A 144179-nucleotide genomic window follows, 5' to 3' on the forward strand; every position below is an offset into this window, starting at 1 on the left:
GAATCCAATGGTGCGTAGCTTCAGATGAGTTCCATTTCAGAGTGCTAGTAAAGGAAAATCCTTTTACTAGAAGAGGAGTGTTGTCTACGGTTGCTTCTATTTTTGATCCTCTTGGATTCGTCGCTCCCTTCATTTTAGTTGGGAAAAGTACCCTACAAATGATGTGTCAAGATAAGATAGGCTGGGACGAACCACTTCCTGATGACCTCAAGCCGCATTGGGAAGCTTGGCTGCGAGATCTCCATAACCTGTCTTTGGTAAAGATACCACGTTGTTATGTGCCATCAACATTCAAAGACGTTCAGCAATATGAGCTACACCATTTCTCAGACGCCAGTGTGTCAGGCTATGGAGTATGTTCATACCTCAGAGCTGTAACCATGTCTGGAGAAGTCTACTGCACTCTCGTTATGGGTAAAGCTAGGGTTGCTCCATCAAAGGTGGTAACAATTCCCAGACTAGAGCTCTCAGCTGCAGTGGTTGCCACAAGAATTGGTGAGTTGCTAAAAAGAGAACTGGAATTGGATGGCATCCGTGAATACTACTGGACCGACTCCAAGGTTGTCCTTGGTTATATTAACAACGATGCACGACGTTTCCATGTATTTGTAGCCAATCGAGTTCAGCAAATCAGGACAAGCACTGAGACTAGTCAATGGCGATATGTGGCTTCAGAACAAAATCCAGCTGACCACGCCTCTCGTGGGCTCACCGTAAAGGAACTCATGGGATCGAACTGGTTTACTGGTCCAAGTTTCCTATGGCAAAGAGAACTCCCTAAGGAAGACATTAAGGTGGGAGAGATTAATGATGGAGATCTGGAGCTCAAAAGGACACAAGTTCTTATGACCAAGGCAAGAGAAGAGTGGTGTCTGTCAGATCGCCTGCAAAGGTTTTCAGATTGGAAGAGGGCAGTGAAAGCCATAGCGAGACTCAAACGTTGTGCAAGGAGTGCGAAAGGTTTGGTAGAAAGATCCAACAATTTCACAACACTTGAAGAAAGAAAGGATGCTGAACAATTCATTATTCGTATTGTTCAAGAAGAAGTGTTCAGTGACGAAATCAAGCATCTAAGACAAGGCAAGGAAGTTAATTCAAGTCAGTTCAACAAGCTGTACAAGTTAAGTCCGTTTATCGACGACCATGATGTCCTACGGGTGGGAGGACGATTGACACAGGCAGAACTTCACCCTCATGTAAAGCATCCAGCCATTCTTCCTAAAGGGCATCATATACAGTGAGGAAAATAAGTATTTGAACACCCTGCTATTTTGCAAGTTCTCCCACTTGGAAATCATGGAGGGGTCTGAAATTGTCATCGTAGGTGCATGTCCACTGTGAGAGACATAATCGGGGAAAAAAAATCCAGAAATCACAATGTATGATTTTTTAACAATTTATTTGTATGATACAGCTGCAAATAAGTATTTGAACACCTGTCTATCAGCTAGAATTCTGACCCTCAAAGACCTGTTAGTCTGCCTTTAAAATGTCCACCTCCACTCCATTTATTATCCTAAATTAGATGCACCTGTTTGAGGTCGTTAGCTGCATAAAGACACCTGTCCACCCCATACAATCAGTAAGAATCCAACTACTAACATGGCCAAGACCAAAGAGCTGTCCAAAGACACTAGAGACAAAATTGTACACCTCCACAAAAGGCTGGAAAGGGCTACAGGGAAATTGCCAAGCAGCTTGGTGAAAAAAGATCCACTGTTGGTGCAATCATTAGAAAATGGAAGAAGCTAAACATGACTGTCAATCTCCCTCGGACTGGGGCTCCATGCAAGATCTCACCTCGTGGGGTCTCAATGATCCTAAGAAAGGTGAGAAATCAGCCCAGAACTACACGGGAGGAGCTGGTCAATGACCTGAAAAGAGCTGGGACCACCGTTTCCAAGGTTACTGTTGGTAATACACTAAGACGTCATGGTTTGAAATCATGCATGGCACGGAAGGTTCCCCTGCTTAAACCAGCACATGTCAAGGCCCGTCTTAAGTTTGCCAATGACCATTTGGATGATCCAGAGGAGTCATGGGAGAAAGTCATGTGGTCAGATGAGACCAAAATAGAACTTTTTGGTCATAATTCCACTAAACATGTTTGGAGGAAGAAGAATGATGAGTACCATCCCAAGAACACCATCCCTACTGTGAAGCATGGGGGTGGTAGCATCATGCTTTGGGGGTGTTTTTCTGCACATGGGACAGGGCGACTGCACTGTATTAAGTAGAGGATGACCGGGGCCATGTATTGCGAGATTTTGGGGAACAACCTCCTTCCCTCAGTTAGAGCACTGAAGATGGGTCGAGGCTAGGTCTTCCAACATGACAATGACCCGAAGCACACAGCCAGGATAACCAAGGAGTGGCTCTGTAAGAAGCATATCAAGGTTCTGGCGTGGCCTAGCCAGTCTCCAGACCTAAACCCAATAGAGAATCTTTGGAGGGAGCTCAAACTCTGTTTCTCAGCGACAGCCCAGAAACCTGACTGATCTAGAGAAGATCTGTGTGGAGGAGTGGGCCAAAATCCCTCCTGCAGTGTGTGCAAACCTGGTGAAAAACTACAGGAAACGTTTGACCTCTGTAATTGCAAACAAAGGCTACTGTACCAAATATTAACATTGATTTTCTCAGGTGTTCAAATACTTATTTGCAGCTGTATCATACAAATAAATAGTTAAAAAATCATACATTGTGATTTCTGGATTTTTTTTTTTAGATTATGTCTCTCACAGTGGACATGCACCTACGATGACAATTTCAGACCCCTCCATGATTTCCAAGTGGGAGAACTTGCAAAATAGCAGGGTGTTCAAATACTTATTTTCCTCACTGTATCTCGTTTACTCATAAAACACTTCCATGAAAAGGTGCAACATCAAGGTCGTGGCATGACCATCAATGAAATCCGCTCCAATGGTATTTGGATTCTGGGATGCAGTAGTGAAGTTTCATCTCTCATCTACAAATGCATTAAATGTAGGAAACTGAGGAAATGCAATCAGGAGCAAAGGATGGCTGACCTGCCACTAGAAAGAATGGAAGCTACTCCTCCGTTCACCTATAGTGGCATGGACTGTTTTGGTCCGTTCTATGTTAAAGAGGGAAGGAAAGAGTTGAAGAGATACGGACTACTTTTCACCTGCATGTGTTCGCGAGCTGTTCATCTTGAGGTGCTGGATGATCTTAGCACTGATGCCTTTCTTAATGCACTAACTAGTAAGCCAACTGCATAGTGATCAAGGTACCAACTTCATGGGGGCAAAGGGAGAGTTCCTGAAGTTGATGAAGGGAATGGATCAAGAGCATGTGAAAGAGTTAGGCTGTACCTTTGTCATGAACCCACCTGCTTCCAGTCATATGGGTGGTGTCTGGGAGAGACAGATTCGGACTGTAAGGAGTGTACTAATGTCCATCCTAGACAAGTCTGCAGCAAGACTAGACAGTTCTTCTTTAAGAACATTCATGTATGAAGTAATGGCGATCGTGAATAGTCGACCATTGACCTCAGAACACATCAATGATCCTTTGGGACCAGAACCATTAACGCCGAATCATATACTAACAATGAAGTCCACCATCATTGCACCACCTCCTGGAGAGTTTATAAGGGAGGATCTTTATCTTCAGAAGAGATGGAAAAGAGTTCAGTTTCTGGCGAATGAGTTTTGGACTAGGTGGAGGAAGGAATATCTGTTGAGTTTGCAGCAGAGAAGTAAGTGGAATAAGAGCAGGAGAAACACCAAGATAAATGATATTGTTCTGCTTCAGGATGACTTAGCTCCACGAAATCAGTGGAAGCTAGCTAAAGTGGTAGAAGTCTTCCCTGGATCTGATGGAATGGTGAGAAGACTTAAACTTCTGGTTATGATGCAACACTAGATAGTAAGGGTGCACGCACAAACAAGTCAGTCTACTTAGAAAGACCCATACACAAAACAGTGTTACTACTTGAAGCTGATTAAAGGGTTAGCTTTGATTAGTGTTTAACTGTGTATGTTAAACGTGTACAAATACTTACCCTCTGAATGTTTATAAGTTCATGCTGAGTTATTGAACTTCTATTAAGAATCACACATGTGTGATGGTGGGAGTGTGTTTGCTGTGGGTGTCTATAATTTTTATTTCCACTAGATGGCGCTTGTGTACTTCTACACGCATTTATTTCAGCAACTACTCATTTATTTCAGATACTTTTAATCAGTTTAATCTGTATATTTTTATATTTCGATTATTTTATCATGCTTGTTGTGATTTATATACTCAACTGTTGTATATTTGAGCAATAATTATTCTTTCAAAGAGTTTTTTGGGTATTTTTTATTTTGTTCCCATCGTGCCTTTGTATGTCACTTCCTGTTTTTGCCACGAAACGAGTCAGAACTGCGGTCGGAGTTTTACAGAGCAATTCTGCTGATCATATAAAACGATGTAATCATCGCAAAGTTTAAAGTATTTCTCTTTATGATCATAAGTCATGCAATCAAGAAGCTTCAAGATGTAACCCCCTCTCTTAGCTCACAAGCAGGCAAAAGTGGTATGTATTTTCTGTTTATGTACGAGTTTAAAGTCATGTGTTTTCCATGTAACTGACTGTATGACATGTTTTTGTTGTATATTCATCCTTTTTTACTCAGTTCTACGGTGTTGATGTTGATGTCTGACTCCAGAAAGCATTAAACATCAGTTAAAAGAACCTCAGCCTTCGTGTTGTGACTAAGAGCGGCACAGTGAATAAGTCCCTCACGAATGAAGGGTGTGGTTAGACACGACTATAGCCTTTGACTATATTCACAATACAGCACGCCTCAAGTACCTTATTGCTTTTATAAAACGGTTACCAGAAAACGTCAGTAAACGGCCTCATCTGATGGAGCTCAAATGAAAACAGCAAGACTACAGCAAGTATAATTTTCAGAGTTTTCATTTGATAGCGTTTCCACAACTTTCCAAAAGGGGAAATATAGAGAGATTGATTACAGCAGTCAGAAGAGAGAAAGATGTCAAATTAACCATCACTCCCTCAGAAACACCCTCACAGCAGTGTTTACTAGTTATTCTTTTGTAATGTAATGCCAAGGTAATATAACATAACGTACACTACCGTTCAAAAGTTCGGGGTCAGTAAGATTTTTTTATGTTTTTAAAATAAGTATCTTCTGCTCACCAAGGCTGCATTTATTTGATAAAAAAAACAGTAATATTGTGAAATATTATGACAATTTAAAATGACTGCTTTCTATTTTAATATATTTTAAACTGTAATTTATTCCTGTGATCAAAGCTGAATTTTCAGCATCATTACTCCAGTCTTCAGTGTCACATGATCCTTCAGAAATCATTCTAATATGATGATTTGATGCTCAAGAAACATTCATTATTATTATCAATGTTGAAAACAGTTGTGTACAAATTTTTTTCAAAATTCTTTGATGAATAGAAAGTTCAAAAGAACAGCATTAATTTAAAATGGAATATTTTCTAATAGTAACTGTACGGTAAGAAAACTGTACTGATAGTGTAACTGTACGGTAAGAAATTGGATCCATGAGTTACAGTCTGGTGTTAGTTCATTAGATAATCAAATTTGAGATGAAGTCTGACATATGCAATCAAGAATTCTGTGGTACATTTTTTGAATGTAGTTTTACAAACTGCCATAGTTGACATGTATGAGTTAAAATCTGTGTAGCAAAATCCATGAAACACATTTAGTCAGAATCGTGATCTCTATTAAACTATTATAGATTAATGACAGAGACTGAACTCACTCAGAAAAAAAAATATTTAAAAAAAGGGTTTATTATTTAATATAGTACAGAATAAGGCAAGAAAGATAAAAAATGTACAAACAGAATGAAAAAAAAAAAGTGAATATCACAGGTCGTCATCAGTTGTTATGCTGTTCTGTTAAATCACAAGATCAACAAGTACTTTTCAATTAGAAATCATCAGACTGAGGAAACTTACTGATCATTCACTCCAGAACACAGAAATAAATATATACATTTATTTCCACAGGAAACAAGGCACATATATATAGTACTTACACATATAATTACACATATAAAATATGTGCATAAACATATACTGTAAACATCTGATTGAGAAATATACTCTGATAAAAATGGTACAAATGGTACTGGGTCATATCTTAATATTACTTATTATTTAGAGGCAAATTTCAGCAAATTCAAAAATTGTACTTTTTTTTTGTAGTTAAACAATATTAATTATTTTAATCTATTGACAGTCCAAAAAAAAATTTTTTTTAGTAAAGATTTGTAGGACTTTGTTTTCAACAGAATGGAAATTTTAGTTTAGATATAAAAATAAAAAAAGCACATCAAGTAATATCATTGAGACAATTGTCATTAAGAAAATATTTACATTTTTTATCATTTTGCAAAATTCAAAACAACAAATGAGGAAAACAACAAAAAACACTTTTCCATCGTTGGGCGAACGGTTCTAAGAACGGAAATAAATAGTTACGGTTGTATTTCCACTTGAGATTGGTTCAGTAGAATATGTGAAGTGACGTCGACACTCAGGATTGGTCACTTGTCTGTCGTCTGGCTGTAGTTTCTCTGTAACTGGCCATTTGAGCGAAGTAAACACAATCATCCTCTCACTATTTACATCTCATAACGTCTGTAAACTCTTGCATTACCAAGACAACGACTGACACATTGTATATTTGTAAAGAGCTTCGTTATCAGCAACACAGTGGACAATGAAACCATGGCACGGAATTGAACGGTTGAGCGAAGAGAACGGTGGAAAAGCAGCTAAAGTGATTCAGTCTAAAAGAAATGCTAAAATTTCAAGATCAGAGATGGAAGAAAAGGTAAAAGTATAAAGAAGATTCATTTAAGGATGTGTAGTTGAATGCTGATGGAAAAGAGTCTTTAAAGGTCTTTAGATGTTTCTTGAACTTTATAAAAGGACTCATTTGTCTGGCAGGGCTGGAGAGATCGGTCCACCGGTGAGGAACTGTGAAGGTGAAGGTTCTGGAAAAGGGATTTTGTTCCAAAAGGTACCATGAGGAGCCGCTCACTCACAGGTCACGCTGTTCTGGCGCGGATGCACTTTTCTTTAGATAAGAGAGTGGAGGTCAGAGAGTCCTGAGACGGTGCATGTTCTGGCGAGGGACTAGTTTTGCTACCATTGGTATTATTGTTGCTGGCTGTGGAGAGAGATAAACAGAGGTGTGTCATGCTGTAATGAAATTTAAAGAACATTATCAAAGGATTCACACATGATTTCACACACAGCACCAACAGAATTCTTAAAGTTTGATAATTTTAGAAAATTATTAACATTTGTACTTATGATGGGAATTATATCTCTCAACAGGTCATTAGTACTTACAAGCTTTGGATTTCTTCCAAACTACACACAGTGGGCCTACAATCAGCACAGTAACTGGGATGATGAGCAGAGCAGCCAGATACATGCTATATGAAGCATCTGATGCAGATTCTAAAACACAGAGAAGAACATAATGAATAATATGGCAGAAAGCATAAACCTAAACAACAAAATAAACAAACCTAAAAACAACTGAAAAAAGTAAAGCCATTCTCATTGTCAGTGATTGCCCCCTAAAAAAGTAGAATGTACATGTAGAACATGCAGAAAAAGGAACTTACTGTTCCTCTTGATCTGATCCTCAGTCAGAATCTTCTGGATTGGCTCAGTCAAACTCTTGTGCTCGACCACACAGGTGTACTGGTTCTCTCTCCATACGTCTGGAAGGACATACAGGGCAACAGTCCTCTGGAAGGTCCCGTCCTCATTTGGAAGTGTGTCTCTATACTCCAATTTTCTGGAATTGCTCAGAGCTTGTCCATTCTTCCTCCACAAGATGCTTGTGTTTCTGATGAGAAAGCCTGTGACTTGACACTTCACATTCTCTTCAAGGTACTTCTGCAGCAGAGACACTTTAGGAGGATCTAGAAGTAAATACAGAACAGGGAACACAACTTAGAATAGAGAAAGAAACCCCTGTACTTTCCACTAATCACAGTTTAACAGTCTCTAAAGTTGACCTGCATAGATTTATCAAGCTGTCTGTTAAAACATGGTTTATCTGGATCTGCACATGCAAGAAAGAAATGATCAGTTGGTAACTCTGATACTGTACCTGTTTTCTCAGAAGTAGCTTTAGACCAATGTAAGAACTTCCTCAGCCAGTAAACACACTCATAATCGTAGTATTGTTTCAGATATTCAAGCTGTTCTCTGTCTTTATTCCACTTCATCACTGTAGGAGATGCATGTGGTACAGATGTGATGTATCTGTTCTCCTTCAGGTCCAGTGAGATGAAGTCCTCTCCATCATAACCGTACTCATCAAACCCATATGAGTCTCCAGTCTCATCATCCCATTCACAGCCATACATCCTCTGATACGTATGAACTCCTGAAAGAGAGATAGAGGTAGTGGTATACTCTATTGTACTTACTTTTTATTTTTAATGTACAAGATAATCATTTGATGTTAATAAATGTAGTTTAAGTAAGAGATAATGTAAATAAACCCCTTCAGGTTAATACAAGACCCTTCCTCATCACCCTGTCGGGGTTAATTCTGCGATAACAACTGGCTGGATGTACATTATATTTACAAGGCTGCTTGCCACATAAGTACATATTTAGACATTAAATATTGATTTGAGTTTAAATATTTTATTAGCTCATCAGTTCTACTCTGTGATATGAGACTCCAGTCTCATCATCATATTCACAGCCATATATCCTCTGATACGTATGAACTCCTGAAAGAGAGAGAGTGGGATATTGTACTACTTTATTTTTTTAAAGGAATAGTTCACTTCAAGATCAGAATTCTGTCATTTACTCACCCTGAAGTTGTTTCAAACCTGTATGAATTTCTTGAAAATTGAGGTTAAACCATTGACAGCCATGCAACTACCACTTTCAATGCACAGAAAGGTAATAAAGACAACATAAAAGTAACCTGTGTGACTCCAGTTATTTAACCTCAATTTTATGAAGCGACGCAAGTGCGTTGTTTGTTCAAAAAACATAATTTACTAGCCTGATGTCATCATACTCAGATTCTAGTCAGAATGTGAGTCTGATCTGCTCCATCGGGCTGTGATTATGGGGTGTGTTTCAACCGAACCAGGAAGAAAAAGGCACTCATAATACGCCGCCCAGGTCCGGGCCGGTCATTCCGCCTCGCTGCACCACCGAGGGTACGTCTGTGGTTCGCATGGCCCCGCTGGCACAGTTTTTGGGAGCCTGGCTAGAGCTTCCCAAGCTGCCTCGCCTGGTCGCGAGAACCATCAGGCTCGGCTATGCGATTCAGTTCGCACGGTCTCCTCCCCGCTTCAGGGGAGTCCACTTCACTATGGACACAGACCACTCCTATGGTTTGCTTTCGAGGGGCAGGCATACCAGTACGCGGTTCTCCCATTCGGGCTAGCCCTGTCGTCTTCACGAAGGTCGTCGAGGCAGCCCCTGTTCCTCATGCAAAAATCATGTGGCTCGCAAGGTTTCTCACCCTCATCGTTTCAACAAACGATCGATAAAAAAATTAAGACAAATCAACAGAGATCGGCTCTCTGCAGAAAAAGCAGCCAACTACAATTCCCTTGTTGTACAGCCTACCGAAGTTAATGAAAAGTTTATGATGATAATAATAATATTCAAGTTGTACCGGCAAAAGTGCATGTTCAGTGCTGTTCGCGAGTGTCACGAGTCACCACAGCAATCAACTAACCACTTACGTTTCTGTGGTAAGTTGTACCTACAGCTCCAGCACTGGGATTCAAGCAGCACAGCTGGTTTAAGGTAATGGTGAGAACCATTCTTAGAACAGCAGCGAAAATGTAAAAGTAGGCTATATAAACTTTAATATATAATTTTATTGAAACGGGTGCTTTGCTGTGCAAAGGGACATTTCATCCGCTGGTACTTTCACTTTTGCGCAGAGATTTAATGTCCTATAAATGTGCCGTATTTTTGATAATCCGCGCTTATTATCATCTGCGCAATTTTTAACAAAACATGAATGAATGAGAAAAGAAATATTAAAAGCGCGATAAGTCGCAAAAGAGAACTGAATTGATGCTGTGTGCGCGCTCTGAGCGCAACACGGACAAGCATAGTAGCCTTTGTCTTCAGTTGCGCGCCTAAACAGCCAAATAAACACAGAAATGTATCAAAACAACACAGTGTGCTCTCTCTCTCTCTCTCACACACACACACACACACACACACGAAAGAGGATTTATGCTCATCACTTGGTAACTCAACCTCACAGTGAAAGCCCTGCACAATTAATTACATATTGCAACTTATTTATTGTTTGCTGAATATTTGTTTGTTTTTAGTTGTCTATGGACCTAATAATTACTACTGTTGAAATTTTATTGAAAAAAAAGCATGTCATTTATTTATGTATATATATATATATATATATATATATATATATACACATACACATACACACACACACACACACACACACATACACATACACACACATATATATATATATATATAATATAATATAATATAATATAATTTTTTTTTTTTTTTTTTTTTTTACTGTGGCTCTTTTTGAAAAATGCATTAACCAAAAATGAAAAAATGGCTCTTTGGTCAAAAAAGGTTCCCGACCCCTGCTCTACGGGAACACGGGGTTCGCATCCTGAACTATCTCGACGACTGGCTGATCCTAGCTCACTATCGAGACCAGGTTTGCGAACACAGGGACCTAGTGCTCCGGCACCTAGCTCGTCTGGGTCAGAGGATCTCTTTTCTCGGTATGGAAATCGACTCGGTTGCCATGTGCGCGCAGCTCTCAAGCGAGCGCACGCAGTTACTGCTGACTTGCCTGAGACAGTTTGAGGGCAAGAGTGCGGTTCCACTGAAACTATTTCAGAGGCTCCTGGGGCATATGGCATCCGCAGCAACGCACTTACTCCTCACGACAGCACCTCCCTGGCCAATACCTCTGAGGAAGGACCTTCTTTCTCAGGGACGGGGCACCCTCGCCCCGATCTTTGGAACCTCCACGTGTGGCTCCTCGACGGGACGAGGCAGGTTTGAGTATCCTACCACCAGCGGTGGTGGCTACCATCACTTCCGCTAGAGCAGTGGTTCCCAAACCTGTCCTGCCGGCACCCCAACACTGCACGTTTTCTTTGTCTCCCTAATCAAACACACCTGATTCAACTCATCAGCTCATTATCACATGGGTTAATGAGCTGATGAGTTGAATCAGGTGTGTTTGATTAGGGAGACAAAGAAAATGTGCAGTGTTGGGGTGCCGGCAGGACAGGTTTGGGAACCACTGCGCTAGAGCATCGTCCACGAGACATGCCTATGCGTTGAAGTGGAGCCTCTTCATCAACTGCTGCTCTTCCCGCCGTGAAGACCCCACAAAATGCCCGATCAGTGTCATGCTTTCCTTCCTGCAAGAAGGGTTGGAACGAAGGCTGTCTCCCTCCACCCTGAAAGTGTATGTTGCCGCTATTGCTGCACATCACGATGCAGTTGAAGGTAAGTCTCTAGGAAAGCACGACCTGATCATCAGGTTCCTGAGAGGAGCGAGGAGACTGAATCCTCCTCGCCCTCCTCGTGCCCTCTTGGGACCTCTCAGTGGTGTTAAGTGCCCTGCAGAGTGCTCCCTTTTAGCCTCTGCAATCAGTGGAGCTTAAGTTCCTGTCAATGAAGACAGCGCTCCTGGTTGCATTGGCCTCCATCAAGAGGGTAGGGGACCTGCAGGCATTTTCGGTTGATGAAGCGTGCCTGGAATTCGGGCCGGCTAACTCTCACGTGATCCTGAGACCCCGGCCTGGATATGTGCCCAAGGTTCCCACCACACCCTTTCGAGATCAGGTGGTGAACCTGCAAGCGCTGCCCTTGGCACTGCTCTGTCCAGTACACGCCCTCCGTAGATAGAACGCAGTGTTTCAGGACCTCAGACCAGCTCTTTGTCTATTATGGTGGGAAGCTGAAGGGAAAGGCTCTCTCCAAGCAAAGGTTGTCTCACTGGATAGTGGACGCCATTGCTTTGGCATACCAGCAGCAAGGTCGACCATGCCCTCTTGGTGTGAAGGCCCACTCCACCCGGAGTGTGGCCTCATCTTGGGCTCTAGCGCATGGTGCCTCGCTAACAGACATCTGCAGAGCTGCAGGCTGGGCGACACCCAACACATTCGCCAGGTTCTATAACCTCCGAGTGGAGCCAGTGTCCTCTCACGTACTCTCTTCAACCAGCCGGTACTAGGATCTGCTCAGGTGTCTTCGCTTGCTCGCCGTTCCACTCCACGGACTGGATACGTGCGATATTCTCCTCAGGTGAGGCTAATAAGTTCCTCCAGCACTGTCGACGTCAACGCCAGAGTAATGCCACCGGCAGCTTTCGCGCTTGGCTAGGTGCCTCCATGTGCATGGTTCCCCCTCTGGGCGACCCCCACATGTGTATTTCCACTGTAAGCCACTCTGAGCATGTGTCTTTCCCTCGGCAAGCCACCTTGCCACCCCTGGGGTTGAAATATTCCAAAATCCAAAAATGTATTCAATATTCAAAATGACAATGCAATATGTAAAATGGCAATGCATTTCTGTATTTAAATTTATGTTTTCTATTACATTTGTGCAACGTTTGGTGCAAAATGAAAATTCAGTCATATAATTTACATTTGCCATTTCATACACTAGTTTTAATATGTAAATTGAATACATATTTTAATGCTTTATAAGTTGCAAAATTAAAATGAAAATGCATTACAGAAATGATTTGGATATGTTTAACATGTTAAAGCAAAAAATTTAGCAGAATGATCATGTAAATGTTATTTTTCTTAATTGCATTTACACTCACAGTTAAGACACTTGCGATTGCATTTTCATTAAATGTCCCGCAATGAATGTAGCAAAATTGTCCCGGTAAACATTTATTTTGTGCTGCTTCGGGTTTCTTAGATATTCAAATTTATCAGTCATTCTGAGGTCACTCAGCCCCCCACATGCTCCAAATTCATGCAAAATAGCCTCATTTGTTTTTGCTTCGTTTGTGCTGGTTTGTGCCAGTTTTGTTTGTGCTGCTTCGGTGTTTAAAATATTAGACAATGAATTATAGACGATGACGTCACCAGCCCCCTGACATGCTCCACATTCACCTAAAATAGTCTTGTTTGTTTGTGCTGTTTTGTGCCGGTAAAAAAATAGTTTTTGCTGCTTCGATTTTTAAAATATTATGGTGCGCCACCACAAAGTTGTAAATACCAGTGGGAAGCTGGTATTTTCTTTAAGCCCCGATCTTAACGCGTTGTGGGCGTGTCAGTGAGAAACATGGCGGAATACCACAATACTTAAAGGTATTTAGCAGTGATATTGTCAGGCTTTTCTATTTACAGCGCAGTAAGCTAATTGCCTGCACAGAATATGATGGCATTGTAATATAACAATGTCATATGTAATGATGAAGTTTGCAGTGGCTTCATAAATTAATTAAAAACATTAAAAAAACACTTGTACACTTGATGCACATTTCTTTGTTCTTCATTTTCTAGAACGAGAGTTTAAGAACCTTGTAAATGCAATTAAGAAAAATAACTTTTAAATGATCATTTTGCTAAATTTTTTGCTTGAACATGTTAAACAAATCTAATAATTTCTGTAATACATATTCATTTGAATTTTGCAACTTACAAAGCGTTTATTTAAATACAGAAATGCATTGCCATTTTACATATTGCATTGTCATTTTGAATATTACATTTCAAATTGAATATTGCTACCCATATGCTTCCATAAGGTCTAGTCTCAGACTAAAATGCATGTTTGAGCTGTTTTAACGGAAAGCATATCTTAAAATATGTCAGCGCCATTGTTTTGTCTCAAGATGCACATCAGTAATGTTTTTTTTTTCTGAGGCACTTAAATAAAAACTACGTAAATGTCCTAATTTAACTAAGGCCTAATCCTGGCTTAGTCTAAGCCCTGTCTGTGAAACCAGGCCTTTATTTCTCTGAATCTCCTGCATCACACCTTTTTTTTTTTTTTTTTTTAACACTCTTTTTACAATTCCAGTGTATAATTCCATAAATTTGGGATTTTGAATTGGTCACATGCTGTTTCATTCAAATTGTGTAATTAAAAATATACTCATTTAATTCATCTTTATGACATTACTTTGCAGAAACGAAAAAAGTTGCGGAGATTTTAAGAAATTTCTTCAACCATCTGCGCAGAATCTTCAGGATGTTGGAGAACAGATGATTTCCATCATGCTTGTGTGTCAAAACACGTTTCAGTGTTGAATAATGTCCATGAGTATGAACGTCTTTTATGAACGAGATACGACGAGATAAGTGTGTGTGTGATCTTGTCTTTCACCTCTTGCATTTGTAAATATTTTAAAAGGTCCTGTAAATATAAATGAATAAAAAAAGTTATTCAAGTTATGCAAATGAATATATGCAAATAGTTTGAGATTTTTTTGAGTTTAAATGTAAAAAAATTGAACATTAAAGAGAAATTAAACACTTGCAGTTTTCTTTTTCCCCCAATAAAACTGCATAACAATATAAAGCTGGAAAAAAAACACACAATAAAGCATGTTTTAATAATAATTTATATAATAATTGAATAATCATAAGTGTAACATCAGATACATTTGTAAATGTTTTGTAGAGTATGTGTAAAAATATAGAAACACTAGAAAGTATCTTGCATTTCTGACAATTTAAACTCAAATTTCTATTTATTTTTAATATAATTAGTAGTTAATATCTGGCGTTTGCAATGTAAAAACATAGAATTATTTATTTTTTTCTTTATATCTCACAATTTAGACTTTTTTCCTTGTCAAAAAACAACTAAATATGAATTTAGTTAAATAAAATTTTAATATTTGTAATCACTAAAACACACAGGTGTCATACAGGCTCATATTTTCATTTCTCCGCTGCTAAGTCACTGATTTTATCATTATTGGAGTATTTGGCCTTTTAAAAACCTTATAAAGGTTTTTTTATAGAACCTTAGCTACTCACAAAAGTGAGTACACCCTTCACATTTCAGGAAACATTTTAGTATATCTTCTGGGACAATACTATATGAAACTTGGATATATTTTAGAGTAGTTGATGTGCTGCTTGTATAGCAGTAACTTATATATTTACTGTCCTCTGAAAATAACTCAACATACAGCCATTATTGTCAAAATAGCTGGCAACAAAAGTGGGCACGGTTTATGAATTTGTAGGTAGCCTACAGACTGCAAAAGCTGAAGGCACGGTTTACAAATCTGAGAGCGCGGATGAGTTAATCCGTGGGCATGATTTGTTAAACCCAGGGAACAGTTTAAGAATATGTGAGTACAGTTTATAAACTGAGGGGACGGATTGCAAAACCGTCGCCACGGATAGTTTTTTTTCCCCACAGGTGACTTCCCGGGCTCCGTATTATCTAAATGTTCCGGGTCAACGCAAATAAACTGCAGAAATCTAATTTTTGCATTTTTGTAAAACGGAAAAAAAAGTTGTATGTCAATTATTTGATTTTCAATTAAATAAGCATTGTATATAAGGGGAATAAGTTTGTATGTGAATATTTTTTTCACCAGTCTAAAAACGAATAAAGACGTTTTTAATTTTACGTTTTTCAATTAGGGCCTACAAGTTAAAAAAGGAAAAAGTGTTTGAATGGAGATCACAGTCTTTTAAAGATGAATCGTGCAGCTCTATTGTCTTATCTCTCTCTCAGTGTATGAGTAGCGCGAGGGCTTTTCAGTGCGTTCAGTCTCACGTCTCTTCCACGCGTCCACTTGGGATATTACGTCACTCAACACTCATAGATAACGACACATTTCATCCTCTGCTGGAACAAAAGAGGATAACTTCTGTCAAACTCATCTACAAGCAAGGACAAAAATAAAGCAATGAATTTGAAATAACATCGATTCTGGAATAATAAAAAAAAAGATTTAGAATCGTAAAAAAAAGAAAAGAAATTGCGATAGCTAGGTGAATAAAAAAATTTCTCCCAGCCCTAAATTGCTTTGTTTGTTTTCTGATTTTAATTTAAATTAATATTCATCTCAGTGCACTATGCACACAGGTTTATTCTCATGTATGTAAATAAGGCACCAGATTGGATTGAGTTTTGGGCTGTTCCTCAAACAAAACATTTCATTTCAGAAGATTCTTACAGGTTTATTGCATTGTTAGTGCAGTGTTTGTTAATGATAATAACAAAGGTTTTTTTTTTCAGCCTTATATTGCTGCTTATATTGTATTTCTTTTACATGTTTTTTAAATTATTATTTTTTATTTACAGAACTTTACTTAATTCTTATAGGTATACTGTGTGTGATGGGTGTATTCATAGTCCTTGTTATTGGAATCTTAATTATTTACAAAGTAAATATATATTTTACAAGTATTTTTTCTGCTCTTGAAATTCTCATTTAAGTGGTTTCATCAGTTTTAGGATGATAGGAATGTCCTCAGCTATCATACAAGCATTCAAAAGTTTGCATTTACACAGACATTTTAATGTGTTTGATAGAAATTCCACCAAGGTGGAAATAAACAGAGCCAACGCTTCGCTAATATTGAAAATCACTATTTATTATAATGTTATTAAACTGCAAAGCCTTGTCATCATCAATAGCCAGCCCTGATTCAGTGTGTCAGTGAAGAGACTAATAACCTCCTGTGAACATCCCTCACAAACACACACCTGCTGAGAACACACACTGCCAGCGCTTCACACGTCATCATACTGTGCACTGAGGCCTCCGAAAACTACTGAGGTCGACATATAAGGATTAGAATTACATATATATTACATATACATATAATATAATTACAGCAGTCAGTTCTTGATCGGTAAGATTTTTTGGTAACACTTTAAAATACGGATCCTTCGTTAATGAATAACTACACAGGAACAAATGAGTAACACAATATTAACAATCTAGTAACTACAATTAACTAACAAGTAACTCTGATTAACGAATTAGTAAGTAATAGCACACAGATTTAAGTGGTAGTTCACTATTAACTAATCAATAACTACTATTTTTTAATACTTCACAGAGAACTACTGAATTTTTTTACAGATTTAAGTGGTAGTTCACTAATAACTAATCAATAACTACTATTTTTCAATACTTCCCAGAGAAATAATGAAAAAAATTCACAATTCATGCAAAACTAATTAATAACTAATGCAGGACAAATTACTAGCACTAGATTAACATTACTGCTAGATACTGTACACTAATTATCAATATGTAGTAGCGTAGCAGACTTATGATTTGGGAAAGCTGTCAATAATTAGCCTATGCACTGCTGTCTTTTAGAGAACTATTCATAAACTAAATAATTTTTAAGAATTGTTTTTATAAATGCACTTGTCTGGAACACTTACCCTGTGGCCGATTTTCCGGCATTCCTCTGGACTGGCTTTGAATAACTAGACTCATCATGGTGAGTACTGGAACATACTGAGTCATCAGCCATCCAAATACCAGTTATTTTATTATTTAACCTACCTCTCAAAATTGTTTTTATGTATGTCTCTTTGCTCATATGTAGATATGTATGTATGTATGTATACATATATATATATATATATATATATATATATATATATATATATATATATATATATATATATATGTGTGTGTGTGTGTGTGTGTGTGTGTGTGTGTGTGTATATATATATCCTGTGAATGATTAGATGATTCTACCCTTTCGGGTTGGCTTACCGTAACTACAGCATGGAATCACGATAAATAGTAATTACTCAAGTGTTACTACATACTTCTATCGGAACTATTAATTATTTGGATCCGTATTCTAAAGTGAAGATCATGTTAACTAACTAGTAATGACTCAAGTGTTACTACATACTTCTATAGGAATTACTAATTATTTGGATCCGTATTCTAAAGTGAAGATCATGTTAACTAACTAGTAATGACTCAAGTGTTACTACATACCTCTATAGGAACTACTAATTATTTGGATCCGTATTCTAAAGTGAAGATCATGTTAACTAACTAGTAATGGCTAGTTAAGTGTTAATGCATACTTCTAAAGAAATTTTCTAAAAGTATAGTATTTAAAAGTTCACAAACAATATCACATACGCTTGAAATGACTTGTGTTTGGTTGCACAAATCATGACTAGAAAAATTTGTTTAAACATGAGGCATGAAAAAAGTAGCTTTTATAAACATATATTTTATAATTATTTATTAAGCGTCTGGTACCATTTCCATTTAATGCAACAACTTCACATATGTGATGCCTGAACTGGAAAAAACTATTTATTGTCTTCTAGCATACAATATTTAATTGCTGTAATGCCTTCTAATGTCTTTCAGAAGACGACCTAGAGGACCATATCTGTGCTTGTGTCCCAGCCAGTAAGTCCACTCAATAAAAGACAGATGTTCTTTTAGAAGCTGCTCTGTCCTGTTTCCCCTCAGTCGCCAAATTTGGCTTTTGTAGGTTAACCAAGCTCTTTCAATATGTTGCGTGTGTCCAACACGTAATTAGTAATTCCTATAGAAGTATGTAGTAACACTTGAGTCATTACTAGTTAGTTAACATGATCTTCACTTTAGAATACGGATCCAAATAATTAGTAGTTCCTATAGGGGTATGTAGTAACACTTGAGTCATTACTAGTTAGTTAACATGATCTTCACTTTAGAATACGAATCCAAATAATTAGTAGATCCTATAGGGGTATGTAGTAACACTTGAGTCATTACTAGTTAGTTAACATGATCTTCACTTTAGAATACGGATCCAAATAATTAGTAGTTCCTATAGAGGTATGTAGTAACACTTGAGTCATTACTAGTTAGTTAACATGATCTTCACTTTAGAATACGGATCCAAATAATTTGTAAGTCCTATAAAAGTATGCATTAACACTTGAGTCATTACTAGTTATCATGATTCCATGCTGTAGTTACTAATGAAGAGCCAACCCGAAAGGGTAGAATCATCTAATCATTCACAGGATATATATACACACACATATTTATATATATATATATATACATATGAACATAAAAACAATTTAGAGAGGTAGGTTAAATAATAAAATAACTGGTATTTGGATGGCTGATGACTCAGTATGTTCCAGTACTCACCATGATGAGTCTAGTTATTCAAAGCCAGTCCAGAGGAATGCCGGAAAATCGGCCACAGGGTAAGTGTTCCAGACAAGTGCATTTATAAAAACAATTCTTAAAAATTATTTAGTTTATGAATAGTTCTCTAAAAGACAGCAGTGCATAGGCTAATTATTGACAGCTTTCCCAAATCATAAGTCTGCTACGCTACTACATATTGATAATTAGTTTACAGTATCTAGCAGTAATGTTAATCTAGTGCTAGTAATTTTTCCTGCATTAGTTATTAAGTTTTGCATGAATTGTGAATTTTTTTCATTATTTCTCTGGGAAGTATTAAAAAATTGTAGTTATTGATTAGTTATTAGTGAACTACCACTTAAATCTGTAAAAAATTCAGTAGTTCTCTGGGAAGTATTAAAAAAATAGTAGTTATTGATTAGTTAATAGTGAACTACCACTTAAATCTGTGTGCTATTACTTACTAATTCGTTAATCAGAGTTACTTGTTAGTTGACTGTAGTTACTAGATTGTTAATATTGTGTTACTCATTTGTTCCTGTGTAGTTATTCATTAACGAAGGATCCGTATTTTAAAGTGTTACCGATTTTTTTTTTTTTTTAAAGGAGTGTCTTCTGCTCACCAAAGCTGCATTTATTATTAGTTGTGTACATTTTTATTTCAGGATTCTTTGCTGAATATAAAGTTCAAAAGAACAGAATTTATCTGAAATAGAAAGCTTTTGTAACATTAAACACTACCGTTCAAAAGTTTGGGGTCAGTAATAATTTTTATTTAATTTGTTTGGGGAAATAAAATAAATCAATACTTTTATTCATCAAGGATGAATTAAATTGATCAAAAGTTACAGTAAAGACATTTATAATGTTACAAAAAATTATATTTCGAATGAATGCTGTTCTTTTGAACTTTCTTTTCATCAAAGAATCCTGAAAATAATTTGTACACAACTGTTTTCAACATTGATAATCATCATAAATGTTTCTTGAGCATCAGATCATCATATTAGAGTGATTTCTGAAGGATCATGTGACACTGAAGACTGGAGTAATGATGCTGAAAATGCAGCTTTGATCACAGGAATAAATTACATATTAAATATTAAAATAGAAAAGTTATTTTAAATTGTCATAATATTTAACTATTACCGTTTTTATTTTATTTATTTTTTTACTTTTAATCAAATAGCCTTGGTGAGCAGAAGAGACTTTTTTTTTTTTTTTAAACATTACAAATCTTACCGATCAAGAACTTTTGACTGATAGTGTAACTGTAGGGTAAGAAACTGGATCCATAAGTTACAGTCTGGTGTTAGTTCATTAGATAATTAAATTTGAGATTAAGTCTCGCATATGCAATCAAGAATTCTGCGGTACAGTTTTTGAATGTAGTTTTACATATTGCCATAGTTGACATGTATGAGTTAAAATCTGCGTTGCATAATCCATGAAACACATTTAGTCAGAATCGTGATCTCTATTAAAACTATTGATTAATGACAGAGACTGAACTCACTCAGAAAAAAAAAAGAAAAAAAAAGGGTTTATTATTTAATATAGTACAGAATAAGGCAAGAAAGATAAAAAATGTACAAACAGGATGAAAAAAAAAAGTGAATACATGTTGACTGATCACAGGCCATCATCAGTTGTTACGCTGTTCTGTTAAACTACAAGTAGTTTTCAATGAGAAATCATAAAACTGAGGAAACTTAAACTGATCATTCACTCCAGAACACAGAAAGAAATATATACATATATTTCCACAGGAAACAAGGCACATATATAGTACTTACACATATAATTACACATAAAATATGTGCATAAACATATAAACATCTGATTGAGAAATATACTCTGATAAAAATGGTACAAATGGTAATTGGTTCAAATGGTTCAATCCCCGGTTCCACCTGACCAAGTGTCGAGGTGTCCATGAGCAAGACACCTAACCCCAGTTGCTCCCGATGAGCTGGATGGCGCCTTGCATGGCTGACACCGCCGTCGGTGTGAATGAGTGAGTGAATGGGTGAATGTGAGGCTATGTAAAGCGCTTTGGTGGCCATAGGTCTGTGAAAGCGCTATATAAATGCAGTCCATTTACCATTTACCATATCTTAATAGAATATAACTTGTTATCTAGAGGCAAATTTCAGCAAATTCAAAAATGTTAATCAATATTATAATAATCTATTGACAGTCCTAAAATATTGGTTTTTAGTAAAGATTTGTAGGACTTTGTTTTCAACAGAATGGGAATTTTAGATTAGATATAAAAATAAAAAAAGCACATCAAGAAATATCATTGAGACAATTATCATTAAGAAAATATTTACATTTTTTATAATTTCGCAAAATTCAAAGCAACAAATGAGGAAAACATCCATCGTTTTCCACCATTGGGCGAACGGTTCTGAGAACGGAAATAAATGGTTACGGTTGTATTTCCACTTGAGATTGGTTCAGTAGAATATGTGAAGTGACGTCGACACTCAGGATTGGTCACTTCTCTGTCGTCTGGCTGTAGTTTCTCTCTAACTGGCCATTGAGCGAAGTAAACACAATCATCCTCCACGGTCGCTATTTACATCTCATAACGTCAGTTAACTCTTGCATTACCAACACAATGACTTGGAAGGATCATGAAGGCGCCGCTCACTTGTGAATCACAGGTTTCTGTAGAGGATGTACTTTCATTAGAGGGAGTGGCGAGAAGAGGTTTCTGAGCCGGTGCATGTTCTGGCGAGAGTGTACTTTTGTAACGGTAGGTCATCGTCTTGCTGTATGTGAAGAGAGATAAACAGACGTGTAATACGCTGTAATGAAATTCAAAGAACTCACGATTCACACACGATTTCTCTGTAGATGGCCATTTGAGCAACGTAAACACAATAAATATCCCATCATCCTCCACGGTCGCTATTTACATCTCATAACGTCTGTAAACTCTTGCATTACCAAGACAACGACTGACACATTGTATATTTGTAAAGAGCTTCGTTATCAGCAACACAGTGGACAATGAAACCATGGCACGGAATTGAACGGTTGAGCGAAGAGAACGGTGGAAAAGCAACTAAAGTGATTAATACTAAAAAAAATGCTAAAATTTCAAGATCAGAGATGGAAGAAAAGGTAAAAGTATAAAGAAGATTAATTTGAGGATGTGTAGTTGAATGCTGACGGAAAAGAGTCTTTAAAGGTCTTTAGATGTTTCTTGAACTTTATAAAAGGACTCAGTTGTCGGGCAGGGTTGGGGAGATCGGTCCACCGGTGAGGAACTGTGAAGGTTCTGGAAAGTGATTTTGTTCATCTCTGTGAAGGAACATGAAGGCGCCGCTCACTCACGATTCACAGGTTTCTGGAGAGGACGGACATTCATTAGAGGGAGTGGAGAGAAGAGAGTCCTGAGACGATGCAGGTTCTTGCGAGGGTTTAGTTTTGAAATAGATGGTCGTCGTCTTCTTGCTGGCTGTGAAGAGAGATAAACAGAGGTGTTTCATGCTGTGATGAAATTCAAAGAACAGTGTTAAAGGATTCACACATGATTTCACACACAGCACCAACATAATTCTTATAGGTTGATCATTTTAGAGAATAAAAACATGATGGAACTGATAAAACAGCAACAGGTTCACATTCACTGCACTCTTCTTCATTGTACCACCACACACAGAAACACATGTAAAAACATTTGCACTTATGATGGGAATTATATCTCTCAACAGGTCATTAGTACTTACAAGCTTTGAGTTTCTTCCAGTGTTTCCAAAGTAAAATCAGTCCAATCAGTCCACCAACAACTGCGATAATGACTGGAACCAGATACTTGATATATGAAGCATCTGATGCAGATTCTAGAACACACAGAGAAACATAAACACAATATACAATGAATAATATTGCATACAAACCTAAACAACAACAATAACAACTACAACAAAACAAAACAAACCTGAAAACAACAACAGAAAAAAGTAAATTGTTTTTGGCCCCTAAAAGAAATAAAATGTACAGGTACAAAAAAAAAAATTAACCATGTTTAAACTTACTGTTCCTCATGATCTGACCCTCAGTCAGAATCTTCTGGATTGGCTCAGTCAAACTCTTGTGCTCGACCACACAGGTGTACTGGTCCTCTCTCCATACGTCTGGAAGGACATAAAGGGCAACAGTCCTCTGGAAGGTCCCGTCCTCATTTGGTAGTGTGTCTCCAGACTCCACCAAGTTACTAGAATCACTCAGAGCTTGTCCATTCTTCCTCCATGAAATGCTTGTGTTTCTGAAGAGAAAGCCTGTGACGTGACACTCCACATAATAGTCTGGGATCTTCTGCAGCAGAGACACTTTAGGAGGATCTAGAAGTAAATACAGAACAGGGAACAAAACTGAGAACAGAGAAAGAAACTCCTGCACTTTCCACTTATCACAGTTTAACAGTCTCTAAAGTTGACCTGCATATATTCATCAAGCTGTCTGTTAAAACATGGTTTATCTGGATCTGCTCATGCAAGAAAGAAATAATCAGTTGGTAACTCTGATACTGTACCTGTAGCTTTAGACAAATGCAAGAACTCCTTCAGCCAGTAAACACACTCATAATCATAGTATTGTTTCAGATATCTAAGCTGTCCTCTGTCTTTATTCCACTTCATCACTGTGGGTATTCCCTGTGGTACAGGTGTGAAGTCCTCTCCATCATAAGCGTACTGATCAAACCCTTGTGAGTCTCCAGTCTCATCAACCCATTCACAGCCATACATCCACTGATACGTATGAACACCTGAAAGAGAGAGAGTTGGATACTGTTCTTCTTTATGTCTTTTATTGTATAAGCTAATCTTTTGATGTTTATAAATGTAGTAAAAGTGAGGGATGATGTACAAATAAACTCCTTGATACAAGACTCCTCCTCATCAACCTGTTGGGGTTTATTCTGTGATAACAACTATCCTGTATTATTACTAGGGGTTGAACGACTTCAGATTATTTTAAGTCGACATTTATGCGATGAAGGTTGAGTCAGTTCCTACAGTTCCTAGCAAGCAGCTTTGAGCCTAGACTAACGAACAAGATGGACATTTAAGGGATATTATAATCATATCACTTATTATACATCTTCTCACCACATAAATAAAAGATACATGAAAATCATTATTATGATCTCATAATCCATGACAGTGTACAAAACAATTGTTCTAGCAACAAGACGAACACTTGAACAATATTAGCATAATCCTCAGGTTTAATTTTACAGTAAGTAGTCGATAACTGTGGCTGTGTTTGAATGAAACGAGAGCGAGGATGTCTATCCTCATCACAAATACCTGGATGAGCAACATTATATAGTGTTGATATTGATGAAGGTTATTGTCTTGAATAACAGACCTCAGAATGTCACGACTGAACAATCAGAATCAAGCATTTCAGAGAGCCGTGTAATAAAGCATTTTAACTCACCCTGTGACTGATTGAATGTCTTCATTAGAACAGGAATGTTGTTTTTGTAGATCTGCAGTAGTTTTTCTCTGATCTTAATGTATTCCTTCCACATTTGTGTAGATGCAAACTCCTTCATCCAGTTCTGTTTGGGAATCATCTTCTTTATCTGACTGTCATTATAATAGATCTGTTTTTCATCCAGTGTCGTTACAGCAGAAAACTCTGGGATTCCTGCAGCCGTCTGTCCATTTATTGCAGTGTAAGCGGTCATAAACCTGTGTAACTCTGAACAAACATTGAACACACAATCAACATCACAGAAACACACCACCACAAAGCTCCCAAACACTGTTCAACACCACAAACAGTGTCATAAATCAAATGACTATTTGACACTAACTTTCAACATCAAAATTATTTTTTTTATTTAATGGAATATTGCAGTGTTACGAGACTGGAGACGAGGACTGAGGAAGAGGAAACGAGCGGCTGAAGGCCTGAATCTGACTGACGCCGTTCTCAAACTCACTCACATTCACAGCACTGGAGAAACTGCAGTTATGAAAAGTCACCATAAAAGCAAAAAAAACTACTTTATTTTTTATAATTTTTAAGATTTTTTTAAATATATTTTTCATAAATTATCATTATTATTTTGTTAACTTCATGTGGCTCATAACCTGGAATCAGAATACCAGCGACATCTCTGATGACGAGGGCGGGGCAACCTGTCACTCACATGAGATCCACCAATAGCAAACCACAACCATCCAATCAATTACTTTATAAAGATAAACATCCTTCACAGAACCATGAACACCTGCATGGCAAACCTGTTCTTTCATTTACAGTAAAATGTGCATAACTTTAGTCATTTATATAGGACTAGTGTCAGTCGTGTCTCAGTTTGTGCAGTTTAACTAGACCTGCAGGAGACAAATACACAACATCGGAAAATACTGAAATAATTTCAGTGCAGCTTCAACAAAAATCCTGCTTTTCAGCTCACAAAGGATTAACAAGTACTAAATCTGTTAACTAGTTCTATTAGCCTGCTTATTATAAAAGATGTGTGAGAAAATCTGAAGATTTGAAACGTCTTATTTTCTGTCAGTTCAACACACAGAAGCAGCTGAAGGCCTTGTATGACGGAGAATTCGTTTAAATGACTTTATGAAATGAATCTCACCTGAGTAAACCAAAGGTACGCAGAGGAAGAAAATCTTGAACTTCATTATGGATGAAATCCATGTATTTGACACACACTTCTTTAAGTGCAGTCGTCGAAGAGCGCTGTAAAACTCTTTAGCCTTTGCTACATCTGAATCGAAAGGAAAAACAGGTTACAGAACTGACGTCTGCAGCTCTAGATAAACAGCCTCTGTGGAAGTTTAGGGAGGAACCTTTTACCCACAAGTTGTCGCTTCGCTCAGTAACATGTTTTTCCTTTTGATTCAGATGTAGCAAAGGCTAAAGAGTTTTACAGCGCTCTTCGACGACTGCACATACATAATTGCGGGTCAAATACATGGATTTTCATCCATAATGAAGTTCATCATTTTCTTCCTCTACGTACCTTTGGTTTACTCAGGTGAGAATCGTTTCATAAAGTCGTTTAACTGTTGAGTTCTCCGTCATACAAGGCCTTCATCTGCTTCCGTGTGTTGAACTGACAGAAAATCGAGACATTTTTAATAGAAATTAAAATTGGTAAAGTTGCTAAGGTAAAGATCAGAATTGGATTCAAAATGTGTTTAATGAGTGAAAGAAGTAGAAACCTAAGGATTATTTTCAGTGGGATTAGTGTCTCAAATTCAACCGATATTCATTTGAATACTGATATTTTAGTTATTTTATTTATGACGCTGTGGTGTTTAACCGTTATGTCTTTGTGTTATGTGTTCAATGTTTTTTCAGGGATTCACAGTTTCAAAACCGCTTACACTGCAATAAATGGAAAGATGATTGAAGGAACTCCAGAGTTTTCTGCTGTAACGACACTGGATGATCAACAGATCGATTATTATGACAGTAACATAAAGAAGCTGATTCCCAAACAGGACTGGATGAAGGATTATGCATCTACAGAACTGTGGAAAGAAGACACTGAGATCAGAAAACATGTGCATCAGATCTACAGAAACAACATTCATGTTCTAATGCAGCGATTCAACCAGTCACAGGGTGAGTTAAAAAAAAAAACCTTATACTACATTAAAATGTCAAATATTACCTTGTAGCCTACATAAAAAAAGCACATGTTGTATTTCTTCTCTCTCCCCCACCCTGTTTTCTTCTTCAGGTCTTCATACGTATCAGAGGATGTATGGCTGTGAATGGGATGATCAGACTGGAGACTCACACGGGTTTGATCGGTACGGTTATGATGGAGAGGACTTCATCTTACTGGACCTGAAGGAGAACAGATACATCACACCTGTACCACAGGCAATACCCACAGTGCAGAAGTGGAATTATGACAGAGCACAGCTTAGACATCTGAAACAATACTATAATAATGAGTGTGTTGAGTGGCTGAAAAGGTTCTTGAGGTTAAGGAAAGAGGATTTAGAGAGAAGAGGTACTTTGTTGTTCAGAAATTTACTTTGTTCAACAAGTATATATATTTTTTTATTATGAGTCATTAATGTCTTTCTTTTCTCATGCATTGCTTCATTAAAACACAAAAACTTAGCCCAATTTAATAAGTTAATTATATGGATAAATGTAACTGATCTGATCTGAAGTATTAAACATTTGACTCACATTTTTCTCAATCTTTTTCAGCTCCTGAAGTGTCTCTGTTACAGAAGAATCCCTCTTCTCCAGTAGTGTGTCATGCCACAGGTTTCTACCCATCAGGAGTGAGCATTACCTGGTTCAGAAATGGACAGGAGCACTATGAGGATGTGGATCTTGGAGAGCTTCTGCCAAATGAGGATGAGACCTTCCAGAGGAGATCTAGCCTTCGTGTTTCTCCAGACGAATGGAAGAACAACCAGTTCAGTTGTGAGGTGGAGCACCAGGGAAAAACCTTCCGGAAGATTCTGATTAAAGATGAGATCAAGAGCAACTACGGTAAGTTGTTAATAGTGTGGTAATAGAGTGTTTATGGTACTTGCTGTAAAGTTTATCCTTTCCTTACCACATCTGGCTTATTGGTCATTTGATCTTAGCAGAGGGACAGAAATCTACCCAATTTGTTTAAAAAGATCTTCATGTGTTTCAAAGATAAACAAAAGTCTTGTAGGTTTGGATGGACATGAGGGCGAGTAATTAATGACAGATTTATAATTTTTGGCTGAACTAACCCTTTAAGATCACAATGGGCAAATCTATCAAATAGATTTTTAAAATAAATAAATAAATTAAAGGGTTATTTCACCTGAAAATTATCATTCTGTCATTTACTCCTCATGTCATTCAAACCTGTGCGACTTTCTTCTGCAGAACATAAAGACGACATACAGCAATATGTCTGATCTTTCTTATATGAAAGTGTCTAGGAAAAGAGTTTGTCAAGACAAGACAACAACTTATTATGAAATGAGTCCATATGACTTGTGGGCTGTATTTCAAGTCTTCCGAAATCATATGATAGCTTTGTTTGTTTATCCATTTAAATGTAAGTGTGTATTCATCGCAGTGCACTATGCACACAGGTTTACTCTCATGTATGTTAATAAGACACCAGATTTGATTGAGTTTTGGGCTGTTCCTCAAACAAAGCCTTTACGCTTCAGAAGATTCTTACAGGTTTATTTATTTTTTAGTTCAGTTTTAGTTTTTTTTGTTAATGATAATAACCCTGGACCTTACTAATTATTAACTTGTTATTAGTAGTATTGATTATTATTTCATCAGTTAGTTGTTTCAGCCTTATATTGCTGTTTCTGTATATTATTGTATTTCTTTTACATGTTTATTTTATTTTTAAGGACCTACACAACTATACGTAACAATTCTTCTGTGTGCGATGGGAGGAGTCCTGGTTATTGTTTTCATTAAGATGAAAGTAAGTATATGTTTATTTGTATTTTTTCTGCTCTTACTTCTCATTCAAGTGGTTTCATCAGCTTTAAGATGATGGGAATGTCCCCAGTAATGGATTCAAAAGTTTGGATTTACACAGACATTTTAATGTTTGATAGAAATTCCAATAATGTGGAATTAAACAGAGCTAATGCTTCACTAATGTTGAAAATCACTATTGTTTTTGAATTACTGTACACTATGCACAGCCTTAAATATACATGTGATAAACTTTAGAAAGCTAGTGTAAACTGACTCCAAAACAACTTCAAATATAGAAGTTTGAGTTTATGAAAATGTACAATGTAAAATTTTATTATTCATATTTTATATAAAATATATATTTTCAAAACATGTTGGACTCTAAAACTGCAAGTAAATGAAAGCCAATAATCTGAACAAGTTGTGTTTCAAAATTTTATGTTAATATCTCAAAAAATGAGTTTTCGGTAAGATTTTGTTTGGGCGCAGTACCAAACTTTTCACTAGGTGACAACAAGACTCCATTACTGCCCATATATGGGCGCCTGCGCCTCCTTTCCATATGTGGTTTCAGTGATCTGAACCATATATTTACACAATTTTCATACAATTTATGAAGTAGACATCCTATTCAGAAGTAGTATGGGAAGTCTGGCAGATTTTGATATGAATTCAACCTCTAATAAACGCATAAAAAGAACATGTATGTGCGTTATAGTTCGCTGCCACATCACAAATGGTGAATCTATTATTTTTTTCTTTATATTTAAAACATTTTCAGACCTTTTATAAAAATATTGAATGGATGTTTTGATCTCTTAGCATGAAAACAAACTGAGGTTTCTACCATTCTTTCATGATTTTTCATGTTCATTACTATTTCAAAATAAAGGTGTCAATTCTTGTTGTAAATGGCTAAATTATGACTCCTCTGTAATTTATTTTGAAGATCAGATATATATCAAATGATATAAAGTTTGTCAAGATTAGTTTAGGTTTAGTATAGGATATTACTGTTTTAAATATGTAAAGGCTTTGGGCCCACAGGTGGGCCAGTGACACTTAATTTGGATTCTAACTGTTTTTTGTAACTATAAAAAAGGATGCATTTTAAATATACTGATTTAATTTTTGGTTCTTGTTTTCTTATATACACACATGTACTGATTTAACTGATTGCAACTGACAACAATTAAGAAAAGTTTAATTTAAGTTTTAAAAGCTATATATACAAAAATAGTCAAATGTTTGTTTTCATCTAATATTTTAGAGAAACAGATTTGCAGAATTTGTGGTTTTTACAATTCCAGTGTAATTGCAAAAATCTGAGATCTGGAATTGGTCTCATGCTGTTAATTCATATTTATGACGTTACTTTGCAGAAACAAATGAGTGGGTTTAGGCCGGTACCCAGTGAAAGCGAAGAGTACATTTTCATTGACAAAGGTCTTTGAAGAGTTTCCTCCAGTCGTCTGCACTCTCTCCAGATTTCAGTCCGGTTGGGAATCCAGATGTGGGAGATCAGATATTTCCATCATGCTTGTGGGACACGTTTTAGTGTTGAATAATATTCATGAGTATGGACATCATGGAATTCTTTTCCCAAAGAAGATATGACAACCAAACAAACAAAGAAAAGTAACACTTTCTAACGTGTGGCGTTGAGTCTATAAAAACACACTGGAGACACATCGATGTATAAAGCACATCCAGAGACTGTCTGAATATGAAACTTCTGTTAATATCAGGTGTAATGGGCACCTTAGATGTACTACTGTGTGTGAATTTGTCTTTCACCACTCGCGTTTGTATATATTTTATATTTTAAATGAAAAGGACACTTTTATTTGTAAATATTCAATTTATTTATTTTCACCGATTACTAATAGTTTGATGGCTAACTTTTGTGAGTTTCAAATGGAAAAAAAAATAAACAATGAAACATTTCATAACCCATGTAGTTCTCTTTTTTTCAATAAAACTTGTAAATAAGAAAATATGATGAAAATAGTTAAAGTATGTGTAAAAAAAAATATTGTGAAATGAAATGTCATAAGGTGAATTGTTTAACCTTTAATTTCTATTTTTTTAAATATATAATTAATAGTTAATATCTTGCATTTGAAAGGAACATTGCAAATGTATTTTATTTAGTAAATATTTATTTATTGCTTTATATCTCACAATTTAGACTTTCTCAGTATCCAAAGATAGAAAAAAAAAAAAAAAAACTAAACATAAATTTATCTTTGTAATCACTAAAATACACAGGCATGTTTGCACACAGGCTCATATCTTCACTTCTTTTCTGCTAAATCATTGATTCTCTCATTATTTGAGTATGTTGGCATTTAACTCTTTCCTCCGCAGCCTCCGCCAGCATTTTTAAAAATAATTTTCACAAAAGTTTTATGGCCCCCAGAATATTTTGTTGTATGAATATCTGAACATGCAATAAATCAAAAGAAAGTTTTATTCTAGCTTCGTAAAGTTTCATTTTGAGCAAAAAGATGAAAAAAAAAATAAAAAAAATTTAGTGAAACACTACATCTGGATGGGATTCGGAACGATGATCGAAACATAGATGGAGTAGATGGAGTCCATCAACACCTCCAAAGCTTCAAAGTCCTAGTGTTTTGATCAGGAGATTCTGCACTCTTTCAGGAGATCCATAATAGCGCCCCCTACCGCATAACAGTGAAAACATGGAAAGCTGGACATTTCCGTCAATGGCAGATAATGAGTTAAGTATATCAGAGTATGTGTTCAGTTTGTACTAAGTTCTTTGTTGTTACTCTTATCTTTTGACAGCTGCCGACTGTAATGTCCACCAATAATGTGGTTTGTCTTTTCGGTATGTTTGTCCTGAGACTCGGGACAAGGGACTCTCCGTGAGGTTCAGCTCTTCGTAATGGTTGTTGAAATGGTGTTGGGGTCGTTGTTGGTTGTTGTAATGGCAGTTCACTGCCATTCAAAACAATTGTTTCAATTAATTGATTTGAAAAGTTTGAGCCAAATTTGGATTGGGATGTCAATTTTAATCAATCTTTTCATGCCATATAAAGCCCTTTGAGGTTTCTCTTTGAGTTCATTCACACCCACAGTAAAGTTACCAGTTGAAGATATTTTCAGGCCGAGGTAAGTGTATGTTTGTGCTCTCGATGGTTCTGTGTGATGGTGTGAATGTGTGTGTTGGTCCCTGAGATCTGGAGTGTTTCTGGAACATCATTACTGTAGTTTTCTGGAGGTTGACGGTCAGGGCCCAGGACTCACAGTAATCCTCCAGCAGATCCAGGCTGTCCTGTAGACCCTCTTTAGTGGACGACAGGAGAACCAGCTCATCTGTGTAGAGAAGACACTTTATCTGTGTGTGTGTAGAGGGAGACCTTCAATGGGAGCATCTTCTAATATATTGGCCAATCGGTTGATGTGAATGTTGAAGAGGGAGGAGTTTAAACCGCAGCCCGGTTTCTAATTTTAACAGCACATTGGCTGGCTGTGTACATTGATTTGATCAAATCATAGAATGTTCCCCCTATCCCACTGTCAATAAGCTCTAGGTATGATCCTTCATGCCAGATTGAACCAAATGCTTTCTTGAAATCAACGAAACAAGGGGAAAAAAAGCCTTTTGTTTTGATGTACATACTGTATCAATTAGTGTTTGTAATGTAAAAATGTGATCAGATGTGCAACATTTTTGGAGAAAGCCAATTTGACATTGTGCTTCATAAGGAAGTCTATATTCATTTCTACTTTTTAGTCCACAGACTGAGGAGTTTAGGCCTTGTAGCATACTAACACCACAACTTTATCATTCTTCATTCAACCCAGAAGAATTGTTCAACAGCTAAGACATTGCAAGTACATCACACAAGAATATCAGTATATATCATATAACTAAACAGAGGTTTAGTATAAGCTGTATTAAGTACTATTACGTGTGGTTACATTTCCATATAGCTTCATTCCCCCGTTTCACTTTCATTCATTAACTTTCACTTTCCATTTCACCCATGTATGCGTGATTGTGTGTATGTGTATGTTTAGACTAGTTATGTGTTTGTGATTTAGTTAAATAAAACTTTAGTACACATTCACGTCAGTATTGATTCTGCTTGCAAAGTCTCTAACAATGCGATCACAGCTACATAGCTTTTGAGTAGCACTGTATTCGGTAAAAAAAAGTTGTTATTTTTCTGTGGCCACGATAGACGATCAATACTGAGTGTTCACTGGATGAACAGGTTAATTAATTGTAATATTAACTCTACATCAAGTTAATTATTAATTCCTTCCCCGCCATTGACGGAATTTTCTGGCTTTCCGTGTTTTCACTGTTATACGGTGGTTATACGCTATTATGCTTCTTCTGAAAGAGTGCAGAATCTCCTGATCAAAACACAGGAGAAGAAGCAGAAACAAGCCAGATCATGGGCAAATTCCAAACTGAAGTGTGTATCCCTGTGCCCTACTCCCTTCAGAGCTCTTGAAGTGGGGACTTGGGAGTGAGCAGGGCACTTGTGTGGCATTATTATGTAGCCGTTTTGCACACACTTGGCGAAGGGAGCAACGAAAGACAACGGCTGCGTCCGAAAACTGATAAATGTTGCCTTCGGAGGATGTATTTCAAGGTCGGAAAGCATCAAGACACGTCCGAATGCAATGTTGGTTTCACTTCCTGTCTCCTGAGAAACTATTGAAAAGCAGCATAGATGAATCCTTCACTGCCTTTGATATCCCACAATCCTGTGCTTTCCATTCTGTGACAGTTGAACTAGAAAAATAAAGATGGCGTCTGAAAGTTGTGGTTGGTCATCAGTTTGTGTGTGAATGTACATTTTTGATCAATGTTTTCCCTTTATGATGTCATTTCTAGCGAGAAGTTACTAAATATTCTCTTAGTTTTCACCAAAGCTCGCTCTATTCTGCTGTAGATCATTAAACCGTAACACTGCCTCAGAAGTCAGTCTGAAATCGTGAGGTTCGTAAGGTTTCGTGAGGTTTCTTCATGGGCAAACGCTGCCTGCAACAAGTCACTGCCTACGTTTTCAAATGCAACCAACATAATTTTCTCATTATTTTAACCTGGGATATTCCCATAACAGCGCAGCATCAGTTGAATAGCTGTTCTTATTGCTGTTAACATAATTGTTGCAAATAAATATACATTTTATACCAAAAAAGTTTTTAAACTATGCGTTATATATGTGACCATCGTTCCCTTTGCTAGTGGCCTTGGAAGGGCCCTTCGTGAAGGGATCGAGTTGTTCACTTTGTTTTGGAAAACCCTTACAAAACCCCTCTTCCCGAAGGGCCCTTCAAGGGTGCAAAAATGCCATTTGGAATTTGCCCTATATGTAATCATATGCTTATGAAAATAACATGAATTAATATTAAACAGCATATACATCAAAACTGCCTAAACTTCTGAATCTTGACCAAGGACGACCTAAATGTATAGGGCTGTGAAGCTGTATGTGTTTTATGCGTTTATAAGAAACGCTGGCAGGGAAAGAGTTAACTTATCCAAATATGTATAATTAATAATAATAATATTGCACACCACTCTGCTTATTACACACACACACACTCTGCTTATTACACACACAGGGAGGCGCAGCAGCACACAAACATGCCGAATAAAAATAAAAGGATGTAAAAGATTATTATTGCGTACTAGGGGTGTAACGGTACGAAAAAATCACAGTTCGGTACGTACCTCGGTTTAAAAAGTCACGGTTCGGTTTATTTTCGGTACAGTAAGGGAAAGAAATGCAAACATTAAACTGCAGGTTGTTTATTACTATAAACTTTTTTAACAATTTGTTTACACTTTTTTAAACACTTTTTAATAAAATATATATCAAATAAAAAAAAAGAATAAGAAATAAAATACTGCTGCAAAGTTCTCCACTAAATAAAATACTCTGTCTCAAACCAATATCACATAATAAATATAATGAAAAATATAAATAAATAACTATGATTACAGTGCAGCATTACCAATCCCAGCTTGTAGGCCTGCTCATATTTAAAAATTAAGGCTGGGAATCGATTAAAAAAAAGTATTAATTGCACAATTTGCTGTAATTAATTGCAATTCCTCCAAGCTTGTAATCATCAATAATTAAACTTAGAATCACCTAATTAAATGAAACACCGGGGGAAAAAAGGAACAGAAAATAGCCCTATATTAAAATAATAATATTAAACATAAATATATCAATGTATTAATATTTTTCAATAATCAATCAACATAATAAATTTAAGATTTTTTTTTCTTAATTTTTTTTACTAATTATCAAAATAAAATATAGTCCTACAAAGCTATTATTACCAGAGCATGTGATCAGAGCAGGTCATTTTACCATTGTTGCCCAGCATGACTATACCAGCTCAGCAAACAGAAGTCTACTACTGAGAAATTTCACCTTATTTGAGCGGACTTTGCTTTTCCAGTGCGTGATCGGTACATGATTGGAGTGTTTGGGCCGTTAACGACAGAGCAGAACGCGCAGCGCAAACACGGAGTCGAACATTGAACATTGAACACTGAGCAGAGAGACACACACACACACACACACACACACACACACACACACACACACGGAACGGAGAGCTTTTTGTTCGCCCTGCAGTCGATTTCATTGGTTTAGGTTACAGTGACGACGGGTAAAACTTTAGAATCAGCTGCAGGGCGGGATCAGGGCGGAATTTGCGCTGAACGCGGAGACTTCCGCCACTTAATTTGTTCGTGTGGAAACACGAAAATGTACCTATGTTCCGCACACAAAATATTGCATTCGGTCATTCGGTACACACGTGCACCGAACCGAAAGCCCTGTACCGAAACGGTCCGGTACGAATACACGTACCGTTACACCCCTATTGCGTACACACAAAGATATGGTTGAATTCGGCTTGTCCCGTAGATGGTCTGTTCTTTAACTTCGCACACACGCACACGCACACACACACAGCTTTAGCACGAGCAGATCCGTTTGCGCTCTGGAGTTTAGTTTAGTTTTTCCGATGCAAATTCCTCCATGTAAAAAGCGAATCCGCCATGGCGCGAGTGCAACTGGCTTTTAAAAGGAATGGGAGATGAGACTCTGATTGGTTTATTGTACATTATGCCCAAAACACACCCATTACTCATTAAGAGAATAGGGACGACCCTTTTAGACCATGCGCCGTGACCACCGACCATTTTCCCCACCGCTAAACTAGCAAAAGTGGATTCAGAAACGCCCTAAGTGCACTTGTGCTTTAGACCATGAGCTTAGATCCTTAAAATAGGGCCCAAGGTCTGGATGATGGTGTCAAGTGGACGTGAGAGAGAGAAGCTGCAACAATGTCAAATATGGGGAAAATAATGTGTTTTGAACATTCAAGCATGGAAACCTATTCTAGTAGAGCCCAAAAACTAAATCAAGACTTTGTTAAAGTTTATAATATGGCCTCATTGTTATTCTTCTCGTCATTTCTCGAATCGAATGTCTCGCACATTCACAGATTGCTAATTTACGCATTGCAAAATAAAGTGGATAAAGTTGATCATGTCAAGATTAATTTCATGCTACCTTTGTGGTTTTTTTGGAGCATGAACATGAGCATTTGTATATATGTATAGAAAAGCTTCCTCTAAACGTCTGTACTGAGTTTATCTAGCATCAGTGACGTCAGTTCTGCTGAATCGGCATCTTCCGTTATTAAGCTCTTCTTCCTGTTGATTCAGATCTGGTGAAGACTAAAGTATTTTTACAGCGCTCTTCGACGACTACACTTAAAGAAGTGCGGGTCAAATACATGGATTTTCATCCATAATGAAGTTCATCATCCTCTTCATCTGCGTACCTTTGGTTTACTCAGGTGAGATTCATTTCATAAAGTCGTTTAACCGATGAATTCAACGAGGCCTTCAGCTACTTCTGTGTGTTGAACTCTGTGCTACTCTACTTTTGTTATTTTCAATTAGCTTTTATTTTTATATTTTTAGTGTATATTTTCATGTTAATTTTAGGTGTAATTTTTAGTAATTTCATTATATGCTTTTGTCTTTTTTTTAAAATATTGCTATTTAGGTTTAATTTATTTTTATTTCAGTTTTAGTTTAAGGTAGTTTTATTATAGTTTATTAACATTTTGATTTAGCTTTTATTTTTCATTTATATTTTAATGTGAATTAGTGTATATTTTTATTTATTTTCAGTTAATAATGTTAGTGCTTCAATTTGAACTTTTATTGTTTATTTATAATTTATTGTCAAGGCAACATTTCTAATTTAAGTTTAGTCTAACTTTTTACATTTTATTTATTATTAATTTGATTTGATTTCATCTTTACTTCAGTTAAAAGGTTTTTAATAGTTTCAGTTTCAGGTCTTTTTAATCTGATTCAGTGCTTGTCATTTCCGTTGTGGGTTGAAAGGCAGTTTTTATCTTTAATTTTTTTCTCACTGAAATGTTCAAATATGTTTCAGTATTTTCCAATGACGTCGATCTGTCTCATGCAGGCAGGTCTATTTAAAAGGCAAAAAAACTATAACAAGTCTGAGAATAGTCCTATAAGAATGAATAAAGTTATGCACATTTTAATGTTAATTAACCTGTTAACTGTCACTCCTGATCATGAATGTTTTGGAGTGAAGACCTTTAAAAAACACACACACACACACTCAGCAAATTATTGCAGAAATTAAAGCACTTTGAAACATTGAAGTATAAAAAAGTTTTAGATATTCAGGTTTACTTTAAAGCAAATGTACTGACCTAAACATTTTTATTTTTTATATGTTTTACAAAACAAATACTCTAAATACTCCATATGTTTAACCAAGTTGTGTTTCAAAATTGAAGTTGATGTCTCAAAAAATCTTAGAGTACAATTTGAAATTTTTTAATTTTTAAAGTAGCATTACTATAGTAAAACAATTTTCTATGTCAAAACGGCTTCAAATAGTTAACTTTGAGTGCTTTCTAATGATACCTTAAATACTAAAATATCTGTGCAAAAGTACTGATTTGAAATTAAAAGAAAAAAAGTGAATGACTCAAACAGTAATTTGATTTATGACACTGTAAGTTGCATTTGAAAGCTTTATGTCTTTGTGTTGTTTTGTTCAATGTTTGTTCAGAATATCACCAGTTTATCATCACATACACTGAATTAAATGGAAAGACTGCTGCAGGAACTCCAGAGTTTTCTGCTGTAACGACACTGGATGATCAACAGATCTATTATTATGACAGTAACATAACGAAGCTGATTCCCAAACAGAACTGGATGAATGAGTCTGCATCTGAAGAACTGTGGAAGAAATACACTGTGGTCAGAGAAAAACTACAGCAGATCTTCAAAAACAACAGTCATGATATAATGGAGACATTCAATCAGTCACACGGTGAGTTAAAATGCTTTATACTACATTTTTAAATGTGAAAGATTATCTTGTACATTAAAAAGAGCAGATCTTATGGTATCCCCTTCTCCAGGAGTTCATAGGTATCAGAGGATGTGTGGCTGTGAATGGAATGATGAGACTGGATACTTACAAGGGTTTGATCAGTACGGTTATGATGGAGAGGACTTCATCTTACTGGACCTGATGGAGAACAGATACTTCACACCTGTACCACAGGCAATACCCACAGTGGAGAAGTGGAATAAAGACACAACACAGCTTGAATTTCTGAAACAATACTATGATCATGAGTGTGTTTACTGGCTGAAGGAGTTCTTGAAGTTAAGGAAAGAGGCTCCCAGGATAACAGGTGCCCTTTGTTCACCAAGTAGATCATTTATATACATATATAGTAGGGATGCACTGATACGATTTATCTGCATCATCAAATCATTTTCATTGAACATGGAATGAATCCATTTTTTACAAAGAAACATGAGATGGGAGGAAACAAATACATGTCAATGATCTTGAGCTCTCACCAAACTTTTGCATCTTTTTATATCGGCCTTTTTCATGCTATAGCCGATTAGCCGATATTCTGATGGTTTTATATCTCTCAATATTGGCGGCTGATACATCAGTGCATCTCTAATAATGAGTCATTCTTTGTCTCTTGTTTTAATGAAGCCACCATGAGAAAACAATAGATTTAACTGATCTGATCTGAAGTATTAAATATTTTTCTCACATTTTTCTCAATCTTTTTCAGCTCCTGAAGTGTCTCTGTTACAGAAGGCTCCCTCTTCTCCAGTAGTGTGTCATGCCACAGGTTTCTACCCATCAGGAGTGACTATTTACTGGTTCAGAAATGGACAGGAGCACCATGAGGATGTGGATCTTGGAGATCTTCTGCCAAATGAGGATGAGACCTTCCAGAAGACATCTACCCTTTATGTTACTCCAGACGAATGGAAGAACAACCAGTTCAGTTGTGAGGTGGAGCACCAGGGAAAAACTATCCGGAAGATTCTGACTGAGGATGAGATCAAGAGTAGTAAGTTGTTAATGCAGCATAGTATTTTATGGTTATGCCTCTTTAATTCATAGTTCCCTTTTGATACTCTACTCGTACTGTGTCGCTAGACGCTGTTATGGGGAAAACTCATTTTTCTCCGAATTCTGCAGCCTTTTTAATCACCCAGTGAAACTGCACGGCCATTGGTTCGTGCAGAGTAGTATAACGAACCAATGGCGAGGCAGTGGAGCTGTATGATTAATCGCAATTTACATGTAATCGCACTTAAATCGAGATGGCTTATCGCGATTTTAAAATCGCAAAGGCTGCGATTATTTTTTTTATGCGCAGTTTGTCATTGATGTACGGCTCAGTAAACGCTGCTCTATCTGTTGCCAGCTAGCATGTCCTGAGTAAAAGTGATCAAAAAAACAAACAAAAAAAACACATAATTACTTCTTGTGGCCTGCGTATTCACAACGAGTACAAATAGCGATGCAGATTAACACTAGGCGATTTCTTAGGCAGATATTGACTTGGGACTATATTATGGGGAAGCACAGGCGAAGCACGGCTACTTAGGCGAAGCACAGCTACTTGGGCGCAGACATATCACGCAACACATGAAATCCCACGACTTCCGTCAACATACCGGTGTGAATAGTAGCTGCCTGGCTATTTTCCCTACAGTACATGAATGGCGATGAACATGGCTGATTTTGTGTGAGCCAGAACCATACCTATATACAAGAGTTTACAGAAAATGAGTGGAAATAGAACGACAGGCGGAGGTTGCGATCGCTCAACAGTTGAGGACGTGAGGATGAGAGCCAACACGAACTGGTGGTGTGAATGTGGGGGAATATGCCGACTGAAATAGAGTGTCTGTGCTGTGGCGAGTGGGACAAGTTACTGCTATCGATAACCAGGCTCAACGTGTCAGATCAAGATGAGCGTGCCCGCAGTTGTGTCACAGCTACCGAGGATTTCACGGTGCTGATCCATCCGGCAGTACTCGATTTTTTTTTCCGGTGTGATAAAGTGAACTGGAAAAAACGCCCCACGCCGAATGGACCAAATGGACAGCTGTCCACAGAGTAAGTGATTATTTTAAACATGACGCATGTATAGTAAACTGCTTGTAGCCTTCTCCTCATAGTAGTTATACTAAAACTCCTGAGCCTAACTCGGTGAGAGAAATATAGCTAACTTAGCCCTCAGTCATTTCATTTTACAGGTAACGATAACAGCGATTTTTATTTTAGTTTGGTTGTTCATGCTAAACAGGTTGAATTCAACATGAGGTTATACTAGAGCCCGTCTACGGAGAGCCTTGGCACTTCCTATTAGCCCCATTGTATCGATCTTGGTTGCAGTTCCATTAGAATTCCACTGGAGGTGATCGCGGGCGAGTGCAGACTGAATGGGAGTCAATGGGGCTATACGGCTAAATGTGTATCTTTCACCCGATTGCCTTTGAGAAATCTCATATTTTATTGTAGGTTTTGCAAGTTCAACATGGGTTATAGGTCGAAAGTTGAATGAACGAGTACTTATTTCTTTTCGATTTCTTACAGGTTGAGTTGTTGTTGTCCATAACACGCTAGCATTCTGCTAATGACGTCAGCATTCTGACGTCATTGACATTTTAAAAGACTTTTTAAACCAAATAAGTGACTCTAAAAAATCTAACACCCAGCAATGTGTAATTTCTTTGCATCACCTTTCGAATACAACATTTAAATTACTAGACAAAAAATTATATCCTGAGAAAAGTGGATTTTGAGGGTTTTTCGCCATAGACCTCCATTCATTCTGCACTCGCCTGCGAGCGCCCCCGCATGGACAGAGACGTGTTACTGCAGCCAGTCCAGAAACCGGAAGTAAGCCGAGAGTGCCAATTCTCTTCCTATTAGACATTCTCTGGTTATACTAGAGGAGGCTAACGTTATTTGAACCGTAGTCTATATACAGCTTCTCAGCATCTATCTTACAACCAAATAAAGACACAGATTAACATAAGGAAGAGTAATAAAAGACAACTTACATGTGCACTTTGTTCTGCCTGTGCTTTGAAAATAGATGGGATGGGGACAGCCGTATGTTTCAGACGTAGTACCGTCTTTCTGGGCCCATATTCCATTTTTTCAAAGTAGCTTAGTCCTCCGGTGCAAAATGCTCTTTGCAAACACGATACTGTTTAATTTTGTAGAGAGGCGTTGAAGTACAGATATCCAGAGCAGCTAGCCATTTATTTCTCAGTTCCACATTCGATGGAATTCTGTGAAACATTACATTCGTGTATGTCCTTTGCTTGTTCTCACAACCTTTTGCTACGCAGATAATTACCATGTTTGCTGTAACTGTAGCTGTAACTTCTAAAAAAAAAACAATCCAAAAGCGAAGACACTCGGTGCAGATCACGCGTGTTGTTCTTCTGTGTTTTGACTCCTTGCACACCGGTATGTTGACAGAAGTCGTGGGATTTCATGTGTTGCGTGATATGTCTGCGCCCAAGTAGCAGTGCTTCGCCTGTGCTTCCCCATAATATAGTCCCAAGTCAATATCTGCCTAAGAAATCGCCTAGTGTTAATCTGCATCGCTATTTGTACTCGTTGTGAATACGCAGGCCACAAGAAGTAATTACGTGGTTTTAAAAAAAAAATTTTATCACTTTTACTCAGGACATGCTAGCTGGCAACAAAGGATTCCATTCATTGTGCTAAGCTAAGCTAGCGCCGACCCTGTCAAACTAAAACAATGCATGCACTGAGACAAAAATGCATTTACCCACCTATCTAAATGTATGAAAGAATATGAATAAGCCCTATTTCAAAAAACGGTGGAGTGTTCCTTTAATCCAAGCGTTTCAATCTTCTGTTTATTCAGCTAAAGCGATAGGGATTTCCTGGAATGATGTGCATTATTGCACTTCTGCGGCGGAGAGCGCCCTCTGGCGTTCAAATGGGGCAGTATTTACTACTAATCAGCCGCACTCCACTGACAAGCTGCGCATAAAATACCCGGAGCCTTTGCCAAATCGCGTGCGGTTTTATTGCAATTAATCGTGCAGCCCTACAGAGAAGCCCGCCAGAGCGCGCCAATTCTCAATTCTCCTTCAGCGACGATGACTATCTCTTCGCTGGACTTCGAGACTAAGCTAAAACAGCCTTCTCGTCGTTGAATAAGCCCTCGCAGCAGATAAGATGACTCGGCAACTGCTATTTCCCTCTAAAAGAGCACTTTTCACTGGCGTTTGTTGTAAAATGTCGAACATCTGAACGCCACTTGCCGCGTTCTCGCCTCGCTGTGTTCACAAACTGCTTTCTCTAGAAATCTTCTCCTTCCTCATTCTCACTGCTCTCTTTCTCTCAAGCTGAGGTAAAGAAACAATGGGTTACAAAGCTGAGTGAACGGGTCTAAGCAGGGTTCCTACACAGTTTGGAAAAGTATGGAATTTGATTTGAGTAATTTCCAGGTCTGGAAAAGTATTCCAGACTATTGCCCCTATTTAGTTTTCTATAATAGAAAATTAAGAATTTAATGAACATATACATTTATCATAGAAGTGTGTTTTCGTGGCAGCTGTTTAGTGATTGTCAAACAGGACTGAATTCAAGGTGCACTTTTTCATTATGCAAAAAAGCAGGTTATAAGCGTTTTGGGTTTCTTCTCATGATATTCTTAGCACCGTATTACAGAGACACTAAAAGGATCTTTGCAAAAATATAAAATATACAGACTTTTGTGTGCGCATGAGAAACCATTAAACTTAGCATAGACAATGCACACTGAGCCACCTATTGCACCATCAGCCCATTTCACGGTGTGGTTTCTTGGCTGCCATAGAGTATGTGTTAAACCAGACCTAAGGCCTTGAAATATAATGTACTGCCCTAATGAAAGACAAATTTTGACCACTTTTTTATTTTATTTTTATTTTTTTAAGTACCAGTCTTTTGATAGACCCTTGAACTTGGCAATATTGTGCCATCAGCCCATTTCATGTCATGGTTTCTCCTCCGCCACAGAGGATACATTAAATTGGACATTAGGCCTTGATTTTGGAGGTATTACCCTAAGGAAAGCCAAATTTTGAACAAATGGGCCTATATTTCTATTAATTCATGTGCATATTTGCTCTCTTTTTCTTCATAGTAAGCTGGCAGGGACGCAAAAATAACATAGGTTATAGTATGTAAAACTAGAAATTGTAATGCGTAATTGTAGATTGTAAGCATGCAAAAAATTACTGTGCGCATGTGAATAGTTTCTCGAGGGCACGAAAAAGTTTCTTGTCTGCATGCAAGAGTCTGTATATATACACTACTGTGCAAAAGTCTTAGGCACTTTAGTATTTTCAACCCCCCAAAAAATAGTTTTAAGCCAGTTTTGCTGTAATTTTGCTGTAGTGTGTCAGCTTACATTTCCAAACATTCATTTTGCCATTAATTGTAATAATCCAGTGAGATTTTTGTATGCACAAGGAGTGACAAGAGCCGGTATGATCTGATGTGATTACATGAAGAAGCAGAAAAAAATTGAGACAGACTAAATCCAGAAGAACTGCGGGAACGTCTGCATCCTCACTTTACAGCATTTTTACACAAGTGCCTAAAACGTCTCACAGTACTGTAGCTCTGCAGGAAGGTTTCTTGGCATCTTGGCTTAAAGAAACCTTCCTGCAGAGCTACAGTACTGTGAGACGTTTTAGGCACTTGTGTAAAAATGCTGTAAAGTGAGGATGCTTTCCAAAATAATGTCATAAATAGATTTTATTTATCAAGTAGCTTCTATTAACTGAATCAAATCAATATTTGGTGTGACCACCCTTTGCGTTTCAAACAGCTGTTGTCCAGGTACACTTGCAGATAGCTTATAAAGTAGCTTTGTAGGAAGGTTTCTTCAAGCGTATTGGAGACATTGCCACAGTTCTTCAGTTTTAGTATTTTTTTCTGTTTCTTCATGCAATCCCAGATGGATTCGATGATGGTGAGATCAGATCTCTGTGTGGAGCACCGGCTGTTGTCAGACTCCTTATGCATATTAAAATCTCACTGGATTATTACAATGGCAAAATAAAAGTTTGGAAGTGTAAACTGATATTTCCTACTGACACTACAGCAAAGGATATAAAACAGGGGTGAAAATACAAATTTTGCATTGGAGGTCTCCAACAACAAACGCTTTCATTTTCTCATAATATACATTGTACATCACCATATTTTTCAATGATTTTCAAACAAATAGTCCGATAAATTCAGTTTCTTTAAATCCCTCCTTTCCGCTGCCTGCTCTGCTCTGATTGGCCAGACGGCCCAGTCTGTTGTGATTGGTTGACCGCTTACAGCGCCTGTCAGAAGCTAAACACCCATTACCATAACTGAACTTCAGCTCCGGAGGCTTCCTCAGGCCTCAGCGATTACACACTGTAAAGAAGCGTAAACCTCATTTAGACCTCATGGAGATTTTAGAAGCATTCGTCTAAAGGTTATACTACTGTTGTATCGCTATGGTAATTTTAACCAGACTCTTCACATCCTCATCCTTTGAAAGGGTTTACAAAGAGAATTTGCTTTTGCAGAGCAGAAAACAGCGTCTTCTCGACATGCACAACACGAGGTGATGAATTTACTGACGAAAGGAGCCGTAGAAACGGTCCCACCAGCACAGAGCAGGTCAAGCTTTTACAGCTGTTTCTTCCTCGTCCCCAAGAAAGATGGTGGTCTCAGACCCATCTTTGACCTCAGATGCCTGAATCGCGCCTTCATGAAATCCAGTCACAGTCGCAGCCGCAGTCACGTCACGCAGTCACATTCAGCAGCCCGCGGCCTCCTTCAAAATTGGAGCCTGTCCCACCGTCAGGTCTTTTCAGAGGATTCTGGGCCTCATGGCCTCTACATCTCCAGTACTTCAGCTAGGCCAGCTGCACATGTGGCCCCTACAGTACTGGTTGAAACCTTGATTACCAGCCTATGCCTGGCATCACGGACGCCTACGTATCAAGGTGAACCAGGCCTGTGTCTCAGCCCTGGCCCCTTGGAGGAATCCTCATTGGTTCCACTCTGGCATGGCACTGGGAGCGGTCACCAGAAGGAAGGTGGTCTTCCAACACAGGTTGCAGCCTTTGGCTCCTGGTCAAACGAGGAAAGTCGGCTACACATCAACTGCCTGGAAAAGCTAGCAGTTTGTCGAGCCTTTAAGGCTTTCCTACCACACCTGAAGGGACACCACGTCTTGGTCCGATCGGACAGCATGACAGTGGTGTCACATAAATCGCCAGGGCAGGCTCACCTCGAAACTTCTGTTCAAACTGGTGAAACACCTCCTGGTATGGGCACACCACAACCTGCGCTCTCTGAGAGCAGCGCATGTGCCGGGCAAGCTAAACCAAGGTACAGACATGCTATCTCAAAGCAACGTCCCCTCTTTGCCTCAGAAGACAACTCACTGCCCAACTTATTTTTCATAGAGCAGGGATGCGCTGGCCCACGACTGGCCCAGGCTTCTCCTATACGCTTTTCCCCCGACCGCTCTGATCCCCCAGATCAGAAATTTTTCTGATACTGTAACTGTAACTGTAAATTTGTTTATGTACATTTCTGAAATGCATAACTGATAACATCACTCTGAATTGTAAAGTAGATGCATGCATGTTTGTTAAAGCTGCTTTGAAATGATATGTAATGTGAAAAGCGCTATACAAATAATAAATAAATACATTTGAATTGAAAGAGTCTGGACTAGCCTACTATGCTTATAGCTCCCCCCACTTAGCTCTGCCTAATAATGAATCGCGTTGAAAGCAGACAGGCACACAGCTATGCTGCTCGCGTTTACACTTGCGTGCATGGCAAGGACGTAAGATGCACACAAACGCACCAGGGTCCGATAGAATTAAGTTGGGTGTGAAACCAGACCAATGCTGCGGGGGGAGCCGGCAACAATTGCGCTCGGGCTCGGACCGCAGCAAACGAGCCCAGTGTGAAAGCAGCGTCACCTGCCTCCGCCATTTTTCATATCAAAGCAGTGAAGGCGGGGCGAGGGGGAAGAAAGAGGATAGCAGATTAACCAGCAGGTCATCTCCCTTTCGGCACTTCCTCCGTCCGTGGATGAACGAGAGCTGCACTTACTCAGGGCTTTGAGAATATAGATAGAGCGTTTCACCTCTTTTAGACACATGGAACAGCTTTTTGTATGCTTCGGAGGCCGCACCAAGGGGCATCCGGTCACGAAGCAGAGAATATCTAGATGGATAGTGGATGGATAGCATTTATATGCCTTTTAATTTGGGCGCATCACCTCAGCATTTGCCTGTGCCCATTTTGGTGTTGTCTTCACATGTAGACTGTCATTTTCCTCACAGAATTGTTTAAATTGAGCAGACATGAATTGAGGGCCACAGTCTGATCTGATTGTAAAGGTCAGACTGTGACGACTGAAAACTTTTGATATTAAAGTTTATTGACTGAGCTGATCTCAGTTTGATGTTTTTATTCCTCAGACTCTGTCCACTGGTGTGGTCCTACTGAAGCTGTGATCCGATTGGTCCTCTCTGCTCTGGTGGGCGTGGCTACTGTCATTATTGTGGTTTATGAGATCAGATCCAGAAGAGCTGAAAAAAGATCAAGCACATATTCACACATCAGGTACATAATTGATGTAATTTCTCACAAACCGATTTTTCAGATATATTTGTGAGTTTTAATAATTTATGCCTTTATATGTTTATCTTTTTCAGAAAGTATTGAAATCTAAAGCAGAACGCTGAACTTAAAGTGTGTTCTTGTTCTTCTAGTGTTTGTTTGTGCTTGTGCTCTCTTTCAGTGTCAGATTTTTTAAAAATTCCAATTTGAAAGGCAAATGTTTATATTTCTCTACAAGACACAGATATCAATTAACCACTACTGCTGTATATTTACTCTGTGTTTGCTTGCCTTTAGCAATAAAGCTTTCTCACTCTAAGCTTCAAGAGTCTCTCCATCGTTTCTTACATTTATTATGTCAAGCGCCCCCTGGAGGAATAATAATTTTATGTAAGCAATTAGTGTGCTGTATTGTGAATAAGTCCCTCACGAATGAAGGGTGTGGTTAGACACAACTATAGCCTTTGACTATATTCACAATACAGCACGCCTCAAGTACCTTATTGCTTTTATAAAACGGTTACCAGAAAACGGCAGTAAACGGCCTCATCTCATGGAGCTCATGGAGCAACTACAGCAATTATAATTTTTTTGAGTTTTCATTTGATCCAATAGCGTTTCCACGACTTTCCAAAAGGGGAAATATAGAGAGATTGATTACAGCAGTCAGAAGAGAGAAAGATGTCAAATTAACCGTCTCTCCCTCAGAAACAACCTCGCAGCAGTGTTTACTAGTTTTTCTTTTGTAATGTAATGCCAAGGTAATATAACATAACATATATTGTTATAAATGTACATTTATACAAAATATTAAATATTTAATTTTAAAATTATATATTAAATATGAAAACTTTGTTAGATGTGCGATGTTAATAACTGTGGAAGCTGACTGTTTTGATTGTTTCTCCTCTCAAAGGTCTCTCACGTGACACCTCTTAACAATGATCTGAATCTTTCACATCACCTGTTGTTTACTGGAAAATCCCTGAATAAGCAAAAACTGCTCAGTGCACACTTCTCTTGTTGACCTTTGTAGTCACAGTCACATAGGCCTTAAAAACACATATGGCTTGTATAGTATTCAAACTACTTCTACAATTGTTTTCTATAGAATAAATATTTTAACACTACCCCTCTATATAATGCAAGCATTCTGCCATAGGAACTCAGGTCAATTCGACTGAAGTGTTTCGCATGATAGCAAGGCAAGTTATGCAGTACTTGTTCCTGTTATCTTACGTTAGTAACCGACTGAACGTACTATAGATACGGCTCACTCGTACTGCGTCGCTAGATGCATTGGGAACCCAGTCCAATCGCTATGCTTATAGTTGCGGAATGGCAATCGTTCAAAGGCCTTGGCCCAGGACGCTTGAATAAAGGCCCAGAGGGCAGCAAGGCTAGGTAAGGCGAGGTAATCACCAACATTAAGAGACTCAGACCGTATAGCAGAGCCACAAGGAAGGATTCTAACCTCCTGTGAACATCCCTCACAAACAGCCCTGAGCACTGAGACACACACACCTGCTGAGAACACACACTGCCAGCGCTTCACACGTCATCATACTGTGCACTGAGGCCTCCGAAAACTACTTAGGCTGACCTAGGTTATAAGGATTAAAATAAAATACATATAAATACACTACCAGTCAAAAGTTTGATCTGTAAGATTTTTAATGTTCATTAACATTAATTTGATTAAAAAAAGTAATATTGTGAAATATTATTACAATCCAAAACAGTTTTCTATGTGAATATATAGTAAAGTGTAATTTATTCCTGTGATCAAAGCTGCATTTTCAGCATCATTACTCCAGTCTTCAGTGTCACATGATCCTTCAGAAATCATTCTAATATGATGATTTGTGTCACATCCATAAGAAGGCAGACAAGGTAGAGTGTAACAAACAAACTTTATTAAGTGCAGAGTGAGCGATGCAGGATGAGATGAACGATGAAAGCAATGCTGATAAGGTGAACACTTAGCTGAACTTGAATAATGTCTTTGCAGGTGATGATGATGACGATGAAACACAGGGCGAGTAGACGATGGACAGAGACGATGGGAAACAACTGGACTTCTGGTAAGTAGATCCACAGGTAGGTAATGCAGGAAAGAATCGTGTATAGACGAGACCAGACACTGAGGTACAGGAAACAGTGACTGATAAAGGGAGTGCAATCATGACGTGCAGGTGCCGGTGATCAGAACTCAGGTGACTGTGTTCTGATCACTGCACTGGGCGGAGTGCAGTGATCAGGTGCAGTGGGCGGAAGTGATGACTCTGTTGACTCTGTGACAATACCCCCTCCTCCCCAGTCGGCTCCAGACAGCCGGAAACTGCAACGACGGGGACGACCTCGACCTCTGGGTGCAGGACGAGTAGGATGATCTTGGTGAAACTGGGTAAGAATATCCGAGGATACACTGAAACAGAGTAAGCCCGGTGGTAGACTGGCGAAGAGAATTCTGGGCATACTCCGCCCAGGGAAGGAACCGGCTCCAGCTGTTCTGGTTCTGGTGGCAGTATGACCTCAAGTACCTCCCGATCTCTTGGATCTTACGCTCATTCTGGCTGTTGGTTTGAGGATGAGAACCGGAAGATAAACTGATGAAGACTCCGAGGAGCTTGAAGAAGGCTTTCCAGACACAGGAGATAAACAGACGACCTCGGTCGGAATGACGGAAGACATTGTGGAAAAGTGCTTCGGCTGCTTCGAAGGCTGTAGGCAGACTCTTTAGAGAGATCAATTTGCAGGCTTTGGAAAATCGGTCGACAATGACGAAGATGCAGGTATTGGATTCAGAGGGTGGAAGATCGGTCATGAAGTTGATTCCCAGGTGGGACTATGGGCAATGAGGAATTGGCAGTGGAACCAGTTTGCCTGCTGGCAGTCGACGGGGAGTGTTGGTGATGGCACAGACTGAGCAGCCCTTGAGGTAACGGGAGATATCTTGAGTCACAGAGGGCCACCAGTAGCTTTGACTGAGGAGCGAGAGGGTTCGCTGGCTACCTGGGTGTCCAGAGCCCGTAGAGATGTGAACTGAGTCCAGAAGGGGTAGGCGACAGGATGTTGGTACGTAGATACACCCTTCTGGACCTCCCGGCGGAGCAGGTTCAGTTTGCGTGGCTAGGCAAATGTCTTCGTCTATAGACCAGAGGATGGGACTGACGATTATGGCTAGAGGGAGAATGGGTTCAGGAGTAGAGGGTTCCAGATCAGGTTGATGAAGTCGAGAGAGCATCAGCTTTGGAATTCTTGTGTCCAGGTCGGTAAGTGACTAGGAAGTCAAATCTTGTGAAGAAGAGGGACCATCTGGCTTGACGGGGATTGAGACGACGAGCTTCTCTGAGATATTCAAGGTTTCTATGGTCGGTGATTACTTCAAACTTATGTTTGGCTCCCTCCAGCCAATGTCTCCATTCCTCTAATGCAAGCTTGGTGGCGAGGAGTTCCCTGTTGCCGATGTCACAATTCTGCTCCGCCGGGGACAGCTTTTTGGAGTAGAAGGCACATGGATGGAGTAGTGGGGGGGGGGTTCCCCTTAGTGATGTTACATTTGACACTGAAGCTTCAAAGCACGTATCGAGTATGCAGGTCAATCTCTCATGAAGCTCCGTGCCAGAGCGCGTATTGTTTTCAGAGAAACACGTGATCAACGAGAAACGAAGCCTCATTTTCTTTCCAGTCACGTGAATGCTTCACTTTGCGTGTCGGAATGGTTGAACCCAGACCACTACTCTACAGGTTTTTGGAAGTTTAAGTCCATTTACTAACTTTTTTTAAAATTTATAAATAAGCCTATATGTTACATGATCATATTCTGACATAAACAGCATAGAAACCATTAATAATAACCATAATTTACTTGCATCAAGCAACTCGTATTTTTATAATTAGTATTAATATAATTGTTACAATTAATTTATAATTTTAATCACACTTTATGTGAATTATATTATCAGAAAACTGAACATTTAGTGCAGTCAGGCTTTTATTTGTGTTTAATGGATAAAACAATGGAGGTGAAATACGCACTCGGGTTTATGGCTGCTATAAATTTGACCTGCCACAAGATGGCGGCTGTTCTCTACACTCTTGATGCCTCGAATCTTTTCCAGGAACAATCAGGGGAAAGCCTCATTGCTTCATGAGGCTTCATTTGCCCATCCCTAGTTCCCCTGCCGCTGCAAAAGTACTGCTCCCACTCCTGTAGATGAAGCATCCACTTCTACGGTGAACGGTAACACAGGATTAGGATGGATGAGGATAGGAGCGGTGGCAAAAGCTTCTTTGAGGGTGGCAAAGGCAGTGGTGGCTTCTGGGTTCCAGGACAGAGACTTGGGCCGGGTTTTGAGGAGTGAAGTCAGGGGAGAGCTGAGAAGACTGTTGTTGTGAATGAATCTACAGTAAATGTTTGCAAATCTGATGAATCTCTGAAGTTTTTTGATGGTGACGGGTTGAGGCCAGGTCCGGATGGCTTCCACCTTCCTCTGGTCCATCTGGATACCTCGTTGGTCTATGATGTACCCGAGAAATTGGACAGTGGAGGTGTGGAACTCGCATTTCTTTAATTTCAGATAGAGGAGATGTTCTCTGAGGCGCTGGAGGGCCTGCTTCACATGTTGACTGTGTTCGTTAAGGTTCTTGGAGAATATCAGGATATCGTCGATATAGACAATGACAAATCGATGAAGGAAATCTCAGAATATCTTGTTCATGTAACCTTGGAAGACTGAAGGAGCATTGGACAGACCATAGGGCATGACCCGGTATTCATAGTGCCCAGAGGGCGTCACGAAGGCTGTCTTCCATTTGTCTCCCTTGTGGATACAAATTAAATTGTTGGCACTTCGCAGATCCAACTTGGAGAATACACATGCACCACATAACTGTTCCAGGGCAGAGGAAGGGGATAACTGTAATTGATGGTCTGTGAGTTGAGAGTCCGGTAATCAATGCATGGCCGCAAGCCTCCGTCCTTCTTAACCACAAAAAAGAAACTGGACGTGGCAGGGGACGTTGAAATATGAATGAAATCCTGTCGGAGTGCTTCCTTGATGTACTCCTCCATGGCCTTCTGTTCCGGGATGGACAGGGGATAGACTCGACCCTTGGGTAGAGTTGCCCCAGGTAGCAGGTTGATGGCACAGTCCCATGGCCGATGCGGTGGTAATTGCATTGCCAACCACTTGCTGAACACATCCTGGAATGCCCGGTATTTAGGAGGAATCTCCATCTTCTTATCGGAATCAGGACTCTCAATGGAGGTGGAATTCAAGGCGACGGATGAAATTCCTGAACAGAACTAAGAAGGATGATCAGGAACTTTGATCACAGGTGTTAGGCAGGCTAGGTGACAGGATCTGCCCCACTGAAGAATCTCACCAGTATTCCAGTTGATCAGCAGTTCATGTTGGAGCATCCACGGGCGTCCCAGGATGATATCCATGGTGGATCCTTCCAACACCAAGAACGACATGTCCTCGGAATGTAGGCAACCGATGCGGAGCATCATGGTGGGGGAGAAGTGACAGATACGACCACAAACCAGCAACTTACCCAGGAAGGTGTGAATCTCTAGGTTCTGCGGACAGCGTTTTCTCTTGACATTGAGCCTTTGTAGGAGGTTGTGGGAGATGAAGTTACTCGCTGAGCCGGAATCGATGAGAGCTTGTGCTGGAACAGTTGAACAGGACGTTACAAGGGTTAGTGTGGTACGGTTCAGAGATGCAATTTTCGGAGAAAGTTGGATGGTACTCACTGCTGGGCATGGAGGTCGAAAGGGACAACTGGAAATGATATTTCCTTCTCCCCCACAGTACAAACATAGATAATTTAACCACCTCCTTTGACGCTCCGCCGGTGTAAGATGGTAAGTATCTACCTGCATGGGTTCTGGTGTTGGAAGGGTGGCAGATGGTACCTGAGGCGGAGGATGCAAAGCGGGTTGGAATGATGAGCAAGCAGTAAGTCGTTGGGCAACTCGGATAGATTTCTGGATGAAGTTCTCTAATCCCATATTATCATCGTGAACAACCATTAGTTGACGAATCTCAGGATCTAAACCTTGACGATAGGCAGTGAGAAGAGCTGTTTCATTCCATCCACTTGCCACTGCAAGTGTACGGAAGTGCAAGGTGTAGGAACCCACCGATTGTTTACCTTGTCGAAGGTGAAAAAGTTGATCATGGACGTATAGAGTGGACGACCGAAGACTTTTTTTTAAATGTCTTAGAAATGCAGAAATTGACTTAGTAACGGGAATTTCAGCTTGCCATAGCACTTGAGCCCACAGAAGAGCATGACCGGAGAGGAGTGAGATCACAAACGCTATGTGCGCTCGATCGGTGGTGTAAAGATGAGGTTGCATCTCGAAGTGTAGGTTGCCCTGTAGAATAAACCCGCTGCAATCCTCCGCCTCGCCGCAGTATGTAGCTGGCCGGGCCATGGGACTGGCAGAGGCAGCAGGTGAAGAAGTGGTGGGTGGTGGAGGAAGTGACTGATGAACTGCGTTCACCAATTCAGCGATCCATGACAGCAGTGCTCGTGCTCTGCATGTTGTTGGTCTGGTCTTCTACTTCACTTTACGCCCAAACCACACCTATGAGTAATGAAGCTACTTCAGACCAACCCATTTATGATTTGCATCGGGCGCAAGAGTCATTTATCCCGCCGGTATAATAGCAACAACACCCGAGATCCGTCCACAAAGTTACTTGCGTTTCGCGTTTGATACTTGCGTTTCAGATCGCTAAAATAGGGCCCTATGAAGGATCGCCATCAAGTGGAAAGCAGATCAAGCTTCACCAGCCACAGAGTAGGCTCTGGCTGCTAAGGCAGATGTGGCCCTGCAAGGTTTAGCGTGGTGAACAAGGCAGAAAGACGCGGCAATGGCGTCCTCCAGGAATTCCTGTAGCCTTTTTTCTCTGCGGCGTCAACAGTGGTGAGGGCGGGCGAAGCAAAAGAGTTGACACAGGCCAAGTGGGAGCGCCATGACTTTTCGGGAAAGAATGGAGCAGTTCTGCAGGAACCGCTCATCAAGGCGGCTGTGGGCAGGCTCTTACAGGGCCACTACAAGCCAAGTTCTTCATCAGCCTTGGTCAGGAAACTGATAAGTTTGGCGTCCAGACCAGGCCTGACATCAACTGGCTTCTTAGGTGGCAGGGGGCAGAGTCCTCCATGGAGTTCAACCACTCCTTCGCATCATAAGTTGCCAATGACATGGTGAATGTCATTAGTGAATTCCTCCTCGGAAACCTGAGAAATAGACCAAAACGCTCACACCAGATGTGGGTGCTGGTCTTCGCAGGAGAAGGAATCCCCTTGTGAAGAGTGGGAAGAGTGATGTACCCGGGTGTGGTGAGCAGGACGAGACGCTCGCACAACAAGAGCAATTTGTCTCGATGAGCGCGGCTTCAGCGTGGGCACAGCCCAGTCAGGTAATGCACTCACAGTGCTCATCCGAGGAGTGCGTGAGAGCCCTGCATGTGCCACCTTCATGGCCTGGCGAGCAGAAGGCTGCATGAGACAAATACATATAATTGGAAAATACTGAAACAATTTCTAAAACAAAAATACTGAAAAGATTTCAGTGCAGCTTCAACAAATCAAAATCCTGCTTTTCAGTTCAAGAACAAGTTCTATTATCCTGGATATTATACAAGATGTTTGAGAAAATATTACATATCAGATTAAAAAAAAACTCTTAGTTTCTGTCTGTTCAACACATGGAAGTAGGCCTTGTTGAAAGAGAATTCGTAGTTAAAATTACATCACAAAATGAATCTTACCTGAGTAAACCAAAGGCTTGTAGATGAAGAAAAGGATTATTAACCTCATTGCAGATGAAAAAACATTGGGTCCCACTTTATATTAAGTGGCTTTAAGTACTATGTACTTACATTGAAATTAATCATTTGATACAATGTACTTATTGTGTAACTACATATTTTTACATTGTACTTACATTAAAAAAATTCCTGCATGTAATTACAGCTGTAATTAATTTATGTAATTACATTTGTAATTACACAGTTGACCCTTCCCTTACACCTTAAACCTACCCAATCCACCACACCTGTCCCTAACCTTACCTGTATCACTCCTCAATAGCAGCAAAAGTGTTTTACAATACAACATGAACACAATAAGTACATTGTACTTATTTTTTGATGTAAGTACATAGTACTTAAAGGACAAGTTTGGTATTTTACACTTAAAGCCCTGTTTACAGATCGTTTCTGATGAAATAGAATGGTTAAGATTAAAATTTGGACACATGCTGCTGTCCTGAGAATTTTAGGTTTATTTCGCTCCCCCCCCCCCCACCTACACAATGGCAGTCTATGTGCACTGGAACAATCCTTCCTAAAATGCATTAAACTTTCGTTTACAAAGACGTGAAACTCACCGAGTGGTCAGGGGTGTTCACTGATATGCTCACACAAAAATCGCTGCAAAAGATGCTCTCCAACAGGTTTTATCGTAGTTTTTGTCCAACTCCATTGACTTGTATTGGATGAGCTGTGTGAGGTACGGTATTACTCCGCCGCTTCTTCTTCTGCTTCTTCTGTGTATTCAATGAAATGCCAGCGGTTTGCTTGCAATTGGCAAAGGTGCATTATCGCCACCAACTGGGCTGGAGTGTCTATTATTCAAGCTCTCAACGGAAGAATGTACGGGTGTGAGACGTTTGGAAAAATAGATCCACAGTTTTACAACGAATGGTAAAACACCTGTTGGAAAGCATCTTTTGCAGCGATTTTTGTGTGAGCATATCAGTGAACACCCCTGACCACTCGGTGAGTTTCACGTCTTTGTAAACGAAAGTTTAATGCATTTTATGAAGGATTGTTCCAGTGCACCTATACACCCATTCTAGAGGTTTTGGGGAAAGCGAAAGAAACCTAAAATTCTCGGGACAGCAGCATGTGTCCAAATTTTAATCTTAACCGTTCTATTTCATCAGAAACGATCTGTAAACAGGGCTTTAAGTGTAAAATACCGAACTTACCCTTTAACGCCACTTAATATAAAGTGGGACCAAACATTGCAAATGAAAATTCTTTGTGTAGTCATCGAAGAGCGCTGTAAAAACTCTTTAGCCTTTGCTACATATGAATCAACAGGAAATGGTGGTTACAGAACTGACGTCACCAACTCTAGAGAAACGGTCTCAATGCGGAAGGGTGGAACCTTTCACTCACAGGTTGTCGTAACTCGCTCAGTAAAGTTTCTCTTCGACGACTACACTTACACTACACTACAATTATGTCTCAAATACATGGATTTTCGTCAGCAATGAAGTTCATCATTTTCTTCCTCTGTGTACCTTTGGTTTACTCAGGTGAGATTCATTTCATACAGTCGTTTAAACAATGAATGATCTGTCAGCAAGGCGTTCAACTACTTCCGTGTGTTGAACGGACACACAATCATGAGATGTTTGTAATAGAATAGATTAAAATATCAAAGAATAAAGAAAGTAAGTTAAGAATTTCAGTGGGATTGGTGTCTCAAATTAATGTAATATTCATTTTGATAATGGAATTTTATAGTTATTTGATTTGACATTATGAGATTCTTAACCATGTTTGAGAGCTTTATGTCTTTGTGTTGTTTTGTTCAATGTTTGTTCAGAGTTACACAGGTTCTTCACCTCATACACTGGACTAAATAAACAGACGGTTGCAGGAATCCAAGAGTTTTTATCTATGACTTTCCTGGATGATCAACAGATCGATTACTATGACAATAACATAAAGCAGCTGGTTCCCAAACAGGACTGGATGGAGGATTTTTCATCTACAGAACTGTGGAAGAAATACATTGAGATCAGAGAAAAACAACAGCAGATCTACAAAGACAACATTCCTGTTCTAATGGAGCGATTCAATCAGTCAGGTGGTGAGTCAAAATGCTTTTATACTACATTTTTAAATATAAAACGATTACCTTATAAATATATATATAAGCTCAATATATCCTGAAGCCGGATGTGCGGATTTGGGACATGTTTGATGTTAAAAAGTGTCATTAAGCACAATAAGTTTTGTTTCATTCATATTTTAGTTATATTTGGCCTAGTTTTTGTAATTTGCTTCTTTTTTCTTATTTTTATTAACAGAAATGTGATCAAATAACACAAAATAAATATATTGTGTTCTTTATTGTTATTGTAAAAATAACATTTCTCATATCGTGAAATAAGAATTTGGTCATATCGCCCATCCCTACTTGTGCATTAAACAAAAAGTTGTACCTTCTCCCTTTTTTTTCCTCTTCAGGAGTTCATATGTATCATAGGGTCTCTGGATGTGATTATGATGATAAGACTGAAGTATCAGAAGTACCGTTTGATCGGTACACTTATGATGGACATACTTTCATCACGCTGGATGTGAGGGAGTTCAGATACACTGCACATGTACCACAGGCAATACCCACAGTGGAGAAGTGGAATAATGCCAATGCAGAAAAAAATCCTACAGTGCTGAAACGATACTACAATTATGAGTGCGTTTACTGGCTGAAACATTTCTTGTCGTTAAGGAAAGCGGATTTCGAGAGAAGAGGTACCTTGTTATTGAGAACTTCACTTTGTTCAAAAAATAGATTTTTTATTATAATGAGTCATTGGTGTTTCTCTTTTCTCATGCATTGCTTCATTAAAACAAAAACAAAATTAATTTGAAAAAAACTAAGTTAATCATATAAATGTAACTAATCTGTAACCATCTATTTATGTTTTTATATTTATTTTTTTATATATACTTTAATGTTTATCCTATCTTTACCACATTTGGCTAATAGAATTGCAAGATTACACTGGGCAAATTTATCAAATGGATTTTTTTCATTAAAACATTTGTCAAATAGATATCTGAAGTCAATATCAAACATTAACAATTTGAAAGGGATAGTTCAGCCAAAAATGAAGACGATTCTTGCAGTCAGTCTTCAGACGCAAAATCAAACCGTTACTATTAGGACCAGCCATCCAGTGTTGTTTAGTATTATTTATATATTTATATAGTTTTGTATTAATATTTTGAAATCGATTTTTTTTTCTCCATAATCATTATTTATTTTATTTTTTTAGTAATATTGTTATTTAGTTTTGTCATTTTTGTTAGGGTTTTTTTTTTTTTTAAATAAGTACTATTTAGGTTTTATTAAATTTTAGTTCGTTTTTAGTTTATTTATTTATTTTATATTACAATACTTTGACTTAAACCCATTTCAGGTATTTTCCATGGAAATATTTGTTTAGTTTAATTTTCGTTTTTCATCTAATATTTATATTTAATTTGATTTTAGCTGTATTTCAATTAACATTTTGGTATATGGTAATAACCTAACTAACCTACAGTAACCTAACTGGACCAAACTAATAACTTGTTATTTTTTAGTATTGATTACTGATTGATTTCATCAGTTAGTAGTTTCAGACTTTTATTGCTGTTTCAATATATTATAGTATTTTCAAGTGTTGTTTGTTTGTTTGTTTATTTTTTAGAAACTTCAAAAGCAAACTTTTCAACTTTTTTGATGTGTGTGATGGGAGGAGCCATAGTCCTGGTTATTGGTACTGTTTTCATTAAGATGAAAGTAAGTATATGTTTACATGTCTTTTTTCTGCTCTTATTTCTCATTCCAGTGGTTTCATCAGCTTTAGGATGATGGGAATGTCCTCAGCAATCACACAAGCATTCAAAAGTTTGGATTTACACAGACATTTCAATGCGTTTGATAGAAATTCCATTAAGTTGGAATTAAACTAAGCTAATGTTTCACTAAAGTTGAGAATCACTTAATTATTGTTTTTAAACTGCACAGCCTCATCTTCAATAGCCATCACTTCAGTCAAATTTACATGTGATAAACTTTTGAATGTTAGTGTAAAGTGTTTGCACATAACGGAAACATAACGTCTCTTGTCAAAAACCCTGCATCTTTTTGCTTTTTAAAGGATTGTTTTCGTTTTAATGTATTGATTTAAATGATTAATCATTAAATAATTCCATTAATTTTTTGATTATTTAATTAATAATCACCCCTGGGGAGGCAAACCCCAACCGTTGAAAACCACTGGACTAGTCTAAATAAAAAAAGAGTCTCATCTAACCATGTCATTTTGTCAATTGTAATAAATGGGTCAAATCTGATGAAGATTTCATTTGGATTCAAAAAGTTTTCTGTAACTATAAAATATAATGCATTTAAAAAAATATTGATTTATTATTTGGTTCTTTTTTTCATTTGATGCTACTGACAACAATTAATAAAGTTGAATTTAAGTTTTAAAAGCTATATTTACAAAACCAGTCAAAGCCAAATGTTTATCTTTAAGCACATTTTAGAGAAATACCTTTGATGAATTTGCTGTTTTTACAATTGCAGTGTGTAATTGCAAAAATCTGGGATTTGGAATTGGTCACATGCTGTTTCAGTGGTCATACAAATTGTGTAATTAAAATAGCCTTATTTAACTAATATTTATGACATAACTTTGCAGAAACGAAACAATGGATATAAGCGGGTATCTAGTCAAGAAGACACCTCCGACAAAAAAAAATGAAGAGTTTCCTCCAGTCGTCTGCACTCTCTCCAGATTTCAGTCCGGTTGGGAATCTTCAGGATGTGGGAGATCAGATATTTCCAGCATGCTTGTGGGACACGCTTCAGTGTTGATTCATTTTAGCATTTGTTGAAATTTTAAGTGATAATGATTTAAATGATAAATGATTTACGGTTTATTTATTTTCAAGTTGTAAGTTCACTGATTAGTAACAGTTTGACAGCTTTTGTGAGTTTCAAATGGAACAAAATAAACACCGAAACATTTCAGAAAATGTGCAGTTCTTTTTTTTTTTAAATAAAAATTGTACGTAAGAAAATATAAAGATGAATATAGTAAAAGTTTGTAAAGTATGTGTAAAAATTGAGAAATACTCTTGAAATTGTAATATTTTAGCCTCTAATTTCTATTTTTAAATACTAGTTAATATCTTGCATTTGAATGCAAAATTGCAAAAGTACTTTATTTAGGAAATATTTATTTATTTTATTGCTTTATATCTCACAATTTAGACGTTTTGTCTCAGTATCCCGAGATAAAAAAAGAAACATGAATTTATATTTGTAATCACTAATATACACAAGTTTCGTACAGACTCATATCTTCATTTGTTTGCTGCTAAGTCACTGATTTTCTCATTATATGATTAGCGTATATTGGCATTTAAGTTAGTTTCTACAAGTGTGTGTTCTCGTATGTGACTTCTTTATTATCAGTCTTATCTTTTGACAGGAACGGTTGTCCACACCAATAAATGCGTTATGTCTTTTCAGAATACACCACGGCACGAATGTATTATGCAGATTACCGTTTATGAGTTTATATTGTTATTTATACTGGAATGACCAGTCCAGAGTCTTTTTCATGAACTTAAAGCTGTATCAATCACAAATATGTTAGTACAGTTTTCTTGTTGATAATCTCCTGCATTTGCCTTTTACCCAGAAGACTTTTAAACATCAAACTTATGTTTAATATGATGTATGATGACAGTTTTCATTTTTGGGTGCACTGTACCTTTAAATAATACACCACACCACGTGATGCATTTGCTATCACCTTATTTTTCACAAGCTACAACCAGCCCTTTCATAACTTTCTTGACCATAACCGAGTTAGACTAACACCACAAGTCTGCCATCTCTTCATTCAACCCGGAAGAATTGTTCAACAGCTAAGGCATTGCAAGTACATCCTACATTAAACAGAGGTATATTATAAGCTGTAGACCTCTTGTTCTGGTGTTCAGGTGGTTTACTGACTGTTATGTGAGGCTCCGGTCTGCCTCGCTGTCTTGCTGCCGTGTGGTTTGCGTCTGTAAGCTCCATATAGCTTTGCGTTTTGAATCTCTATTTACTATCACTCCTTGTTGTTTATATCACTAAATATATCGTACTCATCAACCAGAAATCTGATATTATCTAATTTTGTCTGTCACATTGATCTGACTTCGCTAGCTTTGATCTAAATCACTATTGCTAGCCTTCCGCTAGCCTGTTAATCTGCCCTGCCTGTTTGCCGTCTTTTTTATCTCTCGCCCCTTTTTTCGAGTTCATCAAACAACTGTGGTGAATAGGATCAGTCAGCAAACACGGTGAGTCATGTATTCTCCTGTTATTGTCACTTGCACTGCGTGTCACTTGTATAGTATAGCCTTCTCTGTCCGTGCCAAGTGCTTTACATATGATACATGTACTTATTATTATTATTATAAATGCAGGGAGATAGTCAGGCTGTCTGAGAAGATTTCAGAACTAGAGACACGCATCCAAACTTTAATCGAGGATAGTAAGAGTGCAATGGCTTTCGATACTGCTTTGGATGTGACTAGCTTAGTGAACTCTGTACATTGTTCGGTTCCGGCTGAAGTAGAGCCCGTGCAGCAGGGCAACTGAGTGACCATGAGACTGTAGTCGCGGGACAAAACACAGCTCTTCCGTTCTGATTACCATAACAAATAGATTCTCCCCGCTCAGTGAAACACCCACTGAGAATCCTGTTGATTGTGCCCTAGTAATTGGTGATTCGATCACACGGAACGTGAAAATAGAGACACCAGCCACCATAGTCACATGTTTGCCGGGAGCCAGAGCACCTGACATCAAAGCAAATTTAAAAGTGCTGGCTAATGCTAATCGTAAATTTTCTATGATTATTATTCACGTCGGCACTAATGATGCTAGACTTTGCCAGTCGGAGATCACAAAAATGAACATTAAAGAGGTGTGTGAACTCGCAAGTATGATGTCAGGCACTGTAATTTGCTCTGGCCCCCTTCCTGTTCGCAGGAGTGATGAGATAGTCAGTAGATTGTCCTCACTCAATGGCTGGTTGTCTAATTGGTGTCCGCAAAATAATATAAGGTTCATAGACAATTTGAAAAGTTTTTGGGGCAGACCTGACCTGTTAAAAAGAGATGGTATTCATCCCTCCTGGGATGGTGCTGCTCTTCTCTCTAGTAATATGGCACATAGGGCCCTATTTTAACGATCTGAAACGCAAGTATCAAGCGCAAGTAACTTTATGGGCGGACGCAAATCTAAAATGTGTTGGTCTGAAGTTGCTTCATTACTCATAGGTGTGGTTTGGGCGTAACGTGAAATAAACCAATCAGAGCGACATCTCGCATTCCCTTTAAGAGCAGGCGCGCTTGTTCCATGGTGGATAACGCCAGGCGGATTTGCCAGACGCGCGCCGGCAGCGGTTCACAGCCGAGGAGACCGACGTTCTCGTCAGGGCCGTAAAACACAGAGAAGTGACATTGAGGATGGAGAAACACACCCAAATTAGCTTCGGTTAAACAGGCGTATAAAAATTTGGGTAAATGTGTATGCTAGATTTATGGATATTTTTTCACATCTTCATGGACACAACAATGATTTCCCTCGTTTGTTAATATTTTTCCTTTTAATAATGTATGTTTTTTTAAATATGGGAACTGCTGCGTCTGTGTAGATGAGAGAAGCAAAGTGCATGTGTGTTGTGCACACGCTACATTGATTATGGCCAAGCATGCGCCCTTAAAATAGCATCTGACTAACATGCGCAACGCACCACTGACTTTAGACTAGGTCTTTCCTGGTCAGTGGCGGACAGCTAGTGAGTAAAAGCTAAACTTACGTATTGAGACTCTTTATCTAGAGCATCAGTGACATCAGTTCCTACTTTGGTAACCACTTCTTCCTGTTGACTCACATGTGGTGAAGACAAGAGTTTTTACAGCGCTCTTTGACGACTGCACATAAAGAAGTGTGTGTCAAACACAAGGATTTTCATCCATAATGAAGAAGTTCATCATTTTCTTCCTTTGCGTACCTTTGGTTTACTCAGGTGAGAATCATTTAATAAAGTCATTTAAACGATGAATTGTCAGTCATGCAAGGCCTTCAGCTACTTCTGTGTGTTGAACTCAGTGTTACTTTAGTTTTATTATAGGTTTATGATTATTTTGAATTGCCTTTTATTTTTATTAGCTTTTTTTAAATACTTTGAATACGTCTAAAATACGTCTCAAAAGCCACGCATCCTTCAAAACATGAAGATGTACAGCAATGAGCAGAGTCTGCAAACCGTCACAAGAGACGGCGTTAAATACCTCATGTCTCAAAGCACATAACTTTACAATAATGAACGTTACGGAGCTCTATTGTTGCCATTGAAGCACATATCATAAATAAAGTCTGAGGAGAGCTCAGGTGTGCCATCTTGTAATTACAGTTATGACATGGCATGAGCGCAGCATCAGCTTGTTGTGTAGCAGGTGCGCGGATGTATGGAAATGCATACGCTGACCGGCAGGAAGGACACTGTATCGTATTCGGACTGAATGCAATGATTGAACAAACATTTTTTGGTCCTGAGACTTCCACAAAAGATATATGTAAATGTTTCAAATTGAGACCACTTCTATTATTAGTTTCAACCAGAATAACAAAAAGTGTTAATGAAAAACAAATTAATAATTTTAATGCTTCAACTTAAACATATTTCCGTTTATTGCCAAGGCAAGTTTTTCCAACTAAAATTTACACTTCTATTTATTATTAATTGTATTTTATTTCAGCTTCATTGCAGTCAACAGAAATGCTTTTAATAGTTAGTTGTTGAACTGACAGAAAATCACGAGTTGTTTTTAATCTGATGTGTAAAATTTTCTCAAACATCTTTTATAATATCCAAGCTAATAGAAGTAGTTAACAGATTTAGGGCCCTATCATACACAGCGCAATGCAGCGCCAAGCAAGTGTGTTTTGCTGGTTTCAGCCTGACGCAGTTTTCATTTTCACGTCCTGCACCACGTTGTTTAAATAGCAAATGCATCTGTGCCCCATGGGCTGCTGGTCTGAGAACGAGTGTGTTCAGGGGCATTGTTGGCGCGTTGCTATTTTGAGGAACTGAAATAGACTGAGCCGTTGACCAACTGAAACCTGCTCAATGGCGCAATATTTATTTATTTTTTGTTATGAAACTTGTTGCGCGTTAGTAATGTGCGCCCGTAGGCGCGTCCACAACGCGTGAAGACTGCTTATTACACACACAGGGACGCACAGCAGCACACAAACATGCCAAATATTAAAAATAAAAAGGATTACAATATAAAAGATAAATATTGTGTACATAAATATATGGTGGAATCCGACTTGTCCTGTAGATGGACTGCTTGAGTGCTTTAACCTCTCGCACTAGCAATCTGGTACCCGCACTGCAAATCAAAGCAGCTATTAGGCTAACTGAAATAAAACCATGCCAATCTCTAGGTATGGTGAATGCTATGTGATGATGTGGGGCTATTTTAATTCCAAAGGCCAAGGGAACTTTATCAGGATGCATAGTATCCTGGATCCATGAAGTAACTGGCCTTTAAAAATAAAAATCTGCCTGCCTCTATGGGAATTTAACATAGGGGTGTCCATGCACCCTGTATTTTAAGGAAGAACATTTATTTATTTACGATACATTATTCATTCACAAAGAAAATTGGTGTCCTTAAAGGTTGGATTTTTCCTAATTTTTTTAATTAAGGCATTAAGTTCAATTTCCAAAAGATGATTTTTTATTCCTCTTTTTAGTCAACTTTAGCATGGGTGTCTAAACTTATGCATAGCACTGTATGGGGAAAATAATGTGTTTTGAACATTCAAGCATGGAAACCTATTCTAGTAGAGCCCCCCCCCCCCCCCCCCAAAAAAAAACAAGAATTTATAAAAGGTTACAATATTGCTATTCTTAGTTATTTCCCTTTAGCGGCTAATGAATCTTAATATCTTGCACATTCACAGATAGCTAATTTCCACATTGCAAAATAAGGTGGATACAGTGATCACGTTGATCATGTCGAGATTAATTTCATGCTACCTTTGTTTTTTTTGTTTTTTTGGAGCATGAACATTTTCTATATATGTATAGAAAAGCTTCCTCTAAACGTCTGTACTGAGAGTTTATCTAGAGCATCAGTGAGGTCAGTTCTGCACCTGAATCTTCCTTTAGTAACCACTTCTTCCTGTTGACTCACATGTGGTCAACGCTCTTTGACAACTTCACTTAATGAAATGTGTGTCCAATACAAGGATTTTCATCCATAATGAAGTTCATAATTTTCTTCATCTATGTTCCTTTGGTTTACTCAGGTGAGTTTCATTTCGTAAAGTCGGTTAAACGATGAATTCAACGAGACCTTCCGTGTGAGTTATTCCGTGTGACCTTCCGTGTGAGTTATTTTTAAAGTCTTTTTTGACTATGCCATAAAATAAAGGCATTTTTAACATTCCAGGAGAGTGCCTTGGAGTTTTTCTTTGGTTTAAGACCTTCCGTGTGTTGAACTCAGCGCTACTCTAGTTTTATTATTATTTTCAAACAGCTTTTATTTTTATAATCATAGTTTATATTTTAATGTGAATTTAAATATAGTTTTTTAGCTATTTTGTTATGTGCTTTTGTTATTTTTTATATATATATATATATATATATATATATATATATAGCTATTTCGGTTGAATTCATTTTTATTTCAGTATTTTTTTTATTATAATTTTCAGTTAATAATTTTAGTTCTTCAATTTGAACTTATTTCCGTTTATTGCTGAGGCAACATTTCTAATATGAGTTTTATCTAAGTTTTTTAACTAATATTTACACTATTTATTATTCATTTTATTTGATTTAATTTTTTTCAGTTAAAATAAATGTTTGAAAAGAAAATCATGAGATGTTTTTAATCTGATCCTTTTTTTTTTCACTGAAATGTGCTAATACTGCCCTATTTTAACGTTCTGAAACGCAAGTATCAAACGCGAAGCGCAAGTAACTTTGTGGGCGGATCTCGGTGCAAATCTAAAATGTGTTGGTCTGAAGAAGCTTCATTACTCATAGGTGTGGTTTGGGTGTAACGTGAAACAAACCAATCAGAGCATCATCTCACATTCCCTTTAAGAGCAAGCGCGCTTGTTCCATGGCGGATTGTTATTATAACGGCGGATTTGCCAGGAGCGGTTCACAGCCGAGGAGACCGACGTTCTCGTCAGGGCCGTAAAACACAGAGAAGTGACATTGGGGATGGAGAAACACACCCAAATTAGCTTCGGTTAAACAGGCGTATGACAATTTAGGTAAATGTGTAAGCTAGATTTAAGACTATTTTTCAAATCTTCATGGACACAACAATGATTCCCTTCGTGTGTTAATATCTTGCCTTGTAATTATGTATGGTTTGCAAAAATGTGAACGGCTGCTTCTGTGTAGATGAGATACGCTACATTATGGCATGCACCCTTAAAATAGCATCTGAACGCGCCACTGAAAACGCACCACTGACTTTAGACGAGGTTTCTCCTGGTCTGTGGAGAATTGTTTTCTGAAACTGCAAAATAGCACCAGGGAACGTTTGTGCCGGAACACGCCTCCTGTTTGCGCTGAACCGACCCCGTGAGCGCAAGCTCATTCCCTAATTTAGAGCTTAAATCGGGCCCAACAAATCAAGCCTGACCCTGCCCGAGCACGTTGTGTCCGAGCCCGGCCCGACCCAACACGTTCACTGTAATTATGAGCTCGAGCCCGATTTAAACCCGACCATTTTTAATATGTGGGCCAGGGGGGAGCTGCGCAGTTATATATATTATATAAATACTATTAATAAATGAGCAAAAATTGGCCACTCAATATTCAATTATTTTAATTATCACAATTAAAGTTTTAATTTTATTAAATTGAACAAGCACAACATTCAGCATTCAATCAAATATTCTTAAAGATTAATTATTATTAATAATGTGACTTCAACATATTGTTATTTCAACATAATATGTGTGTGAGCAACAAGCAAGATGTGCATTTGTAAATTTGGTGACAGCGTGTGTTACGAGTTTCAAATGGTGTAAGTGACTGCGGCACGCCGGTGACTCCATGTCATGATTATATTGTCTGCTATACTGCTTTTTTATGTATTAAATCCAGGCAATTGGTTGATGAAAAATTTATTAAAATTAAGATACAATTTATACTAAATGCCTTTCGGCCTCTATCAATCCGGCCTCTAGTTCATAAATGCCAGAGGAGAACTGGCCCCCGACTGAGCCTGGGTTCTCCCAAGGTTTTTTTAGGTCACCTGATGGAGTTTTAGGACACCATTAGGTCACTTGGAGTTTTTTCGGTTCCTTGCCACTGTTGCCTTTGGCTTGCTCAGTTGGGGATATTTTGGGGATATTTAATTTTATTCTATCAATCAATAAATTCCACTAGAAACAAACCTTGTTGTATTATTTTATTTTAATTTAATACTGTGAAGCTGCTTTGATACAATCTGTATTGTGAAAAGCACTATACAAATATACTTGATTTGATTTGTTTTAAACGAAATTCACTTTAAAGAAAAGCTTTCTTCAAAACAAAACTTAAACTTGAAACTATGTGCTTATTTAATGGCTAAAACATGTAGGCTACTACAGACTCTTTTTTTGTACAAATTGCAGCACATTCATTTAATTCTGAATTGTGCACATGCAAGTTGAAAGGCATTTAAAACATGCATAGTAAAACATATCTGTAACATTTATCAAGTTCATAATTGTGCGTGCATTCATTAATTATTATCTTAATGAATAGGCCTAATGCGACAAGGAAGAAGCACATATGTTGTCACTCCCCACGACTCTGTCGCACTTAGAATAGCAACAGAATAGCAACAGAATAGCAACAGAATAGCCTACAGCACGCACAGCAGGTGTGATGCGTCACGCGTGCAAGACTGCGAGTGTGAGTGGACGAGATGCTGCGCATGACACGTGACGTGCTTTATCAAGGGCCCGACCTGACCCGGCCCGAGGACAGTGGCGGGAAATATCGGGTCGAGTCCGGGCTCGGGCAGAGAATTTAAGCTCTACCCTAATGTACAGACGTGCGTCTGTGGAGGGAAAAGTCCGCTGTGCGCAGGTGCTGAATAGGAATGATACATGTGCCGGTGTACAAAGTCAATTGCGCTGGGTGCAAGATAGGGCCCCAAAAAAAGTGCAAATGAAATGCAAATTCACATCTGTACAATAGAGGGCGCCGCTCAAACAAACCTTTCAGCTGCTGCTGTTCTGGATTGCAGAAGAATAGGAAGATAGGGCCTTTCTTATTTGAGTGTTTTTCTACACTCAAAAATATGTGCAAAAGTATTGATTTGAAATTAAAAGAAAAAAAGTGAATGACTCAAACAGTAATTTGATTTATGACACTGTATGTTGCGTTTGAGAGCTTTATGTCTTTGTGTTGTTTGTTCAGAGTTACACTGGTTTATCACCACATACACTGAAATAAATGGAAAGACGATTGCAGGAATCCCAGAGATTTCTGCTGTAACGACACTGGATGATCAACAGATCGATTATTATGAGAGTAACATAATGAAGCTGATTCCCAAAAAGGACTGGATGAAGGAGTTTGCATCTACAGAACTGTGGAAGAAATACATTGAGATCAGAAAACATGTACAGCAGATCTACAAAATCAACATTCATGTTCTAATGGAGACATTCAATCAGTCACAGGGTGAGAGAAAAAACTTTATACTACATTTTTAAATGTGAAAGATTATCTTGTACATTAAAAAGAGCAGATGTTATGGTATCCCCTTCTTTAGGTCTTCATACGTATCAGAGGATGTATGGATGTGAATGGGATGATGAGACTGAAGAATCACAAGGGTTTGATCAGCACGGTTATGATGGAGAGGACTTCATCGCACTGGACCTGAAGGAGCTCGGATACATCACACCTGTACTACAGGGAGTACTCACAATGCAGAAGTGGAACAATGACAGAGAACAGCTTACATTTCTGAAACATTACTATGATCATGAGTGTGTTTACTGGCTGAAACAGTTCTTGACGTTAAGGAAAGAGGCTGACAGGATAACAGGTACCTTATTGTTTAGAAATGTACTTTGTTCTCCAAGTAGATAATTTATATATTATAGATAGAGAGAGAGAGAGATAGGAGTAGGGAAGCACTGATACGATTTATCTGCATCATCAAATAATTTTCATTGAGCATGGATTGAATCCACTTTTTACGAAGAAACATGGGATGGAAAGAGAGAAATATGTCAATGCTCTTGCGCGCTCTCACAAAACTTTTGCATCTTTTTATATCTGCCTTTTTCATGCTATTGCTGATTAGCCGATATTCTGATGGTTTTATATAGCTCAATATCGGCAGCCGATACATCGATGCATCTCTAATAATGAGCCATTATTTGTCTCTTTGTTTTAATGAATATTTAACTGATATGATCTGAAGTATTAAACTTTTTTCTCACGTTTTTCTCAATCTTTTTCAGCTCCTGAAGTGTCTCTGTTACAGAAGTATCCCTCTTCTCCAGTAGTGTGTCATGCCACAGGTTTCTACCCATCAGGAGTGACTATTACCTGGTTCAAAAATGGACAGGAGCACTATGAGGATTGGGATCTTGGAGAGCTTCTGCCAAATGAGGACGAGACCTTCCAGAGGACATCTACCCTTTATGTTACTCCAGACGAATGGAAGAACAACCAGTTCAGTTGTGAGGTGGAGCACCAGGGAAAAACCATCCAGAAGACTGACAATGAGATCAAGAATAAATACAGTAAGTTGTTAATAATGCTGCATAGTATTTTTATGGTTATGCCTCTTTAATTCATAGTTCCCTTTTGATACTCTACTCGTATTGCGTCACTAGACACTGTTATGGGGAAAATTCTTTTCTGAAGCAATAGTATGTAAAACTAGGAATTGTAATGTAGATTGTAAGCATGCAAACAATTACTGTGCGCATGTGAATAGTTTCTCAAGGGCACGAAAAAAGTTTCTTGTCTGCATGCAAGAGTCTGTATATATACACTACTGTGCAAAACTCTTTTTGCAGTATTTTAGTATTTTCACCCCCCCAAAAATAGTTTTAAGCCAGTTATTTATATTTTTTGCTGTAGTGTGTCTGCTTACATTTCCAAACATTAATTTTGCCATTAATTGTAATAATCCAGATTTTTGCATGCACAAGGAGTGACAAGAGCCGGTATGATCTGATCTCACCATCATTGATTCTGTCTGTGATTACATGAAGAAACAGAAAAAAAATTGAGACAGACTAAATCCAGAAGAACTGCAGCAATGTCTCCAAGATGCTTAAAGAAACCTTCCTGCAAAGCTACAGTACTGTGAGACGTTTTAGGCACTTGTGTAAAAATGCTGTAAAGTGAGGATGCTTTCCAAAATAATGTCATAAATAGATTTTATTTATGAAGTAGCTTCTATTAAAGGAGAACTCCGGTCAATTTTAACATTGAGCTAATTTTTTTGTAAATTTGGAGTGCTGTCAATACAGAGAACAACGACAAAAATCGGTGTTGCCTACACCGTGTTATCCTCTTTTTAAAATTTACACCCTGTTGACTTGAATGGGGCAAGTTTTAAACCGGTTTAGTTACCTATGATCACGCACGTGAACTCGACATTCGATTACTGTGGACTTCGACCGAAAACAGGATGTAAATACTGGTATGAGCGCTGGCCGAATAAACTTCATTTTTATCCATATCTTTCACATCTACTGCAGTCAGATTCACTCGTGTTCACTCTGAAGGAATCACTCACATTGGCTGTGCTCTTGTAATGACACATCAAGGATGTTAAGAGGCTAAAAGCAGGTTTAAAACTTGCCCAATTGAAGTCAACAGGGTGTAAATTTTAAAAAGAGGATAACACGGTGTAGGCAACACCGATTTTTGTCGTTGTTCTCTGTATTGACAGCACTCCAAATGTACAAAAAAATGAGCTCAATGTTAAAATTGACCGGAGTTCTCCTTTAACTGAATCAAATCAATATTTGGTGTGACCACCCTTTGCGTTTTAAACAGCTGTTGTCCAGGTACACTTGCAGATAGCTTATAAAGTAGCTTTGTAGGAAGGTTTCTTCAAGCGTCTTGGAAACGTTGCCACAGTTCTTCTCGTTTTAGTAGTTTTTTCTGTTTCTTCATGCAATCCCAGATGGACTCGATGATGGTGAGATCAGATCTCCATGTGGAGCACCGGCTGTTGTCAGACTCCTTATGCATATTAAAATCTCACTGTGATAATTACAATGGCAAAATAAAAGTTTGGAAGTGTAAACTGATATTTCCTACTGACACTACAGCAAAGGATATATATAACTGTCTTAAATCCATTTTTTGGGGGTGAAAATACAAATTTTGCTTTGGAGGTCTCCAACAACAAACGCTTTCATTTTCTCATAATATACATTGTACATCACCATATGGTGGTGTGATAAGGCGTTTTTCAATGATTCTCAAACAAATCGTCCGATGAATTCAGTTTCTTTAAATCCCTCCTTTCCGCTGCTTGCTCTGCTCTGATTGGCCAGACGGCCCAGTCTGTTGTGATTGGTTGACCGCTTACAGCGCCTGTCAGAAGCTAAACACCCATTTCCACAACTGAACTTCAGCTCCGGAGGCTTCCTCAGTCCTCAGCGATTACACACTGTAAAGAAGCGTAAACCTCATTTAGACCTCATGGAGATTTTAGAAGCATTCGTCTAAAGGTTATACTACTGTTGTATCGCTGTGGTAATTTTAACCAGACTCTTCACATCCTCATCCTTTGAAAGGGTTTACAAAGAGAATTTGCTTTTGCAGAGCAGAAAACAGCGTCTTCTCGACATGCACAACACAAACCTGCTACAGTGTTTGAGGGCAGGTCAAGTTGTTTGCGGGCGGACAACATAAAACATAGGTGGGCATTAGGTAGATGTGTTACCCAGTGACGTAGCCGTCACGGAAGAAAGATTCAAATTCCTGACGACTTGTTTAGGTGGTTCAAAGTCCATTCTTTCTTTTGAGAACCAACAACTTTATTTATTGCATGCTCTTTTGTCTTCATAACTTTGCAGAAAGCTGCATTACACATTGCATGAAAGGGAATATTCGAAAAATCAAAATAGGGGCACTTTAAATATGGTCTGAAAATATACAGAGAGGTTTGGAAATTTGAGTCTGGAAAAGTACGGAATTTTGAAATGGAAAATGTGTAGGAACCCTGTCTAATGGCGCTTTTCCATTACCAGTACCAGCTCAACTCGATTCGACTCGGCTCGCTTTTCGCTCCGTTTTCCATTGCAGATAGTACCTCCACAATAGTACCTGGTCGTCATAGCGACGCCGCAGGAAACTGCTGTGACTTAATCTTTTACGCGAGATGCGCGAGACACACCCGCTACCCACACACACAGGACAATGGAGGAAATTGAGTGTATGCTGTTTTTGGATGTTTTTGTTTTTGCTGTTTTTTTATTCAGGATACTCCGTCTGGCGCATGCAATGATGACGCAGTGAATAGTGACGATTCTCTATGACCAATCAGCAGTCTGCCGTGTTTTCACGTCACATTTTAGTATCGCCTCAGCTCGCTTAGAACCTTCCCGGAGGTGGTACGAAAAAAAGTACCTGGAAGCAGGTACAGGTACAACTTTTACACAGTGGAAAACCAAACAGAGCCGAGTTGAGCCGAGGCGAGGCGAGCTGGTACTGTGTAGTGGAAAAGCGCCATAAGTGAGCTCACGTCAGTCTATATCCCGCTTGTCTCACTTTTTTTGCAGCAGAGGGAAATCCCCAGTGCTGCACATTCTGCGAGAGCGAGCTCTACGCTCTATGACTTAGGTGAGACTCATGGAGTATATTCCTTCTGAAAGAGCATTTTTTTCAACAGCTTTTGCTGTAAAATGCCGAACATCTGAGCGTCACTTGCCGGCTCCGGCCCCACAAGCTGCGTTCATTAGAGATGAGTGCTTTCACTACGAGAGCGTGCGAGTCTCGCCTCGAGGCATTCACAGGCTCCTCCCCTCATTCTAAATTGTTTTCCTTTCTCTCTAACATGAGACAAAGAAACAATGGAATCGCAATGCTGATTGAATGGGACTAGGGGAGCTCACGCCGGCCTATTTCCTGCGTGTCTCATCGTCTCTGCAGCAAGGGGATTTCCCAGCTCTATGTGCAATGTGAAAGCGACCACAGGACTGACAGCACTCAGCTTAATGCGATGCTAGTAGCTCGTTAATATATGATGTTCTCCTCCATGACTGTCAGGTGAGGCTCATATAACTAACAAAGGCTCCCAAAACAGCTTCTTTTATGCCTTCTAGCACCCGGTTCAGTTCCCGGTGCTGGAGACAGTATGTTTGTTGCAGCCTCTGGGCCTGTTCAGTTTCACGCTCCCATGCTGTTATAGTGAACACAAACATACTCAAAAGAGGGAGCTCTTTTCCTCTTCCACTTAACACGAGCCCCAGGCCCCTGCGCAGCGGCCTGTCGCTCGACCTGATAGAACCCCTTGCCATACAGGTCAAGGCCTGGGAGGCCATCCCCGGAGTGTCAGAATGGGTTTTAGGGATAATAAAAAGAGTAAGGAAAAGCGAAGCTCTCGTCCTTCGCATCCCAGTCGGAGGCGGAGCTAAACTCTCACAGATCTCCACTTGAAGTGCCTGGGACTCAGAGCTCACTGTCCCCCAGCCAACAGATTTCTTCGACTCAGCCCACATGTGGGCCGCAGTCACGTCAGAGAGTGCTCTGACCAATCAGCAGCCCGCGGCCTCCTTCAAAATTGGAGCCTGTCCCACCGTCAGGTCTTTCCAGAGGATGCTGGGCCTCATGGCCTCTACATCTCCAGTACTTCAGCTAGGCCCGCTGCACATGCGGCCCCTACAGTACTGGTTGATACCTTGAGTACCAGCCTATGCCTGGCATCACGGACGCCTATGTATCAAGGTGAACCAGGCCTGTGTCTCAGCCCTGACCCCTTGGAGGAATCCTCATTGGTTCCAGTCTGGCGTGGCGCTGGGAGCGGTCACCAGAAGGAAGGTGGTCTCAACAGACGCTTCCAACACAGGTTGGAGCCTTTGGCTCCTGGTCAAATGAGGAAAGTCGGCTACACATCAACTGCCTGGAAAAGCTAGCAGTCTGTCAAGCCTTTCAGACTTTCCTACCAGACCTGAAGGGACACCACGTCTTGGTCCGATCGGACAGCATGACAGTGGTGTCACATAAATCGCCAGGGCAGGCTCACCTCGAAACTTCTGTTCAAATCGGTGAAACAACTCCTGGTATGGGCACACCACAACCTGCGCTCTCTGAGAGCAGCGCACATGCCAGGCAAGCTGAACCAAGGTACAGACATGCTATCTCAAAGCAACGTCCCCTCTTCGCCTCAGAAGACAACTCTCACTGCCCAACTTATTTTTCATAGAGCAGGGATGCGCTGGCCCATGACTGGCCGAGGCTTCTCCTATACGCTTATCCCCCGACCGCTCTGATCCCCCAGATCAGAATTTTTTCTGATACTGGAACTGGAACTGTAAATTTGTTTATGTACATTTCTGAAATGCATAACTGATAACATCACTCTGAATTGTAAAGTAGATGCTATACAAATAATAAATAAATAAATAAATAAATAAATTTGAATTGAATTGAAAGAGTCTGGACTAGCCTACTATGCTTATAGCTCCCCCCACTTAGCTCTGCTTAATAATGAATCGCACTGAAAGCAGACAGGCACACAGCTATGCTGCTCGCGTTTACACTTGCGTGCATGGCAATGACGTAAGATGCACACAAACGCACCAGGGTCCGATAGAATTAAGTTGGGTGTTGTGGGAATCCAGATTTATTAAAATGTTTAATTTAGGTTTACATTGAATTTAGCAGGTTAAGGTTAGGTATAAATTATGATTATCAGAGTTTTCTAGCAAACGACTCTGGTCAGTCCTGTTTTACTGAAACTCTTGGAGTTTGTGTTTTAGCAAGAAAGTCCAGCCAGTCCTGTACTCGGGTCTCAGTGTTTGAATAGATATGCTGAGTGGATTAGGGTGGGCAATGCTCTCAGTCTAGAACCGGTTCTTAAACCTGTCTTTTTCGGTTCCTGCCCCTAAATGTATATAAACTGTAAGAGAACATTCACGTCAGGCTTGGTGACTGCAGCTACCGATGGCTCGTGTTCTCAATAAAGAAACCTGCTGAAGAAACAACCAAGTCTCCTGGTCTTTCGATTCTAAGTTCACAACAACTTGGTGCCGTGAACCCGGATGGAGAAAAAGAAAACTCAAAGAACGTCAAACTCAAAGACCTGAATCCAGATTGAAACAGCAAGCTCAACAAAAGATCTGCTTTCCAGACTGCATCTTTTGGAATCCAGAGAGAAACTTCCAGCTAAACAAAGATTACCAGACTGAATTTTTCCAGCTTCCTCCAGATTGAAACTTCAAGCTCAAAGATCTCAAAGCCTGACTGAGTTCCAGAATCTTCCTTTACAACCAAGGGTTGGTGAGTTTTTGACTCCATTCAAAGAACCGCTACAGACCAGTATATGTGTTTTTCCTCTGCGCCGTTCAGAGAAGAGTTAACAGACAGCTGCAGGGTTTTGTTAACTAAGTTATCCTTTAAAAAAAAGTGTTTTTTTAGAGATGAAAGATACCCTCTGCCCGTCAGGGAAGATTAACATTACAGGTTAATATTGTGTACCCTTTGCTTTAGGCAGAGAAGAATTAGCTTTACGTGCTAGTTATTTGCAGTTGATCCTCTGTTTTTGTAGGCAGGGAGGATTTTAGCGTAAATTGCTAATATTTAGTTTGATCCTCTGTTTTTGTAGGCAGGGAAGATTTTAGCGTAAATTGCTAATATTTTGTTTATCCTCTGTTTTTTGTAGGCAGGGAGGTTAAGTGTGAAGTGTTGGTCATTTGGAAAGTTAGCAATAGCTGATGTGTTAACAAGTGTACCCTAGAGAAGTTTTAGTTTTTTTGTTTATTGTGTGGTAACGAGAAAACTCACAGAAATGTTTAGAAAAAATGCCAGACTGATCCCCACAACGGAAAAGGGTGGCTTTGCGACTCCATCGTGGACAGAAAGCGAATTCAAAAATATGTTAAGAGAACAAATGGACCTAATAGTCACTGAAAAAGTTAGACAGGAACTAACTCAGAAATATGAAATTCACCCAGACAAAACTTGGTCAGTAGATGAGTGTAAAAAGGTGCTTGGAGCAAGCATCCGCAAAAACCATATGAAGGGCATTATTTGTGTTCATCGAGAATTTGTCTTAGCAAAAGCCACAGAACAGTCTAAGCGCAACGCAGAGCTAGAGAAACAGGTAAATGAGCTACGTGCTAGAATATCTTCGTTGACTAAGAAATTGAGCCGCAACAAAGCTATAGAAAAAACTGATGTAGAAGTTAGTCAGCCAGATACCATTTACCCTGACTTACAAGCTTTTTTTGAAACAGATGTAGCCATCCAATCAGTAACTGATAAGCCAGTAGATTCAGTGAAGGTGTGTGGGGCAAGGAGAAGGTCTCAGGGAATTGAGGGAACTGAAAGTGTTCCTCTCAACTCTTCTGTTGTACAAATACAAACTGTTGTCAAAGCGCTAGGACCTAAAGATGTAGAGAGACTATCCCAGAGCCTACCCTCAGCACGCACAAATTTTTTTGAATTTAGAAGAGCATTGATAAGTAAAATGCGTCTTTACGACATGTCGTTGCCAGAAGTAACACAGCTGATGTCACAAATTCTAACTGAATCTGAATTCAACAATTTTGAGTCTGCTGTTACGTCTGAACTACAACATGCCAGTAAAGGCGATTTGAGAGAAGGTGTTTTGAAAATCATAAAGAATCTCTTAGGACCCAAAATAGACTGGTCGAAAGTTACTAGATGTGTACAAAAGAAAGGAGAGACTATAAGTGAATACACTGAAAGATTTTCTCAGGCAGCTGCAACGTACAGTGGAATAGTGGAGGATTCTGAAAGTGTACTAGATGATAGAGGAGCTCTAATCCGAATTTGGGCAGATGGTCTTATAGCTGAGTACAGATCAGCCTTGCCATTCCTACATGTTACGTGGGCTAACGGAACTCTCAGAAGTAACCTAGACAGGTTAGCTACATGGGAAAGAGATGCTGATGTTAAAAGCCAAGTGAGAATAGCAGCAGCTACGTTTAACCCAACGAAACAAGAAAACAGGTGGTCTAAAAAAGAAGGCAAATGCCACTACTGTGGAAACTTAGGACATTGGGAGCGAGAGTGTAGGAAGAAGTTGCAAGATACAAAAAGAAATGCTATGCATAATTCTGCTCCTTCTCAGGCTGCCTACAATCCTGATGTAGTTCCGCCAATGTCCACTGAAACTTTAGGACAGCTCACGCAGGCTCTTCTAAGAGCACAAAAAGAACAGGAAAAAAACTAATTGTTGGGGCTGTGAGTAGCTACCTTTCCCCTGTAATCCATCATAATGACAAAAGAATTTTTGTGAAAGGTAGCATAAAAGAAAAAGAGATTGACTTTTTGCTTGATACAGGTGCAGAGATTACGATAATTCCTACAAAATTGGCTAAAGGTTTAGACATCCCGTACAAGAAAACCAAACTTTCTTTAACTGGCGTAATAGGTGAAGATTCTGTTTTGTATGAAACCCCGCCCATAGAGGTACAATTTGGCCCGAAAACCCTGACGACAAAATTGCTATGTGCTCCATTGAATACAGGTGCAATTTTAGGCATGGATCTCCTGAGACAAGTACATCTAAATTTAGACATGTCCTCAGAATCTGCTAGCATTAAAATTTCCTCAGCACACATTTCTACCAATAATGCAATCCCTCCAGAGTATGCTTTCTTACTGAATCATCCAATTTGGGCTAATGACAAGGATGATTGTGGTTTATTGACAGGTGTAGAACCAGTCAAACTGACTGGAACTCCACCCCCAGTTACCAAACAGTATCCGATCAGTAAGGAAGCCATACAGGGAATCAAACCTATTGTAGAAAAGCTGCTGACGCAAGGAGTGCTAGTTAAAACCAACAGTCCCTGTAACTCACCCATATGGCCCATCAACTAATCCAATGGGACATGGAGACTCACCATAGATTACAGAGTAGCCAATAAAAACATTGATAAAATCACCCCGCTAGTGGCAGATCCATCTACAATTTGTAATGGCTTACCATTAGAGTGTAAGATTTTTTCAGTAATTGATATGTCTAATGGATTCTTTTCTGTACCATTGCACTCTGACAGCCAGCCATGGTTAGCTTTCACAGTTGACCATGAACAATATCAGTGGACCCGATTGGCCCAGGGATTTCAAAACTCCCCGACCATATACCATCAGGCTGTCAGACGTGATTTGTGTGACCCAGAATGTCCAGTAAAACAGTCCACTATGATTCAATATGTCGATGATATTTTGATTGCCTCAACAGATCACGAGGTACATCAAACTGAATTGGCAGCATTGTTGGACTATTTACATAAAAAAGGACACAAATGCAGCTTTCACAAAGCTCAAATTGCTAAAAAGCAAGTCACATTTCTGGGTCAAACAATTGGTGCAGGAAATAGATCCATTACACAGGATCGAGCGGCTTCAGTCAAAGCCATACCTCCGCCTACTACCATTAAAACACTACGCTCATTTTTAGGAACAGCAGGTTACTGTAGACCGTGGATTGAAGAATATGCCTCGATTGCTCAGCCTCTCTATGACTTGTTGAAAGGCCATGGTAAAGATTCAGATATTGTTTGTATGGAAGAACTTCACCTCAAAGCATTCAATGATTTGAAGAGAGCACTATGTCAAGCACCAGCATTAGGAATTGCCCAATCTAATAGACCCTTTGTGCTTTATGTCCATGAACATTTGGGCTTTATGACTGCATGTCTAATGCAAGATCATGGGGGCAGTTTACGTCCAATTCATTACTATTCTGGTAAACTTGACATAGTAGCTCAAGGTATGGGACCATGCCTCAGAGCAGTACAGGCAGTTCATCTAGCGCTTCAGGCTTCATCAGTAATGGTGTTAGGTCAGACGGTCAATGTAAAATGCCCTCATGCAGTATCCGCACTAATGAATCAAGCAAAAGTCACTTCTGTCACTTCCTCTCGTTGGGGAAATTGGTTAACTACTCTCACAGCCCCGAACATTGTTTTACAGCGTGCACCAGTCACAAACCCCTCAACATGTATGATGTCTGCAATGACTGAAGTTGTGTTAGAGGATGAAGGCGAAATGACTCATGATTGTGTTACGCTTACATATGCAGCGACAAGTGAAATAGCAGAAACTCCCATAGAAAATGCAGAATTTGAGTTGTTTGTTGATGGTTCAGCTCAAGTAATTGAAGGGAACAGACGAGCAGGTTATGCAGTAACGTCCACCACTGAGGTGGTAGCTTCAGGTCGTCTTCCAGATCATTTTTCAGCTCAGGCTGCAGAACTGGTAGCTTTAACTAGAGCATGCACGCTAGCTTCAGGATCAGTTGCAAATATCTACACAGATTCCAGATATGCTTTTGGGGTTATTCATGATTTTGGCGTCATTTGGCAAAGCAGACAGTTTCTAACTTCTGCTGGATCCCCCATTAAGCATGCTGAATTAGTGAAAGATCTTATGTTTGCCATGAAACTTCCAAAGAAATTAGCGGTGATCAAAGTGAAAGCACATCTCACAACTAACACTACAGAAACTAAAGGTAATGCTCTTGCAGATGTAGCAGCTAAACAGGCTTGTTTCTATGTAACTGTACAAGTGTGTTCAGGTAGTACAGCACAGAAGACAATTCTGCCTCCTGAATCTATCATTGATTTGTACAAAGATGTTCCTCTATATGAAGCATGGACATGGTTAGACAAAGGAGCCACCGTTGATTCATCTGGCTGCTGGACCAAAGGGGGGAAGTATGTTGCTCCCGAATCACTGCTGCCATATTTGGCTCAACAAATACACAATTTGGGTCACAGTGGTCCAGCAACGATGAATCACAGGTTCTCAAATCAATGGTGGAATCCAAAATTCAGAAATGTAGCCACAGAAACAGCCAAAAGGTGTGTTACATGTCAGAAAAATAATGATGTACCAGCAGCCATTACACCAGCAGCACATACCCCAGCTCCACCAGGACCATTTCGTCATTTACAAGTTGATTACATATCGTTGCCTCGTTGTAAGGGAAAAACTGACGTTTTGGTAGTAATAGATAAGTTCTCAAGATGGATAGAAACTTATCCAACAGGGCGTGCTACAGCTGCACATACTGCTAAATGTCTTGTCACTGATTTCATTCCCAGATGGGGATTACCAGATTGCATTGACTCAGATCAGGGTACGCACTTCACAGGACAGGTAGTTAAAGAAGTGTCTAAAATGTTGAAGATTAAGTGGAATCTTCACTGCCCCTACAGGCCACAAGCATCAGGACAGGTTGAAAGGGCAAACAGAACAATCAAAACCAGGCTAAGCAAAATGCATCAGGAAGGAGTGTCATGGGTTGAAGCATTGCCAGCTGTACTGTGTAGTATGAGAGCGTCACCTAACAGATCAGTAGGACTGAGCCCTCATGAGATTATTACAGGACGCCCAATGCAGATGCCAGGTGTGATTGATCTTAGAAATGCTGATGTACACATTGCCTCAGATGCCCTGATCGCTTACTGTGAAAACCTCACAAAGGCAGTACAGAGTGCCAAAGAGAGAGTTGAGTCTTGTTGGCAGACTCCACCAGAAGGTGGACACACAATCGTCCCAGGTCAATGGGTCATGATAAAGTCATTCAAAAACAAACCATTAGAGCCTAAGTGGCAAGGACCACATCAAGTTATGTTGATTACAGCAGCTGCAGTATTGTGTCAGGGAAGGAAAACCTGGACTCATGTGTCACATTGCAAAGTGGTTCCTCCCCCTACAGGGATAGGATAGGACACATGGACCAGTGAGGTGCCCAGGGAAAGAACTGGAAGCAACAGGCTTTCGGGGGCCAACCCTGCGGTGAAGATTCCCTTATAGGCCCTTCCCAACCATAGTCCATCCTCACCTCACTGTTCCTTTTTAGGTGTCTCATAAATTAAGAAATAGGGAAAGAAGGAACCACAATTAGCAGACTCAGATTGAATAGAGGATACAACCCTAATGTTTGTAGTCTTTACAATGAATACTGGTCTGTTGCAGTTGTTCTTTGTTTGTCTGTTTTTAACCATATGCACTGACCTACACACCTGCATATGAAGACGCAACCTCCAGAAAACAACTAGACCAACTGCAGAGACTACAACCAACACAGAATAAAAAAATACACAACGCAGAGTCACCTACGGGAACTTCAGTCATCCCTCATCATGATCAAGATTGTCGTACTACTACTAACCATCATGGACATCGCACAAAGTGTGGACCCCAGAAACAACATCTTCTTAGAGCTGATGAATATGTCAAGAAATGCCTTGTTTGCTGGAAAGAACGTTTGCATGCCACATGCACCTTCAGTAGGAGCCGGAATCCCATGGGTTGCACACCCTATCTCTGTCTACAGCATCCTACCCAGCCAATTCAACGGCAGGTGCACCCTGGTTTATGTTCTACCAGCTATCAGAGAAAATACACACTCCACCCCAAGCTCTCCACAGCTACAAAATTCAGCTCCTTCTATCAACAAAGATGGCTGCATTCCAGGACTCACTTGTGTTCAAACGTGGTGGTCAAGAACTCTTGGAGCATTAATCCCATCGTATGGTGTACCTGAGTGCTGCACCGGTTTAATGGATCCAACAGAGAACTTGAACAAAATCCAACAAGACATTCTTGATCTTTCAACAAAATTACACCAGATGACTGAAGACAATTCTTCATGGTTCGGAAACTTGATAGGTAAACCCTGGCTGTGGATTAAAGAAATAGCAATGCTGCTGTTATTTTCTCTTACTGGCGTTCTACGTATGCTTCCACAGTATCAAGTGTTTCATTCAACAAATGACTCACGCCTCGCACGAGAAAATGACTGGTCCAACCATAAAAGAATATTACCCGTAAGAACTTCACGGACCCTAATTGCATGTTTGTTTCTGTGTCAACATGCAATTACAGATGAACAACACAGATCATGCTTTGTGCCTGTAACTTACACAAGTTACAAGATTGAACTTGCTATGTGCCTGTAACTTACACAAGTTACAAGAATTAACTTTTAAGTGTATAAATTTGTATTTTGTGAGAGTTTTTTTAAGACTCTCAAAGGGGCAAATGTGGGAATCCAGATTTATTAAAATGTTTAATTTAGGTTTACATTGAATTTAGCAGGTTAAGGTTAGGTATAAATTATGATTATCAGAGTTTTCTAGCAAACGACTCTGGTCAGTCCTGTTTTACTGAAACTCTTGGAGTTTGTGTTTTAGCAAGAAAGTCCAGCCAGTCCTGTACTCGGGTCTCAGTGTTTGAATAGATATGCTGAGTGGATTAGGGTGGGCAATGCTCTCAGTCTAGAACCGGTTCTTAAACCTGTCTTTTTCGGTTCCTGCCCCTAAATGTATATAAACTGTAAGAGAACATTCACGTCAGGCTTGGTGACTGCAGCTACCGACGGCTCGTGTTCTCAATAAAGAAACCTGCTGAAGAAACAACCAAGTCTCCTGGTCTTTCGATTCTAAGTTCACAACAGTGTGAAACCAGACCAATGCTGCGGGAGGCGCCAGGAACAATCGTGCTCGGGCTCGGACTGCAGCAAACGAGCCCAGTGTGAAAGCACCATCACCTGCATCCGCCATTTTTCATATCAAAGCAGTGAAGGCGGGGCGAGGGGGAAGAAAGAGGATAGCAGATTAACCAGCAGGGCGTGCACAGTGCACAGCGCACAGACTGGTGTGTGGAGGTGAATTACAGTGAGCCGTTTGAGATGGGAGACCAAAAATAGATAGGTGGGCATTAGTAAAACGGCACGTTGACAAAATATTGCCATCTACTAATTTTCATGGTCGATTACGTCGACTAATCACAGCAGCACTAGACCACTGACGCTAAAGACCATAGTTTTGCTAGCACTGTCAAGCGTGTAGGTGAAATACATCCACTCTCTGTGAGCGCCTCATGCTTGAAAATTGGACCAAACGACTGCAAAGTCATCCTTAAACCAAAGCATGGCTATGTACCTAAGGTGCTCTCTACTTCAGAGCACAGGTCATCTCCCTCTCGGCACTTCCTCCGTCCGCGGATGAACGAGAGCTGCATTTACTCAGGGCTTTGAGAATATACATAGAGCGTTCCTCCTCTTTTAGACACATGGAACAGCTTTTTGTATGCTTCGGAGGCCGCACCAAGGGGCATCCGGTCACAAAGCAGAGGATATCTAGATGGATAGTGGATGGATAGCATTCATATGTCTTTTAATTTGGACGCATCACCTCAGCATTTGCCTGTGCCCATTTTGGTTTTGTGTTCACATGTAGACTGTCATTTTCCTCACAGAATTGTTGAAATTGAGCAGACATGAACTGAGGGCCACAGTCTGATCTGATTGTAAAGGTCAGACTGTGACGACTGAAAACTTTTGATATTAAAGTTTATTGACTGATCTGATCTCAGTTTGATGCGTTTATTCCTCAGACTCTCTCCACTGGCGTGGTCCTACTGAAGCTGTGATCCGATTCGTCCTCTCTGCTCTGGTGGGCGTGGCTATTGTCATTCTTGTGATTTATGAGATCAGATCCAGAAGAGCTGGAAAAAGATCAAGCACATATTAACACATCAGGTACATGATTGATTTAATTTCTCACAAACCAATTTTTCAAATATATTTGTGAGTTTTAATAATTTATGTCTTTATATGTTTATCTTTTTCAGAAAATATTGAAATCTAAAGCAGAACACTGAACTTCAAGTGTGTTCTTGTTCTTCTAGTGTTTGTTTGAGCTTGTGCTCTCTCTTTCAGTGTCAGATTTTTAAAAAATTCCAATTTGAAAGGCTTTTTTGGTTTATATTTCTCTAGAAGACACCGATATCAATTAACCACTACTGCTGTATATTTGCTATGCGTTTGCTTGCCTTTAGCAATAAAGCTTTCTCACTCTAAGGTTCAAGAGTCTCTCCATGTTTTCTTACATTTATTATGTCAAGCGCCCCCTGGAGGAATAGTAATTTTATGTAAACAATTAGTGTGCTGTAATGTGAATAATGGCGCTTTTCCACTGCATGGTACGGCTCGGTACGGTTCGACTCGGCGCGGAACGGTTCGGCTCGCTTCGCTTTTCCACTGCGTGGTACGACTCGACTCGGTACGGCACGGTTCGGTTCGCTTTAGCTCGGTTGCTTTTCCACTGCAGTTAGTACCGCTTCAAAGTGGGTGGGACTGATCGTTATAGTTGCCGTCTCTACTGCCATGATATCATCATATTAAATGCGAACTTTTAATTCCGTGTTTCCCCATCCACTCCTCGGCAACCAACGAGAGGAACGTCTGCACCTCGTCCACTGACCACGATTCAGCCATTTCTTTTTTTGAAGTTTATACTCTTTTTTTTTTTTTTAAAGCAAATACTTTTAAAACAAGCGCTACAGTGTTGGCTGTTGTCTACTGGCTATTTAAATCTAGCGGACGCTGGTAGTGATGATTCTGTCTGACCAATCAGTGATCTGCAGTGTTTTCACGTCACATTTTAGTATCGGTACAGTACGCTTGGAACCTCAACAGAGGTGGTACCATTTAAAGCGAGCCGAAGCGAGCCGTACCGTACCGTACCATGCAGTGGAAATGCGCCATAAGTGAGCCGTACCGAACCGAGCCGTACCGTACCATACAGTGGAAAAGCGCCAAAGCGTGCCGTACCGAACCGAGCCGTACCGTACCATGCAGTGGAAAAGCGCCATAAGTCCCTCATGAATGAAGGGCGTGGTTAGACACGACTATAGCCTTTGACTATATTCACCATACATCACGCCTCAAGTACCTTATTGCTTTTATAAAACGGTTACCAGAAAACGGCAGTAAACGGCCTCATCTGATGGAGCTCAAATGAAAACATCAAGACTAAAGTAAGTATAATTTTTTTTGAGTTTTCATTTGATCCAATAGTGTTTCCATGACTTTCCAAAAGGGGAAATATAGCGAGATTGATTACAGCAGTCAGAAGAGAGAAAGATTCAAATAAACCGTCTGTAACAAGTTAGCTCAAAGGGGAAATATTAATAATAACTCATAATTATCAATTATGATTAATTATTAATATTTGGGTCAGTTAAAGGTGGCCTAGAATGTGAAATTGAATTTATCTTGGCATAGTTAAATAACAAGAGTTCAGTACATGGACATGACATACAGTGAGTCTCAAACACCATAGTTTTTCTTATTTAAATCTCGTTTTTGAAAAACACCCCTGAAAAATAGGCGAATCTCCACATAACACCGACTGTGACGCAACAGTCGGGATCATTAATATGTATGCCTCCAAAAATTTGCATATGCCAGCCCATGCTCAGTGCCAGGCGAAACTGCGCAGCCGAATCATCAGAAGTTCTGCAGGTGAAGAAACAAGCAGGAGGAGGATCATAGGGAAAATGGCAGATCTATCTATCTATCTATAATCGGATACCGCTACAGTTTAATTCGAAGTTGTTAGTTTGCTCTGCCCATTTCACCACGGACTGTTTTTCTAACCTGGAACAATATCAATCAGCCAGGCTTCTCTCGGCGTCTCAAACGGACGAAGGGGGCAATTTCAACTAACGTTATATTCCCGCAAGCGGTAAGTAGTGATTTTATTAACGATAATTTACACTGTGTTATCTAGATCCAGCGCGATATTGTTTTTTCCTCGAGAGACATCGTGGCTTGCAAACGAGCAAACGAAGCATGGCAGTTGCTCAGTGTTTGGATGTACAAATGAACACAAAAATATTTTTTTGGCTCCTTAAATATGCCTTTTATTTCTAAATTATAACAACTATAACTATATTATAATTATAACTAAATTTGATAACTATAACTAAACTATAACTAAACTATAAATATATTAAAATTATAACTAATTTTGATCTAAAAAACACTAACATTATAAGGGCACCCCAGGAAACATTCTAAAATAATAAAATAATCCATTCTAGGGCACCTTTAATTGGATTAACTTGAGGTAGCTAAATTAATATTACAATCAATTAATCAGTTCCAACAAACTCTTTTGATTATTCATTTATTCAAAGAAAAGCGTATCTTTCATGGCCACCGAAAAATAATTATTTCTTAGCATACAGCGCTTAGAGCATGTAACAAGATCAAGATCGTAAAATGGACTTTGTTGCAAGCAGAGAATCAGAACCAAATACATATTGTGCACAAGTTTTATTAACTAAATCACAAACATACCTAAACTAAACAAACATACATACATTCATACATACATGCATAGGTAAAATGGTGAGTGATATGGAACCAGAAACATGAAATGGAACTATGGAAAAGATCTATTTAACTATGAAAAGAACCATCAGCTTATCATTTTCAAAGCATCTCTATAATTGATACTTGCATGGTCTGTGCAGTGGACACAATTCTTGAAGCGGTCGAAAATGGAAGTCGTTGATAGAAGGTGAGTGTCAAATGTTATTGTACAAATTGCAATCGTTTCTTCTCCACTGGATGGAGAAGATATGATGAACTTGCATGGTTATTTTGACGCTGTGTTCATGGCTGGAGTGCAGATTGTCCCCACAGACAATCAACCTGAAGAAGCAGCAGTAGAGGCCCGAAGAAGAGAGAGGGTCACTGTGGTTTTGTCTCTAATAAAGCCTGAGAAAGGCCCCACCTCTCCGGGTTTGCTTGACCAATGAGAAGGGTGGAATTTCCAAGCGGGAAGATTCCTCTGTGGTTGATTTATAAATCTTTGTTCTAAGCGTGCTCATTTGCATGTGCAGCTGGATTGGTTTCTGATGACATAACTAAAAAGATTCTTGTAATACTAATATGTTGCGCAGCTATCGGCATATCATGTACACAATTATTTTGATCTTCAAAGTACCAATTTATAGAGACCAAACATGGTATCGGTGAGGTTACATTGACCGTTGGTTCTATAATAAAATACATAGTATCAAAGAGATAATAGTATCAACAGATAATAGTATTAAAAGACACAACACAAGACAGTAAATCATTCACAAAATGTTCTGGAATGCATGTTAATTTCATGTTAATCGGTTCATCGATAAATGAATGCAGGAGAGTCTGTTCTAATATCTGTAGGACTTGTGGCAGGAGCCCTGTTCACATTGCTAAGTCATGAAACCAACTTATCTGATCGTGGTCATGGTAACTAAGACCTTCTTGCCCCTTTTGGGGGGATGGGGCCACAGATCCCAGAGTGAGTTCTAAATATCATTTGTTAAACTATAACAAATACTTGTGTCTGACTTGTCTCAGTCGTTACACGTCACTCCCTCAGAAACACCCTCGCAGCAGTGTTTACTAGTTATTCTTTTGTAATGTAATGTCAAGGTAATATAACATAACATATATTGTTATAAATGTACATTTATACAAAATATTAAATATATAATTTTAAAATTATATATTAAATATGAAAACTTTGTTAGATGTGCGATGTTAATAACCGTGGAAGCTGACTGTTTTGACTGTTTCTCCTCTCAACAGTCTCTCACGTGACACCTCTTAACAATGATCTTAATCTTTCACATCACCTGTTGTTTACTGGAAAATCCCTGACTAAGCAAAAACTGCTCAGTGGCTGCACACTTCTCCTGTTGACCTTTGTAGTCACAGTCACATAGGCCTTAAAAACACATATGGCTTGTATAGTATTCAAACTACTTCTACAATTGTTTTCTATAGAATAGGTAAAATATTTTAACACTACCCCTCTATATAATGCGGGCATTCTGCCATAGGAACTCAGGTCAATTCGACTGAAGTGTGCAGCATGATAGCAAGGCAAGTTACGCAGTACTCGTTCCTGTTATCTCGGAACTGAGGTTACGTTAGTAACCGACTGAACGTACTATAGATATGGCTCACTCGTACTGCGTCGCTAGATGCATTGGGAAACCAGTCCAATCGCTCTGCTTATAATTGCGGAATGGCAATCGTTTAAAGGCCTTGGCCCAGGACGCTTGAATAAAGGCCCAGAGGGCACCAAGGCTAGGTAGGGCGAGGTAATCACCAACATTAAAGGGGAACTTGGAAACTATTTTAACTTAATAAAACCGTCTAGAAATCATTTGGATGGTTAAACAACCTGTTCTGGTGAAATTGGCGACTTTCCCCGCTCCCTCCAGCGTCCCCAGGCAGAAAACCAACCTCGCAACATGGGTAAGATAAAAATTGGAAGTCTTGTGAGAAGCGAGAACGAGCGCGAAACACGAACTGCTTTACGGCAATTCGACATAAACACACACGCCTCCCTCAATACTAGCTATGATAACAAGTGACGATGGACTATTGGTCGTGCGTTCACTGAGTGGTGAGAACTAAGGGAAAGTGAAGCATGCAAAACAGATGCTGACCTGGCGTTTCTGCTAATGCAATAGTAAGTATGTCTTTGTTATCTGTTTATTCCTTATTCTTGTTAGTGTTTATAAATGTGTTCAATCCATGACCGTCTGTGGTAGCTAGCCAGCCAACGTGTTTGTTTTGAGTACGGTAGATTGCTAGCTGTTGTATTGGGTTGCTGCTAACAGTTATATACAGTGGGGAGAACAAGTATTTGATACACTGCTGATTTTGCAGGTTTACCTACTTACAAAGCATGTAGAGGTCTGTAATTTTTATCATAGGTACACTTCAACTGTGAGAGACGGAATCTAAAACAAAAATCCAGAAAATCACATTGTATGATTTTTAAATAATTAATTTGCATTTTATTGCATGACATAAGTATTTGATCACCTACCAGCCAGTAATAATTCCGGCTCTCACAGACCTGTTAGTTTTTCTTTAAGAAGCCCTCCTGTTCTCCACTCATTACCTGTATTAACTGCACCTGTTTGAACTTGTTACCTGTATAAAAGACACCTGTCCACACAATCAAACAGACTCCAACCTCTCCACAATGGCCAAGACCAGAGAGCTGTGTAAGGACATCAGGGATAAAATTGTAAACCTGCACAAGGCTGGGATGGGCTACAGGACAATAGGCAAGCAGCTTGGTGAGAAGGCAACAACTGTTGGCGCAATTATTACAAAATGGAAGAAGTTCAAGATGACGGTCAATCTCCCTCGGTCTGGGGCACCATGCAAGATTTCACCTCGTGGGGCATCAATGATCATGAGGAAGGTGAGGGATCAGCCCAGAACTATACGGCAGGACCTAGTCAATGACCTGAAGAGAGCTGGGACCACAGTCTCAAAGAAAACCATTAGTAACACACTACGCCGTCATGGATTAAAATCCTGCAGGGCACGCAAGGTCCCCCTGCTCAAGCCAGCGCATGTCCAGCGCATGAAGTTTGCCAATGACCATCTGGATGATCCAGAGGAGGAATGGGAGAAGGTCATGTGGTCTGAGGATGGATCTGCCTCGCTGCAGTATGTTGCTGGTCGGGCCATGGGACTGGCAGAGGCAGCAGGTGAAGAAGTGGTGGGTGGTGGAGGAAGTGACTGACGAACTGCGTCCACCAATTCAGCGAATGGATCCGTGACAGCATTGCTCATGCTCTGCATGTTGTTGGTCTGGTCTTCTATTTCACTTTACGCCCAAACCACACCTATGAGTAATGAAGCTACTTCAGACCAACACATTTTAGATTTGCGTCGGGCGCAAGAGTCATTTATCCCGCCGGTATAATAGCAACAAAGCCCAAGATCCGCCCACAAAGTTACTTGCGTTTCGCGCTTGATACTTGCGTTTCAGATCGTTAAAATAGGGCCCTATGAAGGATCGCCATCAAGTGGAAAGCAGATCAAGCTTGACGAGCCACAGAGTAGGCTCTGGCTGCTAAGGCAGATGTGGCCCTGCAAGGTTTAGCGTGGTGAACAAGGCAGAGAGACGCGGCAATGGCCTCCTCCAGGAATTCCTGTAGCCTTTTTTCTCTGTGGCGTCAACAGTGGTGAGGGCGGGCGAAGCAAAAGAGTTGACACAGGCCAAGTGGGCGGGAGCGCCATGACTTTTCGGGAAAGAATGGAGCAGTTCTGCAGGAACCACTCATCAAGGCGGCTGCGGGCAGGCTCTTACGGGGCCACTACAAGCCAAGCTCTTCATCAGTCTTGGTCAGGAAACTGATAAGTTTGGCGTCCAGACCAGGCCTGAAATCAACTGGCTCTTTAGGCGGCAGGGGGCAGAGTCCTCCATGGAGTTCGATCACTCCACCGCATCAAGTTGCCAATGACATGGTGAATGTCATTAGTGAATTCCTCCTCGGAAACCTGAGAAATAAACCAAACCGCTCACACCAGATGTGGGTGCTGGTCTTCGCAGGAGAAGGAATCCCCTTGCGAAGAGTGGGAAGAGTGATGTATGCGGGTGTGGTGAGCAGGACGAGACGCTCGCACAACGAGAGCAATTTGTCTCGATGAGTGCGGCTTCAGCGTGGACACAGCCCAGGCAGGTAACGCACTCAAGGTGCTCATCCGAGGAGTGCGTGAGAGCCCTGCATGTGCCACCTTCTTGGCCTGGCGAGCAGAAGGCTGCATGAGACAAATACATATAATTGGAAAATACTGAGACAATTTCTGAAACAAAAATACTGAGAAAAATTTCAGTGCAGCTTCAACAAAACAAAATCCTGCTTTTCGGTTCAAGAACAAGTTCTATTATCCTGGATATTATACAAGATGTTTGAGAAAATATTACATATCAGATTTGAAAACTCTTAATTTGAATGTCTGCTCAACACACGTAAGTAGGCCTTGTTGAAAGTGAATTCGCAGTTAAAATTACATCACAAAATTAATCTTACCTCAGTAAACCAAAGGCTTGTAGATGAAGAAAAGGATTATTAACCTCATTGCAGATGAAAAAAACATTGCAAATGAAAAAAACATTGCAGATGAAAATTCTTTGTGTAGTCGTCGAAGAGCACTGTAAAAACTGTTTAGCCTTTCCCTAGTGAAAAAAAAGTATGCTAAGTATACTTGCAGCCAGAGTAATTCTTAGTATACTTCAAGTGTGTTAATAATTAGTTAACTTGAAGTGTGCTATTTTGGATAATTTTTTTTTGTACTAAGTGTATTTTAGTTATAATTAAATTATACTAAAGTATAACTTTAAGTGTATTTAGTGTACTTTTTGATGCTAAATTGAGACAATTTTAAGTATACTTAGTACACTTTAAGTACATGTGTATTTTCATGCTTGATTAGTGATATTAAAGCGTACTTTTTTATATTACAAGTACATTACAAATTAATTAAGAGTGTCTTCCAAACAAACAAGAAATATACCATAAATATATTATTTATGAGTAAAAATATACTTTCTTCCCCAAAGCTGAATGCACTTGTCAGGGTCATTACAATAAATATGTGACTTGAATCAACAGTGTTAATAAATGTGTTACGACTGCTCCGAGACACGAAGGTTGAGGATCCAAATGCAGCTTTATTAAGGGGTAATCCAAAGATGAAATCCAATAAACAGGCAAAGGGTCAAAACACAAGTAGACAGTCAAAACAAAGGGGTCAGAGGCAAGAGAGTAATCCACGGAACAGGAAAGAAATCCAAAAACCAAGAGACATGAAACCAGGGAAAACGCTCAGAAGTGCAGTGCACCAGGCTTATATGGGGTGAACTAAACAAGATAACAAGACACAGGTGAATGTGATAATGAGTTTTGATGAGTCTGGGCAGTGAGTTCTGGGAAATGTAGTTTGTGAGTGAAATATGATAGTCTGGTGTGGAGTGCCCTCTGGTTGCTCTCAAGGGCACTCCAGCTGGTGACCGTTACAAAATGGTTGTTGAGTATTCTCATGAAACAAGATAGAGGAAGTAGAAGTAAAGGCTTCGACCCGGAAACAATATTAAGATGCAGTAAAATTATCTGTTGTTCTGTGAATGTTCACTGGTGAATTCCAGTCATTTCAATAAGAATCCACATGATCAGCAATTTCGTTTGTGGTCAAAAATGTCACTATGGGACCAGGTTGGTCACTGGAATTCGCTAGATTTGACCAACAGAAAGCTGCTTGAAAGTGACTCCTGTGTGAGCTGTGCTTCATACATTACGCCGCTACACTGCTGACAATGGTCAATGGACTTTTTTGCCTGTGTAATTTCACAAAATTCAAAAATGTTACCGCACCTTTACTTGCTGCAACATAAAATGCAATCAATAATAAAATCCTCACAAGGGACATGTTACAGGAATCATACTTAAAGAGTTAGAAAAGTGAAAAGGTACAGCAGATTCGTTTTCCGTTTGTTTTTCCTCTTTTCTGGTGGATGGTCCAGGCACTTCAGTGATTTTCAGGTCTACAGGAGGATTTTTATTCTTGTTCAATCTTGTATTTCAGCTTACTGAGATCCCTGCAAAGTACAAAATTTACAGTTAGTAAGGTTATTAAAGTGATAGTTGTGAAATTTAAATAATCTCCTCAGCCTTGTGACGTTCCAAACCTGTTTGACTTTCTGTCTGTGGAACCCAAAAGCAGATCTCAGGCATAATGCAACCCCTGTCACCATTCAATTTCACTGCATGAAACACAAGCAGAACAAAATTGTGTAAATCATTCATGAAACCATTCTTATGTACACTTGTCTAGTTCAGTTCAATGCAACAATTTATGTAAAAATGGTTAAGCTCCAAAAATGTCCCAGAAAAGATCCTAAAAATAATCAATGAGTTCACAACTCATGTGTTATGGGTTGTGTTGTAAGTCTTCTGAAGCCATATAATAGCTTTTTCCTGTTTTTTTTTTTTTTTTTTTTTTTTTTTTGAAAAAGACTAAACTTGAAGTTGTAATTCAGAGTTAAAATGTCTTGCATTCAAATGCAAATGATAAAGATATAAGAAAAAATGCATAGCATTATTGGTGCCAAACCTGTGATATTATTTTTCTGAGTAACATTAATGAGATTTGAGAGCATGAGGGAAGATTTTCAGAGAATAACTGATTAAAAAAACACAAGTAACTTACACAGTCAAACAATACAATTTCACAGAGAAAGTTCATAGCAATAAAGTACTTGCATGTGGTGCAGGTAACTTACTGTAATTCAATGTTGCCACTGAAATGTTCAGATTATTTTAGAAATGTACTGGTAGTAACAAAATAACAAAAGCTGATTATTCACAACATAATATTTATTGACCAGTAAATGGCTTTAAAATGGTATTAGAGAGAATGAGGACACCTGTAATAACGTTAAGTTAGGCTAACCTTAAAAACAGACCAAACTATATTAACCTGCTTTTGTTATTCATAACAAATGCCAATGATGACAACAGGAATCAGCTAAATTATAGGCTATATCAGCAATTTGAAGACACAGTTGTACAGAATATGTTGAATTGAATGACTAAATCAATCTAAGACAATAAGTCAGTAATTTCCATTTGTTCATTAGATCAACGTAGTTAGCATCGCGGCTAAAACCTTCATACCAGATGCAATAAACGAGTGGTAAACACTGTAAAAAGGTAGTAATGTATAATAGGCTACATTTAGTTTATATATGTGTGTGTGTTTGAATATATAGTGAGTACACTCTGTATTTATATTTATTTGCAAGTTTACAAACCTTGTAACGGAGAGCCGAACAAACGGCGGAAGCTGCGGCAGGCTTTGATGAGGAGAGCTGTTACTTTCAAACTCGATGACGTCGATCAGCTGAGCTTTGTTGCGCGCGAGCATCACTGAAGCGACGACACCAGAGGAATAGCAGCAGTTTCGTGACAGAATAAAACTTTTCTCCTCCTGGTTTTTCTTCTTCATATTATTATTATTATTAGGGGTTCAAGCACGAAGTGCTGAAACCCTATTGTAATTGTACTGATTTTTAGGGGTTCAAGCATGAAATGCTGAAACCCTATTGTAATTGTAAGGATTCGTAAAACGCATCGTGCAGGACAAACCGTAAGGCCTAGAGACTTGAAACCTGGCCAGAAGGTAGGCCTCAATTTGGGGACAACCTATCAGAGTATGACCCCGATTGGCCCATAGGTGGCGCTACAGCGACCACAAGTTCAAAATCGCTCATAACTCTTAGACCGTTTGTCCCAGGATCAAGTGTCTTATATCGTTGGAATCCTTGGCTCAAGGCGGACAAAATGGCTATCTCCGATTTGGATGTAGGCAGAGACAATTTTCTGCTATGTGGAATTTTGTCCAAAACCTACTTTTGCGAACTAGTTCCTGGTTTTCCGCCCGATCGGAACCAAACCAGTCTAGGACAATTCTCTGGACTCTCTAGATCAATAATTATCAAAAAAAGTTGAACTTTGGCATTTGGGTGGCTGTAACAGGGTCATTTAGAAAAGGGGCGTGGCAAAATACACTCAAAAGCCTATAAATCCCAAAGGAAAACTCAGAACTTCACCAAAATTGATGAGCATATGTGTCAGAACATGGTGAGGAAGCATGCAGAGTTTCATGGAGATCGGACCATAGGTGGCGCTGTAACTGGCAAAAAGCCTTCATTCTTATTAGGGGTTCAAGCATGAAATGCTGAAACCCTATTGTAATTGTAAGGATTCGTAAAACGCATCGTGCAGGACAAACCGTAAGGCCTAGAGACTTGAAACCTGGCCAGATGGTAGGCCTCAATTTGGGGACAACCTATCAGAGTATGACCCCGATTGGCCCATAGGTGGCGCTACAGCGACCACAAGTTCAAAATCGCTCATAACTCTTAGACCGTTTGTCCCAGGATCAAGTGTCTTATATCGTTGGAATCCTTGGCTCAAGGCGGACAAAATGGCTATCTCCGATTTGCTCGCCCTTCAGGCGCCAATTTCGAGTAAATTGCATTTTTTTGAAAAACCTATTTTTGCAATCTTCTCCTAGGTTTTTGGCCCGATCGGAACCAAACCACTGCAAGAATATTCTCTGGAGTCTGACAATCAATAATCATCCAAAAAATTCAAAATTTCAATTAACGGTCGATAAGGGGAACCAAAATCTTTGATGGCACCAGGGCCACTTTTACTAAAACGGTTATAAATTGTGAACGGAAAGAGATTTTTTTGCTAAACTTGGGATACATCTTCCTGAGCTCAACCTGAGATCACTTGAAAACAATCGCAACAATTGGCCACTTGGTGGCACTATAAAACGGTTATAACTTGTGAACGGAAAGAGATATTTTCGTAAAACTTGGGACACATGTCCATGAGCTCATTCTGAGGTCACGTGAAAAAAAATCATGACAATTGGCCACTTGGTGGCACTATAAAATGGTTATAACTTGTGAGCGGAAAGAGATATTTTCGCTAAACTTGGCACACGTTCATAAGCTCAATCTGAGTTGACATGAAAAAAATCGTGACAATTGGCCACTTGGTGGCGCTATAACAGTGAAAAAAATCATGAAAATAGCTATAAGCGCACCCAACTGTTAGTCTACTGAAAATTGGCACGCAGTGTCTTTGTCCAGGGTGCCATGATAGTCTATGAGAACATTGGTGTCTCTCAAAAAACTCAGTATACGTCATTGGCACAATGCCTTGAAGGAGACTTAGAAGTTTCAAGCCAGTGTTTTTTCACAGGAGTGACCTCCTAAGACTCCTGAATCCTTGCAGAGTCCAACAATACCAAACATGCCAGGTTTCGCCTTATGGTTTTTGTAAGTGTCATTTAGAGCTTTAAAAAATTGTGTTTATCTTCAAAGCCGTTAGTCCGATCGAGACAACAACAAAAAAACACAGGAAATTTGAAAACATAGGTAAATAGCTAAACAATAACGCCAAAATGTTAAAATTATGATAGGAACTGACAAAAAAATGAATTAAATCCAATCAATTTCACCCATGGATCATTTTGATGCTCTCACATGTTTGAAACAAACAATGATGGATTGTCATGAAATTTGTTTTGAATTGGGACTGGCGAATCCCCGTCCATACTGTCAATGACCATTCGCAAAGACCCGCCCACTTTAGTTACTGTTGCTATGTCTGACAAGTCTGACTCTCACACCACACCAAGTTCTCACGCAGTGAAAAATACATTGCAGATCAGAGAGGAGACTGCGCGCTGACAGACCAGTACTTTTGATATGAAACAAATGGCGCTTTTCCACTACAGCCAGCTCGGCTCGGCTCGGCTCGGCTCGACTTGACTCGGCTTTGTTTGGTTTTCCACTGTGTAAAAGTTGTACCTGTACCTGCTTCCAGGTACTTTTTTTCGTACCACCTCCGGCGAGGTTCTAAGTGAGCTGGGGCAAGCTGAGGCGATACTAAAATGTGACGTGAAAACACGGCAGACTGCTGATTGGTCAGAGAGAATCGTCATTATTCACTGCGTCATCATTGCACGCGCCAGACGGAGTATCCTGAATAAAACAAAAACATCCAAAAACAGCATACACTCGATTTCCTCCATTGTCCATTGTGTGTGGCAGCGGATGTATCTCACGTAGAAGATTAAGTCACGGAAGTTTCCTGCGGCGTCGCTATGACGACCAGGTACTATTGTGGAGGTACTATCTGCAATGGAAAACGGAGCGAAAAGCGAGCCAAGTCGAGTCGAGTCGAGTCGAGTCAAGTTGAGTTGAGCTGGTACTGGTAATGGAAAAGCGCCAAAAGTCTCACCTTTCAAATGTAGTCATTTTTTAGAGACATTTAAACAATAAATACCGCTTTGTGACTCTTTAATGTGTCTGACAGATCGCTGTAGACTCAAGGCTCAGTTAAAGCTGCTCGTGAACCGATCATCTCTTCCTTCTAGTTAATTTATAGCATTAGAATAAACATGAATGAACATAAAAGGAATGTTGTTTTAAAGTGCTAAGACGTCAGTACACTTTGTTTTTCAAATTTAAATCCTCCAAAGTTAATCTACTAACTCTCCTGACTGCTTTGTGGGACAAAATGGCGGATTATGATTAGTCAGATCACCTGTCAATCAAACTCCCTGCGAAGGGTCAATTGAGAATGCCCGTGCGCACAATCCTGATCTAATCGACAACTTTGCAGTTGCACATAGGAAAGCCCGGAAAATCCCGCTATAATGTAAGAGAGCATCTTTTTTATGTATTTGGACCTAGGCCTAACAATGTGTTATGGTGCGCTGTCACCAGTGTTTTTTTTGTTTGTTTTTTTGGTGAGCGTAGGCTCCTCCTGATTTTGTTAGTCATCTCATCTCTTATATGCTGTGTATGATCATATCCTGCCCTATTCATGGTAGCCTACTCGCGGACATTGCGTCATCAATGTCATCAATTGCGTCATCAAGGGGCCCGCCTTGATAATCCTACTTAAGGGCCCGGTGTTGGCTCGTTACGCCACTGAATATAATTGTCTAAACTCCTTATCAAAATTACATATTTACAACAAATTTTACACATATATATAGGCACACTTTGAGTACTACTAATAAAAGTGGTGGAGATCAGGCAAGACTGTAAGAAGACTCAGGCAAAAAGGTGCTATAACTGTAAAAACGCTTTAAAACCATATATTTCCTATGGCAAACTGCATGTATTGGCTGTAAATTGACTTTTTCATCTATGATGGCAGTTGTTAAATGCTTGCTAAATAAAACGTAATGTCTTTTGATGCTTGTGTGCTTAAAGGCCTTAACTGCTTGAACCCCGATAAATGCTGCTTGCAGCTTTAATTATTATTATTAGGGGTTCAAGCACGAAGTGCTGAAACCCTATTGTAATTGTGCTGATTTTTATTATTATTATTATTAGGGGTTCAAGCACGAAGTGCTGAATCCCTATTGTAATTGTGCTGGTTTTTATTATTATTATTCTCCTGTAAAACGCATCGTGCAGCCCAAACCGTAAGTGCTGGAGACTTGAAACTTTGCCAGATGGTAGTACAAAAATCGAGGAGAGGTTATCAAATTATGACCCAGATTGGCCCATAGGTGGCGCTATAATGACCAAATTTACTAAATTGTTCATAACTCCTAGACAGTTTGTCCTAGATTCTCATTTTAGCATGACTGTGATCCCTGGCTCCAGGCGGACAAAATGGCTATCTCCGATTCGGGCCAAAAAAAAAAATTGTTATGGGCAATTTTGTCCAAAACCTACTTTTGCGAACTAGTCCCTGGTTTTTGGCCCAATCCAGACCAGACCAGTCTAGCACAGTTCTCTGGAGTCTCTAGATCAATAATTATCGAAAAAAAGTGGAACTTTTGCATTGGCCTGGCTGTAACAGGGTCATTTAGGAAAGGGGCGGGACCAAAAAACACTCAAAAGCCTACACAACCTAAGGGAAAACCCCAAACTTCACAAAAATTGATGAGCATATGTGTCAGAACATGGCGAAGAGGCATGCCGAGTTTCATGCAGATCGGACCATAGGTGGCGCTATAACTGTCCAAAACGAAGTGCTGAATCCCTATTGTAATTGTGCTGGTTTTTATTACGGGTTCAAGCACGAAGTGCTGAAACCCTATTGTAATTGTGCTGGTTTTTATTAGGGGTTCAAGCATGAAATGCTGAAACCCTATTGTAATTGTGCTGATTAGGGGTTCAAGCACGAAGTGCTGAATCCCTATTGTAATTGTGCTGGTTTTAATTAGGGGTTCAAGCACGAAGTGCTGAAACCCTATTGTAACTGTCCTGATTTTTATTATTATTCTTCCGCCGTAAAACGCATCGTGCAGCCCAAACCGTAAGTGCTGGAGACTTGAAACTTTGCCAGATGGTAGTACAAAAATCGAGGAGAGGTTATCAAATTATGACCCCGATTGGCCAATAGGTGGCGCTATAGTAAGCAAAAGTATGAAATCGCTAATAACTCCTAGACGCTTTGTCGTAGACTCAAGTGTCTTATATCACTGTAATCCTTGGGTCCGATTTCATTTCCGGTATGCAAATTTTTCCGCCATTTTTAATCTCGCCCGATCGGAACCAAACCAGTGCAAAAATGTTCTTTGGAGTCTGAAAATTAATAATTATCGAAAAAAAGTGGAAATTTCCATTCACGGTCGCTAGGGGGTACAAAATTAACGCTGTGGGAGGAGCCTATTTTACTAAAATGGCTATAACTCAAGAAGTAATTTAGTAAACTTCACCAAACTTGGTACACCTATGTAGGAGGTCAATCTGAGGTCACAATAAAAAAAATGCGTCGATTGGCCACATGGTGGCGCTATAAAACAAAAAAAACGTATAGACACCTGACCGTTTTTCCGAATGACTTGAAATTTGGTATGCAGCGTCTTGGCCCAAGGGGCCATGTATGTATAAAAGGATATTGGCGTATCTCGAAAAACATGGCCGCCATTGGCCAATGAGATTCGAGCACCTATTAAACAAGGTTAACGAAGTCCGATCGGAACGAAACTCAGTGGGCATGTTCGTCTCAAGGCCCTAGAGGTCTGTAAGAATTTTGAAAGAAATCGGCCACTAGTTGGCGCTAACGAGTTTTAAGGCTCTGTAATCACGTGGTGTAACGAATTTCGTCACAAAATGCATATCATTTGATAGATCTCCTCATGTTGAACAACTTTGCCTCAAGAACTACTGCTGTCAATCAAACCGTTCATTAAATATTCACAAATATGTTAAAAACCTACTTTTGCGAACTAGTCCCTGGTTTTTCGCCCGATCGTAACCAGACCAGTCTAGGACAATTCTCTGGACTCTCTAGATCAATAATTATTGAAAAAAAGTTGAACTTTTGCATTTGGGTGGCTGTAACAGGGTCACTTAGAAAAGGGGCGTGGCAAAATACACTAAAAAGCCTATAAATCCCAATTGGAAACTCAGAACTTCACCAAAATTGATGAGTATATGTGTAATATCATGGTGAAGAAGCATGCCAAGTTTCATGAATATCGGACTATAGGTGGCGCTATAACTGTTAAACAACTTTAAAACCATGTATTTCCTATGGTACATTGCCTGTATTGGCTGTAAATGGTCTTTTCCATCTATTATGTCAGTGGTTACATGCTTGCTAAATAAAACTTAATAACTTTTGATGCTTTTGTGCTTAACCCTCTGGGGACCAAGCTGTTTTTGGGGTCCTTGAGATGTTCTGACATGCCTTGACATTTGTGCTTTTTTCAGTTATTTATAAACATGTTAATGGCAAAGGTGTAAATTCACTCTATATAGCACAAACAGGGCTACCATAATATGCGAGCAACGTGTATGTAGATGTTTGTATTTTTAAGAGAATAATGTTTATGCGTGGTTATTGGAAAAAATTAAAATGAAAGTTGCTGAATTAAGACCACAAAACACATATTAAATATGTGTCCACAAGACTTTTGACTAATGGATGTTGTCCCTTTGAGTTCTAGCTTCAAAATGATGTGAAAATAGTCTTGCTTTATCGTTCACAAAAAAAAATACATTGATTTAAATGGTGTAAAACAGGTTTTGCTTGGAAAGCCAATATGCGAGGGGGAGGAGTAGTTTACACCTTAGATTATGAATGTCCCTCCCACTCTGCATAATTAGCCATTCACTCAGGTGTGAAACTGACTGAGCCACAATGCAAGGACAAAAGATGTATTTAGAAGAAGACTTATATTGACCATTTAAGATTTCGCTTACATCTCTCTTGTAAATATGTTTTGCTATTTTATTAAAAATGTTACAATTACAACAATAATTACAATTTCAACAATATTTCAAGTGTACTCTTTCTTTGTAAAAAAAAAAAAAAAAAAAAAGATTATAGGCCTACATTTTATCATATGTATTCATTAGTTTGAATATAGCCAACATTGGAACATCTAACATCTTAGTCTATGAATTTATTTTTGACAAAAATAGTATTTTTTTTGCAGTTTAATACGTTGCTTATACAAATACATTTTATTTCAACATATTCCAGTCGATTTTTACTCATCTCAGTAGGCTATAGCAAAGCAGTTTATTCTTTCACACACAGACGCGCGATTCATATTTAGGCTAAACAGTCTTTACAAATATGTCCCCTTCATTCATCTCACAGAAAGGCGAGTCATATTATAGAAATGCGATTCATCTTTTTGCGGTTTACATAGGCCTACACTAACGTTATTCCATAACGTTATTCCACACGTGAGAAAAGAAAACAGCCTACCTCACTCCTCAGCGGAATCTGCTCCTCATTTCAGGAGATATTGCTCCTCATCAGCACTGTTCTGAGGAATCTTTTCTCCATAAGGTAGGCTATAATGTCTCACTCGCGAGGAGTCGCGACGCGCTTTGTTTACAGCTGATGTGGGCGTTTCACAGCTATGAAATAGTTCTCAGAATTTGCGTTTGAATAGCACGCGCTCTCCGGGGAGTGGTCACATTACTGTGAATTAGGTCGTAATGAGCTCGACAGGAGTCGCTCTCTTTTTATACAGATTACAGAAGCTGAGAATATTTGTTTTTTATATAAATTACTTCATTTAAAAGATGCGATCTCAAGCTTTATGCCCGTGGGTCTGTTTGCCTGTTTGACTGAATTTTCGCGGAGTTATAGATCATTTTCGAACGCGTTTCAAATGGGAGTTTACTGACAGAGAGAAGGCAGAAATCGCATCATGTTAATTTTTCTTTATTTGTCAAAAAGCAAAACACTTTATTTTTATTGTGAGTATACAGAAAAAAAATAGAAACTGAACAGGATCGATTGATGTATTACACGAAAATGAAAGATCAAAATTAACAGAGCATTTAGTGTTTATTTTCATTGCTAAAAAAAAAAAACGAGCAAAACGCGCGGGCGCGTTTGTGGTCCCCAGAGGGTTAAAGGCCTTAAAGGCCTTAACTGCTTGAACCCCGATAAATGCTGCTTGCAGCTTTAATTATTATTATTCTCCTGTAAAACGCATCGTGCAGCCCAAACCGTAAGTGCTGGAGACTTGAAACTTTGCCAGATGGTAGTACAAAAATCGAGGAGAGGTTATCAAATTATGACCCCGATTGGCCAATAGGTGGCGCTATAGTAAGCAAAAGTATGAAATTGCTAATAACTCCTAGACGGTTTGTCGTAGACTCAAGTGTCTTATATCACTGTAATCCTTGGCTCAAGACGGACAAAATGTATATCTCCGATTTCATTTCCGGTATGCAAATTTTTCCGCCATTTTGAATTTTGTCAAAAACCTACTTTTGCGAAGTAGTCTGTGGTTTTTCGCCCGATCGGAACCAAACAAGTGCAGAAATGTTCTTTAGAGTCTGACAATCAATAATTATCGAAAAAAAGTGGAAATTTCCATTCACGGTTGCTAGGAGATGCAAAATGATCATTGTGGGAGAAGCCTATTTTACAAAAATGGCTATAACTCGAGAAGTAAATGAGCTGCCTTCACCAATCTAGACACACATGTGTAGGAAGTCAGTCTGGGGTCACACTAAAAAAATCGCGTCGATTGGCCACATGGTGGCGCTATAACACAAAAAAAACATATAAACACCTGACTGTTTGTCCGAATTACTTGAAAATTGGTATGCAGTGTCTTGGTCCAAAGTGTCATGTATGTCTAAAAGGATATTGGCGTATCTCAAAAAACATGGCCGCCATCGGCCAATTAAGTTTGACCACCTATTAGACAAGGTTAATGGAGTCCGATCAGAACGAAACTCAGTGGGCATGTTTGGCTCAAGGCCATAGAGGTCTGTAAGAATTTTGAAAGTAATCGGCCACTAGTTGGCGCTAACGAGTTTTAAGGCTCTGTAATCACATGGTATTACAAATTTCATCAGAAAATGCATATCATTTGATAGATCTCCTCATGCTGAACAACTTTGCCTCTAGAACCATTGCTGTCAATCAAACCGTTCATTAAATGTTCGCGAACATGTTAAAAACCTACTTTTGTGAACTAGTCCCTGGTTTTTCGCCTGATCAGAACCAGACCAGTCTAGGACAATCCTCTGGCCTCTCTAGATCAATAATTATCAAAAAAAAGTTGAACTTTTGCATTTGGGTGGCTGTAACAGGGTCATTTAGAAAAGGGGCGTGACAAAATACACTCAAAAGCCTATAAATCCTAAACGAAAACTCAGAACTTCACAAAAATTGATGCACATATGTGTCATAACATGCTAAAGAAGCATGGAAATTTTTATGGAGATCGGACCAAAGGTGGCGCTATAACTGTTAAAACGCTTTAAACCCATATATTTCCTATGGTAAATTGCCTTTATTGGCTGTGAATGGTCTTTTCCATCTATGATCATATAATTTTCATATAATAATGTTCATGACTCTTAATAAGCATGAAAAATTTCAGACAGATCGGACAAAATTTGCCTCTATAACAGTTAAAAAGGTGAAAATGATATAACATGACATATTAAGCCAATAAGTGGTATTTTACTGCCCCCTGCTGTCATTTCATCATACTACTCCATAATATTGTTATATAATTCATATTTAGACTTTATAAAATCATTATTTTAACATTTACAATCACATTTTGTCAAAATTAATCTTTTGGAATATTACTATTGACAGCTGAGTCACAAACAGAAAGTAAAACGTCCATTTAAACCACGCCCCCGAATACAAATTCACTCATAACTCAAAAACGGAAAGTCGATGCGCGCTCAAATTTTGATGGTAAGGTCCTCTCCAGGCTCTTGATCGAAACGTGTCGTCGCGGGCCTCGGGAGCGCGCCCCTCGGGCATCGCTAGTCGGCGGGACCCCCGACTTTGAACGGCCGTAACTCCTGACCCAGACAACCTCGAACCTTGTGTGAGAGCTCGTTGGAAAGGGCCCGTCGTTGGCTAGCTTCAATTCAAATGTGGTGTTATTTGCCCTGGGCATTCCAGAGATAAAAGCCTCAAAGATATGCCTTTGAACGGTCATAACTTCCGGCCCTAATCGCCCAAAAACAAAGTGATAGTCTCATTCAACAGGGCTCCTCGAGCACTGTCTATGCTCTGAGTTTCAGAATTTTTCGCGTTCTGGTTACCGAGATATAAGTGAAAAAACAAATTCCCATTCATTCACTCATTCATAAAACACTTCAATTGTAAAATGTAAGCTATAATACCACTTTTGTCCACTTGAGGGAGCAGCAAGATTACATATGATCTTTTCATTAGCTTTCAATATTGGGAAACAAACAAATGCTTTAAAAAGCAATCTTTTTTATTATGATAGGGCTGTAGCTATCGATTATTTTAGTAATCGAGTATTCTATTCAAGTAATCGGATAAAAAAAATTTGTGGTAAAAAATAGATTCAAGTTAACAACAGCCTTTAAAATGACTTAAAATACAAATATATAATAACAAGCAACAATAATTGGTTCAAGTAAAGTATGTATGCAAAGTAAGTAATTATATTGGTTTTACTGAACAACACTGTTAAAATATACCCATGTAAAATAAATTATATAAACTAATATAAACATAACTTATGTACATAAATAACAAATGCCTGCAGAGGGCGCCAGCGGCCTGGTTGTTGTTACACTAAGGCATTATCAAATCCTTGTTTAATATTGTCCAAACAATTAATTCAAATGTCAACTTAACCTTTAATATTTGGCCACTTCTGTACGATAGAAATGCTGCAGCCACTGTAATTTCTTGAACGAGAACATGTGCACATCAAAGTATGCAAACTCAGAGCGAGAGTTTAAACTTTTATTTTGAAATCGCGATGTTTAAACTTTTATTTTGAAATCGCGATGAACAGCAGTTTGAGAAACCCAGCTCCACAAATATAAATGATAACAGTGCAACTATGAAACACAAACTGCGTCTGACTTGCGTTCCCAAATGCACGTTATTGGAAACCTAAACAAACAGCACTGCAGAGACTGAGTTTGCTTGGAGCAGCGTTTACTGTGGACGGAGCTGAGGTAATTTGAACATGTACTCTGCACTCATGTAATTGAAGCGTTTTCTCTGTGAAAAAAACAAACAAACAAAAAAACAGAGGATATATTTATTTAACTGAATCACAGCCTTTGTGATTTCACAATAGCACTATGCTATATTATGACTGTAAATGGTTTTAAATATATCACGTTGTCTTAGAAAACTGTGTAATTCTGCGGTTGTTGGATTCTCGTCTGTGGAATGCAACACTTTCGGTATTTTGCCCATTACTAAGGGGTAAATTGCAATCAAGGATTTTTTTAAATCGAGTACTTGACTATAATTGAGGAATCGCTACAGCCCTATACTGGTAACATAGTTTTATATTATTAGATCACAAAGAAATGCCTATAGACAATTAAATATATTTTCTCAATAACATATCCAAAAAACATATTTGTGTGTGTGTGTGTGTGTGTGTGTGTGTGTGTGTGTGTAAGCATGCATTATGGAGTTAACATGGAAAGACTGGTTTGATTTAGTGCAGAAAACTGGTGCAAATCATGAAGTTTAAAGTGAAAGTGAGCCAATAAGTGGTCTTCTACTGCCCTCTGCTGGTCATTCTACTTATTAATGAAGTCTTTTCACATGTGCTTTTCACATGTGCTCACATTTATATTTAGACTCTAAAAAATCACTTATATAACAATAACTATTATAACACAATCATATTTTGTCAGTGTTTATCACTTCATTTGCACTGACACTTCACATAATTGCTAGTAATGTGGTAAATCATGGTAAATCACACTAGAAACATGGTAAATCATAGTAAATAATACTAGAATGTGGTGTATCAAGGTAAATCATGCTAAAATCCTGGAAAATCATTCTAGAACGTGGTATATCATGGTAAATCATGCTAGAACATGGTAAATCATGGTAAACTATGCTAGAACAGGGTAAACCATGATAAATCATGATAAACTATGGTAAATCATGTTAGAATGTGGTATATCATGGTAAATCATGCTAGAACAGGGTAAATCATGGTAACCTATGATAAACCATGATAAACTATGGTAAACCATGCTAGAATCACAGTAAACAATGGTAAATCATACTAGAATGTAGTATATAATGGTAAATCATGTTAGAATATGGTAAATCAAGGTAAACTAAGATAAAATCATGGTAAACTACGTAAATCATGCTAGAATCATAGTAAATAATACTAAAATATGGTACATTGTTGTGGGAGGGGCCTATTTTACTAAAATGGCTATAACTCAAGAAGTAAATGAGATATCTTCACCAAACTTAGTACACATGTGTATGGGTTCAATTTGAGGTCACAGTAAACAATTTTATGGAGTTTGGACCATAGGTGGCGCTATACCTGTTAAAAAGCTTTAGAACCATATATCTCCCATGGTAAACTGCCTGTATTGGCTGTAAATGGTCTTTTCCATCTATTATGTCAGTGGTTACATGCTTGCTAAATAAATCTTAATAACTTTTGATGCTTTTGTGCTTAAATGCCTAAAAGGCTTTAACTGCTTGAACCCCGATAAATGCTGCTTGCAGCTTTAATTATTATTATTATTATTATTATTATTATTTAGTGTTGTTGTTTACGGTTTAAATTAATCAATAAAATAGGCCTATACTAAATAAATGTAAGCTACCCAGGTGAAAAGGACGTAGGCTACTGTTAAATGTATTAAAAATGCATTAAAGCATATTTGTATTGTAGGCCTACTAAAAACACACTCAAGTACATTTTTAATACATTTAATAGTATGTCTTTTCACCTGGGTATGTATACTGAATCAAACTTAAGTAGCCTATAATAATAATAATAATAATAATAATAATAGGATAATAATAGGATAATAATAATCTTATTCTGGCCTCACTGAACCATTGGGTTCAGATGCTGGCTTTAACATAAGAGATCTTCCAGGAACCACTTAAATGTTAAAAGATCTTCCAATAACCCTTTTATCGCATTCAGGTTCCTCTATTTTCCCCCAAAGCACTTCGAGGTCTTGTGGTAATGAAAAGGTGACTCCAGAACCTCTGAACTAAATACAAAGTGCTTAAAGGATCCCATAAGTTCCAGCAAGAACCGCAAAGATTATCAATGCTCCTCCAGTAACCCTACTATAGGAGAAAGAGCTTGGAGGCACTTTAATTACATTTTTAAGTTCCTTGAGTATCCGACAGGATATTTGAGGCTCCTTTAGTTTTTACAGTGTATACTTTCAATGCATTGTTACAATGATCATTTTCAGCACATGGTTAAAAAATATTCATAAAATATATTTAAGAAAAGTGCAAATAAATATACTTATAAAAAATAAACAGAACTTTCACTTCAAGTATATTTTTGTAAAATATATTTTTTAGAAAATATACTAAATTACAATTATTTTAAAGTGTGTTAAAAATTGTATTTTGAAAATAGTCAAAAGTATGCTGCTAATATACTTTTTTGTATATTTAAAAATAGTAAATTTTTTATTAGTATATTTGCAATGTACTATTAAAACAGGGAATATATTACAAATACAATAAAGTATACTTTTTTTTCACTAGGGTTGCTACATATGAATCAACAGGAAATGAATCAACTGATCTGACGTCACTGCAGCTCTAGAGAAACAGTCTCAATGCGGAAGGGTGGAACCTTTTGCTCACAGGTTGTCATAACTCGCTCAGTAAAGTTTCTCTTCGACGACTTCACTTAAGAATTATGTCTCAAATACATGGATTTTCGTCAGCAATGAAGTTCATCATTTTCTTCCTCTGTGTACCTTTGGTTTACTCAGGTGAGATTCATTTCATACAGTCGTTGGTAACACTTTAGAATACTGTTCCTTCATTAATGAATAACTACACAGGAACAAATGAGTAATGCATTAGTAACACTCTAGTAACTACTATTAACTAACAAGAAACTCTGATTAACGAATTAGTAAGTAATAGCGCTCAGTCGGATGTGGTAGTTCACTATTAGCTAATCAATAACTACTATTTTTCATACCTCACTGAAGACTATAAGAACTACTATATACAGGTTAATAAATATTTATAATGCACAATGTTTAATATAAGGTAATGGTAGCCCATTAGTAATGAATCAAGTGTTACTACATCCTTCTAAAAGAACTACTAATAATTTGGATCAGTATTCTAAAGTGAAAAACATGATAACTACCTAATATTGACTGAAGTCATTGTAAGCTTTTAAGGCTTTTGTAAGGTTTTGGATAGTAATGAATCAAGTGTTACTACATCTTTCTAAAGGAACTACTAATTATTTGGATCAGTATTCTAAAGTGAAGATCACGGGAACACACTAGTAATGACTAAAGTGTTACCAAATCCATTGGAAGGAATTACTATTCAAAACCGTACAAAAATCTCAAAAGCTTACAATGACTTCAGTCAATATTAGGTTGTTATCATGTTTTTCACTTTAGATACTGATCCAAATAATTAGTAGTTCCTTTAAAATGATGTAGTAATACTTGAGTTATTACTAGTGGGTTACCATTACCTTTTATTATAAATTATGCATTATTCATGTTAATTATGAACATGTAGATAGTAGTTCTCTGGGAGGTATTAAAAAAAATAGTAGTTATTGATTAGCTAATAATGAACTACTACATTCATTTGAGCGCTATTTCTTACTAATTTGTTAATCAGAGTTTCTTGTTAGTTAATAGTAGTTACTAGAATGTTAATAATACGTTACTCATTTGTTCCTGTGTAATTATTCATTAATGAAGGAACAGTATTCTAAAGTGTTACCCAGTCGTTTAAACAATGAATTATCTGTCAGCAAGGCCTTCATCTAGCCTACTTCTGTGTGTTGAACGGACACACAATCATGAGATGTTTGTAATAGAATAGATTAAAATATCAAAGAATAAAGTAAGTAAGTTAAGAATTTCTTTGGGATTGGTGTCTCAAATTAATGTAATATTCATCTGGACAATGGTATTTTATAGTTATTTGATTTGACATTATGAGATTCTTAACCATGTTTGAGAGCTTTATGTCTTGTGTTGTTTTGTTCAATGTTTGTTCAGAGTCTCACAAGCTCTACACCGCATACACTGGACTAAATGAACAGACGGCTGCAGGAATCCAAGAGTTTTCTGCTGAAACGAGACTGGATGGAGATCAGATCGATTACTATGACAGTAACATAAAGAAGATGATTCCCAAACAGGACTGGATGAAGGAGTTTACATTTACAGAAATGTGGAAAGAAGACACTAAGATCAGAGAAGATGTACAGCAGATCTACAAAATCAACATTCATGTTATAATGGAGCGATTCAATCAGTCAGGTGGTGAGTTAAAATGCTTTATACTACATTTTTAAATGTCAAACGATTACCTTGTGCATAGGGCTGGGAGGAATGAAGATATATTTGGTTACCACAATATAAAATGATATACAGTTTATATATAGTTATAAGCTCAATATATCCTGAAGAGGAACTCTTTTAGAGGGCGAATGGACGAATTTGGGACGTGTTTGATGTTAAAAAGTGTCATTAAGCACAATAAGTTTTGTTTCATTCATATTTTAGTTATATTATATTTGGCCTAGTTTTTGTAATTTGCTTCTTTTTTCTTATTTTTATTAACACAAATGAGATCAAATAACACAAAATAAATATATTGTGTTCTTTATCGTTATTGTAAAATAAAATTTCTCATATTGTGAAATAAGAATTTGGTCATATCGCCCATCCCTACTAGTGCATTTTTTTTCCTCTTCAGGAGTTCATTTGTATCAGAGGATGTATGGATGTGATTATGATGATGAGACTGAAGAATCAAAAGGGTTTGATCGGTATACTTATGATGGAAAGGAATTCATCACGCTGGATGTGAGGGAGTTCAGATACACTGCACATGTACCACAGGCAATACCCACAGTGGAGAAGTGGAATAATGACAAAGAACGGTTTACAGTGCTGAAACAATACTACGATCATGAGTGTGTTTACTGGCTGAAACATTTCTTGACGTTAAGGAAAGCGAGATTCGAGAGAACAGGTAGGCCTACTTTGTTATTGAGAACTTCACTTTGTTCAAAAAGTTGATTTTTTATTATTATAATGAGTCATTGGTGTTTCTCTTTTCTCATGCATTGCTTCATTAAAACAAAAACAAAAAATGCACAATTTATGTTTGAGATAATCATATAAATGTGACTAATCTGTACCCATCCTATCCTACCACACTTGGCTAATAGGATTGTAAGGTTACACTGGGCAAATTTATCAAATAGATTTTTATCATTAAAACATTTGTCAAATAGATATCTGAAGTCAATATCAAACATTAACAATTTGAAAGGGATAGTTCAGCCAAAAATGAAGAAATTAATTCTTGCAGTCAGTCTTCAGACGCAAAATCAAACCGTTACTATTAGGACCAGCCATCCAGTGTTGTTTAGTATTATTTATATACTATTATAGTTTTGTATTAATATTTTGTATTCGATTTTTTTTTTCATATTCATTTTCTGTTTTTTGGTTTTTGTTTTGTAATTTTGTTATGTAGTTGTGTCATTGTTGTTAGTTTTTTTTATAGTACTATTTAGGTTTGATTAAATTTTTGTTCGGTTTTAGTTTTTTATTTATTTTATATTACAGTACTTTGACTTAAACCCATTTTGGGTATTTTCCATGGAAACATTTGTTTCATTTCATTTTTGTTTTTCATCTAATATATTTAATTTGATTTTTGATTTTATTGTTAATGATAATAACCTAACTAACCTACAGTAACCTAACTGGACCTAACTAATAACTTATTTTTAGTATTGATTATTATTTATTTCATCAGTTAGTTGTTTCAGCCTTTTATTGCTGTTGATATTATAGTATTCTCAAGTGTTTTTTGTTTGTTTGTTTATCTTTTAGAACTGTGAAAGAGTCTGCTAAGAGAGGGCCTCTCCGCATGCCTTACCAACATGACATTTCCTAATGGTTGTTTCTGGAACAAAACAACAGAACAGGAAGTCATCCAGCCTCCATGAGATGTCGGAAGCAGAGATGCTTGAGCTTGTGCGGAAGCTATGCCGTTAGAATTGCTTTTTAGAGCTATGCTGTAATAAGTGTGTAGAAACAATTTTAAAAGGCAGAACCTGAGTTCAGTTGAATTCAAGACTATATAAGATGCAAACAAAGGAAGATTTATTGCTCTTCCTTGCCTAAAAAATCTAGTACGCCAGCTTTTTTTTACTAGATGCAAGAAGCATGCTATTTTTAGCTATTTTTTACATCTGTTAGTTAGTACTCATTTATGTTCTGTAACAAGTATTCTTTTCATTTTAATAAAGTTTGTTATAACTTTTACTATAATCATCTGACTGGACCTTGGATCATTTGAGTACACTTTCTTCTGCCTGGATCAGGAAATCCTTTGTGAAGGAGACGCACGAGGGGTGAGCATTTCTTTTTTGATAAAATAATTATTACCATGTATTTTGATTTTATCATATAGCCTAGCCAAAGAGGCAGCATGCAACAGGGTGTTGTTATATTAATATACTGTACAATTAATACATTTATTATTTTATAATGGAATATTAATTTGTATAGACTGATCGTATAAACTTCTTGAGGGCACGACTAGAGGATAGGCTCTCTAGTTACCGAGTGATTATCTCTATAAATTTGAACTAGGGTTATAGGATAATTAAGAACGGTATTAATTGTGATCCATCACAGAACCTTCAAATGCAAACTTAGTAGCACTGGTGATGTGTGTGATGGGAGTATTGACAGTCCTGGTTATTGGTTTTGCAGTCGGGTTTAAGCTAGTTAGTATATGTTTACATGTCTTTTTTCTGCTCTTATTTCTCATTCAAGTGGTTTCATCATTCAGCATTCAAAAGTTTTGATTTACACAGATAATAATTTAATGCATTTGATAGAATTTCCATTAAATTGGAATTAAACTAAGCTAATGCTTCACTAAAGTTGAGAATCACTATCATTCTTAATTATTGTTTTTAAACTGCACAGCCTCATCTTCAATAGCCATCATTTCAGTCAAATTTACATGTGATAAACTTTTGAATGTTAGTGTAAACTGACTCCAAAATATCTTCAAATGTCAAGGAATTAGACATATTGTTAATGCGGTCAATCACTAGATGCATAATCCCGTTTGCTGCATTTACATGAACCACAATAGTCTTATTGACATTAATCCAGGAGTTTTCAGTCAAAGACAGTGGACCTCACTTTTGACATACACAACACGTACACCCAATTTTTTTAAACTAATTTTCAATAGAGATTATTGCGCCGAGAGCGCTGGACACACCCAGTATGTTTGCACATTAATAAAAACGGACACATAACAACGTCTCTTGTCAAAAGCCCTGCATCTTTTTGCTTTTTAAAGAATTGTTTTCGCTATAATGTACCACTGGACTAGTCTAAATAAAAAAAGAGTCTCATCTAACCATGTCAATTTGTCAATTGCAATAAATGGGTCAAATCTGATGAAGATTTAATTTTGTGACGAGCGTCCCGAGCAGCGTTGCCCTGGAGAAAGACTTGAAACACCCGCACTCGCTCATCAGGGCTATATGACAAGGCTACTAGTGCAGTCTACTCCAATAACACCATAGAATGGTTTCGAACCACAGTCGGAGTCCGCCAAGGCTGCCTGCTCTCCCCCACTCTCTTTAACATCTATTTAGAACGAATTATGACCGACGCATTGGAAGATCATGAAGGTACAGTCAGCATCGGAGGCAGGACGATTACAAACTTGCGTTTTGCCGATGACATCGATGGATTAGCTGGAAAAGAACAGGAACTCGTGTGAAACAATCTTGTGAAACATCTTAACGAGGCCTCGGCAGCATATAATATGCAGATTAATGCAGAGAAAACCAAGCTGATGGCCAACAACCCCAATGGAATCAGCACTGAGATCAAGATAAACAATAAGAAGCTTGAGACTGTTAACAGCTTTAAGTACCTGGGAGCCATCGTTTCGGATGAAGGATCTAAGCCAGAAATACTCTCCAGGATAGCACAGACCATAGCCGCCATGACCAAATTGAAGGTCATCTGGAACGACAGTAACATCGCCATTGGCTCAAAGATCAGGCTGATGCGTTCCCTGGTCATGTCAATATTTCTATACGCATGTGAGTCATGGATGTTGACAGCCGATATTGAGAGAAGGATTCAGGCGGTGGAGATGAGATGCTTCCGCAGACTTCTTGGCATCTCCTACAGAGATCACATCACTAATGTAGAAGTGAAAGCCCGAATTGATAGCACCATATGAAGAGGGTCATATGAAGACCTCCTATCTTCAGTAAAAAAACGCAAGCTGAATTGGTACGGGCACGTCACAAGATCATCAGGACTTGCCCACATAATATTACAAGGCACAGTACAGGGAAGCAGACGAAGACGTAGACAGAGGAAGAGATGGGAAGACAACATCAGAGAGTGGACAGGTCTAGAGCTGAGTGATACAGTGCGGAAAGCAGAGAACCTGGAGGAATGGAAGAAGCTGGTTGCCAAGTCTTCAGTGGTGCCCCTACGGTCCAAAAGACTACGGGATAAGTGAAGTGAAGTGATATAAGCAGCATGAGGCTGGATAATGGCAAGACTGGCGTCTTGAAAGCTGAGAACTAACGTGTCGTCTCTTGTTCTTTCCAGAAACCAGCGTGTGACCGAGCTAGACCTGACACGAGCACAGCACCGACTCACCGCACCAAGGAAATCTCTCACAGAGAACACCGCACCACCTCAGCAAGCCACTCTTCACTCTTCACCGACCACTTGTTAAAGGGATACTTCACCTCTGGGAAGATGAATGTGTATTTAAAATAGGTCATTTAAGTAGAAGAAATGTGAAGAAATTTTTGAATTTGGAGCTTTCTAGACTGAGAAAAGGCAGAAAATGTATTTTTGGCTTATGTGGATGAAAGACAACAACTCCCAGAATGCACTTGCTTCGCTGCCTTAGAAGGCCACGCCTACCGGTAAGAGTGCGCAGTTGAAAACAACAAGGCTAACTTAGCCTACGTGATGAGTTTGCCAGGGATTTGCCAGGGATCTCTAGAGATCGCCCAAAATGTCCGGGATTCGGCTTTTGCGTTCTACAGTCGCCATTCATTCATCATGTTTACTGTGGCGAGCAGGACGAGGCTGACGGCCGCGGGAGAACGGCGCGAGGCCGGTGGCGTCATTACAGAGACGCGCCGGGTCTCCCATCTCTCACGGAGGAGCGGGAATTTTCTTAGCAAGGGTAAAACGCACATCAACCGATCACTTGTTTAGCGTTCATGTAAACACTACATTCAGATTCACCAATCGGAATGAATTCAGTTAGATTGAAACAAAAGGTGTGCATATAAACAATGAATGGCGACCGCAGAACGCAAAAGCTGAATCCCGGACATTTTGAACGGTCTCGCCCGCCGGACAAGTCTGGGAAAAGGAAGATAGTAACCCCTACTTACTCAGCTTTCTCCTACTATTCAGCTTTCTCCACAGACCACAGAACAAGAGCCTGCTAGCTTAGCTTCCAAAGAAAGACGGCTGACACCGTGTACATTCTGTGAGTGAGATCCCACCCTCTATGGGCGGGCTGAAAACATGCGGAACAACGCCATCTACTGGCTGTAGTCTTTAGCCTCTGGCCAGAAAATCCTCCGATGACGCAAAATGACGATTTTTGCGTCATCGGAGGATTTTTTCCAGACAAAAAATACATAAATCTCTTGTCTCAGGGGGATATGAGGGTGGAAAGCATGGTAATTCGAAAATACTACAGGTTTTCTACTAATACAAAGCTTAATGCTAAATCCTGAAGTATCCCTTTAATAAATCCATCCTCCGGAGTATTAATTTAAGCTCTCCTTGTCGCGTGATTCTTCCACCCCGTCACAATTTGGATTCAAAAAGTTTTCTGTAACTATTAAAAAAAAATAATGCATTTAAAAAAAATTGATTTATTATTTGGTTCTTTTTTTCATTTGATGCTACTGACAACAGTTAATAAAGTTGAATTTAAGTTTTAAAAGCTATATTTACAAAACCAGTCAAAGCCAAATGTTTATCTTTAAGCACATTTTAGAGAAATACCTTTGCAGAATTTGCTTTTTTTACAATTGCAGTGTGTAATTGCAAAAATCTGGGATTTGGAATTGGTCACATGCTGTTTCAGTGGTCATACAAATTGTGTAATTAAAAAAGCCTTATTTAACTAATATTTATGATATAACTTTGCAGAAATGGAGTGGGTTTAAGCCGGTATCCTCTAGCGAAGAGCGCATTGTCATTGACAAAGCTCTTTGAAGAGTTTCCTCCAGTCGTCTGCACTCTCTCCAGATTTCAGTCCGGTTGGGAATCTTCAGGATGTGGGAGATCAGATATTTCCAGCATGCTTGTGGGACACACTTCAGTGTTCAATAAAATTCATGAGTATGGACGTCATGGAATAGTTTTCCCAAAGAAAAAGAACATCCAGAGACTGTCTGGATATGAAACTTCTGTTAATATGTGTAATTGGTGCCTTAGATGTGTGTGTGATTTTGTCTTTCACCACTCGCATTTGTATATATTTTAAATGATAAGGTCAGTTTTTTATTTATTTTATTTTTTATTTTTTGTTATGGTTTATTTATTTTCAAGTTGTAAGTTCACGGATTACCAATAGTTTGACAGCTTTTGTGAGTTTCAAATGGAACAAAATAAACACCGAAACATTTTAGAAAATGTGCAGTTATTTTTTTTTTAAATAAAACTTGTACGTCAGAAAATATAAAGATGAAAATAAAAGTAAAAGTTTGTAAAGTATGTGTACAAATTGATAAATACTCTTGAAATTGTGATATTTTAGCCTCTAATTTCTATATATTTTTTTAAATACTAGTTTATATCTTGCATTTGAATGCAAAATTGCAAAAGTATTCTATTTAGGAAATATTTATTTATTTTATTGCTTTATATCTCACAATTTAGACTTTTTGTCTCAGTATCCCGAGATAAAAAAAAGAAACATGAATTTATATTTGTAATCACTAATATACAGAAGTTTCATAGAGGCTCATTTCTTCATTTGTTTGCTGCTAAGTCACTGATTTTCTCATTAGAGTATATTGACATTTAAGTTAGTTTCTATAAGCAGAGCCGGACAGTAACTGAGTACATTTACTTGAGTAAAGTACTTAAGTACAATTTTGAGGGATCTGTACTTTCCTCGAGTATCATTTTTGGGGAGTAGCCTACTCATGACTTTACTCAAGTACATTTTTGGGGAGTACCCATGACTTTACTCAAGTACATTTGAGAGGCAAATATTGTACTCTTTACTCCACTACATTTCTATCCATAACTGTGAGTACCCGTTACTACTTCTAAAAAAAAAAAAAAAAAAGGAAAAAAGAAACATCTCGGAAACCCTCAATTTGTTGTTTCCCTCTCAAATGTGATTGGATTGTGCAGGCGCCACTGATTGGGACAGCCTATCAGCAATCACCTTCAGCTTTCCGCCAAAGTCAACTCCATGGTCAGATTTAGATAAGAGACGAAACCATGGACGAAACAATGGATGAAGACGCAGCAGGTCCATCCCGGGAGCAATATTTTTTTTCCCAGGATGGTAGGGGAAGACTCATGAATATTCATTAGGGAAGTCATCCCTGATTGGTCTTAACCCCAGTGACGGGTAGGTTTAGGGGCGGGGTTATGGAGGTCATAAGACCCCCAGTGATGGGTAGGTTTAGGGGTGGGGTTAGGGGTAGGTCATCAGACCAATCAGGGATGACTTCCCTAATGAATATTCATGAGTCTTCCCCTACCATCCTGGGAAAAAAAATATTGCATCCCGGGAATGTGCCAACCCGTGGCCCCACCTCGCCAGACTATTTCAATTTTCTGAACAAGTTAATGATAGTTTTCGCTTAAAGTGTTTGCTGTGTTTACCAATGTAAGCACTGTGGCAGTAGTAATGCAATATTTAGAAAATGTACTCTTGTACTCTTGATACTCAAGTACTTTTAAAAACAAGTACTTTAGTACTTTTACTTAAGTAGACATCTGACTGTAGTACTTTTACTTGTACTTGAGTAAAATTTAGCAAGGGGTATCTGTACTTTTACTCAAGTAATGAAGCTGTGTACTCTGTCTGCCTCTGTCTACAAGTATGTGTTCTTGTATGTGAGTTCTTTATTATCAGTCTTATCTTTTGACAGGAACTGTTGTCCACACCAATAAATGCGGTATGTCTTTTCAGAATACACCACGGCACGATTGTATTGTATATATATATATATGCGTGCATAGTAGTAGGTATAGTATACTATAGTGATTGTGAAGTATCACAGCAGTAGTGATTGTGAAGTATCAAGGTCCCGTCCATTGACTCAATTTGTCAATCATGAAGCCACGCCCTATTTTATAGCATCAAATTACTAACTAAAACCAAACTTATAAGAAAAAAACATTGTGATAAGAGCTACCTAAAATGACAGAAACCATCTTTGAAAAAACATTTGAAGTGTAATTTTATTTTTTAGTTTGGCTAATTTGCAGCCAGCCACCTCTCTTCTTTCTTCTTCTGGTTGCTGTTCGTGTGAAGAAAAAAAAGGCCTTTTAAGACCTTTTCCCTGTTGCGCAGCCCTCAAGTTACAACCAGCCCTTTCGTAACTTTCTTGACCATAACCGAGTCAGACTAACATCACAAGTTTGCCATCTCTTCATTCAACCCGGAAGAACTGTTCAACAGCTAAGGCATTGCAAGTACATCCTACATTAAACAGAGGTATATTATAAGCTGTAGACCTCTTGTTCTGGTGTTCAGGTGGTTTACTGACTGTTATGTGAGGCTCCGGTCTGCCTCGCTGTCTTGCTGCCGTGTGGTGAGTCTGTAAGCTCCATATAGCTTTGCATCTATCACTCCTTCTTGCTTATATCGCTAAATATATCGTACTCATCAACCAGAAATCTGATATTATCTAATTTTGTCTGTCACATTGATCTGACTTCGCTAGCTTTGATCTAAATCATAATCGCTAGCCCAGTGGTCTCAAACTCAATTCCTGGAGGGCCACAGCTCTGCACAGTTTAGCTCCAACCAGCTCCAACTCACACCTGCTAGGAAGTTTCTAGTAATCCCGAAGACCTTGATTAGTTGGATCAGGTGTGTTTGATTAGGGTTGGAGCAAAATTGTGCAGAGCTGTGGCCCTCCAGGAATTGAGTTTGAGATCACTGCGCTAGCCTGTTAATCTGCCATGCCTGTTTGCCGTCTTTTTTCTCTCTCGCGCCTTTTTCGAGTTCATCAAACAACTGTGGTGAATAGGATCAGTCAACAAACATGGTGAGTCATGTATTCTCCTGTTATTGTCACTTGCACTGCGTGTCACTTGTATAGTATAGCCTTCTCTGTCAGCGCCAAGTGCTTTACATATGATACATGTATTTATTATTATTATTATTATTATTATTATTATTATTATTATTATTATTATTATTATTATTATAAATGCAGGGAGATAGTCAGGCTGTCTGAGAATATTTCAGAACTAGAGACACACATCCAAACTTTAATCGAGGATAGCAAGAGTGCAAGGGCTTTCGATACTGCTTTGGATGTGACTAGCTTATGGCGCGTTTCCACCGAGCGGTACGGTACGGTACGGTACGGGTCGGTACCCTTTTATTTGCGTTTCCACTGCCAAAAGTTGAGAATGGTACCAAAAAGCCGAACCGTACCGTACCACTTTTTGGGTACCCTTCCGTTGGGGTACCTAGCACAGTGGTACGGTACTAAAAGGTGGAGCTAGACTCACTGCAGGACGTTGATTGGTTGACAGAGAATCGTCACTTGCGCGTGCTACGAGGGGAATGACAACATAAGAAGCGCCATTTTTTTATATACAGTTTAATATAATATACTGTTACTGTGTCACGAAATGTAATTTTAAGAGTTTTTCAGGCGAGAATGTAGTTGTTTAAAGCTCTAATCTGTGGTTTATTTATAAAGATGATTTGTTTTTCCCCGGTTGTGAGATCCATGCGATCAGCGGGCGCTCGGCGCTCATGTTTCCCGGCTGGATGAGCCTTTCCTCGGCTAAGTTAGTTCTTCTGACGTTCGCCGATGACTCCGACGGTAGTGGTTAAACATGAGATATAATTCGTCTTGTGTAGACCTAACGGGCGATCTTTGGTCTCGTGAATATATAATTCGTTCCCTGTCAATCGTTTTGACTGAGGGCTAAGTTTAGTTTCATATTATAGGCTATTTGTATTTAACTTTACTGTTGTAATGTTAGACTAGCGCAGCATTTGGACATTTGACTGAATTGTTTGCTTTATTTCTTATTGTATAGCTTCTTGTACCTTTTACTTAAACTTTTATATTGGCTATTATTGATAAAACTGAAATTTTACAAAAAGAAATATGGTTTCTTGTCATTTTCTTATTACAAGATTATCACTGATGTTTATTGCAACATTTGTACAAATGCATATATTGCCTGTAATGTGTAATTTTTTTTATTATTTAAACGAAAAGAGGTAACGTTAGGGTTGTGTTTTAAATCGTTTTGTTATAAATAGAATAACGTATAACGTGCAGTGAATAATCAATATGCGTTGCGCATGAACCACATTTGTGTCCCTATAATGTTTAATTTATTTAAATGAAAACGAAAAGAGGCAGAGTAGTGTTTTATAACATATTTCGTTTTATTGTTGCTTAAATTTGTACATACAGAGTAACAGAGATAACCGGAGTAGCAGAGCGAGCTGAGTGACGCTTTTAAGAACGCGCTGTACCATGTGCATGTAGGAGTGAGTCGCACATGGCAAGTACAAACTTTGCGTACTTAATATTGAGAAAAGCCTAATGTCGGCGCTTGTCTTCTTGTGACAAACATGTCGAGGAGCAAGAACAAGATCTGCTGTATGTCATCCATTGTAGTTTACTATGTTCTTCTTCGCGCGAAAATTACGTCGATCGAAACACCACGCCTATCAAGTAAGGGTACTGTTGGCAGTGGAAACGCTAGCCAGATCATGGTTAACAGACCCGAACCGTACCGTACTGTACCGTACCGTACTGTACTGCTCAGTGGAAACGAGCCATTAGTGAACTCTGTACATTGTTCGGTTCCGGCTGTAGAGCCCGTGCAGCAGGGCAACTGGGTGACCGTGAGACGCTGTAGTCGCGGGACAAAACACAGCTCTTCCGTTCTGATTACCATACAAATAGATTCTCCCCTCTCAGTGAAACACCCACTGAGAATCCTGTTGATTGTGTCCTAGTAATTGGTGATTCGATCACACGGAACGTGAAAATAGAGACACCAGCCACCATAGTCACATGTTTGCCGGGAGCCAGAGCACCTGACATCAAAGCAAATTTAAAAGTGCTGGCTAATGCTAATCGTAAATTCTCTAAGATCATTATTCACGGCGGCACTAATGATGTTCGACTCGTCCAGTCGGAGATCACAAAAATTAACATTAAAGAGGTGTGTGAACTCGCAAGTACGATGTCAGGCACTGTAATTTGCTCTGGCCCCCTTCCTGTTCGCAGGAGTGATGAGATAGTCAGTAGATTGTGTTCACTCAATGGCTGGTTGTCTAAGTGGTGTCTGCAAAATAATATAGGGTTCATAGACAATTGGAAAAGTTTTTGGGGCAGACCTGACCTGTTGAAAAGAGATGGTATTCATCCCTCCTGGGATGGTGCTGCTCTTCTCTCTAGTAATATGGCACATAGTCTTAGAGCTCAAACATGACAATCTGGGGCTCAGGTCAGGAAGCAGACAGACTGGCTAAACCGACCGTCTGCTAGCGGCCTCGCGTCACCAAGGTCAGATAAATCCCATCACATATAGCCTCTTTCACCTAGATATCATCATATAGAGACTGTGTCTGTTCCCCGAATTAGGACATACAAAAAACTTCCAAACTTATCTAAGGGTAGAAATTTGATTGATGTTCAACAAATAAAAAACTATAATGCAGATGAGCAAATGATAAAGCTTGGGTTGCTGAATATTCGATCCCTTACTTCAAAAGCACTCATTGTTAATGATATGATTACTGACTATAATCTAGATGTGCTGTGTTTGACAGAAACCTGGCTAAAACCAGACAATTACATTACTTTAAATGAGTCCACCCCGCAAGATTACTGTTATAAACACGAAGCTCGTTTAAAAGGAAAAGTAGACAATTACTGAATTGCTGGGGTATTGCTGTAATTTATAGCAAAATCTTCAGTATTACTCAGAAGTCTTGTTTCAAATATAATAATTTTGAAGTGATGGTGCTTTCTGTAACGTTATCTAGTGTAAATGGTAAATCACATTTGAGATTTGTGCTGGCTACTGTATACAGGGCACCAGGGCACCATACAGACTTTATCAAATAATTTGCTGACTTTCTATCAGAGTTAGTACTGGCTGCAGATAAAGTCATAATTGTTGGTGATTTTAATATCCATGTGGATAACGAAAAAGATGCATTGGGATTGGCATTTAAAGACATTCTGAACTCTACTGGAGTTAGACAACACGTGTCAGGACCCACTCATTGTCGTAATCATACTCTAGATCTAATATTATCACACAGTATAGATGTTGATGCCGTTGAAATTCTGCAGCAGAGCGATGACATCTCAGATCATTATCTAGTCTCGTGTAAACTTCATTTAGCCAAGGCTGCAAAGCTGACTCCGTGTTACAAATATGTTAGACCTATCACTTCTGCCACTAAAGATTGCTTTATTAATAATCTTCCTGATCAGTTTCATCATCTCAGCATCCCAGATAGCTTAGAAGAACTCGATATTGCAACAGAAACGTTTAACTCTCTCTTTTCCAGCACTTTAGACACAGTTGCTCCTTTGCGCTTAAAGACGATTAAAGAAAATAGTCCAACGCCGTGGTACAACGAGCACACTCGGGCCCTTAAGAGAGCAGCCAGAAAAATGGAGCGCAACTGGAAGAAAACAAAAAGAAGTTTTTCGCATTTCGTGGAAAGAGAGCTTGATTGTTTATTTATTTATTTATTTATTGCACAAGTCATACATAGGTTTTTATTCATTAGCTAAATTAACCAAAAATAAAACTTCACATTTTTACAAACAGCACAGCAGTAATGACTTTATGAACTTCTTCACTTACAAGATTGATAATATTTGATATAAAATTATAACTATGCAACCGTCTACTACAGTTTTGCATCAGACAGTGCATTGTATTAGCCTGGATGCCAGCCAAACTTAGCCCCGCCCACAACATTTTTAGGTCGGGAAGTTCGGTCTGGACTCGATCCGTTGAGGAGCTATTATGCCCGAACAAAAATTGTTCGACCAATCAGATTGTCAGGGCGGGCTTTATACGATGATGGACAGATGAGCAACGTAATCATCTACGTCACCAACGAGCGCTTGGGTTGAATTCGTTTACAACAAAGATGACTGCCGCTGGAGAATTGAGATTTCACGAGTTCACACTTACAAATTAGTCAGATAGAATAAATGCATATTTGGCGTGCTGTCCGAGGAGAGGCTCCGGGCTCGGTATTCGGCCCGAACCGAGTGGAGGGATGCTGAAAACTGTCAAGGAATGTTAGGTGAGTTGACAGAGTGAATATATATGCTTCCTCTCATGCTGATAGTGTAGACGGTTATTGTTTGATGACGAGTTGATTGGATTGATTGTTTGAACGTGCTCCTCCCGAACTTTGTTAATAAAACATCATGTGTAGATTCCGCCATCGCATCTGTTATAGAAGATATCGACCGCGATCAAGGCATTTGTCGATCGGAAACATGAATGAAGAACATACGTCACTTACTCCGTTGCTCTGATTGGTTGTAGGTCTATCCAATTGAGTGCAGAGGCATTTTCCTTCCTGGTTCGGTTGAAACACGCCCCATAATCACAGCCCAATGGAGCAGATCAGACTCACATTCTGACTAGAATCTGAGTATGACGACGTCAGGCTAGCATTGTAGTGTCCCTGACGAAAAATTCCATTCATTCATTGCTATAGAAGAGGAAGAATTGTCTAAACTTGTTAAATCATCTAAATCAACAACATGTATGTTAGACTTAATCATTTGGTGTCTATCAGCCAGTTTAAAACACTTATGCATGCACTAGAAAAAGATTTAGTGATTTGCAAATGCTTCTAGAATTATACGTTTAATGATATCTCATTGTATTTTGAGATCACAATAGACGTGAAGGACTATAATGCGTTAAGAGCTCCCTCAAGTATTGGGGAGCTAAACCATTTAGTGCTTTGTAAATAATCAGCAATATTTTAAAATTAACTCGATGTTTAATAGGGAGCCAATGCAGTGTTGACCGTGTCGACAAAAAAGGTGCAAAACCACAACAGATTAAGCAGTGAAGGTTATGTTGTGGCATGAGCAAATCAAGCTGTCTATTAAAACATGGGTTTATCAGGGATGTGCACATGCAAAAGAGAAATTACCAATTGTATGTCTGGAAAAACACGCTTACTGAGCAAAGCGACGACAACTAGTGAGTAAAAGCTAAACTTGAGACACTTTATCTAGAGCATCAGTGAGGTCAGTTCTGCACAGTCGGCATCTTCCTTTAGTAACCACTTCTTCCTGTAGACTCACATGTGGTGAAGACAAGAGTTTTTACAGCGCTCTTCGACGACTGCACATAAAGAAGTGTGTGTCCAATACAAGGATTTTTGTCCATAATGAAGTTCATCATTTTCTTCCTCTGCGTACCTTTGGTTTACTCAGGTGAGATTAATTTCATAAAGTCATTTAAACAATGAATTCTCTGTCATGCAAGGCCTTCAGCTACTCCGTGTGTTGAACTCAGAGTTACTTTAGTTTTGTTATAGGTTTATGATTATTTTGAATTGGCTTTTATTTTTAGTAGCTTTTAAAAAAAATACTTTTAGTTTTTTAGTTTTCTGTGAAAGGTAGGGTAGGCAATTTCGGAGAGGCTAGCAATAGCGAGTTAGCTTTGAAAACATTAGATCTCACCCTCCCTTCAGTGCGCCTCAAAAGCCACGCTTCCTTCAAAACACATGAAGATGTACAGCAATGAGCAGAGTCTGCAAACCTCCACGAGAGACGGCGTTAAACTGCCTCATGTCTCAAAGCACATAACTTTACAATAATGAACGTTACGGAGCTCTACTGTTGCCATTGAAGCACATATCATAAATAAAGTCTGACGACATGAACAGCTCGGTTTGCCATCTTGTAATTACAGTTACGACATGGCGTGAGCGCAGCATCAGCTAGTTGTTTTGGTTCAGGAGGAACTATAAAAGACGGCTGCTGTTCGTTTGCGACGTCTGTCTACAACTCCGCATAGCCTTACGATATGCGCGGATGTATGGAAATGCAAACGTTGACAGGCAGGAAGGACACTGTATCGTATCCGGATTGAATGCAATGATTGAACAAACATTTTTTGGTCATGAGACTTGCACAAAAGATGTATGTAAATGTTTACAATTGAGACCACTCCTATTATTAGTTTCAACCAGAATAACAAAAAGTGTTTATAAAAAACTAATTAATAATTTTAATGCTTCAACTTAAACTTATTTCCGTTTATTGCCAAGGCAACATGTTTATTTTTTTCAAGTTTTTCAACTAAAATTTACATTTTTATTTATTATTAATTGTATTTTATTTCAGCTTCATTGCAGTCAACAGAAATGCTTTTAATAGTTAGTTTTTGAACTGACAGAAAATCACGAGTTGTTTTTAATCTGATGTGTAAAATTTTCTTCAACATCTTTTATAATATCCAAGCTAATAAAAGTAGTTTTAGGGCCCTATCATACACGCGGTGCAATGCAGCGCCAAGCAAGTGTGTTTTGCTGGTTTCAGCCCGACGCAGTTTTCATTTTCACGTCCTGCACCACGTTGTTTAAAGGAACCGTATGTAAGAAATGTATTTCAATTAATCATAAAATGGCCCTGATATGTCACTAGACATTAAGAAATCATGTTAATTTCAAATACTTATATCACTGACAGTAGTCCGGCTAGGATATTGTCATTTAAAAGTGAAGTTGCAGCCCTCAACTGATGTTGATGTTGATGATGTTTTGGCCTGATGCTCCACCCTCCACCTATCTACTAATCACAAAGTCAGTAGCGTTTCAGCATCCGGGTTGCCAGCTCTGCTCTAGTTACCACAGCTGCAGCTATAAACGTGTCGGATAAAAAATGTCTAACGTTACGAAACCTAAAAGACTTTGTTATGAATCCGAAATACGTCGTGACAAAGTCTGAAATAAAACAAGGATTTGTATAGGAGATGCAAGTTAGACTAACAGTCTAACAATGTACTGTCACATACGAGCGTACATCTTTACGATTATATTTGGCTAATCGCCATTAGTAAATTTTTGCGATACATAATTACTTCGCAAAACATCTCTCATGAAGCATAAACATAATTAACAGAAAAAAAACTTACTGTGTAGGACTCGTCACTTGCCATTGGAAGCTCCTTGTAGCAGCCTACGTTCCTGCTGGATCCTGCAGCCTTACTGGCAACTTCGAGTCGGGGGGAGGGGGAGGGGATACACCGCTCTACAGTAATTTGAAAGTGATTGCAGTACCAGTTTTGGCCACAATCTTACATAAGGTTCCTTTTAATAGCAAATGCATCTGTGCCCCATGGGCTGCTGGTCTGAAAACGAGTGTGTTCAGGGGCATTGTTGGCGCGTTGCTATTTTGAGGAACTGAAATAGACTGAGCCGTAGACCAAATGAAACCTGCTCTAAAGTCAATGGCGCAATATTTATTTATTTTTTGTTATGAAACTTGTTGCGCGTTAGTAATGTGCGCCTGTAGGCGCGTCCATCACGCGTGAACACTGCTTATTACACACACAGGGACGCACAGCAGCACACAAACATGCCAAATATTAAAAATAAAAAGGATTACAATATAAAAGATTAATATTGTGTACATAAAGATATGGTGGAATCCGACTTGTCCTGTAGATGGTCTGCTTGAGTGCTTTAACCTCTCTCTCACACACACACACACACACACACACTAGCAGATCGTTTCCTCTCTGGAGACGCGTTCAGTTTTTACGATGCAAATTCCGTCATGTAAATAGCGAATCCGCCATGGCTCGTGCACAACTGGCTTTTAAAGGGAATGGGAGATGAGATTCTGGTTGGTTTATTGCACATTACGCCCAAAACACACCCATTACTCATTAAGAGAATAGGGACAAAACACACCCATTACTCATTAAGAGAATAGGGACAAAACACACCCATTACTCATTAAGAGAATAGGGACGACCCTTTTAGACCATGCGCCGGGATCGCCGACCATTTTTCCCATCGCTAAAATAATGTGTTTTGAACATTCAAGCATGGAAACCTATTCTAGTAGATAGTAATATTTACACTATTTATTATTCATTTTATTTGATTTCATTTTTTTTCAGTTAAAATAATTTTTTTAATAGTTTAAGTTGTTGAACTGACAGAAAATCATGAGATGTTTTTAATCTGATTCTTTTTTTTTCACTGAAATGTGCTAATACGTTTCCATATTTTCCAATGACGTCGATTTGTCTCATGCAGGCAGGTCTATTTACAAGGCAAAACTATGAGAATAGTCCTATAAGAATGAATAAAGTTGGTAATTAACCTGTTAAATGTCACTCCTGATCATGAATGTTTTGGAAAAAAGACCCTGGGCCCTATTTTAACGATCTAAAACGCAAGTAATTTTTGTTGGCGGATCTCGACGCAAATCTAAAATGTGTTGGTCTGAAGTAGCATCATTACTCATAGGTGTGGTTTGGGCGTAACGTGAAATAAACCAATCAGAGCGTCATCTCACATTCCCTTTAAGAGCAGGCGCGCTTGTTCCATGGCGGGTTGCTATTATAACGGCGGATTTGCCAGACGCACGCCGGCAGCGGTTCACAGCCGAGGAGACCGACGTTCTCGTCAGGGCCGTAAAACACAGAGAAGTGACATTGGGGATGGAGAAACCCACCCAAATTAGCTTCGGTTAAACAGGCGTATAATAATTTGGGTAAATGTGTAAGCTAGATTTATGACTATTTTTCACATCTTCATGGACACAACAATGATTCCCTTCGTGTGTTAATATTTTTCCTTGTAATAATGTATGCTGCTTCTGTGTAGATGAGAGAATCAAAGTGTATGAGCGTTGTGCACACGCTACATTATGGCCAAGCATGCACCCTTAAAATAGCATCTGAATAACGCGCCGCCGACTTTAGACTAGGTTTCTCCTGGTCTGTGACGGAATTGTTTTCTGAAACCGCAAAATAGCATCAGGGAACGTTTGCGCCGGAACACGCCGCCTCTTTTCGCTGAACCACCCCTGGGAGCGCAAGTTCATTCCCTATTTTACAGACGTGTGTCTGTGGAGGGAAAAGTCCGCTGTGCGTTGGGCGCAAAATAGGAATGAATAGGAATGAAACAATAATGGACAAATGGAGTCTTCAAACGCCTCAGATGTAAAGTTATTCGCTGTCAAAGTGACGCCAAAATGAATGGGAGTCAATGGGATGCTAACTGCAGGTGAAGTCAATAGCGGTGTACTCGTCAATAGTGTACAAAGTCGGTGTACAAAGTCAATAGCGCTGGGTGCAAGATAGGGCCCCAAAAGTGCAAATGCAAAATTAAATGCAAATTCACATCTGTACAGTAGAGGGCGCCGCTCAAACAAACCTTTCAGCTGCTGCTGTTTTGGATTGCAGAAGAATAGGAAGATAGGGCCCAGGCGGGAAGGAAGTCGACCGGAAGTTGAAGCCGGCCGCGTGCCACCATCTTGTAGCAGAACTTCACCTGCAGTTGGCATCCCATTGACTCCCATTCATTTTGGTGTCACTTTGACAGCGAATAACTTTACATCTGAGGCGTTTGAAGACTCCATTTGTCCATTATTTATTTCTAAAGAAACACGACAATGTATAAAATGCTCCATTACCTTGTAGCTTATGTTATGGCCCCGTAGAAGCAGTTTTTGTAAAAGTAGGCTAACGATTGCGTCATAACCACGCGACTCTCTGTCGCACAGTAGAGAGATTACCGTATGGACGGGAGGAGAAGCTCGCGGGCAATCGGGGGGACGTGGAGGCAAAATGACAATATAATTAATCAGAATACCTAGCAAAAGTTGCTCATGCTCATGGACAATTCCTACTCACACTCTCCGTGTCTGCAAGATTCGGAAGGGAATGATTCAGATTTCTCTTGGCACAGCTACTAGAAGACAGACGGGTTGCTCACGTGGTCTGTGTAATGCTTTGCTCGGTTTGAGTCTGCGCGTCAGGAAAGGAAGTGCTAAGAAATCGCTAAAAATGGGCTTCACTTGTCTCAATTGAGATCCAATGAGATGGCTCTGTCCACTTCTTATACTGTCTATGATAGGGCCCCTTTCTTATTTGAGTGTTTTTCTACACTCAAAAATATCTGTGCAAAAGTATTGATTTGAAATTAAAAGAAAAAAAGTGAATGACTCAAACAGTAATTTGATTTATGACATTGTATGTTGTGTTTGAAAGCTTTATGTCTTTGTGTTGTTTGTTCAGAGTTACACTGGTTTATCACCAAATACACTGAAATAAATGGAAAGACGACTGCAGGAATCCCAGAGATTTCTGCTGTAACGAAACTGGATGATCAACAGATCGATTATTATGACAGTAACATAAAGAAGATGATTCCCAAAAAAGACTGGATGAAGGAGTTTGCATCTACAGAACTGTGGAAGAAATACATTGAGATCAGAAAACATGTACAGCAGATCTACAAAATCAACATTCATGTTCTAATGGAGACATTCAATCAGTCACAGGGTGAGAGAAAAAACTTTATACTACATTTTTAAATGTGAAAGATTATCTTGTACATTAAAAAGAGCAGATGTTGTGGTATCCCCTTCTTTAGGTCTTCATACGTATCAGAGGATGTATGGCTGTGAATATGATGATCAGACTGGAGACTCACAAGGGTTTGATCAGTACGGTTATGATGGAGAGGACTTCATCTCACTGGACCTGAAGGAGAACAGATACATCTCACCTGTACAACAGGGAATACCCACAGTGGAGAAGTGGAATAATGACAGAGAACAGCTTATATCTCTGAAACAGTACTACAGTTATGAGTGTGTTGACTGGCTGAAACAGTTCTTGATGTTAAGGAAAGAGGCTGACAGGATAACAGGTGCCTTATTGTTTAGAAATTTACTTTTGTTCACCAAGTAGATTATTTATATATATATATATATATAGAGAGAGAGAGAGAGAGAGAGAGAGAGAGAGAGAGAGAGAGAGAGAGAGAGAGAGAGAGAGAGAGAGAGAGAGAGGAGTAGGGATGCACTGATACGATTTATCTGCATCATCAAATCATTTTCATTGAACATGGAATGAATCCATTTTTTACGAAGAAACATGAGATGGGAGGAGAGAAATATGTCAATGATCTTGAGCTCTCACCAAACTTTTGCATCTTTTTATATCGGCCTTTTTCATGCTGTTGCCGATTAGCCGATATTCTGATGGTTTTATATCGCTCAATATCGGCGGCTGATACATCAGTGCATCTCTAATAATTTTTGTCTCTGTTTTATCTCATTGGCTTCATTAAACCAAATATACTTTTATTCATACATTTACATGATCTGAAGTATTAAACTTTGTTCCTAATTTTTCTCAATCTTTTTCAGCTCCTGAAGTGTCTCTGTTACAGAAGTATCCCTCTTCTCCAGTAGAGTGTCATGCCACAGGTTTCTACCCATCAGGAGTGACTATTACCTGGATCAAAAATGGACAGGAGCACCATGAGGATGTGGATCTTGGAGATCTTCTGCCAAATGAGGACGAGACCTTCCAGAAGACATCTACCCTTCGTGTTTATCCAGACGAATGGAAGAACAACCAGTTCAGTTGTGAGGTGGAGCACCAGGGAAAAACCATCCGGAAAACTGACGATGAGATCAAGAGTAAGTACAGTAAGTTGTTAATAGTGCTGCATAGTGTTTTATGGTTATGTCTTTTTGATTAATAGTTTTCACCTGATTTTACACTCAGGTAGGCCTACCTTGTGGACAAAGCAAGACTTTCCTTCTGCCGCCAGTCATTTGACCAAGTATGTATGCACAGTTTCAAGTGTTTTTCCATAGAAAACCATGATAGAGAAAACCACGATAGCGTGTTGCTGCTCGCCTGTATATAGTATTCATCGTCAATAAGGTCTATATTCTGAATCTTTTAATATCACTGTTTTGGTACATTAAGGCACTTTATTTCTATATTTGATGTGATTTTCTATATTAAGTGTTTTCCCTGTTAGGTGTTTTAGAAATTACCGCTGTTTTTAGTGATTGAAAACCAGGTTCTGTACATGGATCACACGTGCACAAAACTTGCATTTTGTTCACATATTTTTGATTGAAAACTGACAGGCTTGTGCTGCAGTCCTGTGATTGTTTTGCCCTCCAGCGTATTTCTAGTCTTCTGAAATCATATGATAGTTTTGTTTGATGGACAGACCGTTAAGTTGTTATTCATTTGCAGAGCACTACATGCAAACAGGTTTGTTCTCATGGAAATAATGAGCCGACATTGGTGGATTAACTTAAACCTATTTCAGTCACTGTTGGTGCCAAGGCAACATTCATACATTTGGTTTGTTTTTAATCTAATATATATATATTTTTAATTTTATTTAACCTATATTTGAATAGTTTTTTTGTTGTTGTTTTTTTAAGGACCTACCCAAGAATACATGTACTTCTGTGTGTGATGGGAGTATTCATATTTGCACTGTAGTCCGTATGAAGCAAGTAAGTATATGTTTACATGTGTTTGCATCTGATCTTTCTCTGAACTGCTCCTATTTCTCAGTCTAGTGGCTTCATCAGCTGTAGGATGTTGGGAATGTACGGAGACCCTAAAGGGACATAGTGATGGGAAATCATATGGGAAGAATTATATGTCAATGCTTTTACATTCTCTCGCAAATGTTGAGGAAACGCAAAAGTTTTGCGAGAGAACGCAAAGTTTCTCTGGGGAACGCAAAAGTTTTGCGAGAGAACGTAAATTTTCTCTAGGAAACGCAAACGTTTTGAGAGAGAATGTAAATTTTCTCTGGCGAACGCAAAAATTTTGCAAGAGAACAAACTTTCTCATGGACACGCAAAACTTTTGTGAAAGAACACAATGTTTCTCTGGGAAACGCAAAAGTTTTGCGAGAGAATGTACATTTTCTCTGAGAAACGCACAAGTTTTGCGATAGAACGTAAATTTTCTCAGGGACACGCAAAACTTTTTTGAAAGAACACAATTTTTCTCTGGGGAACGCAAAAGTTTTGCGAGAGAATGTAAATTTTCTCTGGGGAACGCAAAAGTTTTGTGAGAGAACGTAAATTTTCTCTGAGGAACACAAAAGTTTTGCGAGAGAATGTAAATTTTCTCTGGGGAATGCAAAACTTTTGCGAGAGAACACAAAAATTCTCTGGAGAACACTGGCTTTTTTCCATCACAATTTCCCTTTAGGGACTCCGTATATACATTATTTGATGCAACTGACAATAGTTAACGAAAGTTCAGTGTAAGTTTTAAAAGTTATATTTTCAAAAATGGTCAAAGCCAAATGTTTGTCTTCAAGCTAAATTTCAGATAAAGAGATTTGCAGAACTTGCTGTTTTAATAATTTCAATGTATAATTCCATAAATTTGGGATTTGAATTGGTCATATGCTGCTTCAGTGGTCATACAAATCATGTAATTAAAAATGTCCTCATTTAATCTTTATGACATTACTTTGCAGAAACTAAAGTTTGAGCAGACGATCTGTCAAAATGAAAAGCAGAGCTACAGTGACAAAAATCTTGGAAGAGTTTCCTCCAATCGTCTGCACGATTGATTTCCAGCATGTGGGACCAAAACATGTTTTTATTTTAGATCAAGTTGTAACCACTGATTTCAAATAAAGGTTAACAGGCTTTTATGATTTTAATTGTTAAACAGTAAAATAAAAAAATTAAAGAACACTTGCTGTTCTTTTTTCCTTTTTTTTCCAATAACTAAATATAAAAGCCGACAAATTTAAAAATAAGAATGTTTTAATTTAATTTTTTAGTTTTAATATAATAATAATTTAAATACTAATTGTAGGTGCAACATCAGATGAATTTGTAAATGTAAATGGTGTTTTGTAAAGCAGGTGTATGGAGAAACACTCATTTTAATATAATTAGCTAACCTTGTATTTGTTACGTAAAAAAAAAAGTATTTTTTGTGCCTTAAATCTCTCAATATAGCCTTTTGTCTTAGTTTCCTGTGGAAAAACTAAACATAAATTTGTATTGTAATCACTAATTAACACAGGCGTCATACAGGCTCATATCTTAATTTCTTTGCTGCGAAGTCAATGATTTTCTCATTATATAAGTATAAAGGCATTCAAGTAAGTAAATACAAGTATGTGTTCAGTATGTAAGTTCTTTATTATTAGAAAGCGACAAGTCATGAGTTCCCAGAATGCACCATGACATTAATGTATTATGCATATTACTGTTTATGGGGTTGTATTGTTATTAGTGGAATGACCAGTCCTGAGTCTTTCCACTCATTTACAGTTGTATTTGCCTTTTACCCAGAAGGCTTTTAAACATCAAACCCGGACTGACATGATGGTAAGTTAAGTATGATGACAGTTATCATTTTTTGGTGCACTGTACCTTTAAATAATACTCCACACCACCTGATGCATTTGCTATCACCTTATAGATTGTGGCGAATATTCAGATATCATCTTTTTTTTAATGTGTCTGTTGGTTGTCACCAATATTGTGGTGTGTTTAGTAATAATTAACAATTATATATACACAGTATATTATTAAGCAACTACCTATAAAAAAAATATATATATATTTCTATAGCTGTTACATAAACATACTGTTATATCCGCAAGTGAGTAGCCTAGTTTAGTATTCACTTGAGAACAGAGCCGTTGTCTCTTATAAAGGTCTCCCTCCACCGCATCACTGTCTCTCAGAAAATTAAACAGTGTTTCAGATGACAAACCCCTAAATCGCGTAATTTTCCACCTCATGGGGCCGGGTGTGAGCGCCGCAGAAATATTGTTCTTGGTTATGAAAATGAAGAGATTCCAGCACGTAAGGCACTTTTTGGCTCACGAGACACACCGTGGCGCTTCAGGAGGAATATAAACAGGTTTTGCCGGCGTGTTTTGGCTCACCTTCTTTGCCCTCTTGTTTCAAACAGCGAGGGTCTTTCTGTCTCCTCGTCTTTCCTCCCAGCAGGTTTATTCCTCTCAGCGGGTTTATTCCTCTCTCTCGGAGGCCCGAGTGCTTGCAGCGGCCATTAGCTCGACGAGAGGTAGGGAAGATAAACGCGCGGGCAAGTAAACACAGACACACACACACACACACGCTCCCCACTGCTCGCCACGGGCCAAGAGTTCCTGAAGAACCCTGAAGATTTCCCAGACCAAATCACATCTTCAGTTTCTCTCATCTCGAGGTTCACATTGTCATCTCTGACCTCTAGAGAAGAACCACTTATGACACACGTGTTCTGCCTCAAACACTACAGTTTTAGGTGTTCAATTCGGTGTTATACCATTTACTGCACAGGTTTTAGATAGAAACTAGATATAATATGTAGATTTTTATCCCCGTCGCCATGGTGTTGCTATGCAATTGCTATGGTGTTCTATTTGGTTTCTTGGGTATTGTTACATAGGTGGTTGCTAGGATCTCTTCTATTGTGTGGTGTTGCTGTGCAGTTGGCAGTGTTATAATGGTCGCTAAGCGGTTACTAGGGTCATTGCTAGGGTGTAATTGCTACATTGTGGTTAGTATGTTGCTAGGGTGTTCTTAGTTGTCAAGGTGTTGCTATTCAGTTGCTAGGGTGTTAAAGTAGTTTTCTAAGGTGTTTGGCTTGTTGCCATAGAATAGCAATACATTCAATAGGGTTATGTGGCGTCTTCCAATCCAATCTGACTTCTGACCTGTAATGCTGCCTGGATCATAATCATACACTGTTCGCTCGTTGGCCAGAGGAGGACTGAGCGACTGAGCCTGGTTTCTCCCAAGGTTTTTTCTCCATTCTGACATCAGGTCTGATGGAGTTTTGGTTCCTTTGGTCATCTTTGTCGCCTTTTTTCACCTTGCCATTGGCTTTTGGCTTGCTTAGTTGTGGACGTTAAATTTAACGTTTAATTTAATATTCAACACTAATATTGATCTGTCTGCATTGACACTATTAAATGAGAACTGAACTGAGCTGGACGATGACATCAAGGTTTTCTCCAGACACACACACACACAGACACACACACACACACGCTCCCCGCTGCTCGCCACGGGCCAAGAGTTCCTGAAGAACCCTGAAGATTTCCCAGACCAAATCACATCTTTAGTTTCTCTCATCTCGAGGTTCACATTGTCATCTCTGACCTCTAGAGAAGAACCACTTATGACACACGTGTTCTGCCTCAAACACTACAGTTTTAGGTGTTCAATTCGGTGTTATACCATTTACTGCACAGGTTTTAGATAGAAACTAGATATAATATGTAGATTTTTATCCCCGTCGCCATGGTGTTGCTATGCAATTGCTATGGTGTTCTATTTGGTTTCTTGGGTATTGTTACATAGGTGGTTGCTAGGATCTCTTCTATTGTGTGGTGTTGCTGTGCAGTTGGCAGTGTTATAATGGTCGCTAAGCGGTTACTAGGGTCATTGCTAGGGTGTAATTGCTACATTGTGGTTAGTATGTTGCTAGGGTGTTCTTAGTTGTCAAGGTGTTGCTATTCAGTTGCTAGGGTGTTAAAGTAGTTTTCTAAGGTGTTTGGCTTGTTGCCATAGAATAGCAATACATTCAATAGGGTTATGTGGCGTCTTCCAATCCAATCTGACTTCTGACCTGTAATGCTGCCTGGATCATAATCATACACTGTTCGCTCGTTGGCCAGAGGAGGACTGAGCGACTGAGCCTGGTTTCTCCCAAGGTTTTTTCTCCATTCTGACATCAGGTCTGATGGAGTTTTGGTTCCTTTGGTCGTCTTTGTCGCCTTTTTTCACCTTGCCATTGGCTTTTGGCTTGCTTAGTTGTGGACGTTAAATTTAACGTTTAATTTAATATTCAACACTAATATTGATCTGTCTGCATTGACACTATTAAATGAGAACTGAACTGAGCTGGACGATGACATCAAGGTTTTCTCCAGAACAGCTATATATAAATGAACTAAATTAATAACTTTTTTACAACAAAAATGAAATATCACTGAAGTTACTTAAGCTGGAATGTGACGCTATTTTCTTCTGCAACTTTGTTGCATTACTTTCATGTTATCACTGTAAAGCTGCTTTGAAACAATCTGTATTGTAAAGCGCTAGTTTAGTAAATGTGACTTGACTTGAAATGTGACTGTCTGCAATATTTAGCATGATGCTGGTGCGTAGCGAGGGTCTTCTGTATTGTTGTTAAGGTGTTGCTATGCAATTGTTCTGTTTGGTTTCTAGGGTATTGTTACATAGTAGGTGATTGCTATGATCTTCCCTACTGTTAGGTTTTGCTATGCAGATGACAGTATTGATTGCTAGGCAATTACTAGGGTCGTTGTAATTGCTACTTTGCGCCTTGGGCATTGCTAGGGCCAACTGTATTGTTGTAGCGCATTTCTAAGGTGTTGCTATACAATTGCTATGGCGTTCTAATTGTTTTCTAGGCTATTATATTGGTGGTTGCTAGGGTTTTCTGTATTGATAGGTGTTGCCATGGAGTTGGCAGATGGCTGCTAGGATGTTAGCTATGTAATTTCTACATTGTGGCTAGGACATTGCTAGGGTGTTCTTAGTTGTCAGGGTATTTCTATGTAGTTGCTAGGGTTTTACAAGTAGTTCCTTTGATATTACTCTGTGATTTCTAAGGTGTTTTATGGGAGGTTGCTAGGTAGCTGCCAGGTGCTGTTATGTTATTGCTAATGTTTGGCATGATGACTAAAGCGTTGCTAGGGCCTTCTGTATTGTTGTCAGGGTTAGTAGGGCATTGCTATGCAGGTGTTAGCAGTGTTTGCTAGGGTGTTCAGCATGGCTGTTCCTAGGCAGTTTCTAAGGTGTTTTGGGTTGTTTCCAATGAATTGCTAAGCAGTTAGTAGGGTTTTATATACGGTTGCTAGGTGATTGCGAGGGTGTTCTCTTAAGATGTTGCTTTGTGATTGCTACAGTGTTTGGCATGGTGTTAAGGGTGTTGCTAGGGTGTTTTAGTTATCAGGGCATTATTAAGGTAAGGGTGTTGCTTTGTGGTTACTGTGTTGTTCTGCATGGTTGCTAGGGCATTACTATGTGGTTTCTAAGGTGTTCTGGGTAGTTGCCAAGGAATTGCTAAGCAGTTAGGGTTTATGTATGGTTGCTAAGTGATTGCTGGGGTGTTTGGGATGATTGCAAAGATTTTGCTATGTGATTGCCGGGGTGTTCAGCATGGTGAGTAGGGTGTTGCTAGGGTGTTCTGTATCGTAAGTGCATTGCTTTTTGTTATGCAGTCGAGGAGGTTGCTAGGGTATTACTATCGTAGGTGGTTTGTAAGGTGTTCTGTGCTGTTGCTAATGAATTATGCAATTAGTAGGGTTTTATGGGTGGTTGCTAAGCATTGCTTTGCAGTTTGGGTGGTGCTAATCAGTTGCTACGAAGTTATGGATAATTGCCATTGTCTCACTAAGCAGTTGCTAGGGTGTTGCTGTGTGATTTCTAGGGTACTTTTCTATGGCATAACTAGGTGGTCTCTAAGGTGTTGCCAAGGAAATGCTATGTAGGCGGTGCTTTGCAATTGTTACAATGCTCTGCACTGTTACTAGGGCGTTGCTAGGCAGTTGATAGGATGTTAATTCGTATCTGTGGCTCAAATGGTGAGCCAAAGTGTAATAGACTATTTCAGTTTAACCTGAAATGGAGTCATTCTGATACGCCTCACAATGATGACAATATAAAATGACTAGCTGAACTCAAACTGCTCTCATGTCATCACACAGCCGTAATTTGATTAGGGTTGAAGTGTTTTTTAACACATACAGACTTAAGAGGTGTCGTTGTCGTTGATTTGCTGTCAGCACCTGTAGAGTTTTAACAGGAAGAGGAAATCAAGACTCTTAATGAACAACTTGGTGAAAGCCTCAAATCCACATGTGAATGTGCGAAATGTAAATTGACACTGTATGTTTCCTTAGATATGTGGGTTTTAATCTTAGATTTTAATAAAAGATGGATGACGTGTCTCCACTTCCTTTCACTGTAGAAAAATGAAGCCAAATTAACTCTGAGAAGGGCTCCTCCTCCTAAGTATCAAGGTCCCGCCCACATTTCCGCTCCTGCAGAATCAATCGCCAGCAGAGCTGTCAATCATAATGTTGAACCCCATCAAATAACTGACTAAATCCAAACTTACTGGAAAAACGAACACTTGAACAAACATCAATGTGATAAGAGCTACATAAATTACAGAAACCAATCTTCGGAGAAAAGTGTAATTTATTTATTTTTTTCATTGGCTTTCATTGCCCCCATTGGATAACAGTGAGAGGGCGGGGCTTATGACCTATACTGCAGCCAGCCACCAGGGGGCGATCTAAATACTTTGGCTTCAGGACATGTTGGTTTTAATGCTTTAAAAGTTTTTTTTTTTTTTTTTGTGCCGCCAAAAATTTTATGTTAGATGTGATTAATCGTGATGAATCGATTTGACAGCACTATTTTAAATGCATAAGTTTGTTAGGTTTTTTTATGTAAAACTTTTTTTGTAACGTTGCAGAAACATTATAATGTTGTCAGCACATCCTCTTGCAATGATTTAAAACATCTTTACCATGTCAAACTTTTATTTATTTATTTATTTGATGCATTTTCATGAACATTGTTGTATAAAATTGACAGCTCAGTATTTTATGTCAAAATGCATTGTCAATTTTCTTGTACATTTTCAGTGTGCTTTTTTATTAAATATTGCATTTAAATGCACAGATTTTATAATTTCAACTGAAACTCCCCAGAAATGTTGCCTTTTGGCTTTTTGTCGTAAAATTATGTGATTTTTATTTTATTTTTAGCTCAATTTTTCCCTTTTTTAACAACATTTCATAATTTTTTATATTGGTTGTACATTTAAGATAAAACTTTTGACCAAAAATGAACGTCTCGAGTGTCGCGTTAAAGACCAGAAAGAATGAGAAGATGAAGGACCACTAGCTTGGATTTGATTCAATTGAGTTATCATTTTAGACTTCATGTTTATCACTTAGGAGCTCGTGAACAAGCCGCAAACAGCCATCAAAAAACCATTTGTGAACCGTACGAGAGATTATACATGAAGAAGAGTGGCAGAATCGTGCCAACGGCTGGTATATATAGATCTTTACCACACAACATGTATTATGAATTCACAGACAAATGGGCTTTTGCTGTCTCTGCTGTACAGATGACTGTATTTATGAGTTTTGAACATGACACACACACACGGGGAAAGACATGGTGAAGAAAGACTCAGTCAATTACGTCCCAACAAGCACAAAACACTTTCAAAACACACGAGGCTGAGTGAATAAAGACTCCAGGTTCGTTTTAAGGTGAACTAGCCGGGAACACGCTAACTGTGGGTTTATTTCCCGCCCGGCCAGCGGCTCCTCCATTCTTTATGATTTGCCGGCTTTCAGGAACGATTCCTTGTTCATTTGAGCTTAACTCCCGCTGACTGCTTGTGTTTGCCAAGCTCGGATTCGTCTGGCGGGAGAGAGTAACGCATCTATCGGGTAAATCTCGACTTCTGCTTGATTTCTCTTCACACAGAGCTTAAGATGAAGAGGACGTGTCGTCCCGTATAGCCGAGCTCATCTGCAAGGGACTTTTGTCTTTCCGTAAGAGGATTTTTTTTTTTTTTAAATAAAAGCATAATGAGGAACATCACCGTTCCAATAAATGTAATATGTAGATTTAGAGGTATTTGTCAAAGCAACTTCAGCGAGGGCGGCCATGTTGTTCAAACTTCGACTATAAATCCATTGACTTTATTTAATTTAATTCACATGTTCTGGGTATCACATTTTGGGCAACATGAGGTACAAAAGCGAAAGAGAGAGGAAAAATAGAAAGGAAATGTGACTGAGGAGATCAAGTGCATTTAAGCGAAATGATGAAGGTGACATTAAAACTGTTTTTTTAAATAATGTATTTACTGTTCAGAATCCTCAGTTTTTGTTAAAATGAGGGAGGCCAAGATAGTCCATCACTCATTTGGGCTTTTAGGCTGAATAAAATGGTAGTTAAATGTAACTAATAATTATATACATTATTTACATTATAAAGTTATATAATGTTTTATTTTTAAATTATTTGTATTATCTGTATTATTAGCTTATTTATAAAGTTTATAAAATGTTTTCTATGTAATGTAGTTAGGTACCAATGATTAATATGATTTATATCTTTAAAACTATTTAATTCATGTTGAAAATGTAATGAAGAATTATATTTTTTATAATAATATATTTTGTGTAGGCTACTACTACTTTTTATATATTTATTTATTTATGCACAATTGAATGAAAAACTTGAAAATTCTTCATTTTATTATCTATATTTTCTTCACTTTATTATATTGTATTTAGCATATAATGTACTGTAGTTAAAGGTACCAATCAACTAAATAATTCAGTTTTCAAATTGACAAAAATAAATATCTTTAAAAATATTTAATTAATGTTTATACTATTATACATTATACTATTTTTTACACATTAACAGAAAATAAAATATAAATATGTAATTTATATATATATATATATATATAATAATATAATTTTTTTTTTTTTTTTAACCTGAACATGTTGTTTGTGAGATTGTCCAATTCTGTGAGACTCATTGGTTGGGCTGACGTGATTTGGTGGTTGACTGTTTTTCCTGACACTCCCTATATCTTATTTTCAGTTTTTAATAACCCGTATCATTTCTGGTTTCCCACAGACATGATGACAACAAGCATGACAAAACTCAAAAGTTCAAAAGTCAACATGCCGACATCTGCCATCAAACAAACACGCGAGTAAACAAACGCTTGCAGTGAGAGCGAGACGACAGCGTCTGATGACAACATGTAAATTAGGGAGGAAGTCAGAGAGCGGTTGAAGATGAGCAGGTTAACAGACTTCCTGTCGGTTTAGTGTGTGAGATTAGGATTAGAGCACCATCTGTCTCCAACTCCTGTTAAAGGGGTAGTTCACCCAAAAATAAAAATTACCCCATGATTTACTCACCCTCAAGTCATCCTAGGTGTATATGACTTCTTTCAGACGAATATCACATCATAAAAGTGCATCTATCCATCATAAACGAACTCCGGGGGATTAATAAAGGCCTTATGAAGCGAAGCGATGCGTTTGTGTAAGAAAAATATTCATATTTAAAACTATAAAGTAAAATAACTAGTTTCCGGCCAAACGAACATACAATCTACATAGTGTAAATATCAGCAGTGCGTTGCATTAAGTTGTGCTTAGACTGAAGAGGAATCCGTATGCTCGTTTGTTCGTAAATTTTACTTTATAAAGTTTTAAATATGGATATTTTTCGTACACTAAAGCATCGCTTCGCTTCAGAAGGCCTTTATTAACCCCTCGGAGCCTGTGGAGCACTTTTATGATGGACAGATGCGCTTTTATGATGGACAGATGCACTTTTATGATGGATAGATGCACTTTTATGATGGACAGATGCACTTTTATAATGGACAGATGCGCTTTTATGATGGATAGATGCACTTTTATGATGGATAGATGCACTTTTATTATGGACAGATGCACTTTTATGATGGACTGATGCACTTTTATGACGGACGGATGCACTTTTATGACGGACAGATGCACTTTTATGACGGATAGATGCACTTTTATGATGGACTGATGCACTTTTATGATGAATAGATGCACTTTTATGATGGACAGATGCACTTTTATGATGGACAGATGCACTTTTATGATGATAGATGCACTTTATGAAGGACAGATGCACTTTTATGATGGACAGATGCACTTTTATGATGGACAGATGCACTTTTATGTTGGACGGATGCACTTTTATGATGGACGGATGCACTTTTATGATAGACAGATGCACTTTTATGATGGACGGATGCACTTTTATGATGGACAGATGCACTTTTATGATGGACGGATGCACTTTTATGATGGATAGATGCACTTTTATGGACTTCAAAACAGAAACACCCATTCACTGCCATTATAAAGCTTGGAAGAGCCAGGACATTTTTTTATATAACTCTGATTGTATTCGTCTGAAAGAAGAATGTCATATACACCTAGGATGACTTCAGGGTGAGTAAATCATGGGCTAATATTCATTTTTGGCTGAACTATCCCTTTAAAGATCTGTTTGATTTGATGTTTGTGTCGTCTGTTGTGTTGAGGTCACGGCCTGACCGATGAAGGTCTGTGTTTCGTCTGTCGTCGTCTGACCCCACGACGCCACCGAACTCCTCATTAGGAAAACAAACTGACTAATGAGGCGAAGTCCACTCGTGTCTTTCCTCTAATAATGGCTGAAGTCATTAGAGCCCCGGTGAGTCTCTTAGCAGGTGAAAGTCTTCGCTTCACCATTACTTTAAACATAACGCACAAACAAATATTACATCTAAATGAAAAAAGGTAACACTTTACAATAAGGTCTCATTTGTTAACATTAATGTATTAACTAACATGAGCTAACAATAAAAAATACATCTATTACTCTATTTATTAATCTTTTTAATGTTAGTTAATGAAATAGTCAATATTTGCAAACCTTTGACTGCTATATTTCATGTTAAAAAAATCATTAAATATTTTTATTTTTAGTCATTTTGATCAATAATTATAATATCATAAATGTGTCAATTATTGATCATTACTATATTTTATCTCATTGCTCTTATTTAATATTTTTTATTAAAGCTCTTACACATAAATTAGCACTGTAATTATGGCACCTAAATATGCAATAAATAAATGTAAATGATAATGCGATGTACTAAAGCTCATGTGAAACTACACTACTCTGAAATCTGTGACATGAATATTTGCCAGATGTTTTTCTGTTACTATTTCACACTGTTTCTATGATGTGATTCGCATATAAGAGGCCTCTGAATATTCATTCATCACCATTAAAAGTAATTAATCCAGCAGAAATCATACGGGAAATATCATCAACGCTACATTTTGGACTGTCAATCAATACATGTATCTGCACATCATTCAGTCAAATTAACCACATACTGTATATCAGTATGAATGAAATCAGTGCTGTTCACTGTTTCACTTTGCAGATTTTTCCCACTTACACATGATCAGAAAGTTTGATTGACATATTAGTTTTGTTTGTATCATTTAGGGGTGGAGTTTAGCTGAAATAGTCACTGCAATCATAGACTGGAGTGGAAAAATTCATTATAATCAATCCAATGCTGTTAAAAGAAAAAAAAATTACTCAGATTTTTAATAGATGTTTTGCGACTCGTACTGTAAATGGTGTGAATTGCAGCCCGCATAAACACATTGAACATTTAATCGGTCATATAGCAGCGTGATTATGTCTAAAGATATGTAGCGATTCTGTCAAAACTGTATTTTAAAATCTCCTGAAATTGGGGCCTTTGAACATTTTAACCCTTAAATGCATGAATGTTTCGCCAATCATTATTACATATTTACTGACCCGGATCGATTGTCTTAACACTGATGGATCTCTAGCTGCTGCAATAGTGTAAAATAAGCATATAAACCAATATTTTGATCGCTGGCAGCTTCTTCCCCAAATTCATCATCAAGTGACTGGTACGAAGTAATTCGCGGAGCCATTTCAAGTTTCGCTGATATATTCATTAGAATGAATATTAGTCACCTATACAGTTTTTAACAAAAATGTATTAGAAAACATGCATTCTTTCACATATATAATTTTTCTTGTTATATTGTTTAGATTGAGGAATACTAAGAAGGTTGAATGAATGAAGTCCCGAGTCGATAAAGACCCGAGGCATGCTTTTAACTAGTCATATGGAAGTTGACTTCGAATTAAATGGCTACTGTTACTGGTCCTACTTGACCCACTGTGAGAGGGGTTCAAAACAAGGATGCTAAAAAACGCAGCCGCTAGTGTCAATTGCTAGTGCGCCTCTTGAGATTAGGGAAGTGAGATTTATACGCACAGCTTTTAAATACACCCCCCTAAACCTCACTTCCATCCAGGTCACGGCACCGGTAACTGATCCTACTCGACCGCTCTGGGGTGCGTTTCCCAAAAGCATCGTTAGCCAACTATGGTCACAAGTTCCGTCGTCATCATCAGTTCAACGAGTCTGTGTTTCCCGAAACCATCGTTCCAATGAACATTCGCAAACAGCATCGCAAAGTTGTGTGTTTGGAACGACAGATGTCGACCTGTGGTTAGAAGCAGTTTCTTGTTTGCATGACATGTGGACTCAATAAATCCTTATCTTGAGCAAAACAAGCAAGCTGACATTCAGTACAATCTATATATTTTATTTAGAATGCATACAATGTCATTTACATCTTTTAGTTTGTCAAGAGATTTAAAGCGTAGTTTTGCATGTGTGCATGTGTGAATGTGCTCTAGTGCGCAAGAACGAGTCTATGACTGAATCTAAAGCAAAATAACTGAGAAAAATGAGAAATAGTCCTCAGCCATGTCCGTAATTTATAGCAAAACATCTAGCGTTAACCATTCACCAACACTGGGCATGCAACTAAACCTATGCACGTGAACTCGACAATCGATTACTATGGACTTCGACTAAAAACAGGATGTAAATACAGGTATGTGCGCTGGCTGAAATAACTTCATTTTTATTAATTTCTTTCACATCTACTGCAGTCAGATTCACCGTGTTCCCTCTGAAGGAATCACTCACATTGGCTGTGCACTTGTAATGACACATCAAGGATGTTAAGAGGCTAAAAGCAGGTTTAAAACTTGCCCCATTGAAGTCAACAGGGTGCAAATTTTAAAAAGAGGATAACACGGTGTAGGCAACACCGATTTTTGTCGTTGTTCTCTGTACTGACAGCACTCCAAATTTACAAAAAAATGAGCTCAATGTTAAAATTGACCGGAGTTCTCCTTTAACCCAAATTTTTATACGCCTGTTTAACTGAAGCTAATTTGGGTGGGTTTCTCCATCCCCATACAATGGGGGGGACCCGGGGGCGGGATGGAGGGCCAGGCCCGTGCAGCGGAAGAGGACCTGAAGACTCTGGCAGGGCGGAAGGCCAGGGCGGATCAGGCTGTGCAGGCGGCCAGGGCGGAGCAGGCTGTGCAGGCGGCCAGGGCGGAGCAGGCTGTGCAGGCGGCCAGGGCGGAGCAGGCTGTGCAGGCGGCCAGGGCGGAGCAGGCGGCCAGGGCGGAGCAGGCTGTGCAGGTGGCCAGGGCAGAGCAGGCGGCCAGGGCGGAGCAGGCGGCCAGGGCGGAGACGACCCTTCAGGCGGCCAGGGAGGAGACGACCCTTCAGGCGGCCAGGGAGGCGACCATGGCACAGGAACAGACACCGGCTCAGGAACAGACACCGGCTCAGAGACAGGAACAGAC

The 144179-nt window shown here is 38.7% G+C and overlaps 8 protein-coding genes and 2 long non-coding RNA genes across 13 annotated transcripts; 6 read left to right on the top strand and 4 right to left on the bottom strand.

Annotated features, from left to right (window-relative positions):
- Window positions 1–7073: 7073 nt before the first annotated feature.
- LOC311085949 (major histocompatibility complex class I-related gene protein-like) lies at window positions 7074–12134 on the bottom strand (the record flags this gene model as incomplete). The annotated part of the gene is made up of 5 exons (XM_084118568.1): window positions 7074–7195; window positions 7381–7491; window positions 7662–7964; window positions 8156–8434; window positions 12071–12134. The coding sequence occupies 5 exons, from the start codon at window positions 12132–12134 to the stop codon at window positions 7074–7076; spliced, it is 879 nt and encodes a 292-aa protein (XP_083974694.1).
- Window positions 12135–20701: 8567 nt separating this feature from the next.
- LOC311085283 (class I histocompatibility antigen, F10 alpha chain-like) lies at window positions 20702–25947 on the bottom strand. The gene is made up of 7 exons (XM_084117716.1): window positions 25809–25947; window positions 24638–24904; window positions 23727–23960; window positions 23230–23535; window positions 22921–23034; window positions 22526–22649; window positions 20702–21957 (listed from the first exon to the last, which is right to left on the bottom strand). The coding sequence occupies exons 1-7, from the start codon at window positions 25852–25854 to the stop codon at window positions 21777–21779; spliced, it is 1272 nt and encodes a 423-aa protein (XP_083973842.1). The 5' UTR covers window positions 25855–25947; the 3' UTR covers window positions 20702–21776.
- Window positions 25948–26029: 82 nt separating this feature from the next.
- LOC311085285 (major histocompatibility complex class I-related gene protein-like) lies at window positions 26030–30575 on the top strand. Its single transcript, XM_084117719.1, has 6 exons — window positions 26030–26210; window positions 26537–26803; window positions 26922–27200; window positions 27407–27697; window positions 28558–28634; window positions 30016–30575. Exons 1-6 carry the CDS (start codon window positions 26165–26167, stop codon window positions 30085–30087), a joined length of 1032 nt encoding a protein of 343 aa, XP_083973845.1. The 5' UTR covers window positions 26030–26164; the 3' UTR covers window positions 30088–30575.
- A 5621-nt stretch (window positions 30576–36196) lies between these two features.
- LOC311085284 (major histocompatibility complex class I-related gene protein-like) lies at window positions 36197–47581 on the top strand. Of its 2 annotated transcripts, XM_084117718.1 has the most exons (6): window positions 36197–36508; window positions 37774–38040; window positions 38132–38410; window positions 38813–39097; window positions 46563–46707; window positions 46800–47581. In XM_084117718.1, exons 1-6 carry the CDS (start codon window positions 36463–36465, stop codon window positions 46807–46809), a joined length of 1032 nt encoding a protein of 343 aa, XP_083973844.1. In that variant the 5' UTR covers window positions 36197–36462; the 3' UTR covers window positions 46810–47581. The 2 variants fall into 2 exon arrangements, with proteins under 2 accessions (XP_083973844.1, XP_083973843.1); XM_084117717.1 differs by having other exon boundaries at window positions 46563–47581.
- Window positions 37722–43676, bottom strand: LOC311085292. Of its 2 annotated transcripts, none has more exons than XR_014606778.1 (4): window positions 41106–43676; window positions 38792–39076; window positions 38192–38266; window positions 37722–37946 (listed from the first exon to the last, which is right to left on the bottom strand). It is a non-coding gene; the product is annotated as an uncharacterized lncRNA (long non-coding RNA). The 2 variants fall into 2 exon arrangements; XR_014606779.1 differs by having other exon boundaries at window positions 38192–38328.
- Window positions 47582–50703: 3122 nt separating the features above from the next.
- On the bottom strand, window positions 50704–54661 carry LOC311085291. Its single transcript, XR_014606777.1, has 3 exons — window positions 54501–54661; window positions 53402–54228; window positions 50704–53259 (listed from the first exon to the last, which is right to left on the bottom strand). It is a non-coding gene; the product is annotated as an uncharacterized lncRNA (long non-coding RNA).
- Window positions 54662–55877: 1216 nt separating this feature from the next.
- On the top strand, window positions 55878–59597 carry LOC311085289 (class I histocompatibility antigen, F10 alpha chain-like). The gene is made up of 5 exons (XM_084117724.1): window positions 55878–56056; window positions 56350–56616; window positions 56997–57284; window positions 58229–58320; window positions 59228–59597. Exons 1-5 carry the CDS (start codon window positions 55981–55983, stop codon window positions 59288–59290), a joined length of 786 nt encoding a protein of 261 aa, XP_083973850.1. The 5' UTR covers window positions 55878–55980; the 3' UTR covers window positions 59291–59597.
- Window positions 59598–62468: 2871 nt separating this feature from the next.
- On the top strand, window positions 62469–83685 carry LOC311085287 (major histocompatibility complex class I-related gene protein-like). Of its 2 annotated transcripts, none has more exons than XM_084117721.1 (6): window positions 62469–62620; window positions 68048–68314; window positions 68406–68684; window positions 69106–69390; window positions 83219–83363; window positions 83456–83685. In XM_084117721.1, the coding sequence occupies exons 1-5, from the start codon at window positions 62572–62574 to the stop codon at window positions 83353–83355; spliced, it is 1017 nt and encodes a 338-aa protein (XP_083973847.1). In that variant the 5' UTR covers window positions 62469–62571; the 3' UTR covers window positions 83356–83363; window positions 83456–83685. The 2 variants fall into 2 exon arrangements, with proteins under 2 accessions (XP_083973847.1, XP_083973848.1); XM_084117722.1 differs by lacking the exon at window positions 62469–62620 and adding an exon at window positions 64826–64917.
- A 23422-nt stretch (window positions 83686–107107) lies between these two features.
- LOC311085290 (class I histocompatibility antigen, F10 alpha chain-like) lies at window positions 107108–110838 on the top strand. The gene is made up of 4 exons (XM_084117725.1): window positions 107108–107274; window positions 108544–108810; window positions 109247–109525; window positions 110398–110838. Exons 1-4 carry the CDS (start codon window positions 107199–107201, stop codon window positions 110403–110405), a joined length of 630 nt encoding a protein of 209 aa, XP_083973851.1. The 5' UTR covers window positions 107108–107198; the 3' UTR covers window positions 110406–110838.
- Window positions 110839–123111: 12273 nt separating this feature from the next.
- LOC311085288 (major histocompatibility complex class I-related gene protein-like) lies at window positions 123112–131533 on the top strand. The gene is made up of 7 exons (XM_084117723.1): window positions 123112–123263; window positions 128089–128355; window positions 128447–128725; window positions 129228–129503; window positions 129592–129649; window positions 130272–130346; window positions 131333–131533. The coding sequence occupies exons 1-6, from the start codon at window positions 123218–123220 to the stop codon at window positions 130330–130332; spliced, it is 987 nt and encodes a 328-aa protein (XP_083973849.1). The 5' UTR covers window positions 123112–123217; the 3' UTR covers window positions 130333–130346; window positions 131333–131533.
- Window positions 131534–144179: the final 12646 nt, after the last annotated feature.

The sequence above is a fragment of the Abramis brama genome (assembly GCF_963993115.1).
Source record: "Abramis brama genome assembly, chromosome: 6".
Classification (NCBI taxonomy): domain Eukaryota; kingdom Metazoa; phylum Chordata; class Actinopteri; order Cypriniformes; family Leuciscidae; genus Abramis; species Abramis brama.

What these genes read in the sequence shown, in the direction of transcription:
- LOC311085284 (XM_084117717.1), top strand. Translation starts at nt 36,463, where the DNA reads ATGAAGTTCATCATCCTCTTCATCTGCGTACCTTTGGTTTACTCAG. An exon ending in GACATTCAATCAGTCACACG is followed by an intron (nt 38,041 to 38,131) that starts GTGAGTTAAAAT and finishes CCCCTTCTCCAG; the next exon opens with GAGTTCATAGGTATCAGAGG. An exon ending in AGAGGCTCCCAGGATAACAG is followed by an intron (nt 38,411 to 38,812) that starts GTGCCCTTTGTT and finishes AATCTTTTTCAG; the next exon opens with CTCCTGAAGTGTCTCTGTTA.
- LOC311085287 (XM_084117721.1), top strand. Translation starts at nt 62,572, where the DNA reads ATGAAGAAGTTCATCATTTTCTTCCTTTGCGTACCTTTGGTTTACTCA. An exon ending in GACATTCAATCAGTCACAGG is followed by an intron (nt 68,315 to 68,405) that starts GTGAGAGAAAAA and finishes CCCCTTCTTTAG; the next exon opens with GTCTTCATACGTATCAGAGG. An exon ending in TGAGATCAAGAATAAATACA is followed by an intron (nt 69,391 to 83,218) that starts GTAAGTTGTTAA and finishes TTTATTCCTCAG; the next exon opens with ACTCTCTCCACTGGCGTGGT.
- LOC311085290 (XM_084117725.1), top strand. Translation starts at nt 107,199, where the DNA reads ATGTCTCAAATACATGGATTTTCGTCAGCAATGAAGTTCATCATTTTC. An exon ending in TGTACCTTTGGTTTACTCAG is followed by an intron (nt 107,275 to 108,543) that starts GTGAGATTCATT and finishes ATGTTTGTTCAG; the next exon opens with AGTCTCACAAGCTCTACACC. An exon ending in GCGATTCAATCAGTCAGGTG is followed by an intron (nt 108,811 to 109,246) that starts GTGAGTTAAAAT and finishes TTTCCTCTTCAG; the next exon opens with GAGTTCATTTGTATCAGAGG.
- LOC311085283 (XM_084117716.1), bottom strand. Translation starts at nt 25,854, where the DNA reads ATGAAGTTCAAGATTTTCTTCCTCTGCGTACCTTTGGTTTACTCAG. An exon ending in GGGTCAGATCATGAGGAACA is followed by an intron (nt 23,035 to 23,229) that starts GTAAGTTTAAAC and finishes TGTGTGTTCTAG; the next exon opens with AATCTGCATCAGATGCTTCA. An exon ending in TCTCCAGAAACCTGTGAATC is followed by an intron (nt 21,958 to 22,525) that starts GTGAGTGAGCGG and finishes CTTCACATACAG; the next exon opens with CAAGACGATGACCTACCGTT.
- LOC311085288 (XM_084117723.1), top strand. Translation starts at nt 123,218, where the DNA reads ATGAAGTTCATCATTTTCTTCCTCTGCGTACCTTTGGTTTACTCAG. An exon ending in CGTACCTTTGGTTTACTCAG is followed by an intron (nt 123,264 to 128,088) that starts GTGAGATTAATT and finishes TTGTTTGTTCAG; the next exon opens with AGTTACACTGGTTTATCACC. An exon ending in AGAGGCTGACAGGATAACAG is followed by an intron (nt 128,726 to 129,227) that starts GTGCCTTATTGT and finishes AATCTTTTTCAG; the next exon opens with CTCCTGAAGTGTCTCTGTTA.
- LOC311085289 (XM_084117724.1), top strand. Translation starts at nt 55,981, where the DNA reads ATGTCTCAAATACATGGATTTTCGTCAGCAATGAAGTTCATCATTTTC. An exon ending in TGTACCTTTGGTTTACTCAG is followed by an intron (nt 56,057 to 56,349) that starts GTGAGATTCATT and finishes ATGTTTGTTCAG; the next exon opens with AGTTACACAGGTTCTTCACC. An exon ending in AGCGGATTTCGAGAGAAGAG is followed by an intron (nt 57,285 to 58,228) that starts GTACCTTGTTAT and finishes TTTATTTTTTAG; the next exon opens with AAACTTCAAAAGCAAACTTT.
- LOC311085285 (XM_084117719.1), top strand. Translation starts at nt 26,165, where the DNA reads ATGAAGTTCATCATTTTCTTCCTCTACGTACCTTTGGTTTACTCAG. An exon ending in CGTACCTTTGGTTTACTCAG is followed by an intron (nt 26,211 to 26,536) that starts GTGAGAATCGTT and finishes ATGTTTTTTCAG; the next exon opens with GGATTCACAGTTTCAAAACC. An exon ending in GCGATTCAACCAGTCACAGG is followed by an intron (nt 26,804 to 26,921) that starts GTGAGTTAAAAA and finishes TTTCTTCTTCAG; the next exon opens with GTCTTCATACGTATCAGAGG.